The sequence below is a fragment of the Taudactylus pleione genome, unplaced genomic scaffold (genome assembly GCF_031769625.1).
Source record: "Taudactylus pleione unplaced genomic scaffold, aTauple2 ptg000593l, whole genome shotgun sequence".
In the NCBI taxonomy this organism is placed as follows: domain Eukaryota; kingdom Metazoa; phylum Chordata; class Amphibia; order Anura; family Myobatrachidae; genus Taudactylus; species Taudactylus pleione.
The window spans coordinates 39,737-145,320 of NW_028284995.1; the positions used below are offsets into that span (position 1 = coordinate 39,737).

Sequence of the window (105,584 nt, forward strand, 5' to 3'; positions counted from 1 at the left end):
CCACAATTTGTTAAAACTTTTACTTAAATGTATGATTAAGGGTTTGTAATGGATATATTTACAGTATAAAACACATATTTTCTTTTCATTTCATGCAATCATGCTGACAGAAAAATATTGATACTTAACCTTGTGTAACCATGCAAACATAGCTCAGTTGATGTCTTAGTGACTTTTGCCATACACAGACCTTGCCGAAATAGCTCAGTTGGGAGAGCGTTAGACTGAAGATCTAAAGGTCCCTGGTTTCGGCATGTTTGCGTGCCTTTTTCTTTTTTCCTTGAGTAGTGATCAGAATTTAATTATTTCAAATTTAAACAACATCATTTCTTAACATAGTTGAGTATTCAGTAGTAACTTCTAAATGATGAGAATGTTTATTTAACAACACGGTGCATAAATACAGCTTAAATATTGTTTTCATGTTTTAAGTCACGCTACTCTAACTATTATGAAAATTTGAAGTAATCTAACAATGCTTCCTGACAACAATTTGTTAAAACTTTTATTTAAATGTATGATTAAGGGTTTGTAATGGATATATTTACAGTATAAAACACATATTTTCTTTTCATTTCATGCAATCATGATGACAGAAAAATATTGATACTAAACCTTGTGTAACCATGCAAACATAGCTCAGTTGAGGTCTTAGTGACTTTTGCCATACACAGACTTTGCCAAAATAGCTCAGTTGGGAGAGCGTTAGACTGAAGATCTAAAGGTCCCGGGTTTCGGCATGTTTGAGTGCATTTTTCTTTTTTCCTTGAGTAGTGATCAGAATTTAATTATTTCAAATTTAAACAACATAATTTCTTAACATAGATGAGTATTCAGTAGTAACTTCTAAATGATGAGAATGTTTATTTAACAACAGGGTGCATAAATACAGCTTAAATATTGTTATCATGTTGTCCGTCATGCTACTCTATTATGAAAATTTGAAGAAAACTAACTGCTTCCTGACCACAATTTGTTAAAACTTTTACTTAAATGTATGATTAAGGGCTTGTAATTTATATATTTACAGTATAAAATACATCTTTTCTCTTCATTTCATGCAATCATGATGACAGAAAAATATTGATACTTAACCTTGTGTAACCATGCAAACATAGCTCAGTTGATGTCTTAGTGACTTTTGCCATACACAGACCTTGCCGAAATTGCTCAGTTGGGAGAGCGTTAGACTGAAGATCTAATGGTCCCTGGTTTCGGCATGTCTGAGTGCATTTTTCTTTTTTCCTTGAGTAGTGAACAGAATTTAATTATTTCAAATTTAAACAACATCATTTCTTAACATAGTTGAGTATTCAGTAGTAACTTCTAAATGATGAGAATGTTTAGTTAACAACACGGTGCATAAATACAGCTTAAATATAGTTTTCATGTTGTAAGTCACGCTACTCTAACTATTATGAAAATTTGAAGTAATCTAACAATGCTTCCTGACCACAATTTGTTAAAACTTTTACTTAAATGTATGATTAAGGGTTTGTAATGGATATATTTACAGTATAAAACACATATTTTCTTTTCATTTCATGCAATCATGATGACAGAAAAATATTGATACTAAACCTTGTGTAACCATGCAATCATAGCTCAGTTGAGGTCTTAGTGACTTTTGCCATACACAGACTTTGCCGAAATAGCTCAGTTAGGAGAGCGTTAGACTGAAGATCTAAAGGTCCCGGGTTTCAGCATGTTTGAGTACCTTTTTTCTTCTTTCCTTGAGCAGTTATCAGTTTTTAAGTATTTCAAATGTAAACAACATCATTTCTTAACATAGTTGAGTATTCAGTGGCAACTTCTAAATGATGAGAATGTTTATTTAACAACACGGTGCATAAATACAGCTTAAATATTGTTTTCATGATGTCCATCATGCTACGCTATTATGAAAATTTGAAATAAACTAACTGCTTTCTGACCACAATTTGTTAAAACTTTTACTTAAATGTATGATTAAGGGTTTGTAATGGATATATTTACAGTATAAAACACATCTTTTCTCTTCATTTCATGCAATCATGATGACAGAAAAATATTGATACTTAACCTTGTGTAACCATGCAAACATAGCTCAGTTGAGGTCTTAGTGACTTTTGCCATTCACATACCTTGCTGAAATAGCACAGTTGGGAGAGCGTTAGACTGAAGATCTAAAGGTCCCTTGTTCAATCCCGGGTTTCGGCATGTTTGCGTGCATTTTTCTTTTTTCCTTGAGTAGTGATCAGAATTTAATTATTTCAAATTTAAACAACATAATTTCTTAACATAGATGAGTATTCAGTAGTAACTTCTAAATGATGAGAATGTTTATTTAACAACAGGGTGCATAAATACAGCTTAAATATTGTTATCATGTTGTCCGTCATGCTACTCTATTATGAAAATTTGAAGAAAACTAACTGCTTCCTGACCACAATTTGTTAAAACTTTTACTTAAATGTATGATTAAGGGCTTGTAATTTATATATTTACAGTATAAAATACATCTTTTCTCTTCATTTCATGCAATCATGATGACAGAAAAATATTGATACTTAACCTTGTGTAACCATGCAAACATAGCTCAGTTGATGTCTTAGTGACTTTTGCCATACACAGACCTTGCCGAAATTGCTCAGTTGGGAGAGCGTTAGACTGAAGATCTAAAGGTCCCTGGTTTCGGCATATCTGAGTGCATTTTTCTTTTTTCCATGAGTAGTGATCAGAATTTAATTATTTCAAATTTAAACAACATCATTTCTTAACATAGTTGAGTATTCAGTAGTAACTTCTAAATGATGAGAATGTTTAGTTAACAACACGGTGCATAAATACAGCTTAAATATAGTTTTCATGTTGTAAGTCACGCTACTCTAACTATTATGAAAATTTGAAGTAATCTAACAATGCTTCCTGACCACAATTTGTTAAAACTTTTACTTAAATGTATGATTAAGGGTTTGTAATGGATATATTTACAGTATAAAACACATATTTTCTTTTCATTTCATGCAATCATGATGACAGAAAAATATTGATACTAAACCTTGTGTAACCATGCAAACATAGCTCAGTTGAGGTCTTAGTGACTTTTGCCATACACAGACTTTGCCAAAATAGCTCAGTTGGGAGAGCGTTAGACTGAAGATCTAAAGGTCCCGGGTTTCAGCATGTTTGAGTACCTTTTTTCTTCTTTCCTTGAGCAGTTATCAGTTTTTAAGTATTTCAAATGTAAACAACATCATTTCTTAACATAGTTGAGTATTCAGTGGGAACTTCTAAATGATGAGAATGTTTATTTAACAACACGGTGCATAAATACAGCTTAAATATTGTTTTCATGATGTCCATCATGCTACGCTATTATGAAAATTTGAAATAAACTAACTGCTTTCTGACCACAATTTGTTAAAACTTTTACTTAAATGTATGATTAAGGGTTTGTAATGGATATATTTACAGTATAAAACACATCTTTTCTCTTCATTTCATGCAATCATGATGACAGAAAAATATTGATACTTAACCTTGTGTAACCATGCAAACATAGCTCAGTTGAGGTCTTAGTGACTTTTGCCATTCACATACCTTGCTGAAATAGCACAGTTGGGAGAGCGTTAGACTGAAGATCTAAAGGTCCCTTGTTCAATCCCGGGTTTCGTCATGTTTGCGTGCATTTTTCTTTTTTCCTTGAGTAGTGATCAGAATTTAATTATTTCAAATTTAAACAACATCATTTCTTAACATAGTTGAGTATTCAGTAGTAACTTCTAAATGATGAGAATGTTTATTTAACATCACAGTGCATAAATACAGCTTAAATATTGTTTTCATGTTTTAAGTCACGCTACTCTAACTATTATGAAAATTTGAAGTAATCTAACAATGCTTCCTGACCACAATTTGTTAAAACTTTTACTTAAATGTATGATTAAGGGTTTGTAATGGATATATTTACAGTATAAAACACATATTTTCTTTTCATTTCATGCAATCATGCTGACAGAAAAATATTGATACTTAACCTTGTGTAACCATGCAAACATAGCTCAGTTGATGTCTTAGTGACTTTTGCCATACACAGACCTTGCCGAAATAGCTCAGTTGGGAGAGCGTTAGACTGAAGATCTAAAGGTCCCTGGTTTCGGCATGTTTGCGTGCCTTTTTCTTTTTTCCTTGAGTAGTGATCAGAATTTAATTATTTCAAATTTAAACAACATCATTTCTTAACATAGTTGAGTATTCAGTAGTAACTTCTAAATGATGAGAATGTTTATTTAACAACACGGTGCATAAATACAGCTTAAATATTGTTTTCATGTTTTAAGTCACGCTACTCTAACTATTATGAAAATTTGAAGTAATCTAACAATGCTTCCTGACCACAATTTGTTAAAACTTTTATTTAAATGTATGATTAAGGGTTTGTAATGGATATATTTACAGTATAAAACACATATTTTCTTTTCATTTCATGCAATCATGATGACAGAAAAATATTGATACTAAACCTTGTGTAACCATGCAAACATAGCTCAGTTGAGGTCTTAGTGACTTTTGCCATACACAGACTTTGCCAAAATAGCTCAGTTGGGAGAGCGTTAGACTGAAGATCTAAAGGTCCCGGGTTTCGGCATGTTTGAGTGCATTTTTCTTTTTTCCTTGAGTAGTGATCAGAATTTAATTATTTCAAATTTAAACAACATAATTTCTTAACATAGATGAGTATTCAGTAGTAACTTCTAAATGATGAGAATGTTTATTTAACAACAGGGTGCATAAATACAGCTTAAATATTGTTATCATGTTGTCCGTCATGCTACTCTATTATGAAAATTTGAAGAAAACTAACTGCTTCCTGACCACAATTTGTTAAAACTTTTACTTAAATGTATGATTAAGGGCTTGTAATTTATATATTTACAGTATAAAATACATCTTTTCTCTTCATTTCATGCAATCATGATGACAGAAAAATATTGATACTTAACCTTGTGTAACCATGCAAACATAGCTCAGTTGATGTCTTAGTGACTTTTGCCATACACAGACCTTGCCGAAATTGCTCAGTTGGGAGAGCGTTAGACTGAAGATCTAATGGTCCCTGGTTTCGGCATGTCTGAGTGCATTTTTCTTTTTTCCTTGAGTAGTGAACAGAATTTAATTATTTCAAATTTAAACAACATCATTTCTTAACATAGTTGAGTATTCAGTAGTAACTTCTAAATGATGAGAATGTTTAGTTAACAACACGGTGCATAAATACAGCTTAAATATAGTTTTCATGTTGTAAGTCACGCTACTCTAACTATTATGAAAATTTGAAGTAATCTAACAATGCTTCCTGACCACAATTTGTTAAAACTTTTACTTAAATGTATGATTAAGGGTTTGTAATGGATATATTTACAGTATAAAACACATATTTTCTTTTCATTTCATGCAATCATGATGACAGAAAAATATTGATACTAAACCTTGTGTAACCATGCAATCATAGCTCAGTTGAGGTCTTAGTGACTTTTGCCATACACAGACTTTGCCGAAATAGCTCAGTTAGGAGAGCGTTAGACTGAAGATCTAAAGGTCCCGGGTTTCAGCATGTTTGAGTACCTTTTTTCTTCTTTCCTTGAGCAGTTATCAGTTTTTAAGTATTTCAAATGTAAACAACATCATTTCTTAACATAGTTGAGTATTCAGTGGCAACTTCTAAATGATGAGAATGTTTATTTAACAACACGGTGCATAAATACAGCTTAAATATTGTTTTCATGATGTCCATCATGCTACGCTATTATGAAAATTTGAAATAAACTAACTGCTTTCTGACCACAATTTGTTAAAACTTTTACTTAAATGTATGATTAAGGGTTTGTAATGGATATATTTACAGTATAAAACACATCTTTTCTCTTCATTTCATGCAATCATGATGACAGAAAAATATTGATACTTAACCTTGTGTAACCATGCAAACATAGCTCAGTTGAGGTCTTAGTGACTTTTGCCATTCACATACCTTGCTGAAATAGCACAGTTGGGAGAGCGTTAGACTGAAGATCTAAAGGTCCCTTGTTCAATCCCGGGTTTCGGCATGTTTGCGTGCATTTTTCTTTTTTCCTTGAGTAGTGATCAGAATTTAATTATTTCAAATTTAAACAACATAATTTCTTAACATAGATGAGTATTCAGTAGTAACTTCTAAATGATGAGAATGTTTATTTAACAACAGGGTGCATAAATACAGCTTAAATATTGTTATCATGTTGTCCGTCATGCTACTCTATTATGAAAATTTGAAGAAAACTAACTGCTTCCTGACCACAATTTGTTAAAACTTTTACTTAAATGTATGATTAAGGGCTTGTAATTTATATATTTACAGTATAAAATACATCTTTTCTCTTCATTTCATGCAATCATGATGACAGAAAAATATTGATACTTAACCTTGTGTAACCATGCAAACATAGCTCAGTTGATGTCTTAGTGACTTTTGCCATACACAGACCTTGCCGAAATTGCTCAGTTGGGAGAGCGTTAGACTGAAGATCTAAAGGTCCCTGGTTTCGGCATGTCTGAGTGCATTTTTCTTTTTTCCATGAGTAGTGATCAGAATTTAATTATTTCAAATTTAAACAACATCATTTCTTAACATAGTTGAGTATTCAGTAGTAACTTCTAAATGATGAGAATGTTTAGTTAACAACACGGTGCATAAATACAGCTTAAATATAGTTTTCATGTTGTAAGTCACGCTACTCTAACTATTATGAAAATTTGAAGTAATCTAACAATGCTTCCTGACCACAATTTGTTAAAACTTTTACTTAAATGTATGATTAAGGGTTTGTAATGGATATATTTACAGTATAAAACACATATTTTCTTTTCATTTCATGCAATCATGATGACAGAAAAATATTGATACTAAACCTTGTGTAACCATGCAAACATAGCTCAGTTGAGGTCTTAGTGACTTTTGCCATACACAGACTTTGCCAAAATAGCTCAGTTGGGAGAGCGTTAGACTGAAGATCTAAAGGTCCCGGGTTTCAGCATGTTTGAGTACCTTTTTTCTTCTTTCCTTGAGCAGTTATCAGTTTTTAAGTATTTCAAATGTAAACAACATCATTTCTTAACATAGTTGAGTATTCAGTGGGAACTTCTAAATGATGAGAATGTTTATTTAACAACACGGTGCATAAATACAGCTTAAATATTGTTTTCATGATGTCCATCATGCTACGCTATTATGAAAATTTGAAATAAACTAACTGCTTTCTGACCACAATTTGTTAAAACTTTTACTTAAATGTATGATTAAGGGTTTGTAATGGATATATTTACAGTATAAAACACATCTTTTCTCTTCATTTCATGCAATCATGATGACAGAAAAATATTGATACTTAACCTTGTGTAACCATGCAAACATAGCTCAGTTGAGGTCTTAGTGACTTTTGCCATTCACATACCTTGCTGAAATAGCACAGTTGGGAGAGCGTTAGACTGAAGATCTAAAGGTCCCTTGTTCAATCCCGGGTTTCGTCATGTTTGCGTGCATTTTTCTTTTTTCCTTGAGTAGTGATCAGAATTTAATTATTTCAAATTTAAACAACATCATTTCTTAACATAGTTGAGTATTCAGTAGTAACTTCTAAATGATGAGAATGTTTATTTAACATCACAGTGCATAAATACAGCTTAAATATTGTTTTCATGTTTTAAGTCACGCTACTCTAACTATTATGAAAATTTGAAGTAATCTAACAATGCTTCCTGACCACAATTTGTTAAAACTTTTACTTAAATGTATGATTAAGGGTTTGTAATGGATATATTTACAGTATAAAACACATATTTTCTTTTCATTTCATGCAATCATGCTGACAGAAAAATATTGATACTTAACCTTGTGTAACCATGCAAACATAGCTCAGTTGATGTCTTAGTGACTTTTGCCATACACAGACCTTGCCGAAATAGCTCAGTTGGGAGAGCGTTAGACTGAAGATCTAAAGGTCCCTGGTTTCGGCATGTTTGCGTGCCTTTTTCTTTTTTCCTTGAGTAGTGATCAGAATTTAATTATTTCAAATTTAAACAACATCATTTCTTAACATAGTTGAGTATTCAGTAGTAACTTCTAAATGATGAGAATGTTTATTTAACAACACGGTGCATAAATACAGCTTAAATATTGTTTTCATGATGTCCATCATGCTACTCTATTATGAAAATTTGAAATAAACTAACAGCTTTCTGACCACAATTTGTTAAAACTTTTACTTAAATGTATGATTAAGGGTTTGTAATGGATATATTTACAGTATAAAACACATCTTTTCTCTTCATTTCATGCAATCATGATGACAGAAAAATATTGATACTTAACCTTGTGTAACCATGCAAACATAGCTCAGTTGAGGTCTTAGTGACTTTTGCCATGCACATACCTTGCCGAAATAGCTCAGTTGGGAGAGCGTTAGACTGAAGATCTAAAGGTCCCTGGTTCGATCCCGGGTTTCGGCATGTTTGAGTGCATTTTTCTTTTTTCCTTGAGTAGTGATCAGAATTTAATTATTTCAAATTTAAACAACATAATTTCTTAACATAGATGAGTATTCAGTAGTAACTTCTAAATGATGAGAATGTTTATTTAACAACAGGGTGCATAAATACAGCTTAAATATTGTTATCATGTTGTCCGTCATGCTACTCTATTATGAAAATTTGAAGAAAACTAACTGCTTCCTGACCACAATTTGTTAAAACTTTTACTTAAATGTATGATTAAGGGCTTGTAATTTATATATTTACAGTATAAAATACATCTTTTCTCTTCATTTCATGCAATCATGATGACAGAAAAATATTGATACTTAACCTTGTGTAACCATGCAAACATAGCTCAGTTGATGTCTTAGTGACTTTTGCCATACACAGACCTTGCCGAAATTGCTCAGTTGGGAGAGCGTTAGACTGAAGATCTAATGGTCCCTGGTTTCGGCATGTCTGAGTGCATTTTTCTTTTTTCCTTGAGTAGTGAACAGAATTTAATTATTTCAAATTTAAACAACATCATTTCTTAACATAGTTGAGTATTCAGTAGTAACTTCTAAATGATGAGAATGTTTAGTTAACAACACGGTGCATAAATACAGCTTAAATATAGTTTTCATGTTGTAAGTCACGCTACTCTAACTATTATGAAAATTTGAAGTAATCTAACAATGCTTCCTGACCACAATTTGTTAAAACTTTTACTTAAATGTATGATTAAGGGTTTGTAATGGATATATTTACAGTATAAAACACATATTTTCTTTTCATTTCATGCAATCATGATGACAGAAAAATATTGATACTAAACCTTGTGTAACCATGCAATCATAGCTCAGTTGAGGTCTTAGTGACTTTTGCCATACACAGACTTTGCCGAAATAGCTCAGTTAGGAGAGCGTTAGACTGAAGATCTAAAGGTCCCGGGTTTCAGCATGTTTGAGTACCTTTTTTCTTCTTTCCTTGAGCAGTTATCAGTTTTTAAGTATTTCAAATGTAAACAACATCATTTCTTAACATAGTTGAGTATTCAGTGGCAACTTCTAAATGATGAGAATGTTTATTTAACAACACGGTGCATAAATACAGCTTAAATATTGTTTTCATGATGTCCATCATGCTACGCTATTATGAAAATTTGAAATAAACTAACTGCTTTCTGACCACAATTTGTTAAAACTTTTACTTAAATGTATGATTAAGGGTTTGTAATGGATATATTTACAGTATAAAACACATCTTTTCTCTTCATTTCATGCAATCATGATGACAGAAAAATATTGATACTTAACCTTGTGTAACCATGCAAACATAGCTCAGTTGAGGTCTTAGTGACTTTTGCCATTCACATACCTTGCTGAAATAGCACAGTTGGGAGAGCGTTAGACTGAAGATCTAAAGGTCCCTTGTTCAATCCCGGGTTTCGGCATGTTTGCGTGCATTTTTCTTTTTTCCTTGAGTAGTGATCAGAATTTAATTATTTCAAATTTAAACAACATAATTTCTTAACATAGATGAGTATTCAGTAGTAACTTCTAAATGATGAGAATGTTTATTTAACAACAGGGTGCATAAATACAGCTTAAATATTGTTATCATGTTGTCCGTCATGCTACTCTATTATGAAAATTTGAAGAAAACTAACTGCTTCCTGACCACAATTTGTTAAAACTTTTACTTAAATGTATGATTAAGGGCTTGTAATTTATATATTTACAGTATAAAATACATCTTTTCTCTTCATTTCATGCAATCATGATGACAGAAAAATATTGATACTTAACCTTGTGTAACCATGCAAACATAGCTCAGTTGATGTCTTAGTGACTTTTGCCATACACAGACCTTGCCGAAATTGCTCAGTTGGGAGAGCGTTAGACTGAAGATCTAAAGGTCCCTGGTTTCGGCATGTCTGAGTGCATTTTTCTTTTTTCCATGAGTAGTGATCAGAATTTAATTATTTCAAATTTAAACAACATCATTTCTTAACATAGTTGAGTATTCAGTAGTAACTTCTAAATGATGAGAATGTTTAGTTAACAACACGGTGCATAAATACAGCTTAAATATAGTTTTCATGTTGTAAGTCACGCTACTCTAACTATTATGAAAATTTGAAGTAATCTAACAATGCTTCCTGACCACAATTTGTTAAAACTTTTACTTAAATGTATGATTAAGGGTTTGTAATGGATATATTTACAGTATAAAACACATATTTTCTTTTCATTTCATGCAATCATGATGACAGAAAAATATTGATACTAAACCTTGTGTAACCATGCAAACATAGCTCAGTTGAGGTCTTAGTGACTTTTGCCATACACAGACTTTGCCAAAATAGCTCAGTTGGGAGAGCGTTAGACTGAAGATCTAAAGGTCCCGGGTTTCAGCATGTTTGAGTACCTTTTTTCTTCTTTCCTTGAGCAGTTATCAGTTTTTAAGTATTTCAAATGTAAACAACATCATTTCTTAACATAGTTGAGTATTCAGTGGGAACTTCTAAATGATGAGAATGTTTATTTAACAACACGGTGCATAAATACAGCTTAAATATTGTTTTCATGATGTCCATCATGCTACGCTATTATGAAAATTTGAAATAAACTAACTGCTTTCTGACCACAATTTGTTAAAACTTTTACTTAAATGTATGATTAAGGGTTTGTAATGGATATATTTACAGTATAAAACACATCTTTTCTCTTCATTTCATGCAATCATGATGACAGAAAAATATTGATACTTAACCTTGTGTAACCATGCAAACATAGCTCAGTTGAGGTCTTAGTGACTTTTGCCATTCACATACCTTGCTGAAATAGCACAGTTGGGAGAGCGTTAGACTGAAGATCTAAAGGTCCCTTGTTCAATCCCGGGTTTCGTCATGTTTGCGTGCATTTTTCTTTTTTCCTTGAGTAGTGATCAGAATTTAATTATTTCAAATTTAAACAACATCATTTCTTAACATAGTTGAGTATTCAGTAGTAACTTCTAAATGATGAGAATGTTTATTTAACATCACAGTGCATAAATACAGCTTAAATATTGTTTTCATGTTTTAAGTCACGCTACTCTAACTATTATGAAAATTTGAAGTAATCTAACAATGCTTCCTGACCACAATTTGTTAAAACTTTTACTTAAATGTATGATTAAGGGTTTGTAATGGATATATTTACAGTATAAAACACATATTTTCTTTTCATTTCATGCAATCATGCTGACAGAAAAATATTGATACTTAACCTTGTGTAACCATGCAAACATAGCTCAGTTGATGTCTTAGTGACTTTTGCCATACACAGACCTTGCCGAAATAGCTCAGTTGGGAGAGCGTTAGACTGAAGATCTAAAGGTCCCTGGTTTCGGCATGTTTGCGTGCCTTTTTCTTTTTTCCTTGAGTAGTGATCAGAATTTAATTATTTCAAATTTAAACAACATCATTTCTTAACATAGTTGAGTATTCAGTAGTAACTTCTAAATGATGAGAATGTTTATTTAACAACACGGTGCATAAATACAGCTTAAATATTGTTTTCATGTTTTAAGTCACGCTACTCTAACTATTATGAAAATTTGAAGTAATCTAACAATGCTTCCTGACCACAATTTGTTAAAACTTTTATTTAAATGTATGATTAAGGGTTTGTAATGGATATATTTACAGTATAAAACACATATTTTCTTTTCATTTCATGCAATCATGATGACAGAAAAATATTGATACTAAACCTTGTGTAACCATGCAAACATAGCTCAGTTGAGGTCTTAGTGACTTTTGCCATACACAGACTTTGCCAAAATAGCTCAGTTGGGAGAGCGTTAGACTGAAGATCTAAAGGTCCCGGGTTTCAGCATGTTTGAGTACCTTTTTTCTTCTTTCCTTGAGCAGTTATCAGTTTTTAAGTATTTCAAATGTAAACAACATCATTTCTTAACATAGTTGAGTATTCAGTGGTAACTTCTAAATGATGAGAATGTTTATTTAACAACACGGTGCATAAATACAGCTTAAATATTGTTTTCATGATGTCCATCATGCTACTCTATTATGAAAATTTGAAATAAACTAACAGCTTTCTGACCACAATTTGTTAAAACTTTTACTTAAATGTATGATTAAGGGTTTGTAATGGATATATTTACAGTATAAAACACATCTTTTCTCTTCATTTCATGCAATCATGATGACAGAAAAATATTGATACTTAACCTTGTGTAACCATGCAAACATAGCTCAGTTGAGGTCTTAGTGACTTTTGCCATGCACATACCTTGCCGAAATAGCTCAGTTGGGAGAGCGTTAGACTGAAGATCTAAAGGTCCCTGGTTCGATCCCGGGTTTCGGCATGTTTGAGTGCATTTTTCTTTTTTCCTTGAGTAGTGATCAGAATTTAATTATTTCAAATTTAAACAACATAATTTCTTAACATAGATGAGTATTCAGTAGTAACTTCTAAATGATGAGAATGTTTATTTAACAACAGGGTGCATAAATACAGCTTAAATATTGTTATCATGTTGTCCGTCATGCTACTCTATTATGAAAATTTGAAGAAAACTAACTGCTTCCTGACCACAATTTGTTAAAACTTTTACTTAAATGTATGATTAAGGGCTTGTAATTTATATATTTACAGTATAAAATACATCTTTTCTCTTCATTTCATGCAATCATGATGACAGAAAAATATTGATACTTAACCTTGTGTAACCATGCAAACATAGCTCAGTTGATGTCTTAGTGACTTTTGCCATACACAGACCTTGCCGAAATTGCTCAGTTGGGAGAGCGTTAGACTGAAGATCTAATGGTCCCTGGTTTCGGCATGTCTGAGTGCATTTTTCTTTTTTCCTTGAGTAGTGAACAGAATTTAATTATTTCAAATTTAAACAACATCATTTCTTAACATAGTTGAGTATTCAGTAGTAACTTCTAAATGATGAGAATGTTTAGTTAACAACACGGTGCATAAATACAGCTTAAATATAGTTTTCATGTTGTAAGTCACGCTACTCTAACTATTATGAAAATTTGAAGTAATCTAACAATGCTTCCTGACCACAATTTGTTAAAACTTTTACTTAAATGTATGATTAAGGGTTTGTAATGGATATATTTACAGTATAAAACACATATTTTCTTTTCATTTCATGCAATCATGATGACAGAAAAATATTGATACTAAACCTTGTGTAACCATGCAATCATAGCTCAGTTGAGGTCTTAGTGACTTTTGCCATACACAGACTTTGCCGAAATAGCTCAGTTAGGAGAGCGTTAGACTGAAGATCTAAAGGTCCCGGGTTTCAGCATGTTTGAGTACCTTTTTTCTTCTTTCCTTGAGCAGTTATCAGTTTTTAAGTATTTCAAATGTAAACAACATCATTTCTTAACATAGTTGAGTATTCAGTGGCAACTTCTAAATGATGAGAATGTTTATTTAACAACACGGTGCATAAATACAGCTTAAATATTGTTTTCATGATGTCCATCATGCTACTCTATTATGAAAATTTGAAATAAACTAACTGCTTTCTGACCACAATTTGTTAAAACTTTTACTTAAATGTATGATTAAGGGTTTGTAATGGATATATTTACAGTATAAAACACATCTTTTCTCTTCATTTCATGCAATCATGATGACAGAAAAATATTAATACTTAACCTTGTGTAACCATGCAAACATAGCTCAGTTGAGGTCTTAGTGACTTTTGCCATACACATACCTTGCTGAAATAGCTCAGTTGGGAGAGCGTTAGACTGAAGATCTAAAGGTCCCTTGTTCAATCCCGGGTTTCGGCATGTTTGCGTGCATTTTTCTTTTTTCCTTGAGTAGTGATCAGAATTTAATTATTTCAAATTTAAACAACATCATTTCTTAACTTAGTTGAGTATTCAGTAGTAACTTCTAAATGATGAGAATGTTTATTTAACAACACGGTGCATAAATACAGCTTAAATATTGTTTTCATGTTTTAAGTCACACTACTCTAACTATTATGAAAATTTGAAGTAATCTAACAATGCTTCCTGACCACAATTTGTTAAAACTTTTATTTAAATGTATGATTAAGGGTTTGTAATGGATATATTTACAGTATAAAACACATATTTTCTTTTCATTTCATGCAATCATGATGACAGAAAAATATTGATACTAAACCTTGTGTAACCATGCAAACATAGCTCAGTTGAGGTCTTAGTGACTTTTGCCATACACAGACTTTGCCAAAATAGCTCAGTTGGGAGAGCGTTAGACTGAAGATCTAAAGGTCCCGGGTTTCAGCATGTTTGAGTACCTTTTTTCTTCTTTCCTTGAGCAGTTATCAGTTTTTAAGTATTTCAAATGTAAACAACATCATTTCTTAACATAGTTGAGTATTCAGTGGTAACTTCTAAATGATGAGAATGTTTATTTAACAACAGGGTGCATAAATACAGCTTAAATATTGTTATCATGTTGTCCGTCATGCTACTCTATTATGAAAATTTGAAGAAAACTAACTGCTTCCTGACCACAATTTGTTAAAACTTTTACTTAAATGTATGATTAAGGGCTTGTAATTTATATATTTACAGTATAAAATACATCTTTTCTCTTCATTTCATGCAATCATGATGACAGAAAAATATTGATACTTAACCTTGTGTAACCATGCAAACATAGCTCAGTTGATGTCTTAGTGACTTTTGCCATACACAGACCTTGCCGAAATTGCTCAGTTGGGAGAGCGTTAGACTGAAGATCTAAAGGTCCCTGGTTTCGGCATGTCTGAGTGCATTTTTCTTTTTTCCTTGAGTAGTGATCAGAATTTAATTATTTCAAATTTAAACAACATCATTTCTTAACATAGTTGAGTATTCAGTAGTAACTTCTAAATGATGAGAATGTTTAGTTAACAACACGGTGCATAAATACAGCTTAAATATAGTTTTCATGTTGTAAGTCACGCTACTCTAACTATTATGAAAATTTGAAGTAATCTAACAATGCTTCCTGACCACAATTTGTTAAAACTTTTACTTAAATGTATGATTAAGGGTTTGTAATGGATATATTTACAGTATAAAACACATATTTTCTTTTCATTTCATGCAATCATGATGACAGAAAAATATTGATACTAAACCTTGTGTAACCATGCAATCATAGCTCAGTTGAGGTCTTAGTGACTTTTGCCATACACAGACTTTGCCGAAATAGCTCAGTTAGGAGAGCGTTAGACTGAAGATCTAAAGGTCCCGGGTTTCAGCATGTTTGAGTACCTTTTTTCTTCTTTCCTTGAGCAGTTATCAGTTTTTAAGTATTTCAAATGTAAACAACATCATTTCTTAACATAGTTGAGTATTCAGTGGCAACTTCTAAATGATGAGAATGTTTATTTAACAACACGGTGCATAAATACAGCTTAAATATTGTTTTCATGATGTCCATCATGCTACTCTATTATGAAAATTTGAAATAAACTAACTGCTTTCTGACCACAATTTGTTAAAACTTTTACTTAAATGTATGATTAAGGGTTTGTAATGGATATATTTACAGTATAAAACACATCTTTTCTCTTCATTTCATGCAATCATGATGACAGAAAAATATTAATACTTAACCTTGTGTAACCATGCAAACATAGCTCAGTTGAGGTCTTAGTGACTTTTGCCATACATATACCTTGCTGAAATAGCTCAGTTGGGAGAGCGTTAGACTGAAGATCTAAAGGTCCCTTGTTCAATCCCGGGTTTCGGCATGTTTGCGTGCATTTTTCTTTTTTCCTTGAGTAGTGATCAGAATTTAATTATTTCAAATTTAAACAACATCATTTCTTAACTTAGTTGAGTATTCAGTAGTAACTTCTAAATGATGAGAATGTTTATTTAACAACACGGTGCATAAATACAGCTTAAATATTGTTTTCATGTTTTAAGTCACGCTACTCTAACTATTATGAAAATTTGAAGTAATCTAACAATGCTTCCTGACCACAATTTGTTAAAACTTTTATTTAAATGTATGATTAAGGGTTTGTAATGGATATATTTACAGTATAAAACACATATTTTCTTTTCATTTCATGCAATCATGATGACAGAAAAATATTGATACTAAACCTTGTGTAACCATGCAAACATAGCTCAGTTGAGGTCTTAGTGACTTTTGCCATACACAGACTTTGCCAAAATAGCTCAGTTGGGAGAGCGTTAGACTGAAGATCTAAAGGTCCCGGGTTTCAGCATGTTTGAGTACCTTTTTTCTTCTTTCCTTGAGCAGTTATCAGTTTTTAAGTATTTCAAATGTAAACAACATCATTTCTTAACATAGTTGAGTATTCAGTGGTAACTTCTAAATGATGAGAATGTTTATTTAACAACAGGGTGCATAAATACAGCTTAAATATTGTTATCATGTTGTCCGTCATGCTACTCTATTATGAAAATTTGAAGAAAACTAACTGCTTCCTGACCACAATTTGTTAAAACTTTTACTTAAATGTATGATTAAGGGCTTGTAATTTATATATTTACAGTATAAAATACATCTTTTCTCTTCATTTCATGCAATCATGATGACAGAAAAATATTAATACTTAACCTTGTGTAACCATGCAAACATAGCTCAGTTGAGGTCTTAGTGACTTTTGCCATACACATACCTTGCCGAAATTGCTCAGTTGGGAGAGCGTTAGACTGAAGATCTAAAGGTCCCTGGTTTCGGCATGTCTGAGTGCATTTTTCTTTTTTCCTTGAGTAGTGATCAGAATTTAATTATTTCAAATTTAAACAACATCATTTCTTAACATAGTTGAGTATTCAGTAGTAACTTCTAAATGATGAGAATGTTTAGTTAACAACACGGTGCATAAATACAGCTTAAATATAGTTTTCATGTTGTAAGTCACGCTACTCTAACTATTATGAAAATTTGAAGTAATCTAACAATGCTTCCTGACCACAATTTGTTAAAACTTTTACTTAAATGTATGATTAAGGGTTTGTAATGGATATATTTACAGTATAAAACACATATTTTCTTTTCATTTCATGCAATCATGATGACAGAAAAATATTGATACTAAACCTTGTGTAACCATGCAATCATAGCTCAGTTGAGGTCTTAGTGACTTTTGCCATACACAGACTTTGCCGAAATAGCTCAGTTAGGAGAGCGTTAGACTGAAGATCTAAAGGTCCCGGGTTTCAGCATGTTTGAGTACCTTTTTTCTTCTTTCCTTGAGCAGTTATCAGTTTTTAAGTATTTCAAATGTAAACAACATCATTTCTTAACATAGTTGAGTATTCAGTGGCAACTTCTAAATGATGAGAATGTTTATTTAACAACACGGTGTATAAATACAGCTTAAATATTGTTTTCATGATGTCCATCATGCTACTCTATTATGAAAATTTGAAATAAACTAACTGCTTTCTGACCACAATTTGTTAAAACTTTTACTTAAATGTATGATTAAGGGTTTGTAATGGATATATTTACAGTATAAAACACATCTTTTCTCTTCATTTCATGCAATCATGATGACAGAAAAATATTAATACTTAACCTTGTGTAACCATGCAAACATAGCTCAGTTGAGGTCTTAGTGACTTTTGCCATACACATACCTTGCTGAAATAGCTCAGTTGGGAGAGCGTTAGACTGAAGATCTAAAGGTCCCTTGTTCAATCCCGGGTTTCGGCATGTTTGCGTGCATTTTTCTTTTTTCCTTGAGTAGTGATCAGAATTTAATTATTTCAAATTTAAACAACATCATTTCTTAACATAGTTGAGTATTCAGTAGTAACTTCTAAATGATGAGAATGTTTATTTAACAACACGGTGCATAAATACAGCTTAAATATTGTTTTCATGTTTTAAGTCTCGCTACTCTAACTATTATGAAAATTTGAAGTAATCTAACAATGCTTCCTGACCACAATTTGTTAAAACTTTTACTTAAATGTATGATTAAGGGTTTGTAATGGATATATTTACAGTATAAAACACATATTTTCTTTTCATTTCATGCAATCATGCTGACAGAAAAATATTGATACTTAACCTTGTGTAACCATGCAAACATAGCTCAGTTGATGTCTTAGTGACTTTTGCCATACACAGACCTTGCCGAAATAGCTCAGTTGGGAGAGCGTTAGACTGAAGATCTAAAGGTCCCTGGTTTCGGCATGTTTGCGTGCCTTTTTCTTTTTTCCTTGAGTAGTGATCAGAATTTAATTATTTCAAATTTAAACAACATCATTTCTTAACATAGTTGAGTATTCAGTAGTAACTTCTAAATGATGAGAATGTTTATTTAACAACACGGTGCATAAATACAGCTTAAATATTGTTTTCATGATTTAAGTCACGCTACTCTAACTATTATGAAAATTTGAAGTAATCTAACAATGCTTCCTGACCACAATTTGTTAAAACTTTTACTTAAATGTATGATTAAGGGTTTGTAATGGATATATTTACAGTATAAAACACATATTTTCTTTTCATTTCATGCAATCATGATGACAGAAAAATATTGATACTAAACCTTGTGTAACCATGCAAACATAGCTCAGTTGAGGTCTTAGTGACTTTTGCCATACACAGACTTTGCCAAAATAGCTCAGTTGGGAGAGCGTTAGACTGAAGATCTAAAGGTCCCGGGTTTCAGCATGTTTGAGTACCTTTTTTCTTCTTTCCTTGAGCAGTTATCAGTTTTTAAGTATTTCAAATGTAAACAACATCATTTCTTAACATAGTTGAGTATTCAGTGGTAACTTCTAAATGATGAGAATGTTTATTTAACAACACGGTGCATAAATACAGCTTAAATATTGTTTTCATGATGTCCATCATGCTACTCTATTATGAAAATTTGAAATAAACTAACAGCTTCCTGACCACAATTTGTTAAAACTTTTACTTAAATGTATGATTAAGGGTTTGTAATGGATATATTTACAGTATAAAACACATCTTTTCTCTTCATTTCATGCAATCATGATGACAGAAAAATATTGATACTTAACCTTGTGTAACCATGCAAACATAGCTCAGTTGAGGTCTTAGTGACTTTTGCCATACACATACCTTGCCGAAATAGCTCAGTTGGGAGAGCGTTAGACTGAAGATCTAAAGGTCCCTGGTTCGATCCCGGGTTTCGGCATGTTTGAGTGCATTTTTCTTTTTTCCTTGAGTAGTGATCAGAATTTAATTATTTCAAATTTAAACAACATAATTTCTTAACATAGATGAGTATTCAGTAGTAACTTCTAAATGATGAGAATGTTTATTTAACAACACGGTGCATAAATACAGCTTAAATATTGTTTTCATGTTGTCCGTCATGCTACTCTATTATGAAAATTTGAAGAAAACTAACTGCTTCCTGACCACAATTTGTTAAAACTTTTACTTAAATGTATGATTAAGGGCTTGTAATTTATATATTTACAGTATAAAATACATCTTTTCTCTTCATTTCATGCAATCATGATGACAGAAAAATATTGATACTTAACCTTGTGTAACCATGCAAACATAGCTCAGTTGATGTCTTAGTGACTTTTGCCATACACAGACCTTGCCGAAATTGCTCAGTTGGGAGAGCGTTAGACTGAAGATCTAAAGGTCCCTGGTTTCGGCATGTCTGAGTGCATTTTTCTTTTTTCCATGAGTAGTGATCAGAATTTAATTATTTCAAATTTAAACAACATCATTTCTTAACATAGTTGAGTATTCAGTAGTAACTTCTAAATGATGAGAATGTTTAGTTAACAACACGGTGCATAAATACAGCTTAAATATAGTTTTCATGTTGTAAGTCACGCTACTCTAACTATTATGAAAATTTGAAGTAATCTAACAATGCTTCCTGACCACAATTTGTTAAAACTTTTACTTAAATGTATGATTAAGGGTTTGTAATGGATATATTTACAGTATAAAACACATATTTTCTTTTCATTTCATGCAATCATGATGACAGAAAAATATTGATACTAAACCTTGTGTAACCATGCAAACATAGCTCAGTTGAGGTCTTAGTGACTTTTGCCATACACAGACTTTGCCAAAATAGCTCAGTTGGGAGAGCGTTAGACTGAAGATCTAAAGGTCCCGGGTTTCAGCATGTTTGAGTACCTTTTTTCTTCTTTCCTTGAGCAGTTATCAGTTTTTAAGTATTTCAAATGTAAACAACATCATTTCTTAACATAGTTGAGTATTCAGTGGGAACTTCTAAATGATGAGAATGTTTATTTAACAACACGGTGCATAAATACAGCTTAAATATTGTTTTCATGATGTCCATCATGCTACGCTATTATGAAAATTTGAAATAAACTAACTGCTTTCTGACCACAATTTGTTAAAACTTTTACTTAAATGTATGATTAAGGGTTTGTAATGGATATATTTACAGTATAAAACACATCTTTTCTCTTCATTTCATGCAATCATGATGACAGAAAAATATTGATACTTAACCTTGTGTAACCATGCAAACATAGCTCAGTTGAGGTCTTAGTGACTTTTGCCATTCACATACCTTGCTGAAATAGCACAGTTGGGAGAGCGTTAGACTGAAGATCTAAAGGTCCCTTGTTCAATCCCGGGTTTCGGCATGTTTGCGTGCGTTTTTCTTTTTTCCTTGAGTAGTGATCAGAATTTAATTATTTCAAATTTAAACAACATCATTTCTTAACATAGTTGAGTATTCAGTAGTAACTTCTAAATGATGAGAATGTTTATTTAACATCACGGTGCATAAATACAGCTTAAATATTGTTTTCATGTTTTAAGTCACGCTACTCTAACTATTATGAAAATTTGAAGTAATCTAACAATGCTTCCTGACCACAATTTGTTAAAACTTTTACTTAAATGTATGATTAAGGGTTTGTAATGGATATATTTACAGTATAAAACACATATTTTCTTTTCATTTCATGCAATCATGCTGACAGAAAAATATTGATACTTAACCTTGTGTAACCATGCAAACATAGCTCAGTTGATGTCTTAGTGACTTTTGCCATACAAAGACCTTGCCGAAATAGCTCAGTTGGGAGAGCGTTAGACTGAAGATCTAAAGGTCCCTGGTTTCGGCATGTTTGCGTGCCTTTTTCTTTTTTCCTTGAGTAGTGATCAGAATTTAATTATTTCAAATTTAAACAACATAATTTCTTAACATAGATGAGTATTCAGTAGTAACTTCTAAATGATGAGAATGTTTATTTAACAACAGGGTGCATAAATACAGCTTAAATATTGTTATCATGTTGTCCGTCATGCTACTCTATTATGAAAATTTGAAGAAAACTAACTGCTTCCTGACCACAATTTGTTAAAACTTTTACTTAAATGTATGATTAAGGGCTTGTAATTTATATATTTACAGTATAAAATACATCTTTTCTCTTCATTTCATGCAATCATGATGACAGAAAAATATTGATACTTAACCTTGTGTAACCATGCAAACATAGCTCAGTTGATGTCTTAGTGACTTTTGCCATACACAGACCTTGCCGAAATTGCTCAGTTGGGAGAGCGTTAGACTGAAGATCTAAAGGTCCCTGGTTTCGGCATGTCTGAGTGCATTTTTCTTTTTTCCTTGAGTAGTGATCAGAATTTAATTATTTCAAATTTAAACAACATCATTTCTTAACATAGTTGAGTATTCAGTAGTAACTTCTAAATGATGAGAATGTTTAGTTAACAACACGGTGCATAAATACAGCTTAAATATAGTTTTCATGTTGTAAGTCACGCTACTCTAACTATTATGAAAATTTGAAGTAATCTAACAATGCTTCCTGACCACAATTTGTTAAAACTTTTACTTAAATGTATGATTAAGGGTTTGTAATGGATATATTTACAGTATAAAACACATATTTTCTTTTCATTTCATGCAATCATGATGACAGAAAAATATTGATACTAAACCTTGTGTAACCATGCAATCATAGCTCAGTTGAGGTCTTAGTGACTTTTGCCATACACAGACTTTGCCGAAATAGCTCAGTTAGGAGAGCGTTAGACTGAAGATCTAAAGGTCCCGGGTTTCAGCATGTTTGAGTACCTTTTTTCTTCTTTCCTTGAGCAGTTATCAGTTTTTAAGTATTTCAAATGTAAACAACATCATTTCTTAACATAGTTGAGTATTCAGTGGCAACTTCTAAATGATGAGAATGTTTATTTAACAACACGGTGCATAAATACAGCTTAAATATTGTTTTCATGATGTCCATCATGCTACTCTATTATGAAAATTTGAAATAAACTAACTGCTTTCTGACCACAATTTGTTAAAACTTTTACTTAAATGTATGATTTAGGGTTTGTAATGGATATATTTACAGTATAAAACACATCTTTTCTCTTCATTTCATGCAATCATGATGACAGAAAAATATTAATACTTAACCTTGTGTAACCATGCAAACATAGCTCAGTTGAGGTCTTAGTGACTTTTGCCATACACATACCTTGCTGAAATAGCTCAGTTGGGAGAGCGTTAGACTGAAGATCTAAAGGTCCCTTGTTCAATCCCGGGTTTCGGCATGTTTGCGTGCATTTTTCTTTTTTCCTTGAGTAGTGATCAGAATTTAATTATTTCAAATTTAAACAACATCATTTCTTAACTTAGTTGAGTATACAGTAGTAACTTCTAAATGATGAGAATGTTTATTTAACAACACGGTGCATAAATACAGCTTAAATATTGTTTTCATGTTTTAAGTCACGCTACTCTAACTATTATGAAAATTTGAAGTAATCTAACAATGCATCCTGACCACAATTTGTTAAAACTTTTATTTAAATGTATGATTAAGGGTTTGTAATGGATATATTTACAGTATAAAACACATATTTTCTTTTCATTTCATGCAATCATGATGACAGAAAAATATTGATACTAAACCTTGTGTAACCATGCAAACATAGCTCAGTTGAGGTCTTAGTGACTTTTGCCATACACAGACTTTGCCAAAATAGCTCAGTTGGGAGAGCGTTAGACTGAAGATCTAAAGGTCCCGGGTTTCAGCATGTTTGAGTACCTTTTTTCTTCTTTCCTTGAGCAGTTATCAGTTTTTAAGTATTTCAAATGTAAACAACATAATTTCTTAACATAGTTGAGTATTCAGTGGTAACTTCTAAATGATGAGAATGTTTATTTAACAACACGGTGCATAAATACAGCTTAAATATTGTTTTCATGATGTCCATCATGCTACTCTATTATGAAAATTTGAAATAAACTAACAGCTTTCTGACCACAATTTGTTAAAACTTTTACTTAAATGTATGATTAAGGGTTTGTAATGGATATATTTACAGTATAAAACACATCTTTTCTCTTCATTTCATGCAATCATGATGACAGAAAAATATTGATACTTAACCTTGTGTAACCATGCAAACATAGCTCAGTTGAGGTCTTAGTGACTTTTTCCATACACATACCTTGCCGAAATAGCTCAGTTGGTAGAGCGTTAGACTGAAGATCTAAAGGTCCCTGGTTCGATCCCGGGTTTCGGCATGTTTGAGTGCATTTTTCTTTTTTCCTTGAGTAGTGATCAGAATTTAATTATTTCAAATTTAAACAACATAATTTCTTAACATAGATGAGTATTCAGTAGTAACTTCTAAATGATGAGAATGTTTATTTAACAACAGGGTGCATAAATACAGCTTAGATATTGTTATCATGTTGTCCGTCATGCTACTCTATTATGAAAATTTGAAGAAAACTAACTGCTTCCTGACCACAATTTGTTAAAATTTTACTTAAATGTATGATTAAGGGTTTGTAATGGATATATTTACAGTATAAAATACATCTTTTCTCTTCATTTCATGCAATCATGATGACAGAAAAATATTGATACTTAACCTTGTGTAACCATGCAAACATAGCTCAGTTGATGTCTTAGTGACTTTTGCCATACACAGACCTTGCCGAAATAGCTCAGTTGGGAGAGCGTTAGACTGAAGATCTAAAGGTCCCTGGTTTCGGCATGTCTGAGTGCATTTTTCTTTTTTCCTTGAGTAGTGATCAGAATTTAATTATTTCAAATTTAAACAACATAATTTCTTAACATAGTTGAGTATTCAGTAGTAACTTCTAAATGATGAGAATGTTTATTTAACAACACGGTGCATAAATACAGCTTAAATATTGTTTTCATGTTTTAAGTCACGCTACTCTAACTATTATGAAAATTTAAAGTAATCTAACAATGCTTCCTGACCACAATTTGTTAAAACTTTTACTTAAATGTATGATTAAGGGTTTGTAATGGATATATTTACAGTATAAAACACATATTTTCTTTTCATTTCATGCAATCATGATGACAGAAAAATATGGATACTAAACCTTGTGTAACCATGCAAACATAGCTCAGTTGAGGTCTTAGTGACTTTTGCCATACACAGACTTTGCCAAAATAGCTCAGTTGGGAGAGCGTTAGACTGAAGATCTAAAGGTCCCGGGTTTCAGCATGTTTGAGTACCTTTTTTCTTCTTTACTTGAGCAGTTATCAGTTTTTAAGTATTTCAAATGTAAACAACATCATTTCTTAACATAGTTGAGTATTCAGTGGTAACTTCTAAATGATGAGAATGTTTATTTAACAACACGGTGCATAAATACAGCTTAAATATTGTTTTCATGATGTCCATCATGCTACTCTATTATGAAAATTTGAAATAAACTAACTGCTTCCTGACCACAATTTGTTAAAACTTTTACTTAAATGTATGATTAAGGGCTTGTAATTTATATATTTACAGTATAAAATACATCTTTTCTCTTCATTTCATGCAATCATGATGACAGAAAAATATTGATACTTAACCTTGTGTAACCATGCAAACATAGCTCAGTTGATGTCTTAGTGACTTTTGCCATACACAGACCTTGCCGAAATTGCTCAGTTGGGAGAGCGTTAGACTGAAGATCTAAAGGTCCCTGGTTTCGGCATGTCTGAGTGCATTTTTCTTTTTTCCATGAGTAGTGATCAGAATTTAATTATTTCAAATTTAAACAACATCATTTCTTAACATAGTTGAGTATTCAGTAGTAACTTCTAAATGATGAGAATGTTTAGTTAACAACACGGTGCATAAATACAGCCTAAATATAGTTTTCATGTTGTAAGTCACGCTACTCTAACTATTATGAAAATTTGAAGTAATCTAACAATGCTTCCTGACCACAATTTGTTAAAACTTTTACTTAAATGTATGATTAAGGGTTTGTAATGGATATATTTACAGTATAAAACACATATTTTCTTTTCATTTCATGCAATCATGATGACAGAAAAATATTGATACTAAACCTTGTGTAACCATGCAAACATAGCTCAGTTGAGGTCTTAGTGACTTTTGCCATACACAGACTTTGCCAAAATAGCTCAGTTGGGAGAGCGTTAGACTGAAGATCTAAAGGTCCCGGGTTTCAGCATGTTTGAGTACCTTTTTTCTTCTTTCCTTGAGCAGTTATCAGTTTTTAAGTATTTCAAATGTAAACAACATCATTTCTTAACATAGTTGAGTATTCAGTGGGAACTTCTAAATGATGAGAATGTTTATTTAACAACACAGTGCATAAATACAGCTTAAATATTGTTTTCATGATGTCCATCATGCTACTCTATTATGAAAATTTGAAATAAACTAACTGCTTTCTGACCACAATTTGTTAAAACTTTTACTTAAATGTATGATTAAGGGTTTGTAATGGATATATTTACAGTATAAAACACATCTTTTCTCTTCATTTCATGCAATCATGATGACAGAAAAATATTGATACTTAACCTTGTGTAACCATGCAAACATAGCTCAGTTGATGTCTTAGTGACTTTTGCCATACACAGACCTTGCCGAAATTGCTCAGTTGGGAGAGCGTTAGACTGAAGATCTAAAGGTCCCTGGTTTCGGCATGTCTGAGTGCATTTTTCTTTTTTCCATGAGTAGTGATCAGAATTTAATTATTTCAAATTTAAACAACATCATTTCTTAACATAGTTGAGTATTCAGTAGTAACTTCTAAATGATGAGAATGTTTAGTTAACAACACGGTGCATAAATACAGCTTAAATATAGTTTTCATGTTGTAAGTCACGCTACTCTAACTATTATGAAAATTTGAAGTAATCTAACAATGCTTCCTGACCACAATTTGTTAAAACTTTTACTTAAATGTATGATTAAGGGTTTGTAATGGATATATTTACAGTATAAAACACATATTTTCTTTTCATTTCATGCAATCATGATGACAGAAAAATATTGATACTAAACCTTGTGTAACCATGCAAACATAGCTCAGTTGAGGTCTTAGTGACTTTTGCCATACATAGACTTTGCCAAAATAGCTCAGTTGGGAGAGCGTTAGACTGAAGATCTAAAGGTCCCGGGTTTCAGCATGTTTGAGTACCTTTTTTCTTCTTTCCTTGAGCAGTTATCAGTTTTTAAGTATTTCAAATGTAAACAACATCATTTCTTAACATAGTTGAGTATTCAGTGGGAACTTCTAAATGATGAGAATGTTTATTTAACAACACGGTGCATAAATACAGCTTAAATATTGTTTTCATGATGTCCATCATGCTACTCTATTATGAAAATTTGAAATAAACTAACTGCTTTCTGACCACAATTTGTTAAAACTTTTACTTAAATGTATGATTAAGGGTTTGTAATGGATATATTTACAGTATAAAACACATCTTTTCTCTTCATTTCATGCAATCATGATGACAGAAAAATATTAATACTTAACCTTGTGTAACCATGCAAACATAGCTCAGTTGAGGTCTTAGTGACTTTTGCCATACACATACCTTGCTGAAATAGCTCAGTTGGGAGAGCGTTAGACTGAAGATCTAAAGGTCCCTTGTTCAATCCCGGGTTTCGGCATGTTTGCGTGCATTTTTCTTTTTTCCTTGAGTAGTGATCAGAATTTAATTATTTCAAATTTAAACAACATCATTTCTTAACTTAGTTGAGTATTCAGTAGTAACTTCTAAATGATGAGAATGTTTATTTAACAACACGGTGCATAAATACAGCTTAAATATTGTTTTCATGTTTTAAGTCACACTACTCTAACTATTATGAAAATTTGAAGTAATCTAACAATGCTTCCTGACCACAATTTGTTAAAACTTTTATTTAAATGTATGATTAAGGGTTTGTAATGGATATATTTACAGTATAAAACACATATTTTCTTTTCATTTCATGCAATCATGATGACAGAAAAATATTGATACTAAACCTTGTGTAACCATGCAAACATAGCTCAGTTGAGGTCTTAGTGACTTTTGCCATACACAGACTTTGCCAAAATAGCTCAGTTGGGAGAGCGTTAGACTGAAGATCTAAAGGTCCCGGGTTTCAGCATGTTTGAGTACCTTTTTTCTTCTTTCCTTGAGCAGTTATCAGTTTTTAAGTATTTCAAATGTAAACAACATCATTTCTTAACATAGTTGAGTATTCAGTGGTAACTTCTAAATGATGAGAATGTTTATTTAACAACAGGGTGCATAAATACAGCTTAAATATTGTTATCATGTTGTCCGTCATGCTACTCTATTATGAAAATTTGAAGAAAACTAACTGCTTCCTGACCACAATTTGTTAAAACTTTTACTTAAATGTATGATTAAGGGCTTGTAATTTATATATTTACAGTATAAAATACATCTTTTCTCTTCATTTCATGCAATCATGATGACAGAAAAATATTGATACTTAACCTTGTGTAACCATGCAAACATAGCTCAGTTGATGTCTTAGTGACTTTTGCCATACACAGACCTTGCCGAAATTGCTCAGTTGGGAGAGCGTTAGACTGAAGATCTAAAGGTCCCTGGTTTCGGCATGTCTGAGTGCATTTTTCTTTTTTCCTTGAGTAGTGATCAGAATTTAATTATTTCAAATTTAAACAACATCATTTCTTAACATAGTTGAGTATTCAGTAGTAACTTCTAAATGATGAGAATGTTTAGTTAACAACACGGTGCATAAATACAGCTTAAATATAGTTTTCATGTTGTAAGTCACGCTACTCTAACTATTATGAAAATTTGAAGTAATCTAACAATGCTTCCTGACCACAATTTGTTAAAACTTTTACTTAAATGTATGATTAAGGGTTTGTAATGGATATATTTACAGTATAAAACACATATTTTCTTTTCATTTCATGCAATCATGATGACAGAAAAATATTGATACTAAACCTTGTGTAACCATGCAATCATAGCTCAGTTGAGGTCTTAGTGACTTTTGCCATACACAGACTTTGCCGAAATAGCTCAGTTAGGAGAGCGTTAGACTGAAGATCTAAAGGTCCCGGGTTTCAGCATGTTTGAGTACCTTTTTTCTTCTTTCCTTGAGCAGTTATCAGTTTTTAAGTATTTCAAATGTAAACAACATCATTTCTTAACATAGTTGAGTATTCAGTGGCAACTTCTAAATGATGAGAATGTTTATTTAACAACACGGTGCATAAATACAGCTTAAATATTGTTTTCATGATGTCCATCATGCTACTCTATTATGAAAATTTGAAATAAACTAACTGCTTTCTGACCACAATTTGTTAAAACTTTTACTTAAATGTATGATTAAGGGTTTGTAATGGATATATTTACAGTATAAAACACATCTTTTCTCTTCATTTCATGCAATCATGATGACAGAAAAATATTAATACTTAACCTTGTGTAACCATGCAAACATAGCTCAGTTGAGGTCTTAGTGACTTTTGCCATACACATACCTTGCTGAAATAGCTCAGTTGGGAGAGCGTTAGACTGAAGATCTAAAGGTCCCTTGTTCAATCCCGGGTTTCGGCATGTTTGCGTGCATTTTTCTTTTTTCCTTGAGTAGTGATCAGAATTTAATTATTTCAAATTTAAACAACATCATTTCTTAACTTAGTTGAGTATTCAGTAGTAACTTCTAAATGATGAGAATGTTTATTTAACAACACGGTGCATAAATACAGCTTAAATATTGTTTTCATGTTTTAAGTCACGCTACTCTAACTATTATGAAAATTTGAAGTAATCTAACAATGCTTCCTGACCACAATTTGTTAAAACTTTTATTTAAATGTATGATTAAGGGTTTGTAATGGATATATTTACAGTATAAAACACATATTTTCTTTTCATTTCATGCAATCATGATGACAGAAAAATATTGATACTAAACCTTGTGTAACCATGCAAACATAGCTCAGTTGAGGTCTTAGTGACTTTTGCCATACACAGACTTTGCCAAAATAGCTCAGTTGGGAGAGCGTTAGACTGAAGATCTAAAGGTCCCGGGTTTCAGCATGTTTGAGTACCTTTTTTCTTCTTTCCTTGAGCAGTTATCAGTTTTTAAGTATTTCAAATGTAAACAACATCATTTCTTAACATAGTTGAGTATTCAGTGGTAACTTCTAAATGATGAGAATGTTTATTTAACAACAGGGTGCATAAATACAGCTTAAATATTGTTATCATGTTGTCCGTCATGCTACTCTATTATGAAAATTTGAAGAAAACTAACTGCTTCCTGACCACAATTTGTTAAAACTTTTACTTAAATGTATGATTAAGGGCTTGTAATTTATATATTTACAGTATAAAATACATCTTTTCTCTTCATTTCATGCAATCATGATGACAGAAAAATATTAATACTTAACCTTGTGTAACCATGCAAACATAGCTCAGTTGAGGTCTTAGTGACTTTTGCCATACACATACCTTGCCGAAATTGCTCAGTTGGGAGAGCGTTAGACTGAAGATCTAAAGGTCCCTGGTTTCGGCATGTCTGAGTGCATTTTTCTTTTTTCCTTGAGTAGTGATCAGAATTTAATTATTTCAAATTTAAACAACATCATTTCTTAACATAGTTGAGTATTCAGTAGTAACTTCTAAATGATGAGAATGTTTAGTTAACAACACGGTGCATAAATACAGCTTAAATATAGTTTTCATGTTGTAAGTCACGCTACTCTAACTATTATGAAAATTTGAAGTAATCTAACAATGCTTCCTGACCACAATTTGTTAAAACTTTTACTTAAATGTATGATTAAGGGTTTGTAATGGATATATTTACAGTATAAAACACATATTTTCTTTTCATTTCATGCAATCATGATGACAGAAAAATATTGATACTAAACCTTGTGTAACCATGCAATCATAGCTCAGTTGAGGTCTTAGTGACTTTTGCCATACACAGACTTTGCCGAAATAGCTCAGTTAGGAGAGCGTTAGACTGAAGATCTAAAGGTCCCGGGTTTCAGCATGTTTGAGTACCTTTTTTCTTCTTTCCTTGAGCAGTTATCAGTTTTTAAGTATTTCAAATGTAAACAACATCATTTCTTAACATAGTTGAGTATTCAGTGGCAACTTCTAAATGATGAGAATGTTTATTTAACAACACGGTGTATAAATACAGCTTAAATATTGTTTTCATGATGTCCATCATGCTACTCTATTATGAAAATTTGAAATAAACTAACTGCTTTCTGACCACAATTTGTTAAAACTTTTACTTAAATGTATGATTAAGGGTTTGTAATGGATATATTTACAGTATAAAACACATCTTTTCTCTTCATTTCATGCAATCATGATGACAGAAAAATATTAATACTTAACCTTGTGTAACCATGCAAACATAGCTCAGTTGAGGTCTTAGTGACTTTTGCCATACACATACCTTGCTGAAATAGCTCAGTTGGGAGAGCGTTAGACTGAAGATCTAAAGGTCCCTTGTTCAATCCCGGGTTTCGGCATGTTTGCGTGCATTTTTCTTTTTTCCTTGAGTAGTGATCAGAATTTAATTATTTCAAATTTAAACAACATCATTTCTTAACATAGTTGAGTATTCAGTAGTAACTTCTAAATGATGAGAATGTTTATTTAACAACACGGTGCATAAATACAGCTTAAATATTGTTTTCATGTTTTAAGTCTCGCTACTCTAACTATTATGAAAATTTGAAGTAATCTAACAATGCTTCCTGACCACAATTTGTTAAAACTTTTACTTAAATGTATGATTAAGGGTTTGTAATGGATATATTTACAGTATAAAACACATATTTTCTTTTCATTTCATGCAATCATGCTGACAGAAAAATATTGATACTTAACCTTGTGTAACCATGCAAACATAGCTCAGTTGATGTCTTAGTGACTTTTGCCATACACAGACCTTGCCGAAATAGCTCAGTTGGGAGAGCGTTAGACTGAAGATCTAAAGGTCCCTGGTTTCGGCATGTTTGCGTGCCTTTTTCTTTTTTCCTTGAGTAGTGATCAGAATTTAATTATTTCAAATTTAAACAACATCATTTCTTAACATAGTTGAGTATTCAGTAGTAACTTCTAAATGATGAGAATGTTTATTTAACAACACGGTGCATAAATACAGCTTAAATATTGTTTTCATGATTTAAGTCACGCTACTCTAACTATTATGAAAATTTGAAGTAATCTAACAATGCTTCCTGACCACAATTTGTTAAAACTTTTACTTAAATGTATGATTAAGGGTTTGTAATGGATATATTTACAGTATAAAACACATATTTTCTTTTCATTTCATGCAATCATGATGACAGAAAAATATTGATACTAAACCTTGTGTAACCATGCAAACATAGCTCAGTTGAGGTCTTAGTGACTTTTGCCATACACAGACTTTGCCAAAATAGCTCAGTTGGGAGAGCGTTAGACTGAAGATCTAAAGGTCCCGGGTTTCAGCATGTTTGAGTACCTTTTTTCTTCTTTCCTTGAGCAGTTATCAGTTTTTAAGTATTTCAAATGTAAACAACATCATTTCTTAACATAGTTGAGTATTCAGTGGTAACTTCTAAATGATGAGAATGTTTATTTAACAACACGGTGCATAAATACAGCTTAAATATTGTTTTCATGATGTCCATCATGCTACTCTATTATGAAAATTTGAAATAAACTAACAGCTTCCTGACCACAATTTGTTAAAACTTTTACTTAAATGTATGATTAAGGGTTTGTAATGGATATATTTACAGTATAAAACACATCTTTTCTCTTCATTTCATGCAATCATGATGACAGAAAAATATTGATACTTAACCTTGTGTAACCATGCAAACATAGCTCAGTTGAGGTCTTAGTGACTTTTGCCATACACATACCTTGCCGAAATAGCTCAGTTGGGAGAGCGTTAGACTGAAGATCTAAAGGTCCCTGGTTCGATCCCGGGTTTCGGCATGTTTGAGTGCATTTTTCTTTTTTCCTTGAGTAGTGATCAGAATTTAATTATTTCAAATTTAAACAACATAATTTCTTAACATAGATGAGTATTCAGTAGTAACTTCTAAATGATGAGAATGTTTATTTAACAACACGGTGCATAAATACAGCTTAAATATTGTTTTCATGTTGTCCGTCATGCTACTCTATTATGAAAATTTGAAGAAAACTAACTGCTTCCTGACCACAATTTGTTAAAACTTTTACTTAAATGTATGATTAAGGGCTTGTAATTTATATATTTACAGTATAAAATACATCTTTTCTCTTCATTTCATGCAATCATGATGACAGAAAAATATTGATACTTAACCTTGTGTAACCATGCAAACATAGCTCAGTTGATGTCTTAGTGACTTTTGCCATACACAGACCTTGCCGAAATTGCTCAGTTGGGAGAGCGTTAGACTGAAGATCTAAAGGTCCCTGGTTTCGGCATGTCTGAGTGCATTTTTCTTTTTTCCATGAGTAGTGATCAGAATTTAATTATTTCAAATTTAAACAACATCATTTCTTAACATAGTTGAGTATTCAGTAGTAACTTCTAAATGATGAGAATGTTTAGTTAACAACACGGTGCATAAATACAGCTTAAATATAGTTTTCATGTTGTAAGTCACGCTACTCTAACTATTATGAAAATTTGAAGTAATCTAACAATGCTTCCTGACCACAATTTGTTAAAACTTTTACTTAAATGTATGATTAAGGGTTTGTAATGGATATATTTACAGTATAAAACACATATTTTCTTTTCATTTCATGCAATCATGATGACAGAAAAATATTGATACTAAACCTTGTGTAACCATGCAAACATAGCTCAGTTGAGGTCTTAGTGACTTTTGCCATACACAGACTTTGCCAAAATAGCTCAGTTGGGAGAGCGTTAGACTGAAGATCTAAAGGTCCCGGGTTTCAGCATGTTTGAGTACCTTTTTTCTTCTTTCCTTGAGCAGTTATCAGTTTTTAAGTATTTCAAATGTAAACAACATCATTTCTTAACATAGTTGAGTATTCAGTGGGAACTTCTAAATGATGAGAATGTTTATTTAACAACACGGTGCATAAATACAGCTTAAATATTGTTTTCATGATGTCCATCATGCTACGCTATTATGAAAATTTGAAATAAACTAACTGCTTTCTGACCACAATTTGTTAAAACTTTTACTTAAATGTATGATTAAGGGTTTGTAATGGATATATTTACAGTATAAAACACATCTTTTCTCTTCATTTCATGCAATCATGATGACAGAAAAATATTGATACTTAACCTTGTGTAACCATGCAAACATAGCTCAGTTGAGGTCTTAGTGACTTTTGCCATTCACATACCTTGCTGAAATAGCACAGTTGGGAGAGCGTTAGACTGAAGATCTAAAGGTCCCTTGTTCAATCCCGGGTTTCGGCATGTTTGCGTGCGTTTTTCTTTTTTCCTTGAGTAGTGATCAGAATTTAATTATTTCAAATTTAAACAACATCATTTCTTAACATAGTTGAGTATTCAGTAGTAACTTCTAAATGATGAGAATGTTTATTTAACATCACGGTGCATAAATACAGCTTAAATATTGTTTTCATGTTTTAAGTCACGCTACTCTAACTATTATGAAAATTTGAAGTAATCTAACAATGCTTCCTGACCACAATTTGTTAAAACTTTTACTTAAATGTATGATTAAGGGTTTGTAATGGATATATTTACAGTATAAAACACATATTTTCTTTTCATTTCATGCAATCATGCTGACAGAAAAATATTGATACTTAACCTTGTGTAACCATGCAAACATAGCTCAGTTGATGTCTTAGTGACTTTTGCCATACAAAGACCTTGCCGAAATAGCTCAGTTGGGAGAGCGTTAGACTGAAGATCTAAAGGTCCCTGGTTTCGGCATGTTTGCGTGCCTTTTTCTTTTTTCCTTGAGTAGTGATCAGAATTTAATTATTTCAAATTTAAACAACATAATTTCTTAACATAGATGAGTATTCAGTAGTAACTTCTAAATGATGAGAATGTTTATTTAACAACAGGGTGCATAAATACAGCTTAAATATTGTTATCATGTTGTCCGTCATGCTACTCTATTATGAAAATTTGAAGAAAACTAACTGCTTCCTGACCACAATTTGTTAAAACTTTTACTTAAATGTATGATTAAGGGCTTGTAATTTATATATTTACAGTATAAAATACATCTTTTCTCTTCATTTCATGCAATCATGATGACAGAAAAATATTGATACTTAACCTTGTGTAACCATGCAAACATAGCTCAGTTGATGTCTTAGTGACTTTTGCCATACACAGACCTTGCCGAAATTGCTCAGTTGGGAGAGCGTTAGACTGAAGATCTAAAGGTCCCTGGTTTCGGCATGTCTGAGTGCATTTTTCTTTTTTCCTTGAGTAGTGATCAGAATTTAATTATTTCAAATTTAAACAACATCATTTCTTAACATAGTTGAGTATTCAGTAGTAACTTCTAAATGATGAGAATGTTTAGTTAACAACACGGTGCATAAATACAGCTTAAATATAGTTTTCATGTTGTAAGTCACGCTACTCTAACTATTATGAAAATTTGAAGTAATCTAACAATGCTTCCTGACCACAATTTGTTAAAACTTTTACTTAAATGTATGATTAAGGGTTTGTAATGGATATATTTACAGTATAAAACACATATTTTCTTTTCATTTCATGCAATCATGATGACAGAAAAATATTGATACTAAACCTTGTGTAACCATGCAATCATAGCTCAGTTGAGGTCTTAGTGACTTTTGCCATACACAGACTTTGCCGAAATAGCTCAGTTAGGAGAGCGTTAGACTGAAGATCTAAAGGTCCCGGGTTTCAGCATGTTTGAGTACCTTTTTTCTTCTTTCCTTGAGCAGTTATCAGTTTTTAAGTATTTCAAATGTAAACAACATCATTTCTTAACATAGTTGAGTATTCAGTGGCAACTTCTAAATGATGAGAATGTTTATTTAACAACACGGTGCATAAATACAGCTTAAATATTGTTTTCATGATGTCCATCATGCTACTCTATTATGAAAATTTGAAATAAACTAACTGCTTTCTGACCACAATTTGTTAAAACTTTTACTTAAATGTATGATTTAGGGTTTGTAATGGATATATTTACAGTATAAAACACATCTTTTCTCTTCATTTCATGCAATCATGATGACAGAAAAATATTAATACTTAACCTTGTGTAACCATGCAAACATAGCTCAGTTGAGGTCTTAGTGACTTTTGCCATACACATACCTTGCTGAAATAGCTCAGTTGGGAGAGCGTTAGACTGAAGATCTAAAGGTCCCTTGTTCAATCCCGGGTTTCGGCATGTTTGCGTGCATTTTTCTTTTTTCCTTGAGTAGTGATCAGAATTTAATTATTTCAAATTTAAACAACATCATTTCTTAACTTAGTTGAGTATACAGTAGTAACTTCTAAATGATGAGAATGTTTATTTAACAACACGGTGCATAAATACAGCTTAAATATTGTTTTCATGTTTTAAGTCACGCTACTCTAACTATTATGAAAATTTGAAGTAATCTAACAATGCATCCTGACCACAATTTGTTAAAACTTTTATTTAAATGTATGATTAAGGGTTTGTAATGGATATATTTACAGTATAAAACACATATTTTCTTTTCATTTCATGCAATCATGATGACAGAAAAATATTGATACTAAACCTTGTGTAACCATGCAAACATAGCTCAGTTGAGGTCTTAGTGACTTTTGCCATACACAGACTTTGCCAAAATAGCTCAGTTGGGAGAGCGTTAGACTGAAGATCTAAAGGTCCCGGGTTTCAGCATGTTTGAGTACCTTTTTTCTTCTTTCCTTGAGCAGTTATCAGTTTTTAAGTATTTCAAATGTAAACAACATAATTTCTTAACATAGTTGAGTATTCAGTGGTAACTTCTAAATGATGAGAATGTTTATTTAACAACACGGTGCATAAATACAGCTTAAATATTGTTTTCATGATGTCCATCATGCTACTCTATTATGAAAATTTGAAATAAACTAACAGCTTTCTGACCACAATTTGTTAAAACTTTTACTTAAATGTATGATTAAGGGTTTGTAATGGATATATTTACAGTATAAAACACATCTTTTCTCTTCATTTCATGCAATCATGATGACAGAAAAATATTGATACTTAACCTTGTGTAACCATGCAAACATAGCTCAGTTGAGGTCTTAGTGACTTTTTCCATACACATACCTTGCCGAAATAGCTCAGTTGGTAGAGCGTTAGACTGAAGATCTAAAGGTCCCTGGTTCGATCCCGGGTTTCGGCATGTTTGAGTGCATTTTTCTTTTTTCCTTGAGTAGTGATCAGAATTTAATTATTTCAAATTTAAACAACATAATTTCTTAACATAGATGAGTATTCAGTAGTAACTTCTAAATGATGAGAATGTTTATTTAACAACAGGGTGCATAAATACAGCTTAGATATTGTTATCATGTTGTCCGTCATGCTACTCTATTATGAAAATTTGAAGAAAACTAACTGCTTCCTGACCACAATTTGTTAAAATTTTACTTAAATGTATGATTAAGGGTTTGTAATGGATATATTTACAGTATAAAATACATCTTTTCTCTTCATTTCATGCAATCATGATGACAGAAAAATATTGATACTTAACCTTGTGTAACCATGCAAACATAGCTCAGTTGATGTCTTAGTGACTTTTGCCATACACAGACCTTGCCGAAATAGCTCAGTTGGGAGAGCGTTAGACTGAAGATCTAAAGGTCCCTGGTTTCGGCATGTCTGAGTGCATTTTTCTTTTTTCCTTGAGTAGTGATCAGAATTTAATTATTTCAAATTTAAACAACATAATTTCTTAACATAGTTGAGTATTCAGTAGTAACTTCTAAATGATGAGAATGTTTATTTAACAACACGGTGCATAAATACAGCTTAAATATTGTTTTCATGTTTTAAGTCACGCTACTCTAACTATTATGAAAATTTAAAGTAATCTAACAATGCTTCCTGACCACAATTTGTTAAAACTTTTACTTAAATGTATGATTAAGGGTTTGTAATGGATATATTTACAGTATAAAAACACATATTTTCTTTTCATTTCATGCAATCATGATGACAGAAAAATATGGATACTAAACCTTGTGTAACCATGCAAACATAGCTCAGTTGAGGTCTTAGTGACTTTTGCCATACACAGACTTTGCCAAAATAGCTCAGTTGGGAGAGCGTTAGACTGAAGATCTAAAGGTCCCGGGTTTCAGCATGTTTGAGTACCTTTTTTCTTCTTTACTTGAGCAGTTATCAGTTTTTAAGTATTTCAAATGTAAACAACATCATTTCTTAACATAGTTGAGTATTCAGTGGTAACTTCTAAATGATGAGAATGTTTATTTAACAACACGGTGCATAAATACAGCTTAAATATTGTTTTCATGATGTCCATCATGCTACTCTATTATGAAAATTTGAAATAAACTAACTGCTTCCTGACCACAATTTGTTAAAACTTTTACTTAAATGTATGATTAAGGGCTTGTAATTTATATATTTACAGTATAAAATACATCTTTTCTCTTCATTTCATGCAATCATGATGACAGAAAAATATTGATACTTAACCTTGTGTAACCATGCAAACATAGCTCAGTTGATGTCTTAGTGACTTTTGCCATACACAGACCTTGCCGAAATTGCTCAGTTGGGAGAGCGTTAGACTGAAGATCTAAAGGTCCCTGGTTTCGGCATGTCTGAGTGCATTTTTCTTTTTTCCATGAGTAGTGATCAGAATTTAATTATTTCAAATTTAAACAACATCATTTCTTAACATAGTTGAGTATTCAGTAGTAACTTCTAAATGATGAGAATGTTTAGTTAACAACACGGTGCATAAATACAGCCTAAATATAGTTTTCATGTTGTAAGTCACGCTACTCTAACTATTATGAAAATTTGAAGTAATCTAACAATGCTTCCTGACCACAATTTGTTAAAACTTTTACTTAAATGTATGATTAAGGGTTTGTAATGGATATATTTACAGTATAAAACACATATTTTCTTTTCATTTCATGCAATCATGATGACAGAAAAATATTGATACTAAACCTTGTGTAACCATGCAAACATAGCTCAGTTGAGGTCTTAGTGACTTTTGCCATACACAGACTTTGCCAAAATAGCTCAGTTGGGAGAGCGTTAGACTGAAGATCTAAAGGTCCCGGGTTTCAGCATGTTTGAGTACCTTTTTTCTTCTTTCCTTGAGCAGTTATCAGTTTTTAAGTATTTCAAATGTAAACAACATCATTTCTTAACATAGTTGAGTATTCAGTGGGAACTTCTAAATGATGAGAATGTTTATTTAACAACACAGTGCATAAATACAGCTTAAATATTGTTTTCATGATGTCCATCATGCTACTCTATTATGAAAATTTGAAATAAACTAACTGCTTTCTGACCACAATTTGTTAAAACTTTTACTTAAATGTATGATTAAGGGTTTGTAATGGATATATTTACAGTATAAAACACATCTTTTCTCTTCATTTCATGCAATCATGATGACAGAAAAATATTGATACTTAACCTTGTGTAACCATGCAAACATAGCTCAGTTGATGTCTTAGTGACTTTTGCCATACACAGACCTTGCCGAAATTGCTCAGTTGGGAGAGCGTTAGACTGAAGATCTAAAGGTCCCTGGTTTCGGCATGTCTGAGTGCATTTTTCTTTTTTCCATGAGTAGTGATCAGAATTTAATTATTTCAAATTTAAACAACATCATTTCTTAACATAGTTGAGTATTCAGTAGTAACTTCTAAATGATGAGAATGTTTAGTTAACAACACGGTGCATAAATACAGCTTAAATATAGTTTTCATGTTGTAAGTCACGCTACTCTAACTATTATGAAAATTTGAAGTAATCTAACAATGCTTCCTGACCACAATTTGTTAAAACTTTTACTTAAATGTATGATTAAGGGTTTGTAATGGATATATTTACAGTATAAAACACATATTTTCTTTTCATTTCATGCAATCATGATGACAGAAAAATATTGATACTAAACCTTGTGTAACCATGCAAACATAGCTCAGTTGAGGTCTTAGTGACTTTTGCCATACACAGACTTTGCCAAAATAGCTCAGTTGGGAGAGCGTTAGACTGAAGATCTAAAGGTCCCGGGTTTCAGCATGTTTGAGTACCTTTTTTCTTCTTTCCTTGAGCAGTTATCAGTTTTTAAGTATTTCAAATGTAAACAACATCATTTCTTAACATAGTTGAGTATTCAGTGGGAACTTCTAAATGATGAGAATGTTTATTTAACAACACGGTGCATAAATACAGCTTAAATATTGTTTTCATGATGTCCATCATGCTACTCTATTATGAAAATTTGAAATAAACTAACTGCTTTCTGACCACAATTTGTTAAAACTTTTACTTAAATGTATGATTAAGGGTTTGTAATGGATATATTTACAGTATAAAACACATCTTTTCTCTTCATTTCATGCAATCATGATGACAGAAAAATATTGATACTTAACCTTGTGTAACCATGCAAACATAGCTCAGTTGAGGTCTTAGTGACTTTTGGCATGCACATACCTTGCTGAAATAGCACAGTTGGGAGAGCGTTAGACTGAAGATCTAAAGGTCCCTTGTTCAATCCCGGGTTTCGGCATGTTTGCGTGCATTTTTCTTTTTTCCTTGAGTAGTGATCAGAATTTAATTATTTCAAATTTAAACAACATCATTTCTTAACATAGTTGAGTATTCAGTAGTAACTTCTAAATGATGAGAATGTTTATTTAACATCACGGTGCATAAATACAGCTTAAATATTGTTTTCATGTTTTAAGTCACGCTACTCTAACTATTATGAAAATTTGAAGTAATCTAACAATGCTTCCTGACCACAATTTGTTAAAACTTTTACTTAAATGTATGATTAAGGGTTTGTAATGGATATATTTACAGTATAAAACACATATTTTCTTTTCATTTCATGCAATCACGCTGACTGAAAAATATTGATACTTAACCTTGTGTAACCATGCAAACATAGCTCAGTTGATGTCTTAGTGACTTTTGCCATACACAGACCTTGCCGAAATAGCTCAGTTGGGAGAGCGTTAGACTGAAGATCTAAAGGTCCCTGGTTTCGGCATGTTTGAGTGCATTTTTCTTTTTTCCTTGAGTAGTGATCAGAATTTAATTATTTCAAATTTAAACAACATCATTTCTTAACATAGTTGAGTATTCAGTAGTAACTTCTAAATGATGAGAATGTTTATTTAACAACACGGTGCATAAATACAGCTTATATATTGTTTTCATGTTTTAAGTCACGCTACTCTAACTATTATGAAAATTTGAAGTAATCTAACAATGCTTCCTGACCAGAATTTGTTAAAACTTTTACTTAAATGTATGATTAAGGGTTTGTAATGGATATATTTACAGTATAAAACACATATTTTCTCTTCATTTCATGCAATCATGATGACAAAAAAATATTGATACTAAACCTTGTGTAACCATGCAAACATAGCTCAGTTGAGGTCTTAGTGACTTTTGCCATACACAGACTTTGCCAAAATAGCTCAGTTGGGAGAGCGTTAGACTGAAGATCTAAAGGTCCCGGGTTTCAGCATGTTTGAGTACCTTTTTTCTTCTTTCCTTGAGCAGTTATCAGTTTTTAAGTATTTCAAATGTAAACAACATCATTTCTTAACATAGTTGAGTATTCAGTGGTAACTTCTAAATGATGAGAATGTTTATTTAACAACACAGTGCATAAATACAGCTTAAATATTGTTTTCATGATGTCCATCATGCTACTCTATTATGAAAATTTGAAATAAACTAACTGCTTTCTGACCACAATTTGTTAAAACTTTTACTTAAATGTATGATTAAGGGTTTGTAATGGATATATTTACAGTATAAAACACATCTTTTCTCTTCATTTCATGCACTCATGATGACAGAAAAATATTGATACTTAACCTTGTGTAACCATGCAAACATAGCTCAGTTGAGGTCTTAGTGACTTTTGCCATACACATACCTTGCCGAAATAGCTCAGTTGGGAGAGCGTTAGACTGAAAATCTAAAGGTCCCTTGTTCAATCCCGAGTTTCGGCATGTTTGCGTGCATTTTTCTTTTTTCCTTGAGTAGTGATCAGAATTTAATTATTTCAAATTTAAACAACATCATTTCTTAACATAGTTGAGTATTCAGTAGTAACTTCTAAATGATGAGAATGTTTATTTAACAACAAGGTGCATAAATACAGCTTAAATATTGTTTTCATGTTGTCCATCATGCTACTCTATTATGAAAATTTGAAGTAAACTAACTGCTTCCTGACCACAATTTGTTAAAACTTTTACTTAAATGTATGATTAAGGGCTTGTAATTTATATATTTACAGTATAAAATACATCTTTTCTCTTCATTTCATGCAATCATGATGACAGAAAAATATTGATACTTAACCTTGTGTAACCATGCAAACATAGCTCAGTTGAGGTCTTAGTGACTTTTGCCATACACATACCTTGCCGAAATAGCTCAGTTGGGAGAGCGTTAGACTGAAGATCTAAAGGTCCCTTGTTCAATCCCGAGTTTCGGCATGTTTGCGTGCATTTTTCTTTTTTCCTTGAGTAGTGATCAGAATTTAATTATTTCAAATTTAAACAACATCATTTCTTAACATAGTTGAGTATTCAGTAGTAACTTCTAAATGATGAGAATGTTTATTTAACAACACGGTGCATAAATACAGCTTAAATATAGTTTTCATGTTTTAAGTCATGCTACTCTAACTATTATGAAAATTTGAAGTAATCTAACAATGCTTCCTGACCACAATTTGTTAAAACTTTTACTTAAATGTATGATTAAGGGTTTGTAATGGATATATTTACAGTATAAAACACGTATTTTCTTTTCATTTCATGCAATCATGATGACAGAAAAATATTGATACTAAACCTTGTGTAACCATGCAAACATAGCTTAGTTGATGTCTTAGTGACTTTTGCCATACATAGACTTTGCCAAAATAGCTCAGTTGGGAGAGCGTTAGACTGAAGATCTAAAGGTCCCGGGTTTCAGCATGTTTGAGTACCTTTTTTCTTCTTTCCTTGAGCAGTTATCAGTTTTTAAGTATTTCAAATGTAAACAACATCATTTCTTAACATAGTTGAGTATTCAGTGGTAACTTCTAAATGATGAGAATGTTTATTTAACAACACGGTGCATAAATACAGCTTAAATATTGTTTTCATGATGTCCATCATGCTACTCTATTATGAAAATTTGAAATAAAATAACTGCTTTCTGACCACAATTTGTTAAAACTTTTACTTAAATGTATGATTAAGGGTTTGCAATGGATATATTTACAGTATAAAACACATCTTTTCTCTTCATTTCATGCAATCATGATGACAGAAAAATATTGATACTTAACCTTGTGTAACCATGCAAACATAGCTCAGTTGAGGTCTTAGTGACTTTTGCCATACACATACCTTGCCGAAATAGCTCAGTTGGGAGAGCGTTAGACTGAAAATCTAAAGGTCCCTGGTTCAATCCCGGGTTTCGGCATGTTTGAGTGCATTTTTCTTTTTTCCTTGAGTAGTGATCAGAATTTAATTATTTCAAATTTAAACAACATCATTTCTTAACATAGTTGAGTATTCAGTAGTAACTTCTAAATGATGAGAATGTTTATTTAACAACACGGTGCATAAATACAGCTTAAATATTGTTTTCATGTTGTCCGTCATGCTACTCTATTATGAAAATTTGAAGTAAACTAACTGCTTCCTGACCACAATTTGATAAAACTTTTACTTAAATGTATGATTAAGGGCTTGTAATTTATATATTTACAGTATAAAATACATCTTTTCTCTTCATTTCATGCAATCATGATGACAGAAAAATATTGCTACTTAACCTTGTGTAACCATGCAAACATAGCTCAGTTGATGTCTTAGTGACTTTTGCCATACACAGACCTTGCCGAAATAGCTCAGTTGGGAGAGCGTTAGACTGAAGATCTAAAGGTCCCTGGTTTCGGCATGTTTGAGTGCATATTTCTTTTTTCCATGAGTAGTGATCAGAATTTAATTATTTCAAATTTAAACAACATCATTTCTTAACATAGTTGAGTATTCAGTAGTAACTTCTAAATGATGAGAATGTTTATTTAACAACACGGTGCATAAATACAGCTTAAATATTGTTTTCATGTTTTAAGTCACGCTACTCTAACTATTATGAAAATTTGAAGTAATCTAACAATGCTTCCTGACCACAATTTGTTAAAACTTTTACTTAAATGTATGATTAAGGGTTTGTAATGGATATATTTACAGTATAAAACACATATTTTCTTTTCATTTCATGCAATCATGCTGACTGAAAAATATTGATACTTAACCTTGTGTAACCATGCAAACATAGCTCAGTTGATGTCTTAGTGACTTTTGCCATACACAGACCTTGCCGAAATAGCTCAGTTGGGAGAGCGTTAGACTGAAGATCTAAAGGTCCCTGGTTTCGGCATGTTTGAGTGTATTTTTCTTTTTTCCTTGAGTAGTGATCAGAATTTAATTAGTTCAAATTTAAACAACATCATTTCTTAACATAGTTGAGTATTCAGTAGTAACTTCTAAATGATGAGAATGTTTATTTAACAACACGGTGCATAAATACAGCTTAAATATTGTTTTCATGTTTTAAGTCACGCTACTCTAACTATTATGAAAATTTGAAGTAATCTAACAATGCTTCCTGACCACAATTTGTTAAAACTTTTACTTAAATGTATGATTAAGGGTTTGTAATGGATATATTTACAGTATAAAACACATATTTTCTATTCATTTCATGCAATCATGATGACAGAAAAATATTGATACTAAACCTTGTGTAACCATGCAAACATAGCTCAGTTGAGGTCTTAGTGACTTTTGCCATACACAGACTTTGCCAAAATAGCTCAGTTGGGAGAGCGTTAGACTGAAGATCTAAAGGTCCCTGGTTTCGGCATGTTTGAGTGTATTTTTCTTTTTTCCTTGAGTAGTGATCAGAATTTAATTATTTCAAATTTAAACAACATCATTTCTTAACATAGTTGAGTATTCAGTAGTAACTTCTAAATGATGAGAATGTTTATTTAACAACACGGTGCATAAATACAGCTTAAATATTGTTTTCATGTTTTAAGTCATGCTACTCTAACTATTATGAAAATTTGAAGTAATCTAACAATGCTTCCTGACCACAATTTGTTAAAACTTTTACTTAAATGTATGATTAAGGGTTTGTAATGGATATATTTACAGTATAAAACACATATTTTCTTTTCATTTCATGCAATCATGATGACAGAAAAATATTGATACTAAACCTTGTGTAACCATGCAAACATAGCTTAGTTGATGTCTTAGTGACTTTTGCCATACATAGACTTTGCCAAAATAGCTCAGTTGGGAGAGCGTTAGACTGAAGATCTAAAGGTCCCGGGTTTCAGCATGTTTGAGTACCTTTTTTCTTCTTTCCTTGAGCAGTTATCAGTTTTTAAGTATTTCAAATGTAAACAACATCATTTCTTAACATAGTTGAGTATTCAGTGGTAACTTCTAAATGATGAGAATGTTTATTTAACAACACGGTGCATAAATACAGCTTAAATATTGTTTTCATGATGTCCATCATGCTACTCTATTATGAAAATTTGAAATAAAATAACTGCTTTCTGACCACAATTTGTTAAAACTTTTACTTAAATGTATGATTAAGGGTTTGCAATGGATATATTTACAGTATAAAACACATCTTTTCTCTTCATTTCATGCAATCATGATGACAGAAAAATATTGATACTTAACCTTGTGTAACCATGCAAACATAGCTCAGTTGAGGTCTTAGTGACTTTTGCCATACACAGACCTTGCCGAAATAGCTCAGTTGGGAGAGCATTAGTCTGAAGATCTAAAGGTCCCTGGTTTCGGCATGTTTGAGTGCATTTCTCTTTTTTCCTTGAGTAGTGAACAGAATTTAATTATTTCAAATTTAAACAACATAATTTCTTAACATAGTTGAGTATTCAGTAGTAACTTCTAAATGATGAGAATGTTTATTTAACAACACGGTGCATAAATACAGCTTAAATATAGTTTTCATGTTGTAAGTCACGCTACTCTAACTATTATGAAAATTTTAAGTAATCTAACAATGCTTCCTGACCACAATTTGTTAAAACTTTTACTTAAATGTATGATTAAGGGTTTGTAATGGATATATTTACAGTATAAAACACATCTTTTCTCTTCATTTCATGCAATCATGATGACAGAAAAATATTGATACTAAACCTTGTGTAACCATGCAAACATAGCTCAGTTGAGGTCTTAGTGACTTTTGCCATACACATACCTTGCCGAAATAGCTCAGTTGGGAGAGCGTTAGACTGAAGATCTAAAGGTCCCTGGTTCGATCCCGGGTTTCGGCATGTTTGAGTGCATTTTTCTTTTTTCCTTGAGTAGTGATCAGAATTTAATTATTTCAAATTTAAACAACATCATTTCTTAACATAGTTGAGTATTCAGTAGTAACTTCTAAATGATGAGAATGTTTATTTAACAACACGGTGCATAAATACAGCTTAAATATTGTTTTCATGTTGTCCGTCATGCTACACTATTATGAAAATTTGAAGTAAACTAACTGCTTCCTGACCACAATTTGTTAAAACTTTTACTTAAATATATGATTAAGGGCTTGTAATTTATATATTTACAGTATAAAATACATCTTTTCTCTTCATTTCATGCAATCATAATGACAGAAAAATATTGATACTTAACCTTGTGTAACCATGCAAACATAGCTCAGTTGATGTCTTAGTGACTTTTGCCATACACAGACCTTGCCGAAATAGCTCAGTTGGGAGAGCGTTAGACTGAAGATCTAAAGGTCCCTGGTTTCGGCATGTTTGAGTGCATATTTCTTTTTTCCATGAGTAGTGATCAGAATTTAATTATTTCAAATTTAAACAACATCATTTCTTAACATAGTTGAGTATTCAGTAGTAACTTCTAAATGATGAGAATGTTTATTTAACAACACGGTGCATAAATACAGCTTAAATATTGTTTTCATGTTTTAAGTCACGCTACTCTAACTAATATGAAAATTTGAAGTAATCTAACAATGCTTCCTGACCACAATTTGTTAAAACTTTTACTTAAATGTATGATTAAGGGTTTGTAATGGATATATTTACAGTATAAAACACATATTTTCTTTTCATTTCATGCAATCATGCTGAATGAAAAATATTGATACTTAACCTTGTGTAACCATGCAAACATAGCTCAGTTGATGTCTTAGTGACTTTTGCCATACACAGACTTTGCCGAAATAGCTCAGTTGGGAGAGCGTTAGACTGAAGATCTAAAGGTCCCTGGTTTCGGCATGTTTGAGTGTATTTTTCTTTTTTCCTTGAGTAGTGATCAGAATTTAATTATTTCAAATTTAAACAACATCATTTCTTAACATAGTTGAGTATTCAGTAGTAACTTCTAAATGATGAGAATGTTTATTTAACAACACGGTGCATAAATACAGCTTAAATATTGTTTTCATGTTTTAAGTCATGCTACTCTAACTATTATGAAAATTTGAAGTAATCTAACAATGCTTCCTGACCACAATTTGTTAAAACTTTTACTTAAATGTATGATTAAGGGTTTGTAATGGATATATTTACAGTATAAAACACATATTTTCTTTTCATTTCATGCAATCATGATGACAGAAAAATATTGATACTAAACCTTGTGTAACCATGCAAAAATAGCTTAGTTGATGTCTTAGTGACTTTTGCCATACATAGACTTTGCCAAAATAGCTCAGTTGGGAGAGCGTTAGACTGAAGATCTAAAGGTCCCGGGTTTCAGCATGTTTGAGTACCTTTTTTCTTCTTTCCTTGAGCAGTTATCAGTTTTTAAGTATTTCAAATGTAAACAACATCATTTCTTAACATAGTTGAGTATTCAGTGGTAACTTCTAAATGATGAGAATGTTTATTTAACAACACGGTGCATAAATACAGCTTAAATATTGTTTTCATGATGTCCATCATGCTACTCTATTATGAAAATTTGAAATAAAATAACTGCTTTCTGACCACAATTTGTTAAAACTTTTACTTAAATGTATGATTAAGGGTTTGCAATGGATATATTTACAGTATAAAACACATCTTTTCTCTTCATTTCATGCAATCATGATGACAAAAAAATATTGATACTTAACCTTGTGTAACCATGCAAACATAGCTCAGTTGAGGTCTTAGTGACTTTTGCCATACACATACCTTGCCAAAATAGCTCAGTTGGGAGAGCGTTAGACTGAAGATCTAAAGGTCCCTGGTTCGATCCCGGGTTTCGGCATGTTTGAGTGCATTTTTCTTTTTTCCTTGAGTAGTGATCAGAATTTAATTATTTCAAATTTAAACAACATCATTTCTTAACATAGTTGAGTATTCAGTAGTAACTTCTAAATGATGAGAATGTTTATTTAACAACACGGTGCATAAATACAGCTTAAATATTGTTTTCATGTTGTCCGTCATGCTACTCTATTATGAAAATTTGAAGTAAACTAACTGCATCCTGACCACAATTTGTTAAAACTTTTACTTAAATGTATGATTAAGGGCTTGTAATTTATATATTTACAGTATAAAATACATCTTTTCTCTTCATTTCATGCAATCATGATGACAGAAAAATATTGCTACTTAACCTTGTGTAACCATGCAAACATAGCTCAGTTGATGTCTTAGTGACTTTTGCCATACACAGACCTTGCCGAAATAGCTCAGTTGGGAGAGCGTTAGACTGAAGATCTAAAGGTCCCTGGTTTCGGCATGTTTGAGTGTATTTTTCTTTTTTCCTTGAGTAGTGATCAGAATTTAATTATTTCAAATTTAAACAACATCATTTCTTAACATAGTTGAGTATTCAGTAGTAACTTCTAAATGATGAGAATGTTTATTTAACAACACGGTGCATAAATACAGCTTAAATATTGTTTTCATGTTTTAAGTCACGCTACTCTAACTATTATGAAAATTTGAAGTAATCTAACAATGCTTCCTGACCACAATTTGTTAAAACTTTTACTTAAATGTATGATTAAGGGTTTGTAATGGATATATTTACAGTATAAAACACATATTTTCTATTCATTTCATGCAATCATGATGACAGAAAAATATTGATACTAAACCTTGTGTAACCATGCAAACATAGCTCAGTTGAGGTCTTAGTGACTTTTGCCATACACAGACTTTGCCAAAATAGCTCAGTTGGGAGAGCGTTAGACTGAAGATCTAAAGGTCCCGGGTTTCAGCATGTTTGAGTACCTTTTTTCTTCTTTCCTTGAGCAGTTATCAGTTTTTAAGTATTTCAAAAGTAAACAACATCATTTCTTAACATAGTTGAGTATTCAGTGGGAACTTCTAAATGATGAGAATGTTTATTTAACAACACGGTGCATAAATACAGCTTAAATATTGTTTTCATGATGTCCATCATGCTACTCTATTATGAAAATTTGAAATAAACTAACTGCTTTCTGACCACAATTTGTTAAATCTTTTACTTAAATGTATGATTAAGGGTTTGTAATGGATATATTTACAGTATAAAACACATCTTTTCTCTTCATTTCATGCAATCATGATGACAGAAAAATATTGATACTTAACCTTGTGTAACCATGCAAACATAGCTCAGTTGAGGTCTTAGTGACTTTTGCTATACACATACCTTGCCGAAATAGCTCAGTTGGTAGAGCGTTAGACTGAAGATCTAAAGGTCCCTGATTCGATCCCGGGTTTCGGCATGTTTGATTGCATTTTTCTTTTTTCCTTGAGTAGTGATCTGAATTTAATTATTTCAAATTTAAACAACATCATTTCTTAACATAGTTGAGTATTCAGTAGTAACTTCTAAATGATGAGAATGTTTATTTAACAACACGGTGGATAAATACAGCTTAAATATTGTTTTCATGTTGTCCGTCTTGCTACTCTATTATGAAAATTTGAAGTAAACTAACTGCTTCCTGACCACAATTTGTTAAAACTTTTACTTAAATGTATGATTAAGGGCTTGTAATTTATATATTTACAGTATAAAATACATCTTTTCTCTTCATTTCATGCAATCATGATGACAGAAAAATATTGATACTTAACCTTGTGTAACCATGCAAACATAGCTCAGTTGATGTCTTAGTGACTCTTGCCATATACAGACCATGCCGAAATAGCTCAGTTGGGAGAGCGTTAGACTGAAGATCTAAAGGTCCCTGGTTTCGGCATGTTTGAGTGCATATTTCTTTTTTCCATGAGTAGTGATCAGAATTTAATTATTTCGAATTTAAACAACATCATTTCTTAACATAGTTGAGTATTCAGTAGTAACTTCTAAATGATGAGAATGTTTATTTAACAACACGGTGCATAAATACAGCTTAAATATAGTTTTCATGTTGTAAGTCACGCTACTCTAACTATTATGAAAATTTGAAGTAATCTAACAATGCTTCCTGACCACAATTTGTTAAAACTTTTACTTAAATGTATGATTAAGGGTTTGTAATGGATATATTTACAGTATAAAACACATATTTTCTTTTCATTTCATGCAATCATGATGACAGAAAAATATTGATACTAAACCTTGTGTAACCATGCAAACATAGCTCAGTTGAGGTCTTAGTGACTTTTGCCATACACAGACTTTGCCAAAATAGCTCAGTTGGGAGAGCGTTAGACTGAAGATCTAAAGGTCCCGGGTTTCAGCATGTTTGAGTACCTTTTTTCTTCTTTCCTTGAGCAGTTATCAGTTTTAAGTATTTCAAATGTAAACAACATCATTTCTTAACATAGTTGAGTATTCAGTGGGAACTTCTAAATGATGAGAATGTTTATTTAACAACACAGTGCATAAATACAGCTTAAATATTGTTTTCATAAGGTCCATCATGCTACTCTATTATGAAAATTTGAAATAAACTAACTGCTTTCTGACCACAATTTGTTAAAACTTTTACTTAAATGTATGATTAAGGGTTTGTAATGGATATATTTACAGTATAAAACACATCTTTTCTCTTCATTTCATGCAATCATGATGACAGAAAAATATTGATACTTAACCTTGTGTAACCATGCAAACATAGCTCAGTTGAGGTCTTAGTGACTTTTGCCATACACATACCTTGCCGAAATAGCTCAGTTGGGAGAGCGTTAGACTGAAGATCTAAAGGTCCCTTGTTCAATCCCGGGTTTCGGCATGTTTGCGTGCATTTTTCTTTTTTCCTTGAGTAGTGATCAGAATTTAATTATTTCAAATTTAAACAACATCATTTCTTAACATAGTTGAGTATTCAGTAGTAACTTCTAAATGATGAGAATGTTTATTTAACAACACGGTGCATAAATACAGCTTAAATTTTGTTTTCATGTTTTAAGTCATGCTACTCTAACTATTATGAAAATTTGAAGTAATCTAACAATGCTTCCTGACCACAATTTGTTAAAACTTTTACTTAAATGTATGATTAAGGGTTTGTAATGGATATATTTACAGTATAAAACACATATTTTCTTTTCATTTCATGCAATCATGATGACAGAAAAATATTGATACTTAACCTTGTGTAACCATGCAAACATAGCTCAGTTGATGTCTTAGTGACTTTTGCCATACACAGACCTTGCCGAAATAGCTCAGTTGGGAGAGCGTTAGACTGAAGATCTAAAGGTCCCTGGTTTCGGCATGTTTGAGTGCATTTTTCTTTTTTCCTTGTGTAGTGATCAGAATTTAATTATTTCAAATTTAAACAACATCATTTCTTAACATAGTTGAGTATTCAGTAGTAACTTCTAAATGATGAGAATGTTTATTTAAAAACACGGTGCATAAATACAGCTTAAATATAGTTTTCATGTTGTAAGTCACGCTACTCTAACTATTATGAAAATTTGAAGTAATCTAACAATGCTTCCTGACCACAATTTGTTAAAACTTTTACTTAAATGTATGATTAAGGGTTTGTAATGGATATATTTACAGTATAAAACACATATTTTCTTTTCATTTCATGCAATCATGATGACAGAAAAATATTGATACTAAACCTTGTGTTACCATGCAAACATAGCTCAGTTGAGGTCTTAGTGACTTTTGCCATACACAGACTTTGCCAAAATAGCTCAGTTGGGAGAGCGTTAGACTGAAGATCTAAAGGTCCCGGGTTTCAGCATGTTTGAGTACCTTTTTTCTTCTTTCCTTGAGCAGTTATCAGTTTTTAAGTATTTCAAATGTAAACAACATCATTTCTTAACATAGTTGAGTATTCAGTGGTAACTTCTAAATGATGAGAATGTTTATTTAACAACACGGTGCATAAAAACAGCTTAAATATTGTTTTCATGATGTCCATCATGCTACTCTATTATGAAAATTTGAAATAAACTAACTGCTTTCTGACCACAATTTGTTAAAACTTTTACTTAAATGTATGATTAAGGGTTTGTAATGGATATATTTACAGTATAAAACACATCTTTTCTCTTCATTTCATGCAATCATGATGACAGAAAAATATTGATACTTAACCTTGTGTAACCATGCAAACATAGCTCAGTTGAGGTCTTAGTGACTTGTGCTATACACATACCTTGCCGAAATAGCTCAGTTGGGAGAGCGTTAGACTGAAGATCTAAAGGTCCCTGGTTCGATCCCGGGTTTCGGCATGTTTGAGTGCATTTTTCTTTTTTCCTTGAGTAGTGATCAGAATTTAATTATTTCAAATTTAAACAACATCATTTCTTAACATTGTTGAGTATTCAGTAGTAACTTCTAAATGATGAGAATGTTTATTTAACAACACGGTGCATAAATACAGCTTAAATATTGTTTTCATGTTGTCCGTCATGCTACTCTATTATGAAAATTTGAAGTAAACTAACTGCTTCCTGACCACAATTTGTTAAAACTTTTACTTAAATGTATGATTAAGGGCTTGTAATTTATATATTTACAGTATAAAATACATCTTTTCTCTTCATTTCATGCAATCATGATGACAGAAAAATATTGATACTTAACCTTGTGTAACCATGCAAACATAGCTCAGTTGATGTCTTAGTGACTCTTGCCATATACAGACCATGCTGAAATAGCTCAGTTGGGAGAGCGTTAGACTGAAGATCTAAAGGTCCCTGGTTTCGGCATGTTTGAGTGCATATTTCTTTTTTCCATGAGTAGTGATCAGAATTTAATTATTTCAAATTTAAACAACATCATTTCTTAACATAGTTGAGTATTCAGTAGTAACTTCTAAATGATGAGAATGTTTATTTAACAACACGGTGCATAAATACAGCTTAAATATAGTTTTCATGTTATAAGTCACGCTACTCTAACTATTATGAAAATTTGAAGTAATCTAACAATGCTTCCTGACCACAATTTGTTAAAACTTTTACTTAAATGTATGATTAAGGGTTTGTAATGGATATATTTACAGTATAAAACACATATTTTCTTTTCATTTCATGCAATCATGATGACAGAAAAATATTGATACTAAACCTTGTGTAACCATGCAAACATAGCTCAGTTGAGGTCTTAGTGACTTTTGCCATACACAGACTTTGCCAAAATAGCTCAGTTGGGAGAGCGTTAGACTGAAGATCTAAAGGTCCCGGGTTTCAGCATGTTTGAGTACCTTTTTTCTTCTTTCCTTGAGCAGTTATCAGTTTTTAAGTATTTCAAATGTAAACAACATCATTTCTTAACATAGTTGAGTATTCAGTGGGAACTTCTAAATGATGAGAATGTTTATTTAACAACACAGTGCATAAATACAGCTTAAATATTGTTTTCATAAGGTCCATCATGCTACTCTATTATGAAAATTTGAAATAAACTAACTGCTTTCTGACCACAATTTGTTAAAACTTTTACTTAAATGTATGATTAAGGGTTTGTAATGGATATATTTACAGTATAAAACACATCTTTTCTCTTCATTTCATGCAATCATGATGACAGAAAAATATTGATACTTAACCTTGTGTAACCATGCAAACATAGCTCAGTTGAGGTCTTAGTGACTTTTGCCATACACATACCTTGCCGAAATAGCTCAGTTGGGAGAGCGTTAGACTGAAGATCTAAAGGTCCCTTGTTCAATCCCGGGTTTCGGCATGTTTGCGTGCATTTTTCTTTTTTCCTTGAGTAGTGATCAGAATTTAATTATTTCAAATTTAAACAACATCATTTCTTAACATAGTTGAGTATTCAGTAGTAACTTCTAAATGATGAGAATGTTTATTTAACAACACGGTGCATAAATACAGCTTAAATTTTGTTTTCATGTTTTAAGTCACGCTACTCTAACTATTATGAAAATTTGAAGTAATCTAACAATGCTTCCTGACCACAATTTGTTAAAACTTTTACTTAAATGTATGATTAAGGGTTTGTAATGGATATATTTACAGTATAAAACACATATTTTCTTTTCATTTCATGCAATCATGATGACAGAAAAATATTGATACTTAACCTTGTGTAACCATGCAAACATAGCTCAGTTGATGTCTTAGTGACTTTTGCCATACACAGACCTTGCCGAAATAGCTCAGTTGGGAGAGCGTTAGACTGAAGATCTAAAGGTCCCTGGTTTCGGCATGTTTGAGTGCATTTTTCTTTTTTCCTTGAGTAGTGATCAGAATTTAATTATTTCAAATTTAAACAACATCATTTCTTAACATAGTTGAGTATTCAGTAGTAACTTCTAAATGATGAGAATGTTTATTTAACAACACGGTGCATAAATACAGCTTAAATATAGTTTTCATGTTGTAAGTCACGCTACTCTAACTATTATGAAAATTTGAAGTAATCTAACAATGCTTCCTGACCACAATTTGTTAAAACTTTTACTTAAATGTATGATTAAGGGTTTGTAATGGATATATTTACAGTATAAAACACATATTTTCTTTTCATTTCATGCAATCATGATGACAGAAAAATATTGATACTAAACCTTGTGTTACCATGCAAACATAGCTCAGTTGAGGTCTTAGTGACTTTTGCCATACACAGACTTTGCCAAAATAGCTCAGTTGGGAGAGCGTTAGACTGAAGATCTAAAGGTCCCGGGTTTCAGCATGTTTGAGTACCTTTTTTCTTCTTTCCTTGAGCAGTTATCAGTTTTTAAGTATTTCAAATGTAAACAACATCATTTCTTAACATAGTTGAGTATTCAGTGGTAACTTCTAAATGATGAGAATGTTTATTTAACAACACGGTGCATAAAAACAGCTTAAATATTGTTTTCATGATGTCCATCATGCTACTCTATTATGAAAATTTGAAATAAACTAACTGCTTTCTGACCACAATTTGTTAAAACTTTTACTTAAATGTATGATTAAGGGTTTGTAATGGATATATTTACAGTATAAAACACATCTTTTCTCTTCATTTCATGCAATCATGATGACAGAAAAATATTGATACTTAACCTTGTTTAACCATGCAAACATAGCTCAGTTGAGGTCTTAGTGACTTGTGCTATACACATACCTTGCCGAAATAGTTCAGTTAGGAGAGCGTTAGACTGAAGATCTAAAGGTCCCTGGTTCGATCCCGGGTTTCGGCATGTTTGAGTGCATTTTTCTTTTTTCCTTGAGTAGTGATCAGAATTTAATTATGTCAAATTTAAACAACATCATTTCTTAACATTGTTGAGTATTCAGTAGTAACTTCTAAATGATGAGAATGTTTATTTAACAACACGGTGCATAAATACAGCTTAAATATTGTTTTCATGTTGTCCGTCATGCTACTCTATTATGAAAATTTGAAGTAAACTAACTGCTTCCTGACCACAATTTGTTAAAACTTTTACTTAAATGTATGATTAAGGGCTTGTAATTTATATATTTACAGTATAAAATACATCTTTTCTCTTCATTTCCTGCAATCATGATGACAGAAAAATATTGATACTTAACCTTGTGTAACCATGCAAACATAGCTCAGTTGATGTCTTAGTGACTCTTGCCATATACAGACCATGCTGAAATAGCTCAGTTGGGAGAGCGTTAGACTGAAGATCTAAAGGTCCCTGGTTTCGGCATGTTTGAGTGCATATTTCTTTTTTCCATGAGTAGTGATCAGAATTTAATTATTTCAAATTTAAACAACATCATTTCTTAACATAGTTGAGTATTCAGTAGTAACTTCTAAATGATGAGAATGTTTATTTAACAACACGGTGCATAAATACAGCTTAAATATAGTTTTCATGTTATAAGTCACGCTACTCTAACTATTATGAAAATTTGAAGTAATCTAACAATGCTTCCTGACCACAATTTGTTAAAACTTTTACTTAAATGTATGATTAAGGGTTTGTAATGGATATATTTACAGTATAAAACACATATTTTCTTTTCATTTCATGCAATCATGATGACAGAAAAATATTGATACTAAACCTTGTGTAACCATGCAAACATAGCTCAGTTGAGGTCTTAGTGACTTTTGCCATACACAGACTTTGCCAAAATAGCTCAGTTGGGAGAGCGTTAGACTGAAGATCTAAAGGTCCCGGGTTTCAGCATGTTTGAGTACCTTTTTTCTTCTTTCCTTGAGCAGTTATCAGTTTTTAAGTATTTCAAATGTAAACAACATCATTTCTTAACATAGTTGAGTATTCAGTGGGAACTTCTAAATGATGAGAATGTTTATTTAACAACACAGTGCATAAATACAGCTTAAATATTGTTTTCATAAGGTCCATCATGCTACTCTATTATGAAAATTTGAAATAAACTAACTGCTTTCTGACCACAATTTGTTAAAACTTTTACTTAAATGTATGATTAAGGGTTTGTAATGGATATATTTACAGTATAAAACACATCTTTTCTCTTCATTTCATGCAATCATGATGACAGAAAAATATTGATACTTAACCTTGTGTAACCATGCAAACATAGCTCAGTTGAGGTCTTAGTGACTTTTGCCATACACATACCTTGCCGAAATAGCTCAGTTGGGAGAGCGTTAGACTGAAGATCTAAAGGTCCCTTGTTCAATCCCGGGTTTCGGCATGTTTGGTGCATTTTTCTTTTTTCCTTGAGTAGTGATCAGAATTTAATTATTTCAAATTTAAACAACATCATTTCTTAACATAGTTGAGTATTCAGTAGTAACTTCTAAATGATGAGAATGTTTATTTAACAACACGGTGCATAAATACAGCTTAAATTTTGTTTTCATGTTTTAAGTCACGCTACTCTAACTATTATGAAAATTTGAAGTAATCTAACAATGCTTCCTGACCACAATTTGTTAAAACTTTTACTTAAATGTATGATTAAGGGTTTGTAATGGATATATTTACAGTATAAAACACATATTTTCTTTTCATTTCATGCAATCATGATGACAGAAAAATATTGATACTTAACCTTGTGTAACCATGCAAACATAGCTCAGTTGATGTCTTAGTGACTTTTGCCATACACAGACCTTGCCGAAATAGCTCAGTTGGGAGAGCGTTAGACTGAAGATCTAAAGGTCCCTGGTTTCGGCATGTTTGAGTGCATTTTTCTTTTTTCCTTGAGTAGTGATCAGAATTTAATTATTTCAAATTTAAACAACATCATTTCTTAACATAGTTGAGTATTCAGTAGTAACTTCTAAATGATGAGAATGTTTATTTAACAACACGGTGCATAAATACAGCTTAAATATAGTTTTCATGTTGTAAGTCACGCTACTCTAACTATTATGAAAATTTGAAGTAATCTAACAATGCTTCCTGACCACAATTTGTTAAAACTTTTACTTAAATGTATGATTAAGGGTTTGTAATGGATATATTTACAGTATAAAACACATATTTTCTTTTCATTTCATGCAATCATGATGACAGAAAAATATTGATACTAAACCTTGTGTTACCATGCAAACATAGCTCAGTTGAGGTCTTAGTGACTTTTGCCATACACAGACTTTGCCAAAATAGCTCAGTTGGGAGAGCGTTAGACTGAAGATCTAAAGGTCCCGGGTTTCAGCATGTTTGAGTACCTTTTTTCTTCTTTCCTTGAGCAGTTATCAGTTTTTAAGTATTTCAAATGTAAACAACATCATTTCTTAACATAGTTGAGTATTCAGTGGTAACTTCTAAATGATGAGAATGTTTATTTAACAACACGGTGCATAAAAACAGCTTAAATATTGTTTTCATGATGTCCATCATGCTACTCTATTATGAAAATTTGAAATAAACTAACTGCTTTCTGACCACAATTTGTTAAAACTTTTACTTAAATGTATGATTAAGGGTTTGTAATGGATATATTTACAGTATAAAACACATCTTTTCTCTTCATTTCATGCAATCATGATGACAGAAAAATATTGATACTTAACCTTGTGTAACCATGCAAACATAGCTCAGTTGAGGTCTTAGTGACTTTTGCTATACACATACCTTGCCGAAATAGCTCAGTTGGGAGAGCGTTAGACTGAAGATCTAAAGGTCCTTGGTTCGATCCCGGGTTTCGGCATGTTTGAGTGCATTTTTCTTTTTTCCTTGAGCAGTGATCAGAATTTAATTATTTCAAATTTAAACAACATCATTTCTTAACATTGTTGAGTATTCAGTAGTAACTTCTAAATGATGAGAATGTTTATTTAACAACACGGTGCATAAATACAGCTTAAATATTGTTTTCATGTTGTCCGTCATGCTACTCTATTATGAAAATTTGAAGTAAACTAACTGCTTCCTGACCACAATTTGTTAAAACTTTTACTTAAATGTATGATTAAGGGCTTGTAATTTATATATTTACAGTATAAAATACATCTTTTCTCTTCATTTCATGCAATCATGATGACAGAAAAATATTGATACTTAACCTTGTGTAACCATGCAAACATAGCTCAGTTGATGTCTTAGTGACTTTTGCCATACACAGACCTTGCCGAAATAGCTCAGTTGGGAGAGCATTAGACTGAAGATCTAAAGGTCCCTGGTTTCGGCATGTTTGAGTGCATTTTTCTTTTTTCCTTGAGTAGTGATCAGAATTTAATTATTTCAAATTTAAACAACATAATTTCTTAACATAGTTGAGTATTCAGTAGTAACTTCTAAATGATGAGAATGTTTATTTAACAACACGGTGCATAAATACAGCTTAAATATAGTTTTCATGTTGTAAGTCACGCTACTCTAACTATTATGAAAATTTTAAGTAATCTAACAATGCTTCCTGACCACAATTTGTTAAAACTTTTACTTAAATGTATGACTAAGGGTTTGTAATGGATATATTTACAGTATAAAACACATCTTTTCTCTTCATTTCATGCAATCATGATGACAGAAAAATATTGATACTAAACCTTGTGTAACCATGCAAACATAGCTCAGTTGAGGTCTTAGTGACTTTTGCCATACACATACCTTGCCGAAATAGCTCAGTTGGGAGAGCGTTAGACTGAAGATCTAAAGGTCCCTGGTTCGATCCCGGGTTTCGGCATGTTTGAGTGCATTTTTCTTTTTTCCTTGAGTAGTGATCAGAATTTAATTATTTCAAATTTAAACAACATCATTTCTTAACATAGTTGAGTATTCAGTAGTAACTTCTAAATGATGAGAATGTTTATTTAACAACACGGTGCATAAATACAGCTTAAATATTGTTTTCATGTTGTCCGTCATGCTACTCTATTATGAAAATTTGAAGTAAACTAACTGCTTCCTGACCACAATTTGTTAAAACTTTTACTTAAATGTATGATTAAGGGCTTGTAATTTATATATTTACAGTATAAAATACATCTTTTCTCTTCATTTCATGCAATCATGATGACAGAAAAATATTGATACTTAACCTTGTGTAACCATGCAAACATAGCTCAGTTGATGTCTTAGTGACTTTTGCCATACACAGACCTTGCCGAAATAGCTCAGTTGGGAGAGCGTTAGACTGAAGATCTAAAGGTCCCTGGTTTCGGCATGTTTGAGTGCATATTTCTTTTTTCCATGAGTAGTGATCAGAATTTAATTATTTCAAATTTAAACAACATCATTTCTTAACATAGTTGAGTATTCAGTAGTAACTTCTAAATGATGAGAATGTTTATTTAACAACACGGTGCATAAATACAGCTTAAATATTGTTTTCATGTTTTAAGTCACGCTACTCTAACTATTATGAAAATTTGAAGTAATCTAACAATGCTTCCTGACCACAATTTGTTAAAACTTTTACTTAAATGTATGATTAAGGGTTTGTAATGGATATATTTACAGTATAAAACACATATTTTCTTTTCATTTCATGCAATCATGCTGACTGAAAAATATTGATACTTAACCTTGTGTAACCATGCAAACATAGCTCAGTTGATGTCTTAGTGACTTTTGCCATACACAGACTTTGCCGAAATAGCTCAGTTGGGAGAGCGTTAGACTGAAGATCTAAAGGTCCCTGGTTTCGGCATGTTTGAGTGTATTTTTCTTTTTTCCTTGAGTAGTGATCAGAATTTAATTATTTCAAATTTAAACAACATCATTTCTTAACATAGTTGAGTATTCAGTAGTAACTTCTAAATGATGAGAATGTTTATTTAACAACACGGTGCATAAATACAGCTTAAATATAGTTTTCATGTTGTAAGTCACGCTACTCTAACTATTATGAAAATTTGAAGTAATCTAACAATGCTTCCTGACCACAATTTGTTAAAACTTTTACTTAAATGTATGATTAAGGGTTTGTAATGGATATATTTACAGTATAAAACACATATTTTCTTTTCATTTCATGCAATCATGATGACAGAAAAATATTGATACTAAACCTTGTGTTACCATGCAAACATAGCTCAGTTGACGTCTTAGTGACTTTTGCCATACACAGACTTTGCCAAAATAGCTCAGTTGGGAGAGCGTTAGACTGAAGATCTAAAGGTCCCGGGTTTCAGCATGTTTGAGTACCTTTTTTCTTCTTTCCTTGAGCAGTTATCAGTTTTTAAGTATTTCAAATGTAAACAACATCATTTCTTAACATAGTTGAGTATTCAGTGGTAACTTCTAAATGATGAGAATGTTTATTTAACAACACGGTGCATAAAAACAGCTTAAATATTGTTTTCATGATGTTCATCATGCTACTCTATTATGAAAATTTGAAATAAACTAACTGCTTTCTGACCACAATTTGTTAAAACTTTTACTTAAATGTATGATTAAGGGTTTGTAATGGAAATATTTACAGTATAAAACACATCTTTTCTCTTCATTTCATGCAATCATGATGACAGAAAAATATTGATACTAAACCTTGTGTAACCATGCAAACATAGCTCAGTTGAGGTCTTAGTGACTTTTGCCATACACATACCTGGCCGAAATAGCTCAGTTGGGAGAGCGTTAGACTGAAGATCTAAAGGTCCCTGGTTCGATCCCGGGTTTCGGCATGTTTGAGTGCATTTTTCTTTTTTCCTTGAGTAGTGATCAGAATTTAATTATTTCAAATTTAAACAACATCATTTCTTAACATAGTTGAGTATTCAGTAGTAACTTCTAAATGATGAGAATGTTTATTTAACAACACGGTGCATAAATACAGCTTAAATATTGTTTTCATGTTGTCCGTCATGCTACTCTATTATGAAAATTTGAAGTAAACTAACTGCTTCCTGACCACAATTTGTTAAAACTTTTACTTAAATGTATGATTAAGGGCTTGTAATTTATATATTTACAGTATAAAATACATCTTTTCTCTTCATTTCATGCAATCATGATGACAGAAAAATATTGATACTTAACCTTGTGTAACCATGCAAACATAGCTCAGTTGATGTCTTAGTGACTTTTGCCATACACAGACCTTTCCGAAATAGCTCAGTTGGGAGAGCGTTAGACTGAAGATCTAAAGGTCCCTGGTTTCGGCATGTTTGAGTGCATATTTCTTTTTTCCATGAGTAGTGATCAGAATTTAATTATTTCAAATTTAAACAACATCATTTCTTAACATAGTTGAGTATTCAGTAGTAACTTCTAAATGATGAGAATGTTTATTTAACAACACGGTGCATAAATACAGCTTAAATATTGTTTTCATGTTTTAAGTCACGCTACTCTAACTATTATGAAAATTTGAAGTAATCTAACAATGCTTCCTGACCACAATTTGTTAAAACTTTTACTTAAATGTATGATTAAGGGTTTGTAATGGATATATTTACAGTATAAAACACATATTTTCTTTTCATTTCATGCAATCATGCTGACTGAAAAATATTGATACTTAACCTTGTGTAACCATGCAAACATAGCTCAGTTGATGTCTTAGTGACTTTTGCCATACACAGACTTTGCCGAAATAGCTCAGTTGGGAGAGCGTTAGACTGAAGATCTAAAGGTCCCTGGTTTCGGCATGTTTGAGTGTATTTTTCTTTTTTCCTTGAGTAGTGATCAGAATTTAATTATTTCAAATTTAAACAACATCATTTCTTAACATAGTTGAGTATTCAGTAGTAACTTCTAAATGATGAGAATGTTTATTTAACAACACGGTGCATAAATACAGCTTAAATATAGTTTTCATGTTTTAAGTCATGCTACTCTAACTATTATGAAAATTTGAAGTAATCTAACAATGCTTCCTGACCACAATTTGTTAAAACTTTTACTTAAATGTATGATTAAGGGTTTGTAATGGATATATTTACAGTATAAAACACATATTTTCTTTTCATTTCATGCAATCATGATGACAGAAAAATATTGATACTAAACCTTGTGTAACTATGCAAACATAGCTTAGTTGATGTCTTAGTGACTTTTGCCATACATAGACTTTGCCAAAATAGCTCAGTTGGGAGAGCGTTAGACTGAAGATCTAAAGGTCCCGGGTTTCAGCATGTTTGAGTACCTTTTTTCTTCTTTCCTTGAGCAGTTATCAGTTTTTAAGTATTTCAAAAGTAAACAACATCATTTCTTAACATAGTTGAGTATTCAGTGGGAAATTCTAAATGATGAGAATGTTTATTTAACAACACGGTGCATAAATACAGCTTAAATATTGTTTTCATGATGTCCATCATGCTACTCTATTATGAAAATTTGAAATAAACTAACTGCTTTCTGACCACAATTTGTTAAATCTTTTACTTAAATGTATGATTAAGGGTTTGTAATGGATATATTTACAATATAAAACACATCTTTTCTCTTCATTTCATGCAATCATGATGACAGAAAAATATTGATACTTAACCTTGTGTAACCATGCAAACATAGCTCAGTTGAGGTCTTAGTGACTTTTGCTATACACATACCTTGCTGAAATAGCTCAGTTGGTAGAGCGTTAGACTGAAGATCTAAAGGTCCCTGGTTCGATCCCGGGTTTCAGCATGTTTGAGTGCATTTTTCTTTTTTCCTTGAGTAGTGATCAGAATTTAATTATTTCAAATTTAAACAACATCATTTCTTAACATAGTTGAGTATTCAGTAGTAACTTCTAAATGATGAGAATGTTTATTTAACAACACGGTGCATAAATACAGCTTAAATATAGTTTTCATGTTTTAAGTCATGCTACTCTAACTATTATGAAAATTTGAAGTAATCTAACAATGCTTCCTGACCACAATTTGTTAAAACTTTTACTTAAATGTATGATTAAGGGTTTGTAATGGATATATTTACAGTATAAAACACATATTTTCTTTTCATTTCATGCAATCATGATGACAGAAAAATATTGATACTAAACCTTGTGTAACTATGCAAACATAGCTTAGTTGATGTCTTAGTGACTTTTGCCATACATAGACTTTGCCAAAATAGCTCAGTTGGGAGAGCGTTAGACTGAAGATCTAAAGGTCCCGGGTTTCAGCATGTTTGAGTACCTTTTTTCTTCTTTCCTTGAGCAGTTATCAGTTTTTAAGTATTTCAAAAGTAAACAACATCATTTCTTAACATAGTTGAGTATTCAGTGGGAACTTCTAAATGATGAGAATGTTTATTTAACAACACGGTGCATAAATACAGCTTAAATATTGTTTTCATGTTGTCCGTCATGCTACTCTATTATGAAAATTTGAAGTAAACTAACTGCTTCCTGACCACAATTTGTTAAAACTTTTACTTAAATGTATGATTAAGGGCTTGTAATTTATATATTTACAGTATAAAATACATCTTTTCTCTTCATTTCATGCAATCATGATGACAGAAAAATATTGATACTTAACCTTGTGTAACCATGCAAACATAGCTCAGTTGATGTCTTAGTGACTTTTGCCATACACAGACCTTGCCGAAATAGCTCAGTTGGGAGAGCGTTAGACTGAAGATCTAAAGGTCCCTGGTTTCGGCATGTTTGAGTGCATTTTTCTTTTTTCCTTGAGTAGTGATCAGAATTTAATTATTTCAAATTTAAACAACATCATTTCTTAACATAGTTGAGTATTCAGTAGTAACTTCTAAATGATGAGAATGTTTATTTAACAACACGGTGCATAAATACAGCTTAAATATTGTTTTCATGTTGTCCGTCATGCTACTCTATTATGAAAATTTGAAGTAAACTAACTGCTTCCTGACCACAATTTGTTAAAACTTTTACTTAAATGTATGATTAAGGGCTTGTAATTTATATATTTACAGTATAAAATACATTTTTTCTCTTCATTTCATGCAATCATGATGACAGAAAAATATTGATACTTAACCTTGTGTAACCATGCAAACATAGCTCAGTTGATGTCTTAGTGACTTTTGCCATACACAGACCTTGCCGAAATAGCTCAGTTGGGAGAGCGTTAGACTGAAGATCTAAAGGTCCCTGGTTTCGGCATGTTTGAGTGCATATTTCTTTTTTCCATGAGTAGTGATCAGAATTTAATTATTTCAAATTTAAACAACATCATTTCTTAACATAGTTGAGTATTCAGTAGTAACTTCTAAATGATGAGAATGTTTATTTAACAACACGGTGCATAAATACAGCTTAAATATTGTTTTCATGTTTTAAGTCACGCTACTCTAACTATTATGAAAATTTGAAGTAATCTAACAATGCTTCCTGACCACAATTTGTTAAAACTTTTACTTAAATGTATGATTAAGGGTTTATAATGGATATATTTACAGTATAAAACACATATTTTCTTTTCATTTCATGCAATCATGCTGACTGAAAAATATTGATACTTAACCTTGTGTAACCATGCAAACATAGCTCAGTTGATGTCTTAGTGACTTTTGCCATACACAGACCTTGCCGAAATAGCTCAGTTGGGAGAGCGTTAGACTGAAGATCTAAAGGTCCCTGGTTTCGGCATGTTTGAGTGTATTTTTCTTTTTTCCTTGAGTAGTGATCAGAATTTAATTAGTTCAAATTTAAACAACATCATTTCTTAACATAGTTGAGGATTCAGTAGTAACTTCTAAATGATGAGAATGTTTATTTAACAACACGGTGCATAAATACAGCTTAAATATTGTTTTCATGTTTTAAGTCACGCTACTCTAACTATTATGAAAATTTGAAGTAATCTAACAATGCTTCCTGACCACAATTTGTTAAAACTTTTACTTAAATGTATGATTAAGGGTTTGTAATGGATATATTTACAGTATAAAACACATATTTTCTATTCATTTCATGCAATCATGATGACAGAAAAATATTGATACTAAACCTTGTGTAACCATGCAAACATAGCTCAGTTGAGGTCTTAGTGACTTTTGCCATACACAGACTTTGCCAAAATAGCTCAGTTGGGAGAGCGTTAGTCTGAAGATCTAAAGCTCCCGGGTTTCAGCATGTTTGAGTACCATTTTTCTTCTTTCCTTGAGCAGTTATCAGTTTTTAAGTATTTCAAAAGTAAACAACATCATTTCTTAACATAGTTGAGTATTCAGTGGTAACTTCTAAATGATGAGAATGTTTATTTAACAACACGGTGCATAAATACAGCTTAAATATTGTTTTCATGATGTCCATCATGCTACTCTATTATGAAAATTTGAAATAAACTAACTGCTTTCTGACCACAATTTGTTAAAACTTTTACTTAAATGTATGATTAAGGGTTTGTAATGGATATATTTACAGTATAAAACACATCTTTTCTCTTCATTTCATGCAATCATGATGACAGAAAAATATTGATACTTAACCTTGTGTAACCATGCAAACATAGCTCAGTTGAGGTCTTAGTAACTTTTGCTATACACATACCTTGCCGAAATAGCTCAGTTGGGAGAGCGTTAGACTGAAGATCTAAAGGTCCCTGGTTCGATCCCGGGTTTTGGCATGTTTGAGTGCATTTTTCTTTTTTCCTTGAGTAGTGATCTGAATTTAATTATTTCAAATTTAAACAACATCATTTCTTAACATAGTTGAGTATTCAGTAGTAACTTCTAAATGATGAGAATGTTTATTTAACAACACGGTGCATAAATACAGCTTAAATATTGTTTTCATGTTGTCCGTCATGCTACTCTATTATGAAAATTTGAAGTAAACTAACTGCTTCCTGACCACAATTTGTTAAAACTTTTACTTAAATGTATGATTAAGGGCTTGTAATTTATATATTTACAGTATAAAAAACATCTTTTCTCTTCATTTCATGCAATCATGATGACAGAAAAATATTGATACTAAACCTTGTCTAACCATGCAAACATAGCTCAGTTGAGGTCTTAGTGACTTTTGCCATACACATACCTTGCCGAAATAGCTCAGTTGGGAGAGCGTTAGACTGAACATCTAAAGGTCCCTGGTTCGATCCCGGGTTTCGGCATGTTTGAGTGCATTTTTCTTTTTTCCTTGAGTAGTGATCTGATTTTAATTATTTCAAATTTAAACAACATCATTTCTTAACATAGTTGAGTATTCAGTAGTAACTTCTAAATGATGAGAATGTTTATTTAACAACACGGTGCATAAATACAGCTTAAATATTGTTTTCATGATGTCCATCATGCTACTCTATTATGAAAATTTGAAATAAGCTAACTGCTTTCTGACCACAATTTGTTAAAACTTTTACTTAAATGTATGATTAAGGGCTTGTAATTTATATATTTACAGTATAAAATACATCTTTTCTCTTCATTTCATGCAATCATGATGACAGAAAAATATTGATACTTAACCTTGTGTAACCATGCAAACATAGCTCAGTTGATGTCTTAGTGACTTTTGCCATACACAGACCTTGCCGAAATAGCTCAGTTGGGAGAGCGTTAGACTGAAGATCTAAAGGTCCCTGGTTTCGGCATGTTTGAGTGCATATTTCTTTTTTCCATGAGTAGTGATCAGAATTTAATTATTTCAAATTTAAACAACATCATTTCTTAACATAGTTGAGTATTCAGTAGTAACTTCTAAATGATGAGAATGTTTATTTAACAACACGGTGCATAAATACAGCTTAAATATTGTTTTCATGTTTTAAGTCACGCTACTCTAACTATTATGAAAATTTGAAGTAATCTAACAATGCTTCCTGACCACAATTTGTTAAAACTTTTACTTAAATGTATGATTAAGGGTTTATAATGGATATATTTACAGTATAAAACACATATTTTCTTTTCATTTCATGCAATCATGCTGACTGAAAAATATTGATACTTAACCTTGTGTAACCATGCAAACATAGCTCAGTTGATGTCTTAGTGACTTTTGCCATACACAGACCTTGCCGAAATAGCTCAGTTGGGAGAGCGTTAGACTGAAGATCTAAAGGTCCCTGGTTTCGGCATGTTTGAGTGTATTTTTCTTTTTTCCTTGAGTAGTGATCAGAATTTAATTAGTTCAAATTTAAACAACATCATTTCTTAACATAGTTGAGGATTCAGTAGTAACTTCTAAATGATGAGAATGTTTATTTAACAACACGGTGCATAAATACAGCTTAAATATTGTTTTCATGTTTTAAGTCACGCTACTCTAACTATTATGAAAATTTGAAGTAATCTAACAATGCTTCCTGACCACAATTTGTTAAAACTTTTACTTAAATGTATGATTAAGGGTTTGTAATGGATATATTTACAGTATAAAACACATATTTTCTATTCATTTCATGCAATCATGATGACAGAAAAATATTGATACTAAACCTTGTGTAACCATGCAAACATAGCTCAGTTGAGGTCTTAGTGACTTTTGCCATACACAGACTTTGCCAAAATAGCTCAGTTGGGAGAGCGTTAGTCTGAAGATCTAAAGGTCCCGGGTTTCAGCATGTTTGAGTACCTTTTTTCTTCTTTCCTTGAGCAGTTATCAGTTTTTAAGTATTTCAAAAGTAAACAACATCATTTCTTAACATAGTTGAGTATTCAGTGGGAACTTCTAAATGATGAGAATGTTTATTTAACAACACGGTGCATAAATACAGCTTAAATATTGTTTTCATGATGTCCATCATGCTACTCTATTATGAAAATTTGAAATAAACTAACTGCTTTCTGACCACAATTTGTTAAAACTTTTACTTAAATGTATGATTAAGGGTTTGTAATGGATATATTTACAGTATAAAACACATCTTTTCTCTTCATTTCATGCAATCATGATGACAGAAAAATATTGATACTTAACCTTGTGTAACCATGCAAACATAGCTCAGTTGAGGTCTTAGTGACTTTTGCTATACACATACCTTGCCGAAATAGCTCAGTTGGGAGAGCGTTAGACTGAAGATCTAAAGGTCCCTGGTTCGATCCCGGGTTTTGGCATGTTTGAGTGCATTTTTCTTTTTTCCTTGAGTAGTGATCTGAATTTAATTATTTCAAATTTAAACAACATCATTTCTTAACATAGTTGAGTATTCAGTAGTAACTTCTAAATGATGAGAATGTTTATTTAACAACACGGTGCATAAATACAGCTTAAATATTGTTTTCATGTTGTCCGTCATGCTACTCTATTATGAAAATTTGAAGTAAACTAACTGCTTCCTGACCACAATTTGTTAAAACTTTTACTTAAATGTATGATTAAGGGCTTGTAATTTATATATTTACAGTATAAAATACATCTTTTCTCTTCATTTCATGCAATCATGATGACAGAAAAATATTGATACTTTACCTTGTGTAACCATGCAAACATAGCTCAGTTGATGTCTTAGTGACTCTTGCCATACACAGACCATGCCGAAATAGCTCAGTTGGGAGAGCGTTAGACTGAAGATCTAAAGGTCCCTGGTTTCGGCATGTTTGAGTGCATATTTCTTTTTTCCATGAGTAGTGATCAGAATTTAATTATTTCAAATTTAAACAACATCATTTCTTAACATAGTTGAGTATTCAGTAGTAACTTCTAAATGATGAGAATGTTTATTTAACAACACGGTGCATAAATACAGCTTAAATATTGTTTTCATGTTTTAAGTCACGCTACTCTAACTATTATGAAAATTTGAAGTAATCTAACAATGCTTCCTGACCACAATTTGTTAAAACTTTTACTTAAATGTATGATTAAGGGTTTATAATGGATATATTTACAGTATAAAACACATATTTTCTTTTCATTTCATGCAATCATGCTGACTGAAAAATATTGATACTTAACCTTGTGTAACCATGCAAACATAGCTCAGTTGATGTCTTAGTGACTTTTGCCATACACAGACCTTGCCGAAATAGCTCAGTTGGGAGAGCGTTAGACTGAAGATCTAAAGGTCCCTGGTTTCGGCATGTTTGAGTGTATTTTTCTTTTTTCCTTGAGTAGTGATCAGAATTTAATTAGTTCAAATTTAAACAACATCATTTCTTAACATAGTTGAGGATTCAGTAGTAACTTCTAAATGATGAGAATGTTTATTTAACAACACGGTGCATAAATACAGCTTAAATATTGTTTTCATGTTTTAAGTCACGCTACTCTAACTATTATGAAAATTTGAAGTAATCTAACAATGCTTCCTGACCACAATTTGTTAAAACTTTTACTTAAATGTATGATTAAGGGTTTGTAATGGATATATTTACAGTATAAAACACATATTTTCTATTCATTTCATGCAATCATGATGACAGAAAAATATTGATACTAAACCTTGTGTAACCATGCAAACATAGCTCAGTTGAGGTCTTAGTGACTTTTGCCATACACAGACTTTGCCAAAATAGCTCAGTTGGGAGAGCGTTAGTCTGAAGATCTAAAGGTCCCGGGTTTCAGCATGTTTGAGTACCTTTTTTCTTCTTTCCTTGAGCAGTTATCAGTTTTTAAGTATTTCAAAAGTAAACAACATCATTTCTTAACATAGTTGAGTATTCAGTGGGAACTTCTAAATGATGAGAATGTTTATTTAACAACACGGTGCATAAATACAGCTTAAATATTGTTTTCATGATGTCCATCATGCTACTCTATTATGAAAATTTGAAATAAACTAACTGCTTTCTGACCACAATTTGTTAAAACTTTTACTTAAATGTATGATTAAGGGTTTGTAATGGATATATTTACAGTATAAAACACATCTTTTCTCTTCATTTCATGCAATCATGATGACAGAAAAATATTGATACTTAACCTTGTGTAACCATGCAAACATAGCTCAGTTGAGGTCTTAGTGACTTTTGCTATACACATACCTTGCCGAAATAGCTCAGTTGGGAGAGCGTTAGACTGAAGATCTAAAGGTCCCTGGTTCGATCCTGGGTTTTGGCATGTTTGAGTGCATTTTTCTTTTTTCCTTGAGTAGTGATCTGAATTTAATTATTTCAAATTTAAACAACATCATTTCTTAACATAGTTGAGTATTCAGTAGTAACTTCTAAATGATGAGAATGTTTATTTAACAACACGGTGCATAAATACAGCTTAAATATTGTTTTCATGTTGTCCGTCATGCTACTCTATTATGAAAATTTGAAGTAAACTAACTGCTTCCTGACCACAATTTGTTAAAACTTTTACTTAAATGTATGATTAAGGGCTTGTAATTTATATATTTACAGTATAAAATACATCTTTTCTCTTCATTTCATGCAATCATGATGACAGAAAAATATTGATACTTTACCTTGTGTAACCATGCAAACATAGCTCAGTTGATGTCTTAGTGACTCTTGCCATACACAGACCATGCCGAAATAGCTCAGTTGGGAGAGCGTTAGACTGAAGATCTAAAGGTCCCTGGTTTCGGCATGTTTGAGTGCATATTTCTTTTTTCCATGAGTAGTGATCAGAATTTAATTATTTCAAATTTAAACAACATAATTTCTTAACATAGTTGAGTATTAAGTAGTAACTTCTAAATGATGAGAATGTTTATTTAACAACACGGTGCATAAATACAGCTTAAATATTGTTTTCATGTTTTAAGTCACGCTACTCTAACTATTATGAAAATTTGAAGTAATCTAACAATGCTTCCTGACCACAATTTGTTAAAACGTTTACTTAAATGTATGATTAAGGGTTTGTAATGGATATATTTACAGTATAAAACACATATTTTCTTTTCATTTCATGCAATCATGACGACAGAAAAATATTGATACTAAACCTTGTGTAACCATGCAAACATAGCTCAGTTGAGGTCTTAGTGACTTTTGCCATACACAGACTTTGCCCAAATAGCTCAGTTGGGAGAGCATTAGACTGAAGATCTAAAGGTCCCGGGTTTCAGCATGTTTGAGTACCTTTTTTCTTCTTTCCTTGAGCAGTTATCAGTTTTTAAGTATTTCAAATGTAAACAACATCATTTCTTAACATAGTTGAGTATTCAGTGGTAACTTCTAAATGATGAGAATGTTTATTTAACAACACGGTGCATAAATACAGCTTAAATATTGTTTTCATGATGTCCATCATGCTACTCTATTATGAAAATTTGAAATAAACTAACTGCTTTCTGACCACAATTTGTTAAAACTTTTACTTAAATGTATGATTAAGGGTTTGTAATGGATATATTTACAGTATAAAACACATCTTTTCTCTTCATTTCATGCAATCATGATGACAGAAAAATATTGATACTAAACCTTGTCTAACCATGCAAACATAGCTCAGTTGAGGTCTTAGTGACTTTTGCCATACACATACCTTGCCGAAATAGCTCAGTTGGGAGAGCGTTAGACTGAAGATCTAAAGGTCCCTGGTTCGATCCCGGGTTTCGGCATGTTTGAGTGCATTTTTCTTTTTTCCTTGAGTAGTGATCTGATTTTAATTATTTCAAATTTAAACAACATCATTTCTTAACATAGTTGAGTATTCAGTAGTAACTTCTAAATGATGAGAATGTTTATTTAACAACACGGTGCATAAATACAGCTTAAATATTGTTTTCATGTTGTAAGTTACGCTACACTAACTATTATGAAAATTTGAAGTAATCTAACAATGCTTCCTGACCACAATTTGTTAAAACTTTTACTTAAATGTATGATTAAGGGTTTGTAATGGATATATTTACAGTATAAAACACATATATTCTTTTCATTTCATGCAATCATGATGACAGAAAAATATTGATACTAAACCTTGTGTAACCATGCAAACATAGCTCAGTTGAGGTCTTAGTGACTTTTGCCATACACAGACTTTGCCCAAATAGCTCAGTTGGGAGAGCATTAGACTGAAGATCTAAAGGTCCCGGGTTTCAGCATGTTTGAGTACCTTTTTTCTTCTTTCCTTGAGCAGTTATCAGTTTTTAAGTATTTCAAATGTAAACAACATCATTTCTTAACATAGTTGAGTATTCAGTGGTAACTTCTAAATGATGAGAATGTTTATTTAACAACACGGTGCATAAATACAGCTTAAATATTGTTTTCATGATGTCCATCATGCTACTCTATTATGAAAATTTGAAATAAACTAACTGCTTTCTGACCACAATTTGTTAAAACTTTTACTTAAATGTATGATTAAGGGCTTGTAATTTATATATTTACAGTATAAAATACATCTTTTCTCTTCATTTCATGCAATCATGATGACAGAAAAATATTGATACTTAACCTTGTGTAACCATGCAAACATAGCTCAGTTGATGTCTTAGTGACTTTTGCCATACACAGACCTTGCCGAAATAGCTCAGTTGGGAGAGCGTTAGACTGAAGATCTAAAGGTCCCTGGTTTCGGCATGTTTGAGTGCATATTTCTTTTTTCCATGAGTAGTGATCAGAATTTAATTATTTCAAATTTAAACAACATCATTTCTTAACATAGTTGAGTATTCAGTAGTAACTTCTAAATGATGAGAATGTTTATTTAACAACACGGTGCATAAATACAGCTTAAATATTGTTTTCATGTTTTAAGTCACGCTACTCTAACTATTATGAAAATTTGAAGTAATCTAACAATGCTTCCTGACCACAATTTGTTAAAACTTTTACTTAAATGTATGATTAAGGGTTTATAATGGATATATTTACAGTATAAAACACATATTTTCTTTTCATTTCATGCAATCATGCTGACTGAAAAATATTGATACTTAACCTTGTGTAACCATGCAAACATAGCTCAGTTGATGTCTTAGTGACTTTTGCCATACACAGACCTTGCCGAAATAGCTCAGTTGGGAGAGCGTTAGACTGAAGATCTAAAGGTCCCTGGTTTCGGCATGTTTGAGTGTATTTTTCTTTTTTCCTTGAGTAGTGATCAGAATTTAATTAGTTCAAATTTAAACAACATCATTTCTTAACATAGTTGAGGATTCAGTAGTAACTTCTAAATGATGAGAATGTTTATTTAACAACACGGTGCATAAATACAGCTTAAATATTGTTTTCATGTTTTAAGTCACGCTACTCTAACTATTATGAAAATTTGAAGTAATCTAACAATGCTTCCTGACCACAATTTGTTAAAACTTTTACTTAAATGTATGATTAAGGGTTTGTAATGGATATATTTACAGTATAAAACACATATTTTCTATTCATTTCATGCAATCATGATGACAGAAAAATATTGATACTAAACCTTGTGTAACCATGCAAACATAGCTCAGTTGAGGTCTTAGTGACTTTTGCCATACACAGACTTTGCCAAAATAGCTCAGTTGGGAGAGCGTTAGTCTGAAGATCTAAAGGTCCCGGGTTTCAGCATGTTTGAGTACCTTTTTTCTTCTTTCCTTGAGCAGTTATCAGTTTTTAAGTATTTCAAAAGTAAACAACATCATTTCTTAACATAGTTGAGTATTCAGTGGGAACTTCTAAATGATGAGAATGTTTATTTAACAACACGGTGCATAAATACAGCTTAAATATTGTTTTCATGATGTCCATCATGCTACTCTATTATGAAAATTTGAAATAAACTAACTGCTTTCTGACCACAATTTGTTAAAACTTTTACTTAAATGTATGATTAAGGGTTTGTAATGGATATATTTACAGTATAAAACACATCTTTTCTCTTCATTTCATGCAATCATGATGACAGAAAAATATTGATACTTAACCTTGTGTAACCATGCAAACATAGCTCAGTTGAGGTCTTAGTGACTTTTGCTATACACATACCTTGCCGAAATAGCTCAGTTGGGAGAGCGTTAGACTGAAGATCTAAAGGTCCCTGGTTCGATCCCGGGTTTTGGCATGTTTGAGTGCATTTTTCTTTTTTCCTTGAGTAGTGATCTGAATTTAATTATTTCAAATTTAAACAACATCATTTCTTAACATAGTTGAGTATTCAGTAGTAACTTCTAAATGATGAGAATGTTTATTTAACAACACGGTGCATAAATACATCTTAAATATTGTTTTCATGTTGTCCGTCATGCTACTCTATTATGAAAATTTGAAGTAAACTAACTGCTTCCTGACCACAATTTGTTAAAACTTTTACTTAAATGTATGATTAAGGGCTTGTAATTTATATATTTACAGTATAAAATACATCTTTTCTCTTCATTTCATGCAATCATGATGACAGAAAAATATTGATACTTTACCTTGTGTAACCATGCAAACATAGCTCAGTTGATGTCTTAGTGACTCTTGCCATACACAGACCATGCCGAAATAGCTCAGTTGGGAGAGCGTTAGACTGAAGATCTAAAGGTCCCTGGTTTCGGCATGTTTGAGTGCATATTTCTTTTTTCCATGAGTAGTGATCAGAATTTAATTATTTCAAATTTAAACAACATCATTTCTTAACATAGTTGAGTATTCAGTAGTAACTTCTAAATGATGAGAATGTTTATTTAACAACACGGTGCATAAATACAGCTTAAATATTGTTTTCATGTTTTAAGTCACGCTACTCTAACTATTATGAAAATTTGAAGTAATCTAACAATGCTTCCTGACCACAATTTGTTAAAACTTTTACTTAAATGTATGATTAAGGGTTTATAATGGATATATTTACAGTATAAAACACATATTTTCTTTTCATTTCATGCAATCATGCTGACTGAAAAATATTGATACTTAACCTTGTGTAACCATGCAAACATAGCTCAGTTGATGTCTTAGTGACTTTTGCCATACACAGACCTTGCCGAAATAGCTCAGTTGGGAGAGCGTTAGACTGAAGATCTAAAGGTCCCTGGTTTCGGCATGTTTGAGTGTATTTTTCTTTTTTCCTTGAGTAGTGATCAGAATTTAATTAGTTCAAATTTAAACAACATCATTTCTTAACATAGTTGAGGATTCAGTAGTAACTTCTAAATGATGAGAATGTTTATTTAACAACACGGTGCATAAATACAGCTTAAATATTGTTTTCATGTTTTAAGTCACGCTACTCTAACTATTATGAAAATTTGAAGTAATCTAACAATGCTTCCTGACCACAATTTGTTAAAACTTTTACTTAAATGTATGATTAAGGGTTTGTAATGGATATATTTACAGTATAAAACACATATTTTCTATTCATTTCATGCAATCATGATGACAGAAAAATATTGATACTAAACCTTGTGTAACCATGCAAACATAGCTCAGTTGAGGTCTTAGTGACTTTTGCCATACACAGACTTTGCCAAAATAGCTCATTTGGGAGAGCGTTAGTCTGAAGATCTAAAGGTCCCGGGTTTCAGCATGTTTGAGTACCTTTTTTCTTCTTTCCTTGAGCAGTTATCAGTTTTTAAGTATTTCAAAAGTAAACAACATCATTTCTTAACATAGTTGAGTATTCAGTGGGAACTTCTAAATGATGAGAATGTTTATTTAACAACACGGTGCATAAATACAGCTTAAATATTGTTTTCATGATGTCCATCATGCTACTCTATTATGAAAATTTGAAATAAACTAACTGCTTTCTGACCACAATTTGTTAAAACTTTTACTTAAATGTATGATTAAGGGTTTGTAATGGATATATTTACAGTATAAAACACATCTTTTCTCTTCATTTCATGCAATCATGATGACAGAAAAATATTGATACTTAACCTTGTGTAACCATGCAAACATAGCTCAGTTGAGGTCTTAGTGACTTTTGCTATACACATACCTTGCCGAAATAGCTCAGTTGGGAGAGCGTTAGACTGAAGATCTAAAGGTCCCTGGTTCGATCCCGGGTTTTGGCATGTTTGAGTGCATTTTTCTTTTTTCCTTGAGTAGTGATCTGAATTTAATTATTTCAAATTTAAACAACATCATTTCTTAACATAGTTGAGTATTCAGTAGTAACTTCTAAATGATGAGAATGTTTATTTAACAACACGGTGCATAAATACAGCTTAAATATTGTTTTCATGTTGTCCGTCATGCTACTCTATTATGAAAATTTGAAGTAAACTAACTGCTTCCTGACCACAATTTGTTAAAACTTTTACTTAAATGTATGATTAAGGGCTTGTAATTTATATATTTACAGTATAAAATACATCTTTTCTCTTCATTTCATGCAATCATGATGACAGAAAAATATTGATACTTTACCTTGTGTAACCATGCAAACATAGCTCAGTTGATGTCTTAGTGACTCTTGCCATACACAGACCATGCCGAAATAGCTCAGTTGGGAGAGCGTTAGACTGAAGATCTAAAGGTCCCTGGTTTCGGCATGTTTGAGTGCATATTTCTTTTTTCCATGAGTAGTGATCAGAATTTAATTATTTCAAATTTAAACAACATCATTTCTTAACATAGTTGAGTATTCAGTAGTAACTTCTAAATGATGAGAATGTTTATTTAACAACACGGTGCATAAATACAGCTTAAATATTGTTTTCATGTTTTAAGTCACGCTACTCTAACTATTATGAAAATTTGAAGTAATCTAACAATGCTTCCTGACCACAATTTGTTAAAACTTTTACTTAAATGTATGATTAAGGGTTTATAATGGATATATTTACAGTATAAAACACATATTTTCTTTTCATTTCATGCAATCATGCTGACTGAAAAATATTGATACTTAACCTTGTGTAACCATGCAAACATAGCTCAGTTGATGTCTTAGTGACTTTTGCCATACACAGACCTTGCCGAAATAGCTCAGTTGGGAGAGCGTTAGACTGAAGATCTAAAGGTCCCTGGTTTCGGCATGTTTGAGTGTATTTTTCTTTTTTCCTTGAGTAGTGATCAGAATTTAATTAGTTCAAATTTAAACAACATCATTTCTTAACATAGTTGAGGATTCAGTAGTAACTTCTAAATGATGAGAATGTTTATTTAACAACACGGTGCATAAATACAGCTTAAATATTGTTTTCATGTTTTAAGTCACGCTACTCTAACTATTATGAAAATTTGAAGTAATCTAACAATGCTTCCTGACCACAATTTGTTAAAACTTTTACTTAAATGTATGATTAAGGGTTTGTAATGGATATATTTACAGTATAAAACACATATTTTCTATTCATTTCATGCAATCATGATGACAGAAAAATATTGATACTAAACCTTGTGTAACCATGCAAACATAGCTCAGTTGAGGTCTTAGTGACTTTTGCCATACACAGACTTTGCCAAAATAGCTCAGTTGGGAGAGCGTTAGTCTGAAGATCTAAAGGTCCCGGGTTTCAGCATGTTTGAGTACCTTTTTTCTTCTTTCCTTGAGCAGTTATCAGTTTTTAAGTATTTCAAAAGTAAACAACATCATTTCTTAACATAGTTGAGTATTCAGTGGGAACTTCTAAATGATGAGAATGTTTATTTAACAACACGGTGCATAAATACAGCTTAAATATTGTTTTCATGATGTCCATCATGCTACTCTATTATGAAAATTTGAAATAAACTAACTGCTTTCTGACCACAATTTGTTAAAACTTTTACTTAAATGTATGATTAAGGGTTTGTAATGGATATATTTACAGTATAAAACACATCTTTTCTCTTCATTTCATGCAATCATGATGACAGAAAAATATTGATACTTAACCTTGTGTAACCATGCAAACATAGCTCAGTTGAGGTCTTAGTGACTTTTGCTATACACATACCTTGCCGAAATAGCTCAGTTGGGAGAGCGTTAGACTGAAGATCTAAAGGTCCCTGGTTCGATCCTGGGTTTTGGCATGTTTGAGTGCATTTTTCTTTTTTCCTTGAGTAGTGATCTGAATTTAATTATTTCAAATTTAAACAACATCATTTCTTAACATAGTTGAGTATTCAGTAGTAACTTCTAAATGATGAGAATGTTTATTTAACAACACGGTGCATAAATACAGCTTAAATATTGTTTTCATGTTGTCCGTCATGCTACTCTATTATGAAAATTTGAAGTAAACTAACTGCTTCCTGACCACAATTTGTTAAAACTTTTACTTAAATGTATGATTAAGGGCTTGTAATTTATATATTTACAGTATAAAATACATCTTTTCTCTTCATTTCATGCAATCATGATGACAGAAAAATATTGATACTTTACCTTGTGTAACCATGCAAACATAGCTCAGTTGATGTCTTAGTGACTCTTGCCATACACAGACCATGCCGAAATAGCTCAGTTGGGAGAGCGTTAGACTGAAGATCTAAAGGTCCCTGGTTTCGGCATGTTTGAGTGCATATTTCTTTTTTCCATGAGTAGTGATCAGAATTTAATTATTTCAAATTTAAACAACATAATTTCTTAACATAGTTGAGTATTAAGTAGTAACTTCTAAATGATGAGAATGTTTATTTAACAACACGGTGCATAAATACAGCTTAAATATTGTTTTCATGTTTTAAGTCACGCTACTCTAACTATTATGAAAATTTGAAGTAATCTAACAATGCTTCCTGACCACAATTTGTTAAAACGTTTACTTAAATGTATGATTAAGGGTTTGTAATGGATATATTTACAGTATAAAACACATATTTTCTTTTCATTTCATGCAATCATGACGACAGAAAAATATTGATACTAAACCTTGTGTAACCATGCAAACATAGCTCAGTTGAGGTCTTAGTGACTTTTGCCATACACAGACTTTGCCCAAATAGCTCAGTTGGGAGAGCATTAGACTGAAGATCTAAAGGTCCCGGGTTTCAGCATGTTTGAGTACCTTTTTTCTTCTTTCCTTGAGCAGTTATCAGTTTTTAAGTATTTCAAATGTAAACAACATCATTTCTTAACATAGTTGAGTATTCAGTGGTAACTTCTAAATGATGAGAATGTTTATTTAACAACACGGTGCATAAATACAGCTTAAATATTGTTTTCATGATGTCCATCATGCTACTCTATTATGAAAATTTGAAATAAACTAACTGCTTTCTGACCACAATTTGTTAAAACTTTTACTTAAATGTATGATTAAGGGTTTGTAATGGATATATTTACAGTATAAAACACATCTTTTCTCTTCATTTCATGCAATCATGATGACAGAAAAATATTGATACTAAACCTTGTCTAACCATGCAAACATAGCTCAGTTGAGGTCTTAGTGACTTTTGCCATACACATACCTTGCCGAAATAGCTCAGTTGGGAGAGCGTTAGACTGAAGATCTAAAGGTCCCTGGTTCGATCCCGGGTTTCGGCATGTTTGAGTGCATTTTTCTTTTTTCCTTGAGTAGTGATCTGATTTTAATTATTTCAAATTTAAACAACATCATTTCTTAACATAGTTGAGTATTCAGTAGTAACTTCTAAATGATGAGAATGTTTATTTAACAACACGGTGCATAAATACAGCTTAAATATTGTTTTCATGTTGTAAGTTACGCTACACTAACTATTATGAAAATTTGAAGTAATCTAACAATGCTTCCTGACCACAATTTGTTAAAACTTTTACTTAAATGTATGATTAAGGGTTTGTAATGGATATATTTACAGTATAAAACACATATATTCTTTTCATTTCATGCAATCATGATGACAGAAAAATATTGATACTAAACCTTGTGTAACCATGCAAACATAGCTCAGTTGAGGTCTTAGTGACTTTTGCCATACACAGACTTTGCCCAAATAGCTCAGTTGGGAGAGCATTAGACTGAAGATCTAAAGGTCCCGGGTTTCAGCATGTTTGAGTACCTTTTTTCTTCTTTCCTTGAGCAGTTATCAGTTTTTAAGTATTTCAAATGTAAACAACATCATTTCTTAACATAGTTGAGTATTCAGTGGTAACTTCTAAATGATGAGAATGTTTATTTAACAACACGGTGCATAAATACAGCTTAAATATTGTTTTCATGATGTCCATCATGCTACTCTATTATGAAAATTTGAAATAAACTAACTGCTTTCTGACCACAATTTGTTAAAACTTTTACTTAAATGTATGATTAAGGGCTTGTAATTTATATATTTACAGTATAAAATACATCTTTTCTCTTCATTTCATGCAATCATGATGACAGAAAAATATTGATACTTAACCTTGTGTAACCATGCAAACATAGCTCAGTTGATGTCTTAGTGACTTTTGCCATACACAGACCTTGCCGAAATAGCTCAGTTGGGAGAGCGTTAGACTGAAGATCTAAAGGTCCCTGGTTTCGGCATGTTTGAGTGCATATTTCTTTTTTCCATGAGTAGTGATCAGAATTTAATTATTTCAAATTTAAACAACATCATTTCTTAACATAGTTGAGTATTCAGTAGTAACTTCTAAATGATGAGAATGTTTATTTAACAACACGGTGCATAAATACAGCTTAAATATTGTTTTCATGTTTTAAGTCACGCTACTCTAACTATTATGAAAATTTGAAGTAATCTAACAATGCTTCCTGACCACAATTTGTTAAAACTTTTACTTAAATGTATGATTAAGGGTTTATAATGGATATATTTACAGTATAAAACACATATTTTCTTTTCATTTCATGCAATCATGCTGACTGAAAAATATTGATACTTAACCTTGTGTAACCATGCAAACATAGCTCAGTTGATGTCTTAGTGACTTTTGCCATACACAGACCTTGCCGAAATAGCTCAGTTGGGAGAGCGTTAGACTGAAGATCTAAAGGTCCCTGGTTTCGGCATGTTTGAGTGTATTTTTCTTTTTTCCTTGAGTAGTGATCAGAATTTAATTAGTTCAAATTTAAACAACATCATTTCTTAACATAGTTGAGGATTCAGTAGTAACTTCTAAATGATGAGAATGTTTATTTAACAACACGGTGCATAAATACAGCTTAAATATTGTTTTCATGTTTTAAGTCACGCTACTCTAACTATTATGAAAATTTGAAGTAATCTAACAATGCTTCCTGACCACAATTTGTTAAAACTTTTACTTAAATGTATGATTAAGGGTTTGTAATGGATATATTTACAGTATAAAACACATATTTTCTATTCATTTCATGCAATCATGATGACAGAAAAATATTGATACTAAACCTTGTGTAACCATGCAAACATAGCTCAGTTGAGGTCTTAGTGACTTTTGCCATACACAGACTTTGCCAAAATAGCTCAGTTGGGAGAGCGTTAGTCTGAAGATCTAAAGGTCCCGGGTTTCAGCATGTTTGAGTACCTTTTTTCTTCTTTCCTTGAGCAGTTATCAGTTTTTAAGTATTTCAAAAGTAAACAACATCATTTCTTAACATAGTTGAGTATTCAGTGGGAACTTCTAAATGATGAGAATGTTTATTTAACAACACGGTGCATAAATACAGCTTAAATATTGTTTTCATGATGTCCATCATGCTACTCTATTATGAAAATTTGAAATAAACTAACTGCTTTCTGACCACAATTTGTTAAAACTTTTACTTAAATGTATGATTAAGGGTTTGTAATGGATATATTTACAGTATAAAACACATCTTTTCTCTTCATTTCATGCAATCATGATGACAGAAAAATATTGATACTTAACCTTGTGTAACCATGCAAACATAGCTCAGTTGAGGTCTTAGTGACTTTTGCTATACACATACCTTGCCGAAATAGCTCAGTTGGGAGAGCGTTAGACTGAAGATCTAAAGGTCCCTGGTTCGATCCCGGGTTTTGGCATGTTTGAGTGCATTTTTCTTTTTTCCTTGAGTAGTGATCTGAATTTAATTATTTCAAATTTAAACAACATCATTTCTTAACATAGTTGAGTATTCAGTAGTAACTTCTAAATGATGAGAATGTTTATTTAACAACACGGTGCATAAATACATCTTAAATATTGTTTTCATGTTGTCCGTCATGCTACTCTATTATGAAAATTTGAAGTAAACTAACTGCTTCCTGACCACAATTTGTTAAAACTTTTACTTAAATGTATGATTAAGGGCTTGTAATTTATATATTTACAGTATAAAATACATCTTTTCTCTTCATTTCATGCAATCATGATGACAGAAAAATATTGATACTTTACCTTGTGTAACCATGCAAACATAGCTCAGTTGATGTCTTAGTGACTCTTGCCATACACAGACCATGCCGAAATAGCTCAGTTGGGAGAGCGTTAGACTGAAGATCTAAAGGTCCCTGGTTTCGGCATGTTTGAGTGCATATTTCTTTTTTCCATGAGTAGTGATCAGAATTTAATTATTTCAAATTTAAACAACATCATTTCTTAACATAGTTGAGTATTCAGTAGTAACTTCTAAATGATGAGAATGTTTATTTAACAACACGGTGCATAAATACAGCTTAAATATTGTTTTCATGTTTTAAGTCACGCTACTCTAACTATTATGAAAATTTGAAGTAATCTAACAATGCTTCCTGACCACAATTTGTTAAAACTTTTACTTAAATGTATGATTAAGGGTTTATAATGGATATATTTACAGTATAAAACACATATTTTCTTTTCATTTCATGCAATCATGCTGACTGAAAAATATTGATACTTAACCTTGTGTAACCATGCAAACATAGCTCAGTTGATGTCTTAGTGACTTTTGCCATACACAGACCTTGCCGAAATAGCTCAGTTGGGAGAGCGTTAGACTGAAGATCTAAAGGTCCCTGGTTTCGGCATGTTTGAGTGTATTTTTCTTTTTTCCTTGAGTAGTGATCAGAATTTAATTAGTTCAAATTTAAACAACATCATTTCTTAACATAGTTGAGGATTCAGTAGTAACTTCTAAATGATGAGAATGTTTATTTAACAACACGGTGCATAAATACAGCTTAAATATTGTTTTCATGTTTTAAGTCACGCTACTCTAACTATTATGAAAATTTGAAGTAATCTAACAATGCTTCCTGACCACAATTTGTTAAAACTTTTACTTAAATGTATGATTAAGGGTTTGTAATGGATATATTTACAGTATAAAACACATATTTTCTATTCATTTCATGCAATCATGATGACAGAAAAATATTGATACTAAACCTTGTGTAACCATGCAAACATAGCTCAGTTGAGGTCTTAGTGACTTTTGCCATACACAGACTTTGCCAAAATAGCTCATTTGGGAGAGCGTTAGTCTGAAGATCTAAAGGTCCCGGGTTTCAGCATGTTTGAGTACCTTTTTTCTTCTTTCCTTGAGCAGTTATCAGTTTTTAAGTATTTCAAAAGTAAACAACATCATTTCTTAACATAGTTGAGTATTCAGTGGGAACTTCTAAATGATGAGAATGTTTATTTAACAACACGGTGCATAAATACAGCTTAAATATTGTTTTCATGATGTCCATCATGCTACTCTATTATGAAAATTTGAAATAAACTAACTGCTTTCTGACCACAATTTGTTAAAACTTTTACTTAAATGTATGATTAAGGGTTTGTAATGGATATATTTACAGTATAAAACACATCTTTTCTCTTCATTTCATGCAATCATGATGACAGAAAAATATTGATACTTAACCTTGTGTAACCATGCAAACATAGCTCAGTTGAGGTCTTAGTGACTTTTGCTATACACATACCTTGCCGAAATAGCTCAGTTGGGAGAGCGTTAGACTGAAGATCTAAAGGTCCCTGGTTCGATCCCGGGTTTTGGCATGTTTGAGTGCATTTTTCTTTTTTCCTTGAGTAGTGATCTGAATTTAATTATTTCAAATTTAAACAACATCATTTCTTAACATAGTTGAGTATTCAGTAGTAACTTCTAAATGATGAGAATGTTTATTTAACAACACGGTGCATAAATACAGCTTAAATATTGTTTTCATGTTGTCCGTCATGCTACTCTATTATGAAAATTTGAAGTAAACTAACTGCTTCCTGACCACAATTTGTTAAAACTTTTACTTAAATGTATGATTAAGGGCTTGTAATTTATATATTTACAGTATAAAATACATCTTTTCTCTTCATTTCATGCAATCATGATGACAGAAAAATATTGATACTTTACCTTGTGTAACCATGCAAACATAGCTCAGTTGATGTCTTAGTGACTCTTGCCATACACAGACCATGCCGAAATAGCTCAGTTGGGAGAGCGTTAGACTGAAGATCTAAAGGTCCCTGGTTTCGGCATGTTTGAGTGCATATTTCTTTTTTCCATGAGTAGTGATCAGAATTTAATTATTTCAAATTTAAACAACATAATTTCTTAACATAGTTGAGTATTAAGTAGTAACTTCTAAATGATGAGAATGTTTATTTAACAACACGGTGCATAAATACAGCTTAAATATTGTTTTCATGTTTTAAGTCACGCTACTCTAACTATTATGAAAATTTGAAGTAATCTAACAATGCTTCCTGACCACAATTTGTTAAAACGTTTACTTAAATGTATGATTAAGGGTTTGTAATGGATATATTTACAGTAAAAAACACATATTTTCTTTTCATTTCATGCAATCATGCTGATAGAAAAATATTGATACTTAACCTTGTGTAACCATGCAAACATAGCTCAGTTGATGTCTTAGTGACTTTTGCCATACACAGACCTTGCCAAAATAGCTCAGTTGGGAGAGCGTTAGACTGAAGATCTAAAGGTCCCTGGTTTCGGCATGTTTGAGTGCATTTTTCTTTTTTCCTTGAGTAGTGATCAGAATTTAATTATTTCAAATGTAAACAACATCATTTCTTAACATAGTTGAGTATTCAGTAGTAACTTCTAAATGATGAGAATGTTTATTTAACAACACGGTGCATAAATACAGCTTATATATTGTTTTCATGTTGTAAGTTACGCTACACTAACTATTATGAAAATTTGAAGTAATCTAACAATGCTTCCTGACCACAATTTGTTAAAACTTTTACTTAAATGTATGATTAAGGGTTTGTAATGGATATATTTACAGTATAAAACACATATTTTCTTTTCATTTCATGCAATCATGATGACAGAAAAATTTTGATACTAAACCTTGTGTAACCATGCAAACATAGCTCAGTTGAGGTCTTAGTGACTTTGCCATACACAGACTTTGCCAAAATAGCTCAGTTGGGAGAGCGTTAGACTGAAGATCTAAAGGTCCCGGGTTTCAGCATGTTTGAGTACCTTTTTTCTTCTTTCCTTGAGCAGTTATCAGTTTTTAAGTATTTCAAATGTAAACAACATCATTTCTTAACATAGTTGAGTATTCAGTGGTAACTTCTAAATGATGAGAATGTTTATTTAACAACACAGTGCATAAATACAGCTTAAATATTGTTTTCATGATGTCCATCATGCTACTCTATTATGAAAATTTGAAATAAACTAACTGCTTTCTGACCACAATTTGTTAAAACTTTTACTTAAATGTATGATTAAGTGTTTGTAATGGATATATTTACAGTATAAAACACATCTTTTCTCTTCATTTCATGCAATCATGATGACAGAAAAATATTGATACTTAACCTTGTGTAACCATGCAAACATAGCTCAGTTGATGTCTTAGTGACTTTTGCCATACACAGACCTTGCCGAAATAGCTCAGTTGGGAGAGCGTTAGACTGAAGATCTAAAGGTCCCTGGTTTCGGCATGTTTGAGTGCATATTTCTTTTTTCCATGAGTAGTGATCAGAATTTAATTATTTCAAATTTAAACAACATCATTTCTTAACATAGTTGAGTATTCAGTAGTAACTTCTAAATGATGAGAATGTTTATTTAACAACACGGTGCATAAATACAGCTTAAATATTGTTTTCATGTTTTAAGTCACGCTACTCTAACTATTATGAAAATTTGAAGTAATCTAACAATGCTTCCTGACCACAATTTGTTAAAACTTTTACTTAAATGTATGATTAAGGGTTTATAATGGATATATTTACAGTATAAAACACATATTTTCTTTTCATTTCATGCAATCATGCTGACTGAAAAATATTGATACTTAACCTTGTGTAACCATGCAAACATAGCTCAGTTGATGTCTTAGTGACTTTTGCCATACACAGACCTTGCCGAAATAGCTCAGTTGGGAGAGCGTTAGACTGAAGATCTAAAGGTCCCTGGTTTCGGCATGTTTGAGTGTATTTTTCTTTTTTCCTTGAGTAGTGATCAGAATTTAATTAGTTCAAATTTAAACAACATCATTTCTTAACATAGTTGAGGATTCAGTAGTAACTTCTAAATGATGAGAATGTTTATTTAACAACACGGTGCATAAATACAGCTTAAATATTGTTTTCATGTTTTAAGTCACGCTACTCTAACTATTATGAAAATTTGAAGTAATCTAACAATGCTTCCTGACCACAATTTGTTAAAACTTTTACTTAAATGTATGATTAAGGGTTTGTAATGGATATATTTACAGTATAAAACACATATTTTCTATTCATTTCATGCAATCATGATGACAGAAAAATATTGATACTAAACCTTGTGTAACCATGCAAACATAGCTCAGTTGAGGTCTTAGTGACTTTTGCCATACACAGACTTTGCCAAAATAGCTCAGTTGGGAGAGCGTTAGTCTGAAGATCTAAAGGTCCCGGGTTTCAGCATGTTTGAGTACCTTTTTTCTTCTTTCCTTGAGCAGTTATCAGTTTTTAAGTATTTCAAAAGTAAACAACATCATTTCTTAACATAGTTGAGTATTCAGTGGGAACTTCTAAATGATGAGAATGTTTATTTAACAACACGGTGCATAAATACAGCTTAAATATTGTTTTCATGATGTCCATCATGCTACTCTATTATGAAAATTTGAAATAAACTAACTGCTTTCTGACCACAATTTGTTAAAACTTTTACTTAAATGTATGATTAAGGGTTTGTAATGGATATATTTACAGTATAAAACACATCTTTTCTCTTCATTTCATGCAATCATGATGACAGAAAAATATTGATACTTAACCTTGTGTAACCATGCAAACATAGCTCAGTTGAGGTCTTAGTGACTTTTGCTATACACATACCTTGCCGAAATAGCTCAGTTGGGAGAGCGTTAGACTGAAGATCTAAAGGTCCCTGGTTCGATCCCGGGTTTTGGCATGTTTGAGTGCATTTTTCTTTTTTCCTTGAGTAGTGATCTGAATTTAATTATTTCAAATTTAAACAACATCATTTCTTAACATAGTCGAGTATTCAGTAGTAACTTCTAAATGATGAGAATGTTTATTTAACAACACGGTGCATAAATACAGCTTAAATATTGTTTTCATGTTGTCCGTCATGCTACTCTATTATGAAAATTTGAAGTAAACTAACTGCTTCCTGACCACAATTTGTTAAAACTTTTACTTAAATGTATGATTAAGGGCTTGTAATTTATATATTTACAGTATAAAATACATCTTTTCTCTTCATTTCATGCAATCATGATGACAGAAAAATATTGATACTTTACCTTGTGTAACCATGCAAACATAGCTCAGTTGATGTCTTAGTGACTCTTGCCATACACAGACCATGCCGAAATAGCTCAGTTGGGAGAGCGTTAGACTGAAGATCTAAAGGTCCCTGGTTTCGGCATGTTTGAGTGCATATTTCTTTTTTCCATGAGTAGTGATCAGAATTTAATTATTTCAAATTTAAACAACATCATTTCTTAACATAGTTGAGTATTCAGTAGTAACTTCTAAATGATGAGAATGTTTATTTAACAACACGGTGCATAAATACAGCTTAAATATTGTTTTCATGTTTTAAGTCACGCTACTCTAACTATTATGAAAATTTGAAGTAATCTAACAATGCTTCCTGACCACAATTTGTTAAAACTTTTACTTAAATGTATGATTAAGGGTTTATAATGGATATATTTACAGTATAAAACACATATTTTCTTTTCATTTCATGCAATCATGCTGACTGAAAAATATTGATACTTAACCTTGTGTAACCATGCAAACATAGCTCAGTTGATGTCTTAGTGACTTTTGCCATACACAGACCTTGCCGAAATAGCTCAGTTGGGAGAGCGTTAGACTGAAGATCTAAAGGTCCCTGGTTTCGGCATGTTTGAGTGTATTTTTCTTTTTTCCTTGAGTAGTGATCAGAATTTAATTAGTTCAAATTTAAACAACATCATTTCTTAACATAGTTGAGGATTCAGTAGTAACTTCTAAATGATGAGAATGTTTATTTAACAACACGGTGCATAAATACAGCTTAAATATTGTTTTCATGTTTTAAGTCACGCTACTCTAACTATTATGAAAATTTGAAGTAATCTAACAATGCTTCCTGACCACAATTTGTTAAAACTTTTACTTAAATGTATGATTAAGGGTTTGTAATGGATATATTTACAGTATAAAACACATATTTTCTATTCATTTCATGCAATCATGATGACAGAAAAATATTGATACTAAACCTTGTGTAACCATGCAAACATAGCTCAGTTGAGGTCTTAGTGACTTTTGCCATACACAGACTTTGCCAAAATAGCTCAGTTGGGAGAGCGTTAGTCTGAAGATCTAAAGGTCCCGGGTTTCAGCATGTTTGAGTACCTTTTTTCTTCTTTCCTTGAGCAGTTATCAGTTTTTAAGTATTTCAAAAGTAAACAACATCATTTCTTAACATAGTTGAGTATTCAGTGGGAACTTCTAAATGATGAGAATGTTTATTTAACAACACGGTGCATAAATACAGCTTAAATATTGTTTTCATGATGTCCATCATGCTACTCTATTATGAAAATTTGAAATAAACTAACTGCTTTCTGACCACAATTTGTTAAAACTTTTACTTAAATGTATGATTAAGGGTTTGTAATGGATATATTTACAGTATAAAACACATCTTTTCTCTTCATTTCATGCAATCATGATGACAGAAAAATATTGATACTTAACCTTGTGTAACCATGCAAACATAGCTCAGTTGAGGTCTTAGTGACTTTTGCTATACACATACCTTGCCGAAATAGCTCAGTTGGGAGAGCGTTAGACTGAAGATCTAAAGGTCCCTGGTTCGATCCCGGGTTTTGGCATGTTTGAGTGCATTTTTCTTTTTTCCTTGAGTAGTGATCTGAATTTAATTATTTCAAATTTAAACAACATCATTTCTTAACATAGTTGAGTATTCAGTAGTAACTTCTAAATGATGAGAATGTTTATTTAACAACACGGTGCATAAATACAGCTTAAATATTGTTTTCATGTTGTCCGTCATGCTACTCTATTATGAAAATTTGAAGTAAACTAACTGCTTCCTGACCACAATTTGTTAAAACTTTTACTTAAATGTATGATTAAGGGCTTGTAATTTATATATTTACAGTATAAAATACATCTTTTCTCTTCATTTCATGCAATCATGATGACAGAAAAATATTGATACTTTACCTTGTGTAACCATGCAAACATAGCTCAGTTGATGTCTTAGTGACTCTTGCCATACACAGACCATGCCGAAATAGCTCAGTTGGGAGAGCGTTAGACTGAAGATCTAAAGGTCCCTGGTTTCGGCATGTTTGAGTGCATATTTCTTTTTTCCATGAGTAGTGATCAGAATTTAATTATTTCAAATTTAAACAACATAATTTCTTAACATAGTTGAGTATTAAGTAGTAACTTCTAAATGATGAGAATGTTTATTTAACAACACGGTGCATAAATACAGCTTAAATATTGTTTTCATGTTTTAAGTCACGCTACTCTAACTATTATGAAAATTTGAAGTAATCTAACAATGCTTCCTGACCACAATTTGTTAAAACGTTTACTTAAATGTATGATTAAGGGTTTGTAATGGATATATTTACAGTAAAAAACACATATTTTCTTTTCATTTCATGCAATCATGCTGATAGAAAAATATTGATACTTATCCTTGTGTAACCATGCAAACATAGCTCAGTTGATGTCTTAGTGACTTTTGCCATACACAGACCTTGCCAAAATAGCTCAGTTGGGAGAGCGTTAGACTGAAGATCTAAAGGTCCCTGGTTTCGGCATGTTTGAGTGCATTTTTCTTTTTTCCTTGAGTAGTGATCAGAATTTAATTATTTCAAATGTAAACAACATCATTTCTTAACATAGTTGAGTATTCAGTAGTAACTTCTAAATGATGAGAATGTTTATTTAACAACACGGTGCATAAATACAGCTTATATATTGTTTTCATGTTGTAAGTTACGCTACACTAACTATTATGAAAATTTGAAGTAATCTAACAATGCTTCCTGACCACAATTTGTTAAAACTTTTACTTAAATGTATGATTAAGGGTTTGTAATGGATATATTTACAGTATAAAACACATATTTTCTTTTCATTTCATGCAATCATGATGACAGAAAAATTTTGATACTAAACCTTGTGTAACCATGCAAACATAGCTCAGTTGAGGTCTTAGTGACTTTTGCCATACACAGACTTTGCCAAAATAGCTCAGTTGGGAGAGCGTTAGACTGAAGATCTAAAGGTCCCGGGTTTCAGCATGTTTGAGTACCTTTTTTCTTCTTTCCTTGAGCAGTTATCAGTTTTTAAGTATTTCAAATGTAAACAACATCATTTCTTAACATAGTTGAGTATTCAGTGGTAACTTCTAAATGATGAGAATGTTTATTTAACAACACAGTGCATAAATACAGCTTAAATATTGTTTTCATGATGTCCATCATGCTACTCTATTATGAAAATTTGAAATAAACTAACTGCTTTCTGACCACAATTTGTTAAAACTTTTACTTAAATGTATGATTAAGTGTTTGTAATGGATATATTTACAGTATAAAACACATCTTTTCTCTTCATTTCATGCAATCATGATGACAGAAAAATATTGATACTTAACCTTGTGTAACCATGCAAACATAGCTCAGTTGATGTCTTAGTGACTTTTGCCATACACAGACCTTGCCGAAATAGCTCAGTTGGGAGAGCGTTAGACTGAAGATCTAAAGGTCCCTGGTTTCGGCATGTTTGAGTGCATTTTTCTTTTTTCCTTGAGTAGTGATCAGAATTTAATTATTTCAAATTTAAACAACATCATTTCTTAACATAGTGGAGTATTCAGTAGTAACTTCTAAATGATGAGAATGTTTATTTAACAACACGGTGCATAAATACAGCTTAAATATTGTTTTCATGTTTTAAGTCACGCTACTCTAACTATTATGAAAATTTGAAGTAATTTAACAATGCTTCCTGACCACAATTTGTTAAAACTTTTACTTAAATGTATGATTAAGGGTTTGTAATGGATATATTTACAGTATAAAACACATATTTTCTTTTCATTTCATGCAATCATGCTGACTGAAAAATATTGATACTTAACCTTGTGTAACCATGCAAACATAGCTCAGTTGATGTCTTAGTGACTTTTGCCATACACAGACCTTGCCGAAATAGCTCAGGTGGGAGATTGTTAGACTGAAGATCTAAAGGTCCCTGGTTTTGGCATGTTTGAGTGTATTTTTCTTTTTTCCTTGAGTAGTGATCAGAATTTAATTAGTTCAAATTTAAACAACATCATTTCTTAACATAGTTGAGTATTCAGTAGTAACTTCTAAATGATGAGAATGTTTATTTAACAACACGGTGCATAAATACAGCTTAAATATTGTTTTCATGTTTTAAGTCACGCTACTCTAACTATTATGAAAATTTGAAGTAATCTAACAATGCTTCCTGACCACAATTTGTTAAAACTTTTACTTAAATGTATGATTAAGGGTTTGTAATGGATATATTTACAGTATAAAACACATATTTTCTTTTCATTTCATGCAATCATGATGACAGAAAAATATTGATACTAAACCTTGTGTAACCATGCAAACATAGCTCAGTTGAGGTCTTAGTGACTTTTGCCATACACAGACTTTGCCCAAATAGCTCAGTTGGGAGAGCATTAGACTGAAGATCTAAAGGTCCCGGGTTTCAGCATGTTTGAGTACCTTTTTTCTTCTTTCCTTGAGCAGTTATCAGTTTTTAAGTATTTCAAATGTAAACAACATCATTTCTTAACATAGTTGAGTATTCAGTGGTAACTTCTAAATGATGAGAATGTTTATTTAACAACACAGTGCATAAATACAGCTTAAATATTGTTTTCATGATGTCCATCATGCTACTCTATTATGAAAATTTGAAATAAACTAACTGCTTTCTGACCACAATTTGTTAAAACTTTTACTTAAATGTATGATTAAGGGTTTGTAATGGATATATTTACAGTATAAAACACATCTTTTCTCTTCATTTCATGCAATCATGATGACAGAAAAATATTGATACTTAACCTTGTGTAACCATGCAAACATAGCTCAGTTGATGTCTTAGTGACTTTTGCCATACACAGACCTTGCCGAAATAGCTCAGTTGGGAGAGCGTTAGACTGAAGATCTAAAGGTCCCTGGTTTCGGCATGTTTGAGTGCATTTTTCTTTTTTCCTTGAGTAGTGATCAGAATTTAATTATTTCAAATTTAAACAACATCATTTCTTAACATAGTTGAGTATTCAGTAGTAACTTCTAAATGATGAGAATGTTTATTTAACAACACGGTGCATAAATACAGCTTAAATATTGTTTTCATGTTTTAAGTCACGCTACTCTAACTATTATGAAAATTTGAAGTAATTTAACAATGCTTCCTGACCACAATTTGTTAAAACTTTTACTTAAATGTATGATTAAGGGTTTGTAATGGATATATTTACAGTATAAAACACATATTTTCTTTTCATTTCATGCAATCATGCTGACTGAAAAATATTGATACTTAACCTTGTGTAACCATGCAAACATAGCTCAGTTGATGTCTTAGTGACTTTTGCCATACACAGACCTTGCCGAAATAGCTCGGTTGGGAGAACGTTAGACTGAAGATCTAAAGGTCCCTGGTTTCGGCATGTTTGAGTGTATTTTTCTTTTTTCCTTGAGTAGTGATCAGAATTTAATTAGTTCAAATTTAAACAACATCATTTCTTAACATAGTTGAGTATTCAGTAGTAACTTCTAAATGATGAGAATGTTTATTTAACAACACGGTGCATAAATACAGCTTAAATATTGTTTTCATGTTTTAAGTCACGCTACTCTAACTATTATGAAAATTTGAAGTAATCTAACAATGCTTCCTGACCACAATTTGTTAAAACTTTTACTTAAATGTATGATTAAGGGTTTGTAATGGATATATTTACAGTATAAAACACATATTTTCTTTTCATTTCATGCAATCATGACGACAGAAAAATATTGATACTAAACCTTGTGTAACCATGCAAACATAGCTCAGTTGAGGTCTTAGTGACTTTTGCCATACACAGACTTTGCCCAAATAGCTCAGTTGGGAGAGCATTAGACTGAAGATCTAAAGGTCCCGGGTTTCAGCATGTTTGAGTACCTTTTTTCTTCTTTCCTTGAGCAGTTATCAGTTTTTAAGTATTTCAAATGTAAACAACATCATTTCTTAACATAGTTGAGTATTCAGTGGTAACTTCTAAATGATGAGAATGTTTATTTAACAACACGGTGCATAAATACAGCTTAAATATTGTTTTCATGATGTCCATCATGCTACTCTATTATGAAAATTTGAAATAAACTAACTGCTTTCTGACCACAATTTGTTAAAACTTTTACTTAAATGTATGATTAAGGGTTTGTAATGGATATATTTACAGTATAAAACACATCTTTTCTCTTCATTTCATGCAATCATGATGACAGAAAAATATTGATACTAAACCTTGTCTAACCATGCAAACATAGCTCAGTTGAGGTCTTAGTGACTTTTGCCATACACATACCTTGCCGAAATAGCTCAGTTGGGAGAGCGTTAGACTGAACATCTAAAGGTCCCTGGTTCGATCCCGGGTTTCGGCATGTTTGAGTGCATTTTTCTTTTTTCCTTGAGTAGTGATCTGATTTTAATTATTTCAAATTTAAACAACATCATTTCTTAACATAGTTGAGTATTCAGTAGTAACTTCTAAATGATGAGAATGTTTATTTAACAACACGGTGCATAAATACAGCTTAAATATTGTTTTCATGTTGTAAGTTACGCTACACTAACTATTATGAAAATTTGAAGTAATCTAACAATGCTTCCTGACCACAATTTGTTAAAACTTTTACTTAAATGTATGATTAAGGGTTTGTAATGGATATATTTACAGTATAAAACACATATATTCTTTTCATTTCATGCAATCATGATGACAGAAAAATATTGATACTAAACCTTGTGTAACCATGCAAACATAGCTCAGTTGAGGTCTTAGTGACTTTTGCCATACACAGACTTTGCCCAAATAGCTCAGTTGGGAGAGCATTAGACTGAAGATCTAAAGGTCCCGGGTTTCAGCATGTTTGAGTACCTTTATTCTTCTTTCATTGAGCAGTTATCAGTTTTTAAGTATTTCAAATGTAAACAACATCATTTCTTAACATAGTTGAGTATTCAGTGGTAACTTCTAAATGATGAGAATGTTTATTTAACAACACGGTGCATAAATACAGCTTAAATATTGTTTTCATGATGTCCATCATGCTACTCTATTATGAAAATTTGAAATAAACTAACTGCTTTCTGACCACAATTTGTTAAAACTTTTACTTAAATGTATGATTAAGGGCTTGTAATTTATATATTTACAGTATAAAATACATCTTTTCTCTTCATTTCATGCAATCATGATGACAGAAAAATATTGATACTTAACCTTGTGTAACCATGCAAACATAGCTCAGTTGATGTCTTAGTGACTTTTGCCATACACAGACCTTGCCGAAATAGCTCAGTTGGGAGAGCGTTAGACTGAAGATCTAAAGGTCCCTGGTTTCGGCATGTTTGAGTGCATATTTCTTTTTTCCATGAGTAGTGATCAGAATTTAATTATTTCAAATTTAAACAACATCATTTCTTAACATAGTTGAGTATTCAGTAGTAACTTCTAAATGATGAGAATGTTTATTTAACAACACGGTGCATAAATACAGCTTAAATATTGTTTTCATGTTTTAAGTCACGCTACTCTAACTATTATGAAAATTTGAAGTAATCTAACAATGCTTCCTGACCACAATTTGTTAAAACTTTTACTTAAATGTATGATTAAGGGTTTATAATGGATATATTTACAGTATAAAACACATATTTTCTTTTCATTTCATGCAATCATGCTGACTGAAAAATATTGATACTTAACCTTGTGTAACCATGCAAACATAGCTCAGTTGATGTCTTAGTGACTTTTGCCATACACAGACCTTGCCGAAATAGCTCAGTTGGGAGAGCGTTAGACTGAAGATCTAAAGGTCCCTGGTTTCGGCATGTTTGAGTGTATTTTTCTTTTTTCCTTGAGTAGTGATCAGAATTTAATTAGTTCAAATTTAAACAACATCATTTCTTAACATAGTTGAGGATTCAGTAGTAACTTCTAAATGATGAGAATGTTTATTTAACAACACGGTGCATAAATACAGCTTAAATATTGTTTTCATGTTTTAAGTCACGCTACTCTAACTATTATGAAAATTTGAAGTAATCTAACAATGCTTCCTGACCACAATTTGTTAAAACTTTTACTTAAATGTATGATTAAGGGTTTGTAATGGATATATTTACAGTATAAAACACATATTTTCTATTCATTTCATGCAATCATGATGACAGAAAAATATTGATACTAAACCTTGTGTAACCATGCAAACATAGCTCAGTTGAGGTCTTAGTGACTTTTGCCATACACAGACTTTGCCAAAATAGCTCAGTTGGGAGAGCGTTAGTCTGAAGATCTAAAGGTCCCGGGTTTCAGCATGTTTGAGTACCTTTTTTCTTCTTTCCTTAAGCAGTTATCAGTTTTTAAGTATTTCAAAAGTAAACAACATCATTTCTTAACATAGTTGAGTATTCAGTGGGAACTTCTAAATGATGAGAATGTTTATTTAACAACACGGTGCATAAATACAGCTTAAATATTGTTTTCATGATGTCCATCATGCTACTCTATTATGAAAATTTGAAATAAACTAACTGCTTTCTGACCACAATTTGTTAAAACTTTTACTTAAATGTATGATTAAGGGTTTGTAATGGATATATTTACAGTATAAAACACATCTTTTCTCTTCATTTCATGCAATCATGATGACAGAAAAATATTGATACTTAACCTTGTGTAACCATGCAAACATAGCTCAGTTGAGGTCTTAGTGACTTTTGCTATACACATACCTTGCCGAAATAGCTCAGTTGGGAGAGCGTTAGACTGAAGATCTAAAGGTCCCTGGTTCGATCCCGGGTTTTGGCATGTTTGAGTGCATTTTTCTTTTTTCCTTGAGTAGTGATCTGAATTTAATTATTTCAAATTTAAACAACATCATTTCTTAACATAGTTGAGTATTCAGTAGTAACTTCTAAATGATGAGAATGTTTATTTAACAACACGGTGCATAAATACAGCTTAAATATTGTTTTCATGTTGTCCGTCATGCTACTCTATTATGAAAATTTGAAGTAAACTAACTGCTTCCTGACCACAATTTGTTAAAACTTTTACTTAAATGTATGATTAAGGGCTTGTAATTTATATATTTACAGTATAAAATACATCTTTTCTCTTCATTTCATGCAATCATGATGACAGAAAAATATTGATACTTTACCTTGTGTAACCATGCAAACATAGCTCAGTTGATGTCTTAGTGACTCTTGCCATACACAGACCATGCCGAAATAGCTCAGTTGGGAGAGCGTTAGACTGAAGATCTAAAGGTCCCTGGTTTCGGCATGTTTGAGTGCATATTTCTTTTTTCCATGAGTAGTGATCAGAATTTAATTATTTCAAATTTAAACAACATAATTTCTTAACATAGTTGAGTATTAAGTAGTAACTTCTAAATGATGAGAATGTTTATTTAACAACACGGTGCATAAATACAGCTTAAATATTGTTTTCATGTTTTAAGTCACGCTACTCTAACTATTATGAAAATTTGAAGTAATCTAACAATGCTTCCTGACCACAATTTGTTAAAACGTTTACTTAAATGTATGATTAAGGGTTTGTAATGGATATATTTACAGTAAAAAACACATATTTTCTTTTCATTTCATGCAATCATGCTGATAGAAAAATATTGATACTTAACCTTGTGTAACCATGCAAACATAGCTCAGTTGATGTCTTAGTGACTTTTGCCATACACAGACCTTGCCAAAATAGCTCAGTTGGGAGAGCGTTAGACTGAAGATCTAAAGGTCCCTGGTTTCGGCATGTTTGAGTGCATTTTTCTTTTTTCCTTGAGTAGTGATCAGAATTTAATTATTTCAAATGTAAACAACATCATTTCTTAACATAGTTGAGTATTCAGTAGTAACTTCTAAATGATGAGAATGTTTATTTAACAACACGGTGCATAAATACAGCTTATATATTGTTTTCATGTTGTAAGTTACGCTACACTAACTATTATGAAAATTTGAAGTAATCTAACAATGCTTCCTGACCACAATTTGTTAAAACTTTTACTTAAATGTATGATTAAGGGTTTGTAATGGATATATTTACAGTATAAAACACATATTTTCTTTTCATTTCATGCAATCATGATGACAGAAAAATATTGATACTAAACCTTGTGTAACCATGCAAACATAGCTCAGTTGAGGTCTTAGTGACTTTTGCCATACACAGACTTTGCCAAAATAGCTCAGTTGGGAGAGCGTTAGACTGAAGATCTAAAGGTCCCGGGTTTCAGCATGTTTGAGTACCTTTTTTCTTCTTTCCTTGAGCAGTTATCAGTTTTTAAGTATTTCAAATGTAAACAACATCATTTCTTAACATAGTTGAGTATTCAGTGGTAACTTCTAAATGATGAGAATGTTTATTTAACAACACAGTGCATAAATACAGCTTAAATATTGTTTTCATGATGTCCATCATGCTACTCTATTATGAAAATTTGAAATAAACTAACTGCTTTCTGACCACAATTTGTTAAAACTTTTACTTAAATGTATGATTAAGTGTTTGTAATGGATATATTTACAGTATAAAACACATCTTTTCTCTTCATTTCATGCAATCATGATGACAGAAAAATATTGATACTTAACCTTGTGTAACCATGCAAACATAGCTCAGTTGATGTCTTAGTGACTTTTGCCATACACAGACCTTGCCGAAATAGCTCAGTTGGGAGAGCGTTAGACTGAAGATCTAAAGGTCCCTGGTTTCGGCATGTTTGAGTGCATTTTTCTTTTTTCCTTGAGTAGTGATCAGAATTTAATTATTTCAAATTTAAACAACATCATTTCTTAACATAGTGGAGTATTCAGTAGTAACTTCTAAATGATGAGAATGTTTATTTAACAACACGGTGCATAAATACAGCTTAAATATTGTTTTCATGTTTTAAGTCACGCTACTCTAACTATTATGAAAATTTGAAGTAATTTAACAATGCTTCCTGACCACAATTTGTTAAAACTTTTACTTAAATGTATGATTAAGGGTTTGTAATGGATATATTTACAGTATAAAACACATATTTTCTTTTCATTTCATGCAATCATGCTGACTGAAAAATATTGATACTTAACCTTGTGTAACCATGCAAACATAGCTCAGTTGATGTCTTAGTGACTTTTGCCATACACAGACCTTGCCGAAATAGCTCGGTTGGGAGAACGTTAGACTGAAGATCTAAAGGTCCCTGGTTTCGGCATGTTTGAGTGTATTTTTCTTTTTTCCTTGAGTAGTGATCAGAATTTAATTAGTTCAAATTTAAACAACATCATTTCTTAACATAGTTGAGTATTCAGTAGTAACTTCTAAATGATGAGAATGTTTATTTAACAACACGGTGCATAAATACAGCTTAAATATTGTTTTCATGTTTTAAGTCACGCTACTCTAACTATTATGAAAATTTGAATAATCTAACAATGCTTCCTGACCACAATTTGTTAAAACTTTTACTTAAATGTATGATTAAGGGTTTGTAATGGATATATTTACAGTATAAAACACATATTTTCTTTTCATTTCATGCAATCATGACGACAGAAAAATATTGATACTAAACCTTGTGTAACCATGCAAACATAGCTCAGTTGAGGTCTTAGTGACTTTTGCCATACACAGACTTTGCCCAAATAGCTCAGTTGGGAGAGCATTAGACTGAAGATCTAAAGGTCCCGGGTTTCAGCATGTTTGAGTACCTTTTTTCTTCTTTCCTTGAGCAGTTATCAGTTTTTAAGTATTTCAAATGTAAACAACATCATTTCTTAACATAGTTGAGTATTCAGTGGTAACTTCTAAATGATGAGAATGTTTATTTAACAACACGGTGCATAAATACAGCTTAAATATTGTTTTCATGATGTCCATCATGCTACTCTATTATGAAAATTTGAAATAAACTAACTGCTTTCTGACCACAATTTGTTAAAACTTTTACTTAAATGTATGATTAAGGGTTTGTAATGGATATATTTACAGTATAAAACACATCTTTTCTCTTCATTTCATGCAATCATGATGACAGAAAAATATTGATACTAAACCTTGTCTAACCATGCAAACATAGCTCAGTTGAGGTCTTAGTGACTTTTGCCATACACATACCTTGCCGAAATAGCTCAGTTGGGAGAGCGTTAGACTGAACATCTAAAGGTCCCTGGTTCGATCCCGGGTTTCGGCATGTTTGAGTGCATTTTTCTTTTTTCCTTGAGTAGTGATCTGATTTTAATTATTTCAAATTTAAACAACATCATTTCTTAACATAGTTGAGTATTCAGTAGTAACTTCTAAATGATGAGAATGTTTATTTAACAACACGGTGCATAAATACAGCTTAAATATTGTTTTCATGTTGTAAGTTACGCTACACTAACTATTATGAAAATTTGAAGTAATCTAACAATGCTTCCTGACCACAATTTGTTAAAACTTTTACTTAAATGTATGATTAAGGGTTTGTAATGGATATATTTACAGTATAAAACACATATATTCTTTTCATTTCATGCAATCATGATGACAGAAAAATATTGATACTAAACCTTGTGTAACCATGCAAACATAGCTCAGTTGAGGTCTTAGTGACTTTTGCCATACACAGACTTTGCCCAAATAGCTCAGTTGGGAGAGCATTAGACTGAAGATCTAAAGGTCCCGGGTTTCAGCATGTTTGAGTACCTTTATTCTTCTTTCATTGAGCAGTTATCAGTTTTTAAGTATTTCAAATGTAAACAACATCATTTCTTAACATAGTTGAGTATTCAGTGGTAACTTCTAAATGATGAGAATGTTTATTTAACAACACGGTGCATAAATACAGCTTAAATATTGTTTTCATGATGTCCATCATGCTACTCTATTATGAAAATTTGAAATAAACTAACTGCTTTCTGACCACAAGTTGTTAAAACTTTTACTTAAATGTATGATTAAGGGCTTGTAATTTATATATTTACAGTATAAAATACATCTTTTCTCTTCATTTCATGCAATCATGATGACAGAAAAATATTGATACTTAACCTTGTGTAACCATGCAAACATAGCTCAGTTGATGTCTTAGTGACTTTTGCCATACACAGACCTTGCCGAAATAGCTCAGTTGGGAGAGCGTTAGACTGAAGATCTAAAGGTCCCTGGTTTCGGCATGTTTGAGTGCATATTTCTTTTTTCCATGAGTAGTGATCAGAATTTAATTATTTCAAATTTAAACAACATCATTTCTTAACATAGTTGAGTATTCAGTAGTAACTTCTAAATGATGAGAATGTTTATTTAACAACACGGTGCATAAATACAGCTTAAATATTGTTTTCATGTTTTAAGTCACGCTACTCTAACTATTATGAAAATTTGAAGTAATCTAACAATGCTTCCTGACCACAATTTGTTAAAACTTTTACTTAAATGTATGATTAAGGGTTTATAATGGATATATTTACAGTATAAAACACATATTTTCTTTTCATTTCATGCAATCATGCTGACTGAAAAATATTGATACTTAACCTTGTGTAACCATGCAAACATAGCTCAGTTGATGTCTTAGTGACTTTTGCCATACACAGACCTTGCCGAAATAGCTCAGTTGGGAGAGCGTTAGACTGAAGATCTAAAGGTCCCTGGTTTCGGCATGTTTGAGTGTATTTTTCTTTTTTCCTTGAGTAGTGATCAGAATTTAATTAGTTCAAATTTAAACAACATCATTTCTTAACATAGTTGAGGATTCAGTAGTAACTTCTAAATGATGAGAATGTTTATTTAACAACACGGTGCATAAATACAGCTTAAATATTGTTTTCATGTTTTAAGTCACGCTACTCTAACTATTATGAAAATTTGAAGTAATCTAACAATGCTTCCTGACCACAATTTGTTAAAACTTTTACTTAAATGTATGATTAAGGGTTTGTAATGGATATATTTACAGTATAAAACACATATTTTCTATTCATTTCATGCAATCATGATGACAGAAAAATATTGATACTAAACCTTGTGTAACCATGCAAACATAGCTCAGTTGAGGTCTTAGTGACTTTTGCCATACACAGACTTTGCCAAAATAGCTCAGTTGGGAGAGCGTTAGTCTGAAGATCTAAAGGTCCCGGGTTTCAGCATGTTTGAGTACCTTTTTTCTTCTTTCCTTAAGCAGTTATCAGTTTTTAAGTATTTCAAAAGTAAACAACATCATTTCTTAACATAGTTGAGTATTCAGTGGGAACTTCTAAATGATGAGAATGTTTATTTAACAACACGGTGCATAAATACAGCTTAAATATTGTTTTCATGATGTCCATCATGCTACTCTATTATGAAAATTTGAAATAAACTAACTGCTTTCTGACCACAATTTGTTAAAACTTTTACTTAAATGTATGATTAAGGGTTTGTAATGGATATATTTACAGTATAAAACACATCTTTTCTCTTCATTTCATGCAATCATGATGACAGAAAAATATTGATACTTAACCTTGTGTAACCATGCAAACATAGCTCAGTTGAGGTCTTAGTGACTTTTGCTATACACATACCTTGCCGAAATAGCTCAGTTGGGAGAGCGTTAGACTGAAGATCTAAAGGTCCCTGGTTCGATCCCGGGTTTTGGCATGTTTGAGTGCATTTTTCTTTTTTCCTTGAGTAGTGATCTGAATTTAATTATTTCAAATTTAAACAACATCATTTCTTAACATAGTTGAGTATTCAGTAGTAACTTCTAAATGATGAGAATGTTTATTTAACAACACGGTGCATAAATACAGCTTAAATATTGTTTTCATGTTGTCCGTCATGCTACTCTATTATGAAAATTTGAAGTAAACTAACTGCTTCCTGACCACAATTTGTTAAAACTTTTACTTAAATGTATGATTAAGGGCTTGTAATTTATATATTTACAGTATAAAATACATCTTTTCTCTTCATTTCATGCAATCATGATGACAGAAAAATATTGATACTTTACCTTGTGTAACCATGCAAACATAGCTCAGTTGATGTCTTAGTGACTCTTGCCATACACAGACCATGCCGAAATAGCTCAGTTGGGAGAGCGTTAGACTGAAGATCTAAAGGTCCCTGGTTTCGGCATGTTTGAGTGCATATTTCTTTTTTCCATGAGTAGTGATCAGAATTTAATTATTTCAAATTTAAACAACATAATTTCTTAACATAGTTGAGTATTAAGTAGTAACTTCTAAATGATGAGAATGTTTATTTAACAACACGGTGCATAAATACAGCTTAAATATTGTTTTCATGTTTTAAGTCACGCTACTCTAACTATTATGAAAATTTGAAGTAATCTAACAATGCTTCCTGACCACAATTTGTTAAAACGTTTACTTAAATGTATGATTAAGGGTTTGTAATGGATATATTTACAGTAAAAAACACATATTTTCTTTTCATTTCATGCAATCATGCTGATAGAAAAATATTGATACTTAACCTTGTGTAACCATGCAAACATAGCTCAGTTGATGTCTTAGTGACTTTTGCCATACACAGACCTTGCCAAAATAGCTCAGTTGGGAGAGCGTTAGACTGAAGATCTAAAGGTCCCTGGTTTCGGCATGTTTGAGTGCATTTTTCTTTTTTCCTTGAGTAGTGATCAGAATTTAATTATTTCAAATGTAAACAACATCATTTCTTAACATAGTTGAGTATTCAGTAGTAACTTCTAAATGATGAGAATGTTTATTTAACAACACGGTGCATAAATACAGCTTATATATTGTTTTCATGTTGTAAGTTACGCTACACTAACTATTATGAAAATTTGAAGTAATCTAACAATGCTTCCTGACCACAATTTGTTAAAACTTTTACTTAAATGTATGATTAAGGGTTTGTAATGGATATATTTACAGTATAAAACACATATTTTCTTTTCATTTCATGCAATCATGATGACAGAAAAATATTGATACTAAACCTTGTGTAACCATGCAAACATAGCTCAGTTGAGGTCTTAGTGACTTTTGCCATACACAGACTTTGCCAAAATAGCTCAGTTGGGAGAGCGTTAGACTGAAGATCTAAAGGTCCCGGGTTTCAGCATGTTTGAGTACCTTTTTTCTTCTTTCCTTGAGCAGTTATCAGTTTTTAAGTATTTCAAATGTAAACAACATCATTTCTTAACATAGTTGAGTATTCAGTGGTAACTTCTAAATGATGAGAATGTTTATTTAACAACACAGTGCATAAATACAGCTTAAATATTGTTTTCATGATGTCCATCATGCTACTCTATTATGAAAATTTGAAATAAACTAACTGCTTTCTGACCACAATTTGTTAAAACTTTTACTTAAATGTATGATTAAGTGTTTGTAATGGATATATTTACAGTATAAAACACATCTTTTCTCTTCATTTCATGCAATCATGATGACAGAAAAATATTGATACTTAACCTTGTGTAACCATGCAAACATAGCTCAGTTGATGTCTTAGTGACTTTTGCCATACACAGACCTTGCCGAAATAGCTCAGTTGGGAGAGCGTTAGACTGAAGATCTAAAGGTCCCTGGTTTCGGCATGTTTGAGTGCATTTTTCTTTTTTCCTTGAGTAGTGATCAGAATTTAATTATTTCAAATTTAAACAACATCATTTCTTAACATAGTGGAGTATTCAGTAGTAACTTCTAAATGATGAGAATGTTTATTTAACAACACGGTGCATAAATACAGCTTAAATATTGTTTTCATGTTTTAAGTCACGCTACTCTAACTATTATGAAAATTTGAAGTAATTTAACAATGCTTCCTGACCACAATTTGTTAAAACTTTTACTTAAATGTATGATTAAGGGTTTGTAATGGATATATTTACAGTATAAAACACATATTTTCTTTTCATTTCATGCAATCATGCTGACTGAAAAATATTGATACTTAACCTTGTGTAACCATGCAAACATAGCTCAGTTGATGTCTTAGTGACTTTTGCCATACACAGACCTTGCCGAAATAGCTCAGGTGGGAGATTGTTAGACTGAAGATCTAAAGGTCCCTGGTTTCGGCATGTTTGAGTGTATTTTTCTTTTTTCCTTGAGTAGTGATCAGAATTTAATTAGTTCAAATTTAAACAACATCATTTCTTAACATAGTTGAGTATTCAGTAGTAACTTCTAAATGATGAGAATGTTTATTTAACAACACGGTGCATAAATACAGCTTAAATATTGTTTTCATGTTTTAAGTCACGCTACTCTAACTATTATGAAAATTTGAAGTAATCTAACAATGCTTCCTGACCACAATTTGTTAAAACTTTTACTTAAATGTATGATTAAG

At 31.7% G+C, this 105,584-nt stretch overlaps 33 non-coding genes across 33 annotated transcripts; all 33 read left to right on the forward strand.

Moving 5' to 3' along the window:
- The first annotated feature begins 8,453 nt into the window (after positions 1-8,453).
- TRNAF-GAA (transfer RNA phenylalanine (anticodon GAA)) lies at positions 8,454-8,526 on the forward strand. Its single transcript has one exon. It is a non-coding gene; the product is annotated as a tRNA-Phe (tRNA).
- A 4,310-nt stretch (positions 8,527-12,836) lies between these two features.
- On the forward strand, positions 12,837-12,909 carry TRNAF-GAA (transfer RNA phenylalanine (anticodon GAA)). The gene has a single exon. It is a non-coding gene; the product is annotated as a tRNA-Phe (tRNA).
- Positions 12,910-19,652: 6,743 nt separating this feature from the next.
- TRNAF-GAA (transfer RNA phenylalanine (anticodon GAA)) lies at positions 19,653-19,725 on the forward strand. The gene has a single exon. It is a non-coding gene; the product is annotated as a tRNA-Phe (tRNA).
- A 4,310-nt stretch (positions 19,726-24,035) lies between these two features.
- On the forward strand, positions 24,036-24,108 carry TRNAF-GAA (transfer RNA phenylalanine (anticodon GAA)). Its single transcript has one exon. It is a non-coding gene; the product is annotated as a tRNA-Phe (tRNA).
- An 8,676-nt stretch (positions 24,109-32,784) lies between these two features.
- Positions 32,785-32,857, forward strand: TRNAF-GAA (transfer RNA phenylalanine (anticodon GAA)). Its single transcript has one exon. It is a non-coding gene; the product is annotated as a tRNA-Phe (tRNA).
- Positions 32,858-37,167: 4,310 nt separating this feature from the next.
- Positions 37,168-37,240, forward strand: TRNAF-GAA (transfer RNA phenylalanine (anticodon GAA)). Its single transcript has one exon. It is a non-coding gene; the product is annotated as a tRNA-Phe (tRNA).
- Positions 37,241-43,496: 6,256 nt separating this feature from the next.
- On the forward strand, positions 43,497-43,569 carry TRNAF-GAA (transfer RNA phenylalanine (anticodon GAA)). Its single transcript has one exon. It is a non-coding gene; the product is annotated as a tRNA-Phe (tRNA).
- Positions 43,570-46,413: 2,844 nt separating this feature from the next.
- TRNAF-GAA (transfer RNA phenylalanine (anticodon GAA)) lies at positions 46,414-46,486 on the forward strand. Its single transcript has one exon. It is a non-coding gene; the product is annotated as a tRNA-Phe (tRNA).
- A 1,872-nt stretch (positions 46,487-48,358) lies between these two features.
- Positions 48,359-48,431, forward strand: TRNAF-GAA (transfer RNA phenylalanine (anticodon GAA)). The gene has a single exon. It is a non-coding gene; the product is annotated as a tRNA-Phe (tRNA).
- A 1,386-nt stretch (positions 48,432-49,817) lies between these two features.
- Positions 49,818-49,890, forward strand: TRNAF-GAA (transfer RNA phenylalanine (anticodon GAA)). Its single transcript has one exon. It is a non-coding gene; the product is annotated as a tRNA-Phe (tRNA).
- Positions 49,891-52,740: 2,850 nt separating this feature from the next.
- TRNAF-GAA (transfer RNA phenylalanine (anticodon GAA)) lies at positions 52,741-52,813 on the forward strand. Its single transcript has one exon. It is a non-coding gene; the product is annotated as a tRNA-Phe (tRNA).
- A 4,310-nt stretch (positions 52,814-57,123) lies between these two features.
- TRNAF-GAA (transfer RNA phenylalanine (anticodon GAA)) lies at positions 57,124-57,196 on the forward strand. Its single transcript has one exon. It is a non-coding gene; the product is annotated as a tRNA-Phe (tRNA).
- Positions 57,197-58,587: 1,391 nt separating this feature from the next.
- TRNAF-GAA (transfer RNA phenylalanine (anticodon GAA)) lies at positions 58,588-58,660 on the forward strand. The gene has a single exon. It is a non-coding gene; the product is annotated as a tRNA-Phe (tRNA).
- A 905-nt stretch (positions 58,661-59,565) lies between these two features.
- TRNAF-GAA (transfer RNA phenylalanine (anticodon GAA)) lies at positions 59,566-59,638 on the forward strand. The gene has a single exon. It is a non-coding gene; the product is annotated as a tRNA-Phe (tRNA).
- Positions 59,639-61,510: 1,872 nt separating this feature from the next.
- TRNAF-GAA (transfer RNA phenylalanine (anticodon GAA)) lies at positions 61,511-61,583 on the forward strand. The gene has a single exon. It is a non-coding gene; the product is annotated as a tRNA-Phe (tRNA).
- Positions 61,584-63,455: 1,872 nt separating this feature from the next.
- On the forward strand, positions 63,456-63,528 carry TRNAF-GAA (transfer RNA phenylalanine (anticodon GAA)). The gene has a single exon. It is a non-coding gene; the product is annotated as a tRNA-Phe (tRNA).
- A 2,839-nt stretch (positions 63,529-66,367) lies between these two features.
- Positions 66,368-66,440, forward strand: TRNAF-GAA (transfer RNA phenylalanine (anticodon GAA)). The gene has a single exon. It is a non-coding gene; the product is annotated as a tRNA-Phe (tRNA).
- Positions 66,441-66,859: 419 nt separating this feature from the next.
- On the forward strand, positions 66,860-66,932 carry TRNAF-GAA (transfer RNA phenylalanine (anticodon GAA)). The gene has a single exon. It is a non-coding gene; the product is annotated as a tRNA-Phe (tRNA).
- Positions 66,933-68,804: 1,872 nt separating this feature from the next.
- Positions 68,805-68,877, forward strand: TRNAF-GAA (transfer RNA phenylalanine (anticodon GAA)). Its single transcript has one exon. It is a non-coding gene; the product is annotated as a tRNA-Phe (tRNA).
- A 1,872-nt stretch (positions 68,878-70,749) lies between these two features.
- On the forward strand, positions 70,750-70,822 carry TRNAF-GAA (transfer RNA phenylalanine (anticodon GAA)). The gene has a single exon. It is a non-coding gene; the product is annotated as a tRNA-Phe (tRNA).
- Positions 70,823-72,208: 1,386 nt separating this feature from the next.
- TRNAF-GAA (transfer RNA phenylalanine (anticodon GAA)) lies at positions 72,209-72,281 on the forward strand. Its single transcript has one exon. It is a non-coding gene; the product is annotated as a tRNA-Phe (tRNA).
- A 2,359-nt stretch (positions 72,282-74,640) lies between these two features.
- On the forward strand, positions 74,641-74,713 carry TRNAF-GAA (transfer RNA phenylalanine (anticodon GAA)). Its single transcript has one exon. It is a non-coding gene; the product is annotated as a tRNA-Phe (tRNA).
- A 1,872-nt stretch (positions 74,714-76,585) lies between these two features.
- TRNAF-GAA (transfer RNA phenylalanine (anticodon GAA)) lies at positions 76,586-76,658 on the forward strand. The gene has a single exon. It is a non-coding gene; the product is annotated as a tRNA-Phe (tRNA).
- Positions 76,659-78,530: 1,872 nt separating this feature from the next.
- TRNAF-GAA (transfer RNA phenylalanine (anticodon GAA)) lies at positions 78,531-78,603 on the forward strand. Its single transcript has one exon. It is a non-coding gene; the product is annotated as a tRNA-Phe (tRNA).
- A 1,386-nt stretch (positions 78,604-79,989) lies between these two features.
- Positions 79,990-80,062, forward strand: TRNAF-GAA (transfer RNA phenylalanine (anticodon GAA)). Its single transcript has one exon. It is a non-coding gene; the product is annotated as a tRNA-Phe (tRNA).
- Positions 80,063-82,421: 2,359 nt separating this feature from the next.
- TRNAF-GAA (transfer RNA phenylalanine (anticodon GAA)) lies at positions 82,422-82,494 on the forward strand. Its single transcript has one exon. It is a non-coding gene; the product is annotated as a tRNA-Phe (tRNA).
- A 1,872-nt stretch (positions 82,495-84,366) lies between these two features.
- Positions 84,367-84,439, forward strand: TRNAF-GAA (transfer RNA phenylalanine (anticodon GAA)). The gene has a single exon. It is a non-coding gene; the product is annotated as a tRNA-Phe (tRNA).
- Positions 84,440-87,763: 3,324 nt separating this feature from the next.
- On the forward strand, positions 87,764-87,836 carry TRNAF-GAA (transfer RNA phenylalanine (anticodon GAA)). The gene has a single exon. It is a non-coding gene; the product is annotated as a tRNA-Phe (tRNA).
- A 1,872-nt stretch (positions 87,837-89,708) lies between these two features.
- TRNAF-GAA (transfer RNA phenylalanine (anticodon GAA)) lies at positions 89,709-89,781 on the forward strand. The gene has a single exon. It is a non-coding gene; the product is annotated as a tRNA-Phe (tRNA).
- A 4,778-nt stretch (positions 89,782-94,559) lies between these two features.
- On the forward strand, positions 94,560-94,632 carry TRNAF-GAA (transfer RNA phenylalanine (anticodon GAA)). The gene has a single exon. It is a non-coding gene; the product is annotated as a tRNA-Phe (tRNA).
- Positions 94,633-96,991: 2,359 nt separating this feature from the next.
- On the forward strand, positions 96,992-97,064 carry TRNAF-GAA (transfer RNA phenylalanine (anticodon GAA)). The gene has a single exon. It is a non-coding gene; the product is annotated as a tRNA-Phe (tRNA).
- A 3,324-nt stretch (positions 97,065-100,388) lies between these two features.
- TRNAF-GAA (transfer RNA phenylalanine (anticodon GAA)) lies at positions 100,389-100,461 on the forward strand. The gene has a single exon. It is a non-coding gene; the product is annotated as a tRNA-Phe (tRNA).
- A 2,359-nt stretch (positions 100,462-102,820) lies between these two features.
- TRNAF-GAA (transfer RNA phenylalanine (anticodon GAA)) lies at positions 102,821-102,893 on the forward strand. Its single transcript has one exon. It is a non-coding gene; the product is annotated as a tRNA-Phe (tRNA).
- The last annotated feature ends 2,691 nt before the right edge of the window (positions 102,894-105,584 follow it).